This window comes from Ranitomeya imitator, chromosome 3 (assembly GCF_032444005.1).
Source record: "Ranitomeya imitator isolate aRanImi1 chromosome 3, aRanImi1.pri, whole genome shotgun sequence".
In the NCBI taxonomy this organism is placed as follows: Eukaryota; Metazoa; Chordata; class Amphibia; order Anura; family Dendrobatidae; genus Ranitomeya; species Ranitomeya imitator.
In genome coordinates, this window is record NC_091284.1 from 278,634,214 (window position 1) to 278,778,392 (window position 144,179).

The following is a 144,179-nucleotide window of genomic DNA, read 5'->3' on the forward strand; positions in this document are numbered from 1 at the left end:
CAAATAGGGCATGGCCAAGGGATAACAGAACAGCGCAGGCTCCGTGACAGCTTAAAACAACGCTGAGGAGGCAGCGCATGGCACCAAGGGGGTAGGAATGACGGCTGTGCTGCGTCACATTACGAAGGAAAGTCCCAGCTCCGGGACGGTATAACGGTATCAGTGAACACATTTTACAAGTGTTAAGTTCTGCGTGTGCAAGGAGCTAAACTAAAAGAGCTACCTTTTCCTTGTGCAGCATTACTGCTGCACAAGATGGCTCTTTCAGTAACAAACGACGGGGGGGGGGACAGGTTCCCTTACATTTAGGTTGTTGTGCCAGCGTGGCGGTCGCAGGACACGTTGCCGGCTACACAGCTGGGGATCAGCTGACATTACTGAAACCCAATAACACTGGGTCGTATGTTTTTACTGTGCAGCCTGCACTTCTGAGCCGCAACTGGCGGTGTTGGAGCCCAGGAATAGCAGTTCAGGTGGTAGAAAGATGAACACAGCAGGAGACCTGGATGACACCCAATTACTTAATCAGGCAGAGGAGTGGCAAATTCCTGCGAGATCCAGGCCTGGTTCATTTTCAGGAAAGTAAGCCGGACAACATTATCGGAGGATAGTCGCATGCGACGGTCTGTTAGTACACCACCTGCGGCACTAAAGACACGTTCCAATAAGACACTAGCCGCAGGGCAAGCCAGCACCTCCAATGCATACTGGCTTAGCTCTGGCCATGTATCCAGCTTAGAGACCCAAAACTTGAACGGGGAAGAGCCGTCTGGGAGTACAGTAAGAGGGCAAGCCATGTAGTCTGTCACCATCTGACGGAACTGTTGCCTCCTGCTGACTGGAGCCGCCGGTGATGGTGTAGACATTTGGGGCGGGCACACAAAAGTGTGCCAGAGTTGTGCCATACTGGGCTTGCCTTGGGCAGAGGCACTGCTTCTGCTCCCTCTTTGGGCAGAGCCTCCCCCACTGCCTCGACGCACTGAGCTGCTTTGTAAAGCACTAGCAGCACTCCTCTCAGTTGGACTGGAGAAGATGATGGAATTCACCAGTGTGTCGTGGTACTCCCGCAATTTACGCTCCCGGGTCAACGCTGGGATGAGGTTTTGGACGTTTTCCCGGTAGCGAGGATCGAGGAGGGTGAACACCCAATAATCAGGCATGTTGAGAATGTGGTCAATGCGGCGGTCGTTTCTCAGGCACTGCAGCATGAAATCCACCATGTGCTGCAGACTGCCAACTGGCCCAGAAACGCTGTCCCCTGCTTGAGACATGATCTCTGCCCGCTCGTCATCACCCCACCCTCGCTGTACACACTGACCACTGGACAATTGTGTCGCTCCCTCCTCTGGACGGAGCTCTTCCTCCTCCATTGACTCCTCCTCATCCTCCTCACAAAGTGGCCCCTGCGTACCCCTTTGTGAGGAACCACGTGGCGCTGACTCTCCAGAAGCTGATGGAAAAGGTGACTCCTCATCCTCCACCTCTTCCACAACATCATCCCTTAACCCTTGCAAAGTTTGCTGAAGCAGGCAGATAAGGGGGACAGTCATGCTGACTAGTGCATCATCTGCACTTGCCATCCGCGTGGAATAATCAAAAGGACGCAAAACCTGGCAGACGTCCTTCATAGTGGCCCACTCTGTGGTTGTGAAGTCTGATCGGCGCTGACTGCGACTTCTTTGCGCCTGATGCAGCTGGTACTCCATAACTGCTTGCTGCTGCTCACACAACCGCTCCAACATATGTAACGTGGAATTCCACCTGGTAGGTAGGTCACATATGATGCGGTGTTCCGGAAGGCGGAATCGGCGCTGCAGAGCAGCAATGCGGGATCTGGCCAAGCTGGAACGCCGCAAGTGAGCACACTCTAGGCGGACCTTGTGCAGCAGGGCATCAAGATCCGGATAGTCCCTCAGAAAACTCTGCACAACCAAATTGAGCACATGTGCCAGACATGGGATGTGAGTGAGGTTGCCAAGGGCCAAAGCTGCCACCAGATTTCGGCCATTGTCACACACTACCATGCCTGGCTGGAGATTCGCTGGCAGTAACCACACATCGCTCTCCTGCTTGATGGCATTCCAGAGCTCCTGCACTGTGTGGCTTCGATTCCCCAATGAAACTAGTTTCAAGACGGCCTGCTGACGTTTGGCCACGGCTGTGCTCATGTCGGTCATAGGTAAACGTTCACGGGTCCATGTGGAGGTGGACTGTGACGGATCCTGCAGAGAGGAATCAGAGGAACTAGTGTAAGAGGAGGAGTCGATGCGTACAGACTGGATTCCTGCAATCCTTGGAGTGGGCAGGACACGTCCTGCGCCACTCGCACGATCTGTACCTGGCTCAACAACATTAACCCAATGGGCAGTGAGGGAAACATATCGCCCCTGTCCATGCTGACTGGTCCACGCATCGGTGGTGAGGTGGACCTTGCTACTGATGGCGTTCAGTAGCGCATGTTTTATGTTTGCCTCAACATGCCTGTGCAGGGCAGGGACAGCCTGCCTGCTGAAGTAAAAGCGGCTGGGCACCTTGTACTGTGGGACTGCCAATGCCATCAAGTCACGGAAGCTGTCAGTCTCCACCAGCCTGAACGAAAGCATTTCCAGGGACAACAGTTTGGCAATGCCTGCATTCAGAGCCTGTGCTCGGGGGTGGTTGGCCGAGAATGCCCGCCTTTTCTCCCATGCCTGGACTACCGATGGCTGTAGAGTAGACTGGGAGTGTGAGGATGACTGGGAAGGTGGTGCTGTGGGTGGAATTACACTAGGTCTCTGGACAACAGTGGAGGAAGAGGCAACACGAGATGAAGAGGTGGTAGCTGCCGCTGTTGGTTGGCCTACGTCTTCACTGTGTTTCTGTAACTCCACCGCGTGCCTGTTCCGCACATGTTTCCACATATTTGTGGTATTGAGGTTGCTGACACTTTTACCTCTTTTTAGTTTCTGATGACACAGCTTGCATTTGACAAAACAAATGTCATCTGCAACTGTGTCAAAAAAGGACCAGGCACTGCAAGTCTTGGGAGCGCCCTTTTTGGCTTTGGAAAGAGACAGGCTCCTAACGGGTGCCAAAGTGGAGGCTACAGGCTCCGCAGTCTTCCCCCTCCCTCTCCCTCTTTGGCCCGTAAGGGGAAGCTCTTCCTCAGAGCTGCTCCCACCACCTTCCTGTTCCTCACGCCACGATGGGTCAAGGACCTCATCATCTCCACTACCCTCTGCCACCAACTGCTCCTCCTGGGTAGTCTCGGCAGCACAGTACGCATCAGAAAGCGGCACCTGAGTTTCATCATCAGATGCGTACTGCGCTGTGGTCACCGGAGGCACTGGCCCACCTGCCTCTTCAGAGTCAGAGAGATAAAGCTTTTGGGCATCACTGCACACTGCCTCTTCTTCCATTTCTCCAATGCTGCTTGGCTGGCCCCCTGTTTCCAAGCCAAGAGATTCAGAGAACAGAAGTAGAGACGGCTCCTGTCCTGGGCTCTCTGACTGCCTGGCCAATTTGGCAGGTGGTGAAGAGACAGATGGCTGCTCTCCAGTGCTCTGTGCCTGAGAGGATGTGGCACTAACTGAAGTCGATGCCGAGGCGTTAGCTGCCATCCACCCGACAACGGCTTCAATTTGGTCTTCACGCAGCAGCGGTGCACGGCGCTCTCCGACAAAGCTGCGCATGAAGCACTGTTCCCTGCTGAAACTGAGTGACGACGAGTCACCGGTGCCCACAGCAGGCACAGAATCACCATGTCCTCTCCCTGCTCCTCTCCCTGCTCCGCGCCCACGCCCACGTGCCTTACTCCCTGCCCTCTTCATCTTGGTTGACAGATAAAGATAAGCAGAAAAGTACTAAGGCCTTAGTGTGCTTATTCCTGAAATGCTCCTCCTAACAGGTGTAAGAAACACTAATGTTGTAAAGTGTGGACTAAACTTTATTATTTTTCAAATGTGGCCTACACAAGTGTTAAGTTGTGTTTGGTGAACTTTCCTTTTTTTTTTTCTGCCGATCGGACTACAGAGCAAGTTTAACTCACACGGGGACCGTGCAGACAGCCGTAAACGGCGCTGCAAGGCCCAAAAGCCCTCCTCTAGGTTATCCTATGTAGTGTTTTTCCACTATTTAGCTGGAGACGGGTGGAAAGACACTAATAGGACATTTTTTTTTTAAATTTTAAACAGGCTGCACTATTTGAAAAAAAGGAAATTTTTTTTCAAGGTATGAGGCAGTAACGCACCCTGAGCTGAATCCAACCGGCTATGGCTGCACACAGACTACAGGGCGAGCTGCGCTCACACAGAGACCGTGCAGACAGCCGTAAACGGCGCTGCAAGGCCCAAAAAAACCCCTCTAGGTTATCCTATGTAGTGTTTTTCCACAATTTAGCTGGAGACGGGTGGAAAAACACTAATAGGAAATTTTTTTTTTAAATTTTAAACAGGCTGCACTATTTGAAAAAAAAGGAACATTTTTTTCAAGCAATGAGGCAGTAACGAACCCTGAGCTGAATCCAACCGGCTATGGCTGCACACAGACTACAGGGCGAGCTGGGCTCACACGGAGACCGTGCAGACAGCCGTAAACGGCGCTGCAAGGCCCAAAAACCCCCCTCTAGGTTATCCTATGTAGTGTTTTTCCACAATTTAGCTGGAGACGGGTGGAAAAACACTAATAGGAAATTTGAGAAAAAATGTGCAGCAGGCTGCACTATGAGCAAAAAAGGACAACTGTGTGAGGCAGTGTGAACCCCCCCTGAGCTGAATACAACCGGGTATATGGCTGCACATAGACTACAGAGTGAGCTGCACACACACACACACACAGAGACCTTGCAGAACGCTGTTAAAACAGCGCTGCAAGGCAAGAGCAAGGTGACCAGTGAAGAACACACAGCGTTTTGCTAAATTAGCCTTGGGAAAGGAAAATAAAACAATTAGCTATCTCAACTGGCCCTCAGTTAGAACACAGTGTCCTGTCCCTAACTGAAATCACAGCAGAGTGAGCGCAAAATGGCGGCAGCGTTTTTTAAAGTGCAGAGTGACATCATTTCAGCAGCCAATCACAGCCTTGCCAGTAGTTACATGCCCACCATGCTAAACAGGATGTGCCCATACTTCCAATCATTCCTCATTGGCTGCTGCGTTCAGTTTGAATTCTGGGAACTTCCGATTCCGGTATCCGATACGCGGGAAGTATCGGAATTCGGTATCGGAATTCCGATACCGCAAATATCGGCCGATACCCGATACTTGCGGTATCGGAATGCTCAACACTAGTCATGTGTGAAAATGGCCGTAACCTGGTGGCGGCTCTGAGGCAAGGTGAGCTCACACATGTACCTTGCTTGGCCCACATGCTTAACTTCATGGTTGAAAGTTTTCTGAAAAGCTACCCGGAGCTGCCGGATCTGCTAGTGAAAGTACGCCATCTGTATGCCCATTTCAGAAAGTCAGCTACAGCTTCAGCTGCCCTTGCCGTGCTTCAGCAGCGGTTTCAGCTTCCAGCTCACCGACTGTTGTGTGATGTCCCCACGCGCTGGAACTCTATGCTGCATATGTTGGAAAGGATTTGTGAGCAGAAGAGGGCCGTTGTTGACTACCAACATCAACAAGGCCGACAAATTTCAGGTCAGACTTCACACGTAAGACTTCAGGAGTGGACATGGATGTCAGACATATATAACATCCTCCAAAACTTTGAGGACTTCACCAAGATGGTGAGCGGCGATGATGCCATAATTAGCATCACTATTCCGCTTCTCAGCATTCTGAAAACCTCTTTGCTCACAATCAAAGAGGAGGCATTGCAGGGGGGGCACGAGGACATGGAGAAAGGAAACATACAGGGGGATTACACTCAGCCCAGCCTCATGTCTTCTCAGCATGGATTGGTAGGCAATTAGGAGGAGGAGAAGGAAGAACAGGAGCTACTTTCATGCGCTATAGACGGTACTACAAACACATCTGCATTAGCTTCTGTTCAGTGGGGATGGCCTGAGGACAGGGAGGAGGAGGATGAGGAGTAGGACAGCATGGTCAGTCGTCTGTTGGTGAGGACACGGAAGTCTTGCCTTTTAGCAGTCTGGCACGCATGGCTGACTTTATGTTGAGCTGCATTTCACGTGACCCTCAGATTTTCAACATTTTGCTTGACACTCATTACTGGTTGGTGACACTTCTAGACCAACTTTACCAGGAGAACTTTCAATCTCTTCTGCCTGAGGCAGAGAGGTGTACTAAAATGTTGCAGTACCACAGGGCTCTTGTAGCGGAATTACTTAGAAAATTCCCATGTGAGAACTCTGGCAGCAGACGTCAGAGTTTGTTGTACAACCAAGGACTCCAAGCGAGAGAGACAGAAGTACAATCCAGCTCAGGCAGGGGAACAATGGCCAAGTTCTGGGACAGTTTTCTCAGACCCTCCCATCGTGGAGGCACAGAGGCAGAGGGTGCTGTCACAAGAAGTGCAATGTTTGGGAAGATGGTGAGGGAGTACCTTGCAGATCGTACAAACGTCCTCTGTGATTCCTCTGTGCCTTTGGGTATCCAAGCTGGACATGTGGCATGAACTGGATCTCTATGCCTTGGAGGTCCTGGCCTGCCCTGCTGCACCTCTTCACAACCACACATGGGTATACGCTTCCAGATTTGGTCTGTTTGTTTTTATCCTCCTCCTTATCCTCATCCTCCTCACCCAGAACCACTATATCACCAGGGTGAACGTGGTCTGTACCGTGCATTTTGGCCAAGGGTGCTGTGATAGCACTCTTATTTTTTATTTTAAAAAGGACAACACATTTGGGGAATTGGGCATGGCATTACATTGGGCCGTCTTCTTAACTCGGTCCCCTGCAATCTAAAATGTACCTGCCACTAGATCACCAGGGTGAACATGCTCAGTACTGTTATAGGCCGTTAAAGTCTGGGCTAGGGGCATGTGATGGCACTAGTGTATATTTAAAAAAGGTACCCCCATTGGGGAATTGTTTGGCAGATCATGCACTGCATTAAAAGTATCAAACACCCACACCACTACATTGGCCCTAATTCTTAACTCTGTCTCTGCAATGTCTCTTCTTTATCTCCAATGACATTACCAGAGTGCACATGCTCAGTACTGTTATAGGCCAGTGAATTTTTGGCACGGGGGCTGTGAAGGCACTATTTCATTTTGTAAAAACAGGACACCACATTGGGGAATTGGGCATTACATTACATTGGGCCTACTTCTTAAGTCTGTCTCCTGCAATGTGTCCTTTAACTGCCACTAGATGACCAGGGTGCACGTGCTCAGTACTGTTATAGGCCGGTGAATTTTGGGCAAGTGGGCTGTGATGGCACTATATTTTTAAGTCCAAAAGGGACAACACATTGGGGAATTGGGCATGACATTTCTTTGGGCCTACTTCTTAACTCGGTCTCCTACAATCTGTCCTGTACTTACCAGTAGATCACTAGGGTGAATGTGGTCTGTACTGGGCATTTAGTTCTAGGGGACTGTGATGGCACTATTTTAATCAGTCCAAAAAGGACCCCACATTGTGGAATTGGGCATGGCATTCCATTGGGCCTACTTCTTAACTCTGTCTCCTGCAATGTCTCTTGAATAACTGCCACTAGATCACCAGGGTGAACGTGCATTGTACTGTTATAGGCCGGTGAAGTTTGGTCAAGGGGGGCTGTGATGGCACTAGTCTATTTTAACAAAAGATACCCCCCATTGGTGAAACCACATCCTTGCTGGATAACACTTCATAACATTTGTGTACCTTAAAGAGCTCATTTGAAAAGATCCGTTTTGTATTGCCTGGTTGCTAACATTGGACACAATATACTTCATATAAATTTGATAAAGCAATGCTGTTCCTTTGCCTCAGTAGTTCATTAAAAATATAGCTTTGTCCACTATATTTGTTTCTCTCCTTGCGAGCCTTAACTTTGTCTGCCTGAAATGTACAAATGGAAAATATACAAATGGCGATTTGTAAGCAAGATTGAATTACTGTATACCGAATGCATTCAGACAATCACATAGCTGCATTTCTTGTAAAACATTTAGAGATGTGACAGACAATGCTCATTGCCATGAGGTCCTTCTCCAGTACTAAAAAAACACCATAAGAGGAAAAACCTCCACTATTCTAGACAAAAAAAAACAAACAAAAAACACCAGTACACAGGCAGAGATGCTTACCTGTCCAAGGCCTCCAACAATTGCACTAGCCAAGGTGCAGCGGACCCAAGGTGCAGCGGACCCAAGTTAAGATGGCAGATACACAGGTGCAATAATACCGATAAGGCAGCCACCCTACAATCAGGAACTGGCCAAATAACCACGTTTCTGATATCCCCACCATGTCATAATTATGCTCCAACACCATTCATTCTAATTCGTCCATTTTGTTGGCAAGGTTTCTGGCATTAGTATACATACATTTTATGTATCTCTCTGCACCTCTATTCTTTCTTAAATTATTAATTGATTTAACCCCACCCCCCATGCCACCGCCACCCCCAACTTCCTTATTTGTGCCCAGGTCTCTATCTGCACTATCTTCCCCTCCTATAAATTGAATACCCTCCCCCCATTCCCTAGTTTAAACACTCCTCCAACCTTCTAGCCATTTTCTCCCCCAGCACAGCTGCACCTTCCCCGTTGAGATGCAGCCCGTCCCTAGCGTAGAACCTGTAGACAACTGAGAAGTCGGCCCAGTTCTGCAGGAACCCAAACCACTCCTTCCTACACCAATTCTTGAGCCACTTATTAACCTCGCTAATCTCCCATTGCCTCTCTGGCGTGGCACGTGGTACAGGCAGTATTTCGGAAAATACCACGTTGGAGGTCCTTGCTTTCAGCTTGCAGCCTAATTCACTGAAATCGTTTTTAAGGACCTTCCACCTACCTCTAACTTTGTCATTTGTGCCAATGTGCACCATGACGCTTGGTCCTCACCAGCCCCTCCCAGTAATCTGTCCACCCGATCAGCGATGTGTCGGACTCGAGCGCCAGGTAGGAGGCACACCGTTCGACGATCCCAGTCTTTGTGACAGATTGCCCTATCTGTTCCCCTAATAATTGAGTCCCCCCACTACCAGCACCTGTCTGGCCTGCCCTACTCTCCTATTTATTTTCTTACTGGAGCAGTCACTCCTCCAGCTTTCAGAGGACATGCCTGGCTGCAGCAGTGCTACCCCTGTACTGGCACCCCCCTCATCTGCCAACTTAGCAAATTTATTGGGGTGTGCCAAATCAGGACTAGCCTCCCTGGCCCTCTTCCCTCTACCCCGCTTCCTGTCACCCAGCTTGCTGCTTCACTGTCCTGCAGCTCCATCCTACCATCCCCCCACATCTATCCCATTGATCGTCAGCTCAGTGAGCAGAAAACTCCTTTCCATGTTGTCAATGGATCTCAGTGTTGCCAGCTGCACATTTAGATTCAGAATCTGGCTGCCGTTACACTAGCAGTATTTGGTCAGTATTTTACCTCAGTATTTGTAGCCAAAACCAGGAGTGGAACAATCAGAGGAAAAGTATAATAGAAACATATGCACCACTTCTGCATTTATCACCCACTCCTGGTTTTGGCTTACAAATACTGATGTAAAATACTGACCAAATACTGCTAGTGTAACGGCAGCCTCTGGGTTTCCAAATGCACAACGTGCTCACATCTCGCACAATACCACACGACGCCGGGGCTCATTGTCCAGTATCCATCATTATACAGTATGCTATTTGCAGAATGTTTTGAATGTCCTGCTGCTTCCTTTTGGTTGGATTACAGTTTCTATAGGAGTGCTAGTTGTTCTAGAATCGCATTGCAGTATGTCTTTCCTTAACTTCTGGACTATGTGTGCCGTTCGGTTCCCCTACCAGGCAATCATGGGTGTGTAGCCGATTTTAACCCTATACTGTCAGTCTTTTGACCTGTTTATATTTATATTCTAATAAAGTTTGTATTTTCATGATTTTCTGGACTTGTACACCAATTTTTTCGTGTGGTATTGTAGTAGTTTTGGTGTGTCGTGCATATCCTATACACCTGGCTTCTGTTTAATATGGTACTATGGTGTTGCTCTATTATTTCTTTAGAAGCCATGTATGTTTTCCATGTCTTTATCACATCTCGCACAGCAGTATGCACCCTCGACCGGCTGATCAAGGATTGCATACATGTGGCAAGATGTGCACTGGATGGCATTAACAATAGTGGAGCACATTTCCTAATGGGGATTGCACCAGACAGAAAAGTTAAATAAAAAATAAATGCAGAGTATAAATAAAGCACAGACAGCAATTCAGTAATTCCTCCCTTGGAAACTCCCTGAATCCAAAGTCACTGAATCAGCAGTCACACTTAGGCTACTTTCACACTAGCGTCGGGACGGGGCCGTCGCGCTGTGTCGGCCCGACATGCCGACACGTACTGTGCAAGCGCCGCACAACGGGGGCAGCGGATGCAGCTTTCCAGCGCATTCGCTGCCCCATTCTGAGTTGCGGGGAGGTGGGGACGGAGTTCCGGCCGCGCATGCGTGGTCGGAAATGGGGGACACAATGCAGCAAAAAACGTTACATGTAACGTTTTTTGCTGCCGACGGTCTGCCACAACACGGCGCAACCGTCGCATGACGGTTGCGACGTCTGGCAAAGCGTCGCAATGCGTCGCTAATGTTAGTCAATGGAGAAAAAACGCATCCTGCAAGCAATTTTGCAGGATGCGTTTTTTCTCCTAAATGACGCATTGCGGCGTGCAGTGCACGACGCTAGTGTGAAAGTAGCCTTAGGGTATGTGCACACATCAGGATTTCTTGCAGAAATTTTACTGACAAAAACCGGATATTCCTGCCAGAAATCCGCATGCGTTTTTTTCACGTTTTTTCATGCGTTTTTGACACATTTTTGGTGCGTTTTTTCCCAAATGCATAAAATAGCGGGAGAAATGCAGAAAATCCGCAGAATTAATGAACATGCTGCTTTTTTACCGCAATGCGTTTTTTTCACGGACAAAAACGCATCATGTGCACAAAACATGCAGAATGCATTCTAAATAATAGGATGCATAAAGTATGCATTTTTAATGATTTTTTATAGCGTTTTTATCGCGAACAAACGCGAAAAAAACGCAAAAAAAACCTGATCGTGTGCACATAGCCTTACCGCCGTTCACACTTACGCTCAGGTCACACTCAGCTTGTTCACACTCGCTAAGCTGAAGATTTAAAGAATTTTTTTTTCTCTTTCCCCACAGCAGCAATCTACCTTGCTGTTCAATGCACTTCCAAAAAAAAAGCTGCCTTATTAACCCCTCTGTGACCTTAGACGTACTATCCCGTCGAGGTGCCCTGGGCTTATCTGACCCTGGACGGGATAGTACGTCATAGCCGATCGGCCGCGCTCACGGGGGGAGCGCGGCCGATCGCGGCCGGGTGTCAGCTGCTTATCGCAGCTGACATCCGGCACTATGTGCCAGGAGCGGTCACGGACCGCCCCCGGCACATTAACCCCTGGCACACCGCGATCAAAGATGATCGCGATGTGCCGGCGGTGCAGGGAAGCACCGCGCAGGGAGGGGGCTCCCTGCGGGCTTCCCTGAGCCCCCCGCAGCAACGCGATGTGATCGCGTTGCTGCGAGGGTCTCCTCACCTCCCTCCCTGCCCGAGCCCCGGATCCAAGATGGCCGCGGATCCGGGTCCTGCAGGGAGGGAGGTGGCTTCACAGAGCCTGCTTAGAGCAGGCACTGTGAAGGCTGCAGCGTTGCATGTCAGATCAGTGATCTGACAGAGTGCTGTGCAAACTGTCAGATCACTGATCTGTGATGTCCCCCCCTGGGACAAAGTAAAAAAGTAAAAAAAAAATTTTCCAAATGTGTAAAAAAAATAAAAAAAAATATTCCAAAATAATGAAAAAAAAAAAAAAATATTATTCCCATAAATACATTTCTTCATCTAAATAAAAAAAAAAACCAATAAAAGTACACATATTTAGTATCGCCGCGTCCGTAACAACCCGACCTATAAAACTGTCCCACTAGTTAACCCCTTCAGTAAACACCGTAAGAAAAAAAAAAAAAAACGAGGCAAAAAACAACGCTTTATTATCATACCGCCGAACAAAAAGTGGAATAACACGCGATCAAAAGGACAGATATAAATAACCATGGTACCGCTGAAAGCGTCATATTGTCCCGCAAAAAAAGAGCTGCCATACAGCATCATCAGCAAAAAAATAAAAAAGTTATAGTCCTGAGAATAAAGCGATGCAAAAATAATTATTTTTTCTGTAAAATAGTTTTTATCGTATAAAAGCACCAAACCATAAAAAAATGATATAAATGAGGTATCGCTGTAATCGTACTGACCCGAAGAATAAAACTGCTTTATCAATTTTACCAAACGCGGAACGGTATAAACGCCTCCCCCAATAGAAATTCATGAATAGCTGGCTTTTGGTCATTCTTCCTCACAAAAATCGGAATAAAAAGCGATAAAAAAAGTCACGTGCCCAAAAATGTTTTCAATAAAAACGTCAACTCGTCCCGCAAAAAACAAGACCTCACATGACTCTGTGGACCAAAATATGGAAAAATTATAGCTCTCAAAATGTGGTATTGCAAAAAATATTTTTTGCAATAAAAAGCGTCTTTCAGTGTGTGACGGCTGCCAATCATAAAAATCCGCTAAAAAACTCGCTATAAAAGTAAATCAAACCCCCCTTCATCACCCCCTTAGTTAGGGAAAAATAAAAAAAAATGTATTTATTTCCATTTTCCCATTAGGGCTAGGGTTAGGGTTAGGGCTAGGGTTAGGGCTAGGGTTAGGGCTAGGGTTAGGGCTAGGGCTAGGGTTAGGGCTAGGGTTAGGGCTAGGGCTAGGGTTAGGGTTAGGGCTAGGGTTAGGGCTAGGGTTAGGGCTAGGGTTAGGGCTAGGGCTAGGGTTAGGGTTAGGGCTAGGGTTAGGGCTAGGGTTAGGGCTAGGGTTAGGGTTAGGGTTAGGGCTAGGGTTAGGGCTAGGGTTAGGGCTAGGGTTAGGGTTAGGGCTAGGGTTAGGGCTAGGGTTAGGGCTAGGGTTAGGGTTAGGGTTGGGGCTACAGTTAGGGTTGGGGCTAAAGTTAGGGTTAGGGTTTAGATTACATTTACAGTTGGGAATAGGGTTGGGATTAGGGTTAGGGGTGTGTCAGGGTTAGAGGTGTGGTTAGGGTTACCGTTGGAATTAGGGTTAGGGGTGTGTTTAGATTAGGGTTTCAGTTATAATTGGGGGGTTTCCACTGTTTCGGCACATCAGGGGCTCTCCAAACACGACATGGCGTCCGATCTCAATTCCAGCCAATTCTGCGTTGAAAAAGTAAAACAGTGCTCCTTCCCTTCCGAGCTCTCCTGTGTGCCCAAACAGGGGTTTACCCCAACATATGGGGTATCAGCGTACTCAGGACAAATTGGACAACAACTTTTGTGGACCAATTTCTCCTGTTACCCTTGGGAAAATACAAAACTGGGGGCTAAAAAATAATTTTTGTGGGAAAACAAAAAGATTTTTTATTTTCATGGCTCTGCGTTATAAACTGTAGTGAAATACTTGGGGGTTCAAAGCTCTCACAACACATCTAGATAAGTTCATTGAGGGGTCTAGTTTCCAATATGGGGTCACTTGTGGGGGGTTTCTACTGTTTAGGTACATTAGGGGCTCTGCAAACGCAATGTGACGCCTGCAGACCAATCCATCTAAGTCTGCATTCCAAATGATGCTCCTTCCCTTCCGAGCCCTCCCATGCGCCCAAACAGTGGTTCCCCCCCACATATCGGGTATCAGCGTACTCAGGACAAATTGGACAACAACATTTAGGGTCCAATTTCTCCTGCTAACCTTGGAAAAATACAAAACTGGGGGCTAAAATATAATTTTTGTGGAAAAAAAAATATTTTTTATTTGCATGGCTCTGCGTTATAAACTGTAGTGAAATACTTGGGGGTTCAAAGCTCTCACAACACATCAAGATGAGTTCCTTAGGGGGTCTACTTTCCAAAATGGTGTCACTTGTGGGGGGTTTCTACTGTTTAGGTACATTAGGGGCTCTGCAAACGCAATGTGACGCCTGCAGACCATTCCATCTAAGTCTGCATTCCAAATGGCGCTCCTTCCCTTCCGAACCCTCCCATGCGCCCAAACGGTGGTTCCCCCCCACATATGGGGTATCAGCGTACTCAGGACAAATTGGACAACAACTTTTGGGGTCCAATTTCTCCTGTTACCCTAGGGAAAATACAAAACTGGGGGCTAAAAAATAATTTTTGTGGGAAAAAAATTTTGTTTTATTTTTATGGCTCTGCATTATAAACTTCTGTGAAGCCCTTGGTGGGTCAAAGTGCTCACCACACATCCAGATAAGTTCCTTAGGGGGTCTACTTTCCAAAATGGTGTCACTTGTGGGGGGTTTCAATGTTTAGGCACATCAGTGGCTCTCCAAACGCAACATGGCGTCCCATCTCAATTCCTGTCAATTTTGCATTGAAAAGTCAAACGGCGCTCCTTCCCTTCCGAGCTCTCCCATGCGCCCAAACAGTGGTTTACTGCCACATATGGGGTATCAGCGTACTCGGGACAAATTGGACAACAACTTTTGAGGTCCAATTTCTTCTCTTACCCTTGGAAAAATAAAAAATTGGGGGCAAAAATATAATTTTTGTGAAAAAATATGATTTTTTATTTTTACGGTTCTGCATTATAAACTTCTGTGAAGCACTTGGTGGGTCAAAGTGCTCACCACACCTCTAGATAAGTTCCTTAGGGGGTCTACTTTCCAAAATGGTGTCACTTGTGGGGGGTTTCAATGTTTAGGCACATCAGTGGCTCTCCAAACGCAACATGGCGTCCCATCTCAATTTCTGTCAATTTTGCATTGAAAAGTCAAACTGCGCTCCTTCCCTTCCGAGCTCTCCCATGCGCCCAAACAGTGGTTTACTGCCACATATGAGGTATCAGCGTACTCAGGACAAATTGGACAACAACTTTTGAGGTCCAATTTCTTCTCTTACCCTTGGAAAAATAAAAAATTGGGGGCAAAAATATAATTTTTGTGAAAAAATATGATTTTTTATTTTTACGGTTCTGCATTATAAACTTCTGTGAAGCACTTGGTGGGTCAAAGTGCTCACCACACATCCAGATAAGTTCCTTAGGGGGTCTACTTTCCAAAATGGTGTCACTTGTGGGGGGTTTCAATGTTTAGGCACATCAGTGGCTCTCCAAACGCAACATGGCGTCCCATCTCAATTTCTGTCAATTTTGCATTGAAAAGTCAAACTGCGCTCCTTCCCTTCCGAGCTCTCCCATGCGCCCAAACAGTGGTTTACTGCCACATATGAGGTATCAGCGTACTCAGGACAAATTGGACAACAACTTTTGAGGTCCAATTTCTTCTCTTACCCTTGGAAAAATAAAAAATTGGGGGCAAAAATATAATTTTTGTGAAAAAATATGATTTTTTATTTTTACGGTTCTGCATTATAAACTTCTGTGAAGCACTTGGTGGGTCAAAGTGCTCACCACACATCCAGATAAGTTCCTTAGGGGGTCTACTTTCCAAAATGGTGTCACTTGTGGGGGGTTTCAATGTTTAGGCACATCAATGGCTCTCCAAACGCAACATGGCGTCCCATCTCAATTCCTGTCAATTTTGCATTGAAAAGTCAAATAGCGCTCCTTCCCTTCCGAGCTCTCCCATGCGCCCAAACAGTGGTTTACTGCCACATATGGGGTATCAGCGTACTCAGGACAAATTGGACAACAACTTTTTGGGTCCAATTTCTCCTGTTACCCTTGGTAAAATAAAACAAATTGGAGCTGAAGTAAATTTTTTGTGTAAAAAAGTTAAATGTTCATTTTTATTTAAACATTCCAAAAATTCCTATTAAACACCTGAAGGGTTAATAAACTTCTTGAATGTGGTTTTGAGCACCTTGAGGGGTGCAGTTTTTAGAATGGTGTCACACTTGGGCATTTTCTATCATATAGACCCCTCAAAATGACTTCAAATGAGACGTGGTCCCTAAAAAAAAATGGTGTTGTAAAAATGAGAAATTGCTGGTCAACTTTTAACCCTTATAACTCCCTAACAAAAAAAAAAATTGGTTCCAAAATTATGCTGATGTAAAGGAGACATGTGGGAAATGTTACTTATTAAGTATTTTGTGTGACATATCTCTGTGATTTAATTGCATAAAAATTCAAAGTTTGAAAATTGCGAAATTTTCAAAATTTTCGCCAAATTTCCGTTTTTTTCACAAATAAACGCAGGTACTATCAAAGAAATTTTACCACTATCATGAAGTACAATATGTCACGAGAAAACAATGTCAGAATCACCAGGATCCGTTGAAGCGTTTCGGAGTTATAACCTCATAAAGGGACAGTGGTCAGAATTGTAAAAATTGGCCTGGTCATTAACGTGCAAACCACCCTTGGGGGTAAAGGGGTTAATTTTACTACACATCGAACGTCATTAAAAAAAAGACAATTCCTGAATTCCTGATGTTTGATCATTCTGTCTCCCAAAAATCAGAATAGAAAGCGATCAAAAAATGTCATTTGCCTGAAAATTTTATCAAAATAATTGTCAGCTCGACCTGAAAAAACAAGCCATCACATGGCTCTGTCGGCCGAAATATTGAAAAATTATACCTCTCAAATATGGTGATGCAAAAACTAGTTTTTGCAATAAAAAGCATCTTTTAGTGTGTGACAGCTGTTATACATAAAAACCTGATATAAATCTGGTATCGCTGTAATCACACCGACCCAAAGAATAAAGTCACCTAATCACTTATATTGCGCGAGGAACGTCTTAAAAAATAAATAAAACCAATTCTTCGCATACTGCTGATTTTTTTCATTCTGCTTCCCAAAGATCGCTGTTAGGCCCAGCGCACATTTATCCCGTGCACTGCGCTAAGTGCTTACATCAGGGTTTCCATGTACATCTCTGAAATAGGTGATTCAGACAGAACCTCTGGTGGAAGATTCCCTATAATGAGGCAGATAGAGACACTGTGGATGCCATAAGATCCAGCAGTGTCTGTCTTTTTAGTCATACATACAGAAAAAAAAAAAAGTCAGACAGTTTTGTGCACCTCTGAAAAGAAGGACATCGATGAACAGCGGCCAGACGTAGTCCAGAGTAACTCTGCTGCCTCATTATAGTGAATGGATCTGGGGTTTCATCTGTCACTTCACTCAGAGATTTAGATAGAAACTTCAAAGTAAGTGCTCCTTGTAGAGCGCCGGATAAATGTGATCCCAAACGTTATGTAAAATGTTCCCAATAAAAGCTTCAACTCATTCCACAAAAAAGCAAAAGCGTTACTGGTAGCACAAAGACTCTGGAAAAGTGAAATGGCTTCTCATTCGCCAAAAGAAATTCTGTGCTCCCAAATTCAAATGCCCCCTCCCTTCTGAGCCCCACAGTGTACCTAAACTACATATATCATCCACATGTTTGGCATTTCAGTAGTGATGAGAGCCCACCTATTTTATGGGTGCATCATGCCTCCAGAAGCACGGGCTGGGCATAACGTACTGGTGATTGCAATGTACTGGTCACTACAGCGTATTGGTCACTACAATGGCAGTTTGCATTTTTCACTCAGCAACATCCACTGCTGTCGGATTCTGGAAAACACTTATGGAGTAAAAATCAAAACTACACATGTAGATAAATTCCTAAAGGGGTGTAATTTCCAAACTGGGGTCACTTGAGGGGGGATTCTGCTTTTCTGGCATTTAGGGGCTCTTTATGTAAAGTCTGGAAACTATTCTATAATAATTTGTTCCCCAAGAGTCAAATAGCGCTCCGTCCCTCCAGAGTCTTGCTTTGTGGCTAAGCAGTACTGTGCAGCCACATATGGGGTACTGCCAAGTTCAGAAGAAATTGTGTAACACATTTTGGCACTACTTATACCCATTTCCCAGTGTGAAAATGTAAAATCTGGGGCTAAAACAATTTTTTTTATAGTAAAAGTGTAATTATTTTTTCTTCACTGCCCAATGGTATCAAATTCTGTGACACACTTGTGGTGTCAATATGATCAATGCACACCTCATTGAGAACTCATTGAGAGGTGTAGTTTGTAAAAAGGGGTCACTTACTGGGGTATCTCCTGTTCTAGGCTCTGGCACCGCCAATTTGACATGGCCCCCTCAAACCATTGCAGCAAAACCTGCACTGTAATATGTCCTCCTTCCCTTTCATGCCCTGCCGTGCTCCCAGACAGTAGTTTTTCACCACATACTGGGTATTGGCATACTCAGGAGAAAATGCACAACAAAATTTGGGGTTCATTTTTTTCCTGCTACCCTTGTGAAAATAAAAAAGTGGGGGCTAAAATTGCATTTTTGTGGTAAAAATGTTTTTTTTATATATTTTGACGCCTCAATATTATAAAATTCTGTGAAGCCCCTGGAGGTTCAAGGTGCTCACCAGACATAGATAAATTCCTTGACGGGTCTAGTTTCCAAAATGGGGTCACTTGTTGGGGGTTTCCACTGTTTAGGTGCATCAGGGGCTCTCCAAATGCAACATGGCGTCCGATATCGATTCCAGACAATTTTGCATTCCAAAAATCAAGTGGCGCTCCTTCCCTTCCAAGCCCTTCCGTACGCCCAAACAGTAGTATTCCCCTAATATGGGGTATCCGCATGCTCAGGAGAAATTGTACAACAAATTGTGTGGAGCAATTTCATCTTTTACCCTTATGAAAATGCAAAATATGGAGCTAAAAAGATTTATTTGGGAAAAATGTTATTTTTTTTATTTCCACGGCTCTCTGTTATAAACTTCTGTGAAGCATCTGTGGGTTCAAAGTGCTCAATACACATCTAGATAAGTTCCCTATGGGGTCTAGTTTCCAAAATGGTGTCACTTGTTGGGGTGCTTCCACAGTTTCGGCACATCAGGGGCTCTCCAAACGCGACATGGCAACACTCATTATTCCAGCATATTTTACATTCGAGAAGTCAAATGGTGCTCCTTCCCTTCCGAGCCCTGCCGTGTGCCCAAACCGTAGATTTCCCTCACATATGGGATATCGGTATGCTCAGTAGTAATTGCAAAACAAAATTTATAGTCCATTTTCTCCTGTTACCCTTGTAAAAGTAAAAAAAAATAGGTCTAAAGGAAATTTTTTGTGAAAGAAAAGTAAATGTTTATTTTTTCCTTCCACATTCCATTCATTCCTGGAAGCACCTGAAGGGTTAATAAACTTCTTGAATGTGGTTTTGAGCACCTTGAGGTGTACAGCATTTAGAATGGTGTCACGTTTGGGTATTTCCTGTCAAATTGCCCCCCCAAACTCACTTAAAATGTGATATGGTCCCTAAAAAATGGTTTTGTAAATTTTGTTGGAAAAATGAGAAATCATTTTTAACCCTTATAAGTTCCTAACAAAAAAAATTATGTTACAAAAATTGTGCTTATGTAAAGTAGACATGTGGAAATGTTATGTATTAACTATGTTGTGCGATATGACTTTTTTTAACCAAATTTCCATTATTTTTAAAAATAAACGCAAGTCACATCTAAGAAATGTTACCACGATCATAAAGTACAATATGTCACAAGAAAACAGTCTCAGAATCACCAGGATCTGTTGAAACGTTCCAGAGTTATGACCTCATAAAGTGAACCTTGTCAGAATTGAAAAAATTGGCCCGGTCAAGAAGGCAAAAACAGTCTCGGGCGCAAAAGGGTTAAGTCAGAGTCATCAAGGAGTTGCAGGAGAAATAGTGGCCTCCTGTGGCTGCTAATTATTAAACTCTACATTAGTAACAAAATAAAACAGCAGCTGCAAATCACATGCAAAGGGCTAATGGTAGGTGACGGTGAGCGGCATATTCCACATCAACTCACACAAACATAAAACCATCTGTAAAAAAGCTGAGGTTGAAAAGAGGATGGTGTTACGGAACCACTCAGCACCCAGAATATGTTGTGCAGTTATATGTATGTATAATAGGTTCCATGTGAGATGCATCAGCCCACAGGCTGCGCCCCTGGGCAGAGGGGACAAGATATTCCCCTTCTGTCCTCCCCCCACCTTTGTAATTCCCACAGTAAATATCGGCAGGCTCAGGCCCCCTGCGGCTATTGTAATTTAAGTCTGGCCTGCCGCTTTTCAATTGGCCCGCTCTCTGTAACTGTGTGATATATTCTGTGTCCTGTGAATAAAGTGTTGTGAGACTGGAAATACGTGGAGAAACAGTGAGATTTTATATGCGCCCATGTAATCAAGGAATTCCAGCCAGCGTCCTTCATTCAGACTCCAGCCAAAGAAGAGTGGACCTCCTGAAACACGGGATGGTACTGAAAAAGGTACCCCAGCTTGGTAGACCCCATTACACTGGTGGCAGACAGCGGGATATGATACACCTTCTACAGGAGGAAAAGAATGAATGGAAAACAACTACCAGAAGTTAAAGAGGACTACATTAAAAGATCTGGTGGAAGCCTGAGGGTTAATCGCCAGCAACAAAACAAAAGCGGATTTGATAGCAGACATCATGGAACACGACAGTGCAGCACCCTCCAATTTGAACGTGGAGGAGACTGAATTACAGAGGGAGGTAAAGAACAGACTGCCGTTCTATGGCCCAAACCCTGCAGTAGAGATCATATGAGAGGTGATGGCTGATGTGCGTACTGATCTGAAGGAAAAGATGGCCGAGCGGACCAGGATAGAGCTAGCCAAGATGGAGATGGCAGAGCGGAAAGAGGAGAGTCAGCGAGCAAGGGGAGCTATGGCCTCCGCCCACGTACCTTCAACAGTAAGCCACAAAAAGATCCAGTATAATGCCTTCCGACAGTTGGGGGAGGCAGAGGAAGACATTGATGGCTTTCTGCAGGACTTTGAGCAGCAGTGTGCCCTTTATCAAGTGAAGCCGGAGGAACGGGTTCAGATTCTGGCCAGCAAGCTGACAGGCCGGGAAACGGATGCCTATCGCATGGTACCTGGTGAGTAGGGTTGAGCGAAACAGATCGGTCATTTTCATAAGTCGCTGACTTTTGGCAAAGTCGGGTTTCATGAAACCTGACCCGATCCCTGTGTGGGGTCGGCCACGCGGTACGCGACCTTCGCGCCAAAGTCGCGTTTCATATGACACGTTCAGCGCCATTTCTCAGCCAATGAAGGAGGATGCAGAGTGTGGGCAGCGTGATGACATAGTTCTCTGTCCCCACCATCTTAGAGAAGGGCATTACAGTGATTGGCTTGCTTTCTGCAGTGTCACAGGGGCTATAAAGGGGTGTGCATGCCGACCGCCATCTTACTGCTGCTGATCTGAGCATAGGGAGAGGTTGCTGCCACTTTGTCAGAAGCAGGGATAGCGTTAGGCAGGGAATATAAACCCCCAAACCACTTGTGCTGTAGCGATTTCCACTGTCCAACACCACCTTTTCCTTGCAGGGACAGTGGAGGCTAGATTTCTGTGCATCAGCTCTGTAGCTTATTAGGCTGCCTTATAAGGCTCCCTGATAGCTGCATTGCTTATCTTCAAGCCACTTTCTGCCCCTGAAACTGTGTAGTGTGAAACAGTGGGCCTGTATTTTTCTGCACTGTCCCACACCTAAAAAGGGAGATTTATATTGCCAATCAGTGCATCTGTGCCAGTCCAGTCTGTTGTATCTGTCAGTCATTTTGTGCCACAGAAACAATACTGTAAAACAGTGGGCGAGATTTATTCACTAGTCTTCCATATAAAAACAAAAAGGGGAGATTAATATTGGCAAATCTGTGCATCTGTGCCAGTCCAGTCTGTGGTATCGGTCTGTCATTTTGTGCCACTGAAACAATACTGTAAAACAGTGGGCCAGATTTATTCACTAGTCTCCCATCAAAAAAAAAAGAAGGGGAGATTAATATTGGCAAATCTGTGCATCTGTGCCAGTCCAGTCTGTGGTATCGGTCTGTCATTTTGTGCCACAGAAACAATACTGTAAAACAGTGGGCGAGATTTATTCACCAGTCTTCCATATAAAAACAAAAAGGGGAGATTAATATTGGCAAATCTGTGCATCTGTGCCAGTCCAGTCTGTTGTATCGGTCTGTCATTTTGTGCCACTGAAACAATACTGTAAAACAGTGGGACAGATTTATTCCCTAGTCTCCCATCAAAAAAAAAAGAAGGGGAGATTAATATTGGCATACAGTTTGTGGTATTGGTCTGTCATTTTGTGCCACTGAAACAATACTGTAAAACAGTGGGCCAGATTACTTCACTAGTCTCCCATAAAAGAAGGGGAGATTAATATTGGCAAATCTGTGCATCTCTGCCAGTCCAGTCTGTGGTATCTGTCTGTAATTTTCTCCCACGGAAACAATACTGTAAATCAGTGGGCCAGATTTATTCACTAGTCTTCCATATAAAAAAAAGAAGGGGAGATTTTTATTTCCAGTGTGTGCATCTGCGTCAGTCCTGTTAGTGGCATATCTGTCAGCCACTGTCTGCCACTGAAACTGTGTACTGTAATACAGTGGGCCTGATTTTCCCTGCAGTCTCACACACCTATCAAGGGAGATTTAAATTCACAACAATTTTGCGTCCACCTTGTAACTAGTTTTACAGTACCAAATACCGTTTGTTAGTTTGGTTACATATTTCCAAGAATGAGGAAGTCTGGTGGAAGAGGTCGTGGCCGTGGGCGGTCATTGCCAGTTGGTAATGATGGTAGTGGTCGTGGAGCATCAGGTGGTCGTGGGAAAAGCAATATAGCACCTAAGTCTCGAGTTGTTCAGCCACCGTTATCGTCTGGCTACACAAGGCCTCGAACGCTCCCTTTTCTGGGAGTAGGAAAACCGCTTTTAAAGCCAGAGCAGCAGGAACAAGTTTTGGCTTTCCTTGCTGACTCTGCCTCTAGCTCTTTTGCCCTTCTCTTCTGAAAGTTTAAAATGTAAAAGCAGCGCGTCGTCAGTGGATGTTCCCGGTCAGGGACAAGTCACTTTCTTGCGTTCTTCACCCAGAACAACAGAGAAGGATGCGTCAGGCGACACAACGGGTTACTCCATGGAGCTCTTTACACATACCGTTCCTGGGTTAGGGAAATTGTTAACAGGCCATGCCCATTACAAGATGAATCGGACATGGAGTGCACAGATGCACAGCCACAGCCAGATTATTATGCTGTTCCTTTGACTCAGATCACAACATTGCCCTCGCAGTGTACTGATCCAGAATCTGACCCAGATGAGACTATGGAGCCCCGTCACAAACGCTATAGCACCGGCTTACACGGTGACACAGAGGAAGGTGCACAGGACATAGAAGAGGAGGTCATAGATGACCCAGTTGTTGACCCCGATTGGGAGCCATTGGGGGAACAGGGTGCAGCCAGCAGTAGCTCTGAAGCGGAGGAGGAGGAGCTGCAGCAGGCATCAACATCGCAACAGGTTCCATCTGGAAGGCCCGTATCTGGCCAAAAACGTGTGGCAAAACCAAAACCAGTTGTAGGACAGCGTGGCCATCCGGTTAAAGTAGCTCAGTGTGCAATGTCTGAAAAGGTATCCGATAGTAGGAAGAGTGCAGTCTGGCATTTTTTTAACCAACATCCAAATGATCAGTGCAAAGTCATCTGTAAGAAATGCTCAAGGACCTTCAGCAGAGGTCAGAATGTTAAAAATCTAAATACAAGTTGCATGCGTAGACATTTAAACACCATGCACTTGCAAGCCTGGACTAACTACCAAATGTCCCTTAACGTTGTTGCACCATCTCATAATGAAGCTAGTCAGCAACGCTACATCCCTTCCCTCACTGTAAGCCCAACGTTTACCACACCACCTGCAGCAAATGTGGAGGTTTCGTCGCAAGGCCAAAGCAGTCAGGGAATCACCAGGTTCTTGGTAGGAAACACTGTATGTAGGCCAACAGCAAGAATACCATCACCAACCTTCTCTCAGTCTGCCATGTCCACCGGCACCCCCGCTAGTTCCACCATGTGCAGCTCTCCAGTCCAGCTCACCCTACAAGAGACTCTCGTTAAGAAAAGGAAGTACTCATCCTCTCATCCGCGTACACAGGGTTTTAACGCCCATATTGCTAGACTAATCTCGTTAGAGATTATGCCCTACCGGTTAGTTGAAAATTAAGCTTTCAAAGCCCTGATGGACTACGCTGTACCACGCTACGAGCTACCCAGTCGACATTACTTTTCGAGAAAAGCCATCCCAGCCCTCCACCAGCATGTAAAAGTTCGCATTGTCCATGCACTCAGGCAATCTGTGAGTAGAAAGGTGCACCTGACAACAGATGCATGGACCAGTAGGCATGGCCAGGGGCGTTACGTGTCCATCACGGCACACTGGGTTAATGTGGTGGATGCAGGGTCCACAGGGGACAGCAATATTGGGACAGTTCTGCCTAGCCCACGGTCTAGGAAACAGTTGGCTGTAGGCGTTCGCCACCCCTCCTCCTCGTCCTCCAGCAGAAGCGAGAGCTCGTCCACAGACCGCAGTTGCACGACCACTCCATCCGCAGCTGCCACTGTTGTACACGGGTGTCCCATTATGGAACAGCTAGTGGCAAGCGTCAGCAGGCTGTATTGGCAATGAAGTGTTTGGGCGACAACAGACACACCGCGGAAGTTCTGTCCGAGTTCTTGCAGCAAGAAACTCAGTCATGGCTGGGCAGTGTACATCTTGAGGCAGGCAAGGTAGTGAGTGATAACGGAAGGAATTTTATGGCTTCCATAGCCCTTTCACAACTGAAACACATTCCTTGCCTGGCTCACACCTTAAACCTGGTGGTGCAGTGCTTCCTGAAAAGTTATCCGGGGTTACCCGACCTGCTCCTGAAGGTGCGCAGACTTTGCTCGCACATCCGCCGTTCGCCCGTACACTCCAGCCGTATGCAGAACCATTAGCGATCTTTGAACCTTCCCCAGCATCGCCTAATCATCGACGTTGCAACAAGGTGGAACTCCACACTGCACATGCTTCAGAGACTGTGCGAACAGAGGCATGCTGTTATGTATTTGTGGGAGGATACACATACACGGGCAGGCAGTTGGATGGCAGACATGGAGTTGTCAGGTGTGCAGTGGTCGAAGCTACAAGACCTCTGTCAAGTCCTTCAGTGTTTTGAGGAATGCACACGGCTGGTTAGTGCAGTCAACGCCATAATAAGCATGAGCATTCCCCTAATGCATCTTCTGATGCAAAGTTTGACGCACATAAAGGAGCAGGCGTCTGCAGCCGAGTACGAGGGAAGCCATGATGACAGTCAGCCATTGTCTGGTCAGGAAAGTCTACTGGACGAGGTGGCGGACGAAGAGGAGGAGGACGAGGAGGATGATGGGGATGAGTATTTTTTGGATGAGGAAGCTTCTCAGGGGGCAATAGAAACTGGTGGTGCTGCAAGGCCAGGTACAGGGTTTTTGAGGGAGGTAAGTGATGTTGATTTGCCCAAAAGTGCTCCTCAACCCAGCATAAGCAGTGAATTGACAACTGGAACATTGGCCCACATGGCGGATCATGCCTTGCGTATCCTAAAAAGGGACCCCCGCATTATAAAAATGATGACCGATGACGATTACTGGTTGGCCTGCCTCCTGGATCCACGCTTATAAGGGGAAACTGCAAAACATCATGCCACATGAGAACCTTGAACAAATATTGGCAACCAAACAAGCAACTCTTGTTGACCGTTTGATTCAGGCATTCCCAGCACACAGCGCCGGTGATGGTTCTCACACGAGCTGCAGGGGGCAACAGGGCAGAGGTGTTAGAGGTGCACAAATCAGAAGTGGCGTTGGACAGAGGGGTTTTCTGACCAGGTTGTGGAGTGATTTCGCAATGACCGCCGACAGGACAGGTACTGCAGCATCAATTCAAAGTGACAGGAGACAACATTTGTCCAGTATGGTTACTAACTATTTTTCCTCCTTTATCGATGCTCTCCCTCACCCGTCATTCCCATTTGATTACTGGGCATCCAAAATAGACACCTGGCCTGAATTGTCCGAATATGCATTGCAGGAGCTCGCTTGCCCAGCAGCTAGTGTGCTATCAGAAAGAGTATTCAGTGCTGCTGGTTCAATACTGACCAAAAAAAAGGACTTGTCTGGCTACCCAAAATGTTGATCATCTAACCTTCATTAAAATGAACCACTCATGGATTTCTAATTATTTTGCCCCACCTTTCCCGGCTGACACCTAGCTTTCCTTTAAAAAGGTCTTGCTTTTGGACTGGTCTTACTGAGTGTTCCAATTTCTCCAATTGCAACTGCTGTATGTCCAGCATACGACATGTTTACACCTCCCTAAATGGGCTGACTCCCCCCACGTGGCCGTGGTCTCGCCACTTGGCGGAAGCACCCGTCAGAGTGCCGTTTGTCTGAAGAGGTGGGTGTGCCCACTTTTGGTCGACGGCACTGGCACCGGGTCCCTCATAGTACAATGAAGTGTGTCTGGTGGTGGTGGCGCGCACCCAACGTCAGACACACCGTTGTAACATGAGGGGCCTTGGGCCAGTACCGCCGGGCACAAGAGAGTGCCCCCCAACCCCCAGTTCAAACTGTGCTCTACCACTTGCAAAATTATCTGTCACTGCTCCACCGCTGTTTAGTCTATGCGGTGAAATCCTTCAATGCCTGGCACTGAAAATACCAATTTGTTGACATGTATGATGCTACTTAAAATATTCAATGGTCCTGTCCTACATTTACACCAGTAAATACTTTGCGCCAAATAACAATGTCTGAAAGTCATCAGAGGAGCCCACCTCTGTACCTAAGTATGCCACCCTTTTTTTGTTTGTTTTGTTTTTTTTGCGAGACATTAACATCTATGTATTATTTTGAAGTACTAACTGTGTCAGACACTCCTTCCAATTGTCCTCCGCTGACCACACCAATACTGCCTGTGTACCCCTGCAAGATAATTGAAACTGCATTGAGCCTACTTTTTTAAGTTAGGCCTACTAAGTCTGTCTGCTGCCCTCCTTCCAATAGTTCTCCACTGACCACACCAATGCTGTCTGTGTACCCCTGCAAGATAATTGAAACTGCATTGAGCCTACTTTTTTTATGTTAGGCCTACTAAGTCTGTCTGCGGTCCCTCCTTCCAATAGTTCTCCGCTGACCACACCAATGCTGCCTGTGTACTCCTGCAAGATAATTGAAACTGCATTGAGCCTACTTTTTTATGTTAGGCCTACTAAGTCTGTCTGCGGTCCCTCCTTCCAATAGTCCTTCACTGACCACACCAATGCTGCTTGTGTACCCCTGCAAGATAATTGAAACTGCATTGAGCCTACTTTTTTTATGTTAGGCCTACTAAGTCTGTCTGCGGTCCCTCCTTCCAATAGTCCTCCACTGACCACACCAATGCTGCCTGTGTACCCCTGCAAGATAATTGAAACTGCATTGAGCCTTCTTTTTTATGTTAGGCCTACTAAGTCTGTCTGCGGTCCCTCCTTCCAATAGTCCTCCGCTGACCACACCAATGCTGCCTGTGTACCCATGCAAGATAATTGAAACTGCATTGAGCCTACTTTTTTATGTTAGGCCTACTAAGTCTTTCTGTGGTCCCCCTTTCCAATAGTCCTCCGCTGACCACACCAATGCTGCCTGTGTACCCCTGCAAGATAATTGAAACTGCATTGAGCCTACTTTTTTTTATGTTAGGCCTACTAAGTCTGTCTGCGGTCCCTCATTCCAATAATTCTCCACTGACCACACCAATTCTGCCTGTGTACCTCTGCAAGATAATTGAAATTGCACTGAGCCTACTTTTTTTATGTTAGGCCTACTAAGTCTGTTTGCGGTCCCTCCTTCCAATAGTCCTCCACTGACCACACCAATGCTGCCTGTGTACCCCTGGAACCTATTTAAAAGTGCATAGAGGTACCTTTTTTATGTTAGGCCTACTAAGTCTGTCTGCGGTCCCTCCTTCCAATTGTCCTCCACTGACCACACCAATGCTGACCATGTACCCATGTAACCTTTTTTTAAACCAGCATCGAGCCAACTTTGTGGTGTAAGGCCTACTAGCAGTGTCTGGCTGCACCACTCAATTGTTGTGAATTCTTCTTTTGGGTTCCCTCCAGTGGTCGTAGGTGGGACTGCAGTTGTCCCTGAGTTGCAGTCCTGGCCAGTTGTATCTGCTGATTGCAGTTCTGACTGGGATATTTAGGTGTGCAGGATTCATTAGTCCTTGCCAGTTGTCCATGGTTCTGGGAAGTTTTGGATCGTTGTCTGGTTCCTCCTGCCTTGCTGCCAATTCAGCAAAGATACGTGTCTGGTTTTTGTTTCTGTGGCACACATGCTGTGTGCTTAATAATTCTGTGCTATTCATTTGTTTTCTCTTGTCCAGCTTAAACTGTGTCAGTGTTTTCTCAGTCTTGTTGGATTCTCTGGAGTTGCAGATATACGCTCCACATCTTTAGTTAGATGGTGGAGTTTTTTGTACTTTCTGCTGTGGTTATTTTTGGAAGGATTTTAATACTGACCGCTTAGTATTCTGTCCTATCCTTTCCTATTTTAGCTAGAGTGGCCTCTTTTGCTAAATCCTGTTTCCTGCCTGCGTGTGTCTTTTCCTCTACTACTCACAGTCAATATTTGTGGGGGGCTGCCTATCCTTTGGGGTTCTGCTCTGAGGCAAGGTAGATTTCCTACTTCCATCTATAGGGGTATTTAGTCCTCCGGCTGTGTCGAGGTGTCTAGGATTTGTTAGGCACACCCCACGGCTACTTCTAGTTGCGATGTTAAGTTCAGGATTTGCGGTCAGTACAGGTTCCACCAACTCAGAGAAAGTTCCATGCGGCTCCAAGGTCACCGGATCATAATAGTACAACTGGCCTACAATGAGTTAAATGCATCTCAGAAGAAGGGAAGAAAGGTGTTGAGACATTTTTTTTCTCTGCTTTCTCTTCTCTTCCCTCTATATCTCTGGGTGGCTGGGGAGTCTTGTGCTAGCATGGATATTCAGGAATTAGCTTCTCGTGTGGACCAGCTTGCTGCTAGGGTACAGGGTATTTCTGATTATATTGTTCAGACTCCTGTTTTAGAGCCGAAGATTCCTACTCCTGATTTGTTTTTTGGGGACAGGTCCAAATTTTTGAGTTTTAAAAACAACTGTAAACTGTTTTTTGCACTGAGACCTCGATCCTCTGGTGATTCCATTCAGCAGGTTAAAATCATCATCTCCCTGCTGCGTGGCGATCCACAGGATTGGGCATTTTCCCTGGAATCTGGGAATCCGGCTTTGCTTAATGTAGACTCCTTTTTCCAGGCTTTTGGATTATTATATGATGAACCTAATTCTCTGGATCAAGCGGAGAAGACCTTGTTGGCCCTGTCTCAGGGTCAAGAGGTGGCAGAATTGTATTGTCAGAAATTTAGAAAATGGTCTGTGTTGACTAAAAGGAATGATGATGCTTTGGTGGCAATTTTCAGAAAGGGTCTTTCTGAATCCGTTAAAGATGTTATGGTGGGGTTTCCCACGCCTTTCGGTCTGAGTGATTCTATGTCTCTGGCCATTCAGATTGACCGGCGCTTTCGGGAGCGCAGTACTTTTCACGCTGTGGCGTTGTCCTCAGAGCAAATTCCTGAGCCAATGCAGTGTGATAGGATTCTGTCTAGAACGAAACGACAAGGTTTCAGACGTCAGAATAGGTTGTGTTATTATTGTGGCGATGCTTCTCATGTCATTTCTGTCTGCCCTAAGCGGACAAAGAGGATCGCCAGTTCATTTACCATCAGTACTGTACAACCTAAATTTCTGTTATCTGTGTCCTTGATCTGCTCGTTGTCTTCATTATCTGTCATGGCGTTTGTGGATTCAGGCGCCGCCTTGAACTTAATGGACTTTGAATTTGCTAGGCTTTGTGGTTTTTCCTTGCAGCCTTTGCAGAACCCTATTCCTTTAAGGGGCATTGATGCTACACCTTTGGCTAAAAATAAGCCCCAGTTTTGGACACAGGTGACCATGCGCATGGCGCCAGCCCATCAGGAAGATTGTCGATTTCTGGTGTTGCATAATTTGCATGATGCTATCGTGCTGGGTTTTCTGTGGTTGCAGGTACATAATCCTGTGTTGGATTGGAAGTCTATGTCTGTGACTAGTAGATATAGAAAAACTGACTGAACAGCAATCTAATCTGAACTGGTGCATAACCAAAAAAGTCATATAGCAAATAGATTAATGGCTGCACTCAAAATTAATCTGTGCTAGAGCAAGGAAATGTGCGATACATGAAATGGGAATAGCATAATGGCTTGTGAAATATATGAAAAAACACATGAGATTCTTAGCACAAGATTTGGCCAAAAGTTGTGAGCCCATCCACCAATCGTCAAGGTAATCTCAGAAAGGATGGGTACCTGAGCTGACTGCCTAGTGTGAACACTTACCTATGGCTAATAACGTAGTAAAGCCTGCTAATATAGGAAGCTCAGAACCAACTGTGTTAGGATGTAATTAAAATCACAGCATGGTGAAGGGCGGGGTGTTCAAGTCAGAAAAAATAGTACATAGTAGATATTGAAAAACTGACTGAAAAGCAATCTAAGCTGAACTGGTGCATAACCAAAAAAGTCATATAGCAAATAGATTAATGGCTGCACTCAAAATTAATCTGTGCTAGAGCAAGGAAATGTGCGATACATGAAATGGGAATAGCATAATGGCTTGTGAAATATATGAAAAAACACATGAGATTCTTAGCACAAGATTTGGCCAAAAGTTGTGAGCCCATCCACCAATCGTCAAGGTAATCTCAGAATGGATGGGTACCTGAGCTGACTGCCTATGTCTGTGACTAGATGGGGTTGTCAGGGGATTCATAATGATGCTCCTTTGATGTCAATCTCCTCTTCTTCCTCTTCTGAAATTCCTAAGTTTTTGTCTGATTTTCAGGATGTATTCGATGAGCCCAAGTCCAGTTCCCTTCCACCGCACAGGGACTGTGATTGTGCTATTGACTTGATTCCAGGCTGTAAGTTTCCTAAAAGGTCGACTTTTCAACCTGTCTGTGCCTGAACATACCGCCAATTATATTAAGGAGTCTTTGGCGAAAGGGCATATTCGGCCATCTTCTTCACCGTTGGCAGCGGGATTTTTTTTTGTTGCTAAGAAGGATGGCTCCTTGAGACCCTGTATTGATTATCGCCTCTTGAATAAGATCACGGTCAAGTTTCAATACCCTTTACCTTTGATTTCTGATTTGTTTGCTAGGATTAAGGGGGCTAGTTGGTTTACTAAGTTTGACCTTCGGGGGGCATATAATCTTGTTCGTATTAAGCAGGGTGATGAATGGAAAACTGCGTTTAACACGCCCGAAGGCCATTTTGAATACCTTGTGATGCCATTCGGACTCTCTAATGCTCCATCTGTTTTTCAGTCCTTCATGCATGATATCTTCCGGACTTATCTTGATAAATTCTTGATTGTATATTTGGACGATATTTTGATTTTTTCCGATGATTGGGAGTCTCATGTGCAACAGGTCAGGATGGTTTTTCAGATCCTTCGTGACAATGTTTTGTTTGTGAAGGAGTCTAAGTGTCTCTTTGGGGTGCAGAAGGTTTCTTTTTTGGGCTTCATTTTTTCCCCCTCATCTATGGAGATAGATCCGGCTAAGGTTCAGGCCATTCATGATTGGATTCAACCCACATCCGTGAAGAGCCTTCAGAAATTTTTGGGTTTTCCTAATTTTTATCGCCGTTTCATTGCTAACTTCTCTAGCGTGGTTAAACCCTTGACCGATTTGACGAAGAACGGCGCTGATGTGGCGAATTGGTCCTCTGCGGCTGTCTCTGCCTCTCAGGAGCTTAAACGCCGATTTACTTCTGCTCCGGTGTTGCGCCAACCGGATGTTTCTCTTCCGTTTCAGGTTGAGATTGACGCTTCTGAGATTGGGGCAGGGGCCGTTTTGTCTCAGAGGGATCCTGTTGGTTCCTTGATGAAACCATGTGCCTTCTTTTCTCATAAGTTTTCGCCTGCTGAACGCAATTATGATGTCGGCAATCGGGAGTTGTTGGCTATGAAGTGGGCATTTGAGGAGTGGCGACATTGGCTTGAGGGAGCTAAGCACCGCATTGTGGTCTTGACCGATCATAAGAATCTGATTTACCTCGAGTCTGCCAAACGGCTGAATCCCAGACAGGCTCGATGGTCCTTGTTTTTTTCCCGTCTTGATTTCGTAGTTTCGTATCTTCCGGGTTCTAAGAATATTAAGGCTGATGCCCTCTCTAGGAGTTTTTTGCCTGATTCTCCTGAGGTCCTCGAACTGGTCGGCATTCTGAAAGAAGGGGTGGTCCTTTCTGCCATTTCCCCTAATTTACGACGGGTTCTTCAGGAATTTCAGGCTGACAGACCTGACCGCTGTTCAGTGGGGAAACTGTTTGTTCCTGACAAATGGACTAGTAGAGTGATTTCTGAGGTTCACTGTTCTGTGTTGGCTGGTCATCCTGGTATTTTTGGTACTAGAGATTTGGTTGGTAGGTCCTTTTGGTGGCCTTCTTTGTCATGTGATGTGCGTTCTTTTGTGCAGTCCCGTGGGACTTGTGGGTGGGCCAAGCCTTGTTGTTCCCGTGCTAGTGGGTGGCTTTTGCCATTGCCAGTCCATGAGAGGCCCTGGACGCATATTTCCATGGATTTTATTTCTGATCTTCCGGTTTCCCAGAAGATGTCTGTTATCTGGGTTGTTTGTGACCGGTTCTCTAATATGGTTCATTTGGTGCCTTTGCCTAAATTGCCTTCCTCTTCAGATTTGGTTCCGTTGTTTTTTCAGCATGTGGTTCGTTTGCATGGTATTCGGGAGAATATTGTGTCCGACAGAGGTTCCCAGTTTGTTTCTAGGTTTTGGCGGGCCTTTTGTGCTAGGCTGGGCATTGATTTGTCTTTTTCTTCTGCATTTCATCCTCAGACAAATGGCCACACCGAGCGAACTAATCAGACTTTGGAGACTTATTTGAGATGCTTTGTGTCTGCTGATCAGGATGATTGGGTGGCCTTCTTGCCATTGGCCGAGTTTGTCCTAATAATCGGGCTAGTTCAGCTACTTTGGTTTCGCCTTTCTTTTGTAATTTTGGTTTTCATCCTTGTTTTTCTTCTGGGCAGGTTGAGCCTTCTGACTGTCCTGGTGTGGATTCTGTGGTTGACAGGTTGCAGCAGATTTGGGCTCATGTGGTGGACAATTTGGTGTTGTCTCAGGAGGAGGCTCAACGTTTTGCTAACCGTCGTCGGTGTGTTGCTTCCCGGCTTCGGGTTGGGGATCTGGTCTGGTTGTCTTCCCGTCATGTTCCTAAGAAGGTTTCTTCCCCTACGTTTAAGCCTCGGTTTATTGGTCCTTATAAAATTTCTGAGATTATTAATCCGGTGTCTTTTCAATTGGCGCTTCCGGCCTCTTTTGCTATCCATAATGTCTTCCATAGATCTTTATTGCGGAGATCAGGGGGATGAGGAATATAGAAGGGTGGTGTCGAATTTTGTGGATTGGTGCAATGGTAACTATCTGCAACTAAATGTTAAGAAAACTAAGGATTTGGTGGCCAACTATAGCAGGATAAAGTTGGAATGCTTACCGATCACTATTGCTGGTCAGGAGGTCGAGCAGGTGGAGAGGTACAAATATTTGGGGGTCCATTTGGATAGCAAACTAGACTGGAGATGCCACTCAGAGTTTGTCTACAAGAAGGGGATGAGCAGACTGTATTTCCTAAGGAAACTGAGGTCTTTTAATGTGTGTAGCAAAATGTTAGAAATGTTCTACCAATCTGTGGTGGCAAGTGCCATCTTTTTTGCAATCACGTGCTGGGGTAGTAGTGTGCGGGCCTCTGATGCTAATAAGCTGAATAAGATTATTAAGAATGCAAGTTCTGCTGTGGGCTGCAATCTGGACTCTTTTGGGGAGGTAGTGGAGAAAAGAACTCTGAAAAAGTGTATGACAATTATGAACAATAATGCACATCCACTATATGAGCTATTCCTGAGACAGAAGAGCACCTTCAGTAACCGGCTTATACTCCTGAGGTGTAAGAAGGAAAAATATAGGAAATCGTTTGTGCCAACTGCCATGGGAATGTACAACAATAACATTAGGGTTAAACCACCAAGGTGAATGTCTACTTATTTCTCTACATTTCAGTTCACTCGTTGTGTATGTCCTATTCTAATGTATAATGTTCTTCTGTCAACAAACTGTCATGTCAACTATGTAATTCCTTTATGATTTTTATGTTTTAAGTCGTGCTGCTGTGATACCATAATTTCCCACGGGATCAATAAAGTGTATCGTATCGTATCGTATCGTAAATATGTGGTGCCCGTTGTTCCCTCTGTTGATCCTCCAGCCCGTGTGTTGGTTAATGGAGAGTTGGAGTATGTGGTTGAGAAGATTTTGGATTCTCGTTTTTCGAGGCAGAGGCTTCAGTACCTTGTCAAATGGAAGGGTTATGGCCAGGAGGATAATTCTTGGGTTTTTGCCTCTGATGTCCATGCTGCTGATTTGGTCCGTGCCTTTCATCTGGCTCGTCCGGATCGTCCTGGGGGCCCTGGTGAGGGTTCGGTGACCCCTCCTCAAGGGGGGTACTGTTGTGAATTTTGCTTTTGGGTTCCCTCCAGTGGTTGTAGGTGGGAATGCAGTTGTCCCTGAGTTGCAATCCTGGCCAGGTGTATCTGCTGATTGCAGTTCTGACTGGGATATTTAGGTGTGCAGGATTCATTAGTCCTTGCCAGTTGTCCATGGTTCTGGGAGGTTTTGGATCTTTGTCTGGTTTCTCCTGCCTTGCTGACAATTCAGCAAAGATAAGTGTCTGGTTTTTGTTTCTGTGGCACACATGCTGTGTGCTTAATAATTCTGTGCTATTCATTTGTTTTCTCTTGTCCAGCTTAAACTGTGTCAGTGTTTTCTCAGTCTTGTTGGATTCTCTGGAGTTGCAGATATATTCTCCACATCTTTAGTTAGATGGTGGAGTTTTTTGTATTTTCTGCTGTGGATATTTTTGGAAGGATTTTAATACTGACCGCTTAGTATTCTGTCCTATCCTTTCCTATTTTAGCTAGAGTGGCACCTTTTGCTGAATCCTGTTTCCTGCATGTGTCTTTTCCTCTACTACTCACAGTCAATATTTGTGGGGGGCTGCCTATCCTTTGGGGTTCTGCACTGAGGAAAGGTAGATTTCCTATTTCCATCTATAGGGGTATTTAGTCCTCCGGCAGTGTCGTGGTGTCTAGGAATTGTTAGGCACACCCCACGGCTACTTCTAGTTGCGATGTTAAGTTCAGGATTTGCGGTCAGTACAGGTTCCACCAACTCAGAGAAAGTTCCATGCGGCTCCAAGGTCACCGGATCATAACACTCAATACAGCTGTCCTCTTAAAAAAAATGACCTGCAATTATCAGATTTTCAGCCTATCGGAATTTTAAAACTGCAGTGGGGCTACTAGTTTGGTTGGGGCCTACTAACAGTGTCTGCAGCTCCAAGGTGTTCTCCTGGTTGCCTTTCCTGAGATTCTATCTTCAGGCTCTTGTTAAATAGTTGTTAAATGGAACAACTGCAGGGGGGCTACTACTTTGTTTGGGGCCTACTAACGGTGTCTGCCGCTCCTTGCTGTTCTCCTGGTTTCCTGTCCTGAACTTCCATTTTCAGGCTCTCGTTAAGTAGCTGTTAATATTACACTGCATTTGGCCTGCTAGTTTGGTTGGGGCCTACTAACGGTGTCTGCCGCTACTTGCTGTTCTCCTCCACTGAACAAAGCAGTGCCGCCTGTTTACTACTGTTACCAATTTTGAACTGCACTTAGACTACTTACTGATTTGGGTCTACTCACTGTGTCAGCCTCTCATTACAGTTGTTCTCCACTGAACAAAGCAATGCCGCCTGTTTAGTCCTGTTACCAATAGCCAAATGGCCCACCCCACGCACTAAAACCCAGGTCATGGCATTTCTAGGGACAGCGGGGTATTACAGGAAATTCGTTCCCAATTACAGCAGCGTAGCCAAGTCCCTCACTGATCTGACCCGTAAGAACCAACCCCGCCAGGTAACCTGGACCCCGGAGTGTGGGGAAGCCTTCTGCCAGCTAAAGGATGCCCTCACCAATACCCCTGTATTGGCCGCACCCGATCCAACTAAACGTTTCCTTGTTCACACAGACGCTTCTATGTTTGGATTGGGGGCAGTACTGAGCCAAGTTGGGCCGGACAGCCAAGAACACCCGGTAGCTTACCTGAGTTGGAAACTACTGCCCCGTGAAGTAATCTATGCGGCCATCAAGAAGGAGTGCCTGGTGGTAGTATGGGCACTCAAAAAGTTGCAACTATATTTGTATGGACGACAGTTTTCCCTCCTAACGGACCATAATCCCCTAGTCTGGCTTAATCGGGTCTCCGGAGACAACGCCAGATTACTGCGGTGGAGTTTAGCCCTACAACCTCTGGACTTCACCATCCACTACAGATCTGGCAAACAAAACGGTAACGCCAATGGACTAAGTCGACAAACGGAACTTGTACCAACCCCATAAACTTCGGTCATCCCCAAACCGATCCGTTAAGGATCAGACTGTGTATGCCAATCGCGTCGCTGAAAAGGGGAGCCGTGTTACGTGTTATGGAACCACTCAGCACTCAGAATATGTTGTGCAGTTATATGTATGTATAATAGGTTCCATGTGAGATGCATCAGCCCACAGGCTGCGCCCCTAGGCAGAGGGGACAAGATATCCCCCTTCTGTCCTCCCCCCACCTTTGTAATTCCCACAGTAAATATCGGCAGGCTCCGGCCCCCTGCGGCTATTGTAATGTATGTCTGGCCTGCCCTCTGTATCTGTGTGATATATTCTGTGTCCTGTGAATAAAGTGTTGTGAGACTGGAAATACGTGGAGAAGCAGTGAGATTTTATATGCGCCCATGTAATCAAGGAATTCCAGCCAGCGTCCTTCATTCAGACTCCAGCCAAAGAAGAGTAGACCTCCTGAACCAGGGGGTGGTACTGAAAAAGGTACCCCAGCTTGGTAGACCCCGTTACAGATGGCTTCTGCAAATGGACAGTGATCCTAAACACATGTCAAAATGCACAATAGACTTCCCCAAAAGGTGCAAGCTGAAGGTTTACAATGACTGTAGAAAAATAGAAAAAATCTACAGCACTGTTATGCCTGTGTGTCACCACCTCTTTATATGAAAAGTGCAACTGAATGCCGCTGCTGTGCCATGTTTGTCAAACTTAGACTCTGGGTGCACTTGAAAAGACAAATATGCAAATCCAAGCGAAGGAAAAAACAAAAATGCACTCACCGGTCTCTTGTGCGATAGTCCTTCATTTAGAACATGTGCAGGCATACTAGGGGAGAACGTGGACAAAAGACGATGGCCGTTTCGCGCTGCTGCGCTTCTACGGGTCTCAATGCCGACAGGAAATGGAAAAGCACCCTTTATTTCCCACATCTACAAGGGAACTCCCATTAGGGTATGTGTCCACTTTCAGGTAAGCCCCGCCCCGTGTGTTATTCAATACTTCTCTAATGGCTTCCACTCCCATTACGTGTGGTATTCTAGTGTATAAGCTTTCCACATCGATGGAAGTGAGCTGAAAATTTTCCTGCCAAAGTTTTTTTTACAATTTGTAAGAATGCTTTAGTATCCTTGATATGAGATGGTATATCTTGTAGTAGTGGATGCAACAGCCAATCCAAATATCATGACAAATGCTCCGTGACAGAGCCTATGGCCGACACTATTGGGCGGCCGGGGGGACAAACTAATGATTTATGCAACTTGGGTACGTGGTACCAATGCGTTTTGAGCAGATATTCGGGAAAAAGTTTTTCGGCTTCTTGTGCTGACAAGGTGCCCAATTCAATATATTTCCTCAAAAAAGATCGTAAAACGTTTTTATATTTAGTTGTTGGATCCGTTTTTAACTCAAGATATGTATTTGTATCCGACAGCTGTCTTAACGCCCCAGCTGCATAATAATCTTTACTCAGGATAACGGTGTTGCCACCTTTTGTTCGGAAAGAAGCAGGGCGTGTCCGAGGGTGAGTGTATACCTAATAGGAATATACTCACCCTCGGACGCGCCCTGCTTCTTTCCGGCAGCCTTCCTTCCTAAGAATCAGCGCTTGAAGGACCTGCGGTGATGTCGCGGCTTGTGATTGGTCGCGTGAGCGGTCACATGGGCGGTCGCGCGACCAATCACAAGCCGCGACGTCATCTAAGGTCATTCACGAGCTGATTCTAAGGAAGCAAGGCTGCCGGTTAGTACCAGGGCGCGTCAGAGGGTGAGTATAGCAATATTTTTTATTTTAATTCTTTATTTTACACTTAAATATGGATCCCAGGGCCTGAAGGAGAGTTTCCGCTCCTTCAGACCCTGGGAACCATTGGAAATCCAATGCACTGCATTGGGTTTCGAGTTTCGGCCGACCCCGACTTTTTTAAAGGATCGGCCGATTTCACTCGACCCGACTTTTGAAAAAGTCGGGTTTCGTGAAACCCGACACGATCCTATAAAAGTAAAAGTCGCTCAACCCTACCACTGCATCAAAGTCCTCTGGTAGGCAAAAGTTAAGACCTTTTGATAGAACCGCATGGTGCGTTTAATTCAAAATATGGTCAGACAAGTTTATTACTGTGCTAGATAAGGGTTCTATTGTTTCATTGATCTCCAAGAGACCTGTTTCCTTTTCCGACGGTTTCCATCTTCTATGCTTTCTGCCTCCACGGCGCGTCTTTCTTCTAAAGGGATCGCAGTTGGTGCAATTGTACCAGTATTAGTAAACATGCTTGCTGTTGAAAAGCTTTCATCATTAACACTGGAATCAGAGTCAGTAGTAATATAATATAATTTACAATGACCCTCACAATCCCCTGATCTGAACATTATTGAAAATCTGTCGCTAGACCTCAAAATAGCAGTGCATGCAAGACAACCCAGGAATCTCACAGAACTGGAAGAAACTTTCAAGGAAATGTGTTAACTTTAGCCCTTTTAGAGATAATTTCATCATCAATTTGCTTAACTGTTCACAACAACAGTAATTTTGACCAGGGGTGCCACTGTATTTGGTTTGATTTAAATCAAAATACAAAGTAAAGTAATCCATTCGGTAAATGGCATAACAAAAAAAAATCAAAATGCCATAATTACGTTGTTTTGGCCGCCTCAATATTGCAATATTGCAATAACATGCAGTAAAAGATTATCAAAATATCGTATCTACCAAAATATCATATTAGTAAATTGTCAGCTCATGGCCCAAACAACCAGCCCTGATATAGTCCTATATCCATGTTTGTTATCTACGTAATCATACTGACCTGGAGAATAATATTGTTTAGTCAGTTTTAGTATATAGTGAACATTGTAAGTAAAAAATCCCAATCTAACCTCTTTTTCTCATCTTTCAGGATACATCGGGGGCTTATCTACAGCACAGTGGCGTAGGAAGGGGGGTGCGGGGGGGGCGGTCCGCCCCGGGCGGCACAATGCGGGGGGCGGCCGGCGCTGCAGAAGAAAAAAAAAAAAAAAGACGCCCCTTTAAATCTTCGGGCGGCGCCGTCCGCCGCCACGACCAGGGCCAGCTCCCCCCATCCCCGGACCCCGCCCCCCGCTCTATACTCACCTCTCCTGGTTCCTGCGGCGCCGGCAGCTGCAGCCTCCTCTGACTCTGCGACGTCTCAGAGCAGAGGGCGCGATGACGTCACTACTGTGCGCGCCGCTCTGCCTCTCTGTCCTGAGCGTCGCAGAGCCGGAGAGACGCTGACTGCACCGGACCTGCGCTAGGAACGGGAGAGGTGAGGATTTTACTTTTTTTTTTTTTCTTTATGTCTGACTGTCTGGGGCTGGGGCAATGCTGGAGACCATGGGGCAGATTGCTGGACACACTGGGGCAATACATGAGACCATGGGGCAGATTGCTGGACACACTGGGGCAATACAGGAGACCATGGGGCAGATTGCTGGACACACTGGGGCAATACATGAGACCATGGGGCAGATTGCTGGACACACTGGGGCAATACATGAGACCATGGGGCAGATTGCTGGACACACTGGGGCAATACAGGAGACTATGGGGCAGATTGCTGGACACACTGGGGCAATACAGGAGACCATGGGGCAGATTGCTGGACACACTGGGGCAATACATGAGACCATGGGGCAGATTGCTGGACACACTGGGGCAATACAGGAGACTATGGGGCAGATTGCTGGACACACTGGGGCAATACAGGAGACCATATGGCAGAATGCTGGACACACTGGAGCAATACAGGAGACCATGGGGCAGATTGCTGGACACACTGGGGCAATACTGGAGACCCTGGGGCAGATTTCTGGACACATTGAGGCAATGCTGGAGACCCTGGGGCAGACTTCTGGACACACTGGGGCAATGCTGGACACTGGGGCAGATTGCTGGACACACTGGGGGTAATATGCTGGACACACTGGGGCAATGCTGGACACTGAGGGTAATATGCTGGACACACTGGGGCAGACTGCTGGACACACTGGGGAAAGGCTGGACACTGGGGCAGATTGCTGGACACACTGGGGCAATACAGGAGACTATGGGGCAGATTGCTGGACACACTGGGGCAATACAGGAGACCATATGGCAGAATGCTGGACACACTGGAGCAATACAGGAGACCATGGGGCAGATTGCTGGACACACTGGGGCAATACTGGAGACCCTGGGGCAGATTTCTGGACACATTGAGGCAATGCTGGAGACCCTGGGGCAGACTTCTGGACACACTGGGGCAATGCTGGACACTGGGGCAGATTGCTGGACACACTGGGGGTAATATGCTGGACACACTGGGGCAATGCTGGACACTGGGGGTAATATGCTGGACACACTGGGGCAGACTGCTGGACACACTGGGGAAAGGCTGGACACTGGGGCAGATTGCTGGACACACTGGGGGCAGTGCTGGACATACTGGGGCAGATTGCTGGAAACACTGGGGGTAATATGCTGGACACACTGGGGCAGATTGCTGGACAACATGGGGGTAATATGCTGGACACACTGGGGCAGATTGCTGGACAACATGGGGGTAATATGCTGGACACACTGGGGGCAGGACTTGAGGCATGGGCAGAATGTAGATACGGGGCATGATTGGAGACACGGGGCAGGATTGGATCATGGGGCAGGACGGATACGATGGAGGCTGGTGGGGCAGGATGGGGAGATCATATGGGGTAGAATGGATACTCTTGAGGGCAGGATGCGAGAACATATGGCTGGAGCCAGGAATGAGAAACGGGGCCAGGGTGGGGAATATTATTACCATAGGGGCTAATTAAGGGATATTATTACTGCAGTGATGTATTTATTTTATTTTTTGAGTGTACTGTTTTAAATGGGGGGGCGGTCCTGTTACTGTGCAGAGTGACACTATATCACCTTTTTTTTCTTCATGTGATGTAATGTAGAAGTTGTGAAAAATTAAGTAATGTGTTCTGCAAGCGGAGCTCGAGATAACTGTGTTATTTCCTGCAGAAACGAGTCCTGGCTGGAAGGAATGATGGCGGTCTGTGCTGGATGAAAGATGAAGGACTTCACCTAGAGACGTCACTGGTGAGTCAGTGTTACCTATACACTGACACTATACACTGTATACTATATAGAGGTCCTGTGTATAATGTCACCAGTGATCTCTGTATTACCTCTACACAGACACTGCATACTAAGTACAGATCTCCTGTGAATACTGGCACTTATGGTGATAGTATTGTGGGTTTTTTTTTATTACTGATCAGTATTGTAGTATTCAGTCACTATGTGGTGGTAATATGTGGTCTGGAAATGGTGTTGTGGTATTTGTCCCTTGTATGTAGTATTATTCGGTCACTATGTGGCCTGGTCATGGTGTGGTGGTATTAAGTCACAGGTGTGGCATGTGGGGGTGACACCATTAGGCCCAGTTTAAGTTCTACAAAACAGGAAAACCGTTTTTGGTAACCTTTGTGTGTATTGAGCCGGGGGGGGGGGGGGGGGCGCCAAACTCGGGAACAGCCCCGGGCGGCAAAAGCTCTAGCTACGCCTCTGCTACAGCATTACAGAATGCTGATGCTGGTGGGCTTAGCTCACCTTCTATTTTTGGGGGTGACAGGTTCCCTTTAATACTGTAACATCAAAGCATCCAGGAAATCAATGAGTTTTCTGGGCGAATTTAGTTGCAAACATTATTTCTTGTGCTCTATGGTACTGAGGAGGATTTCTATCTCATGATAATTCTGTTTCATTAAATGCGCTTTGCAATCTGATCAAAACTTGTACTAAAATGGTGAGCAGGATGTAGTGACACAATACATCACAGATGCCTTCACAGGAGATTAATGAGCCGTCTCTAAAGATATGAGCAGTCAGTAAACAAGACATACATCTCCTGTGACGTTTACTGATGTCTTAATTAGCTCAGCTCTGGTTATAATGTGGCGTATTCCTCATCCAAATCTTCAGCAATCTGCATTCATTGTTGCATCTCACTTCGTGGAACCTTCTTGGGCCCCGTGTTCTTGGGGATAATTATTTAGTGTATGCATATCGTGACAAGCATATGTTTTATTTTGATTTATTATGTGGAGCTGACTAATTGCTGATCATAATTGTATTAGGCTGTGTTCGCATGCTTCAGCTGTGCAGCCAAACAACACAAATGTGCTGGGCCATTGAGGTTTTTTTATCAGCTCCTTATTAGTGATGAGTGAGCACTAAAATGCTCGGGTGCTCGTTGCTCGGGTCGAGCAAATTGGAATACTCAGGTACTCGGACAGAACAGCGAGCCCAATGTAAGTCTATGGGAGACCTGAGCAATTTTACCCCGATTCTCCCCGGGGCTCCTTTTAAGGTCTAAAAACATCTGAAAATGATGGAAACACTGCTCAAATGAAACGAGAACATCATGGCAAATGTCCCTGGAGCATTTCTGACTCCAAGGTCACAGCTGTAAACAATGTTGCCAGAGTTTTACGCCATTTTTAAAGGTGCACAAAAAACATACAAAAACAACACCAAAATGGATTTTGCTGGGAAATATGTTCAGGTACATCCTTTCCAGGTTAATGACTAGTATAAAAGGCAAAATAATTAACCCCAGACCAAAATATTCCTCCACCACTTGACTTATCTTCACATGCTGCGTTTTTGATGCATTTTTCAACTTTAACATTGCTTTCAATCAATACAAATGCATTCACTGGGAAATGTCATTCTGACATTTAACTAACCTAGATGGCCATGTGGTGTGTGACACAAAAGCAGACCCATCTTGTTTCATTTATGAAGGAGGGACTCTTAACCCCTTTCTGACATATGACGTTGAGGTGGGGTGGGCCCGTATGACCACCGTTGGGATAGTACGTCATACGCGATCGGCCGCGCTCAAGGGGGGAACGCGGCCGATCGTGGCCGGGTGTCAGCTGCCTATCACAGCTGACATCCGACGTTATGTGCCAGGAGCGGTCACGGACCGCCCCCAGCACATTAACCCCCGGCACACCGCGATCAAACATGATCGCGGTGTTCCAGCAGTAGAGGGAAGCATCGCGTAGGGAGGGGGCTCCCTGCGGGCTTCCCTGAGACCCCTGCAGCAACGCGATGTGATCGCGTTGCTGCGAGGGTCTCCTTACCTCCCTCCCTGTAGCAGGCCCGGATCCAAGATGGCCGCGGCATCCGGGTCCTGCAGGGAGGGAGGTGGCTTACCAAGTGCCTGCTCAGAGCAGGCACTTGGTAAGCCTGCACTGCTCTCTGACAGATCGGTGATCTGACAGAGTGCTGTGCAAACTGTCAGATGAACGATCTGTGATGTCCCCCCCGGGACAAAGTAAAAAAGTTAAAAAAAAGTTTCCAAATGTATAAAAAAAAAAATCCTAAATAATGAAAAAAAAATATTATTCCCAAAAATACATTTCTTTATCTAAATTAAAAAAAACAATAAAAGTACATATATTTAGTATCGCCGCGTCCGTAACGACCCGACATATAAAACTGGCCCACTAGTTAACCCCTTTAGTAAACACCGTAAGAAAAAAAAAAAAAGAGGCAAAAAACAACGCTTTATTATCATACCGCCGAACAAAAAGTGGAATAACGCGATCAAAAAGACAGATATAAATAACCATGGTACCGCTGAAAACGTCATCTTGTCCCGCAAAAAACGAGCTGCGATACAGCATCATCAGCAAAAAAATAAAAAAGTTATAGACCTGAGAATAAAGCGATGCAAAAATAATATTTTTTTCTATAAAATAGTTTTTATCGTATAAAAGCGCCAAAACATTAAAAAATGATATAAATGAGGTATCGCTGTAATCGTACTGACCCGATGAATAAAACTGCTTTATCAATTTTACCAAACGCGGAACGGTATAAACGCCTCCCCCCAAAAGAAATTCATGAATAGCTGGCTTTTGGTCATTCTGCCTCACAAAAATCGGAATAAAAAGCAATCAAAAAAGGTCACGTGCCCGAAAATGTTACCAATAAAAATGTCAACTCGTCCCACAAAAAACAAGACCTCGCATGACTCTGGACCAAAATATGGAAAAATTATAGCTCTCAAAATGTGGTAACGCAAAAAATGTTTTTGCAATAAAAAGCGTCTTTCAGTGTGTGATGGCTGCTAATCATAAAAATCCGCTAAAAAAACAGCTATAAAAGTAAATCAAACCCCCCTTCATCACCCCCTTAGTTAGGGAAAAATTAAAAAGATGTATTTATTTACATTTTCCCATTAGGGCTAGGGTTAGGGTTAGGGCTATGGTTAGAGTTAGGGCTAGGGTTAGGGCTAGGGTTAGGGTTAGGGCTAGGGTTAGGGTTAGGGCTAGGGTTAGGGCTAGGGTTAGGGCTAGGGTTAGGGTTAGGGCTAGGGTTAGGGCTAGGGTTAGGGTTAGGGCTAGGGTTAGGGCTAGGGTTAGGGTTAGGGCTAGGGTTAGGGCTAGGGTTAGGGTTAGGGCTAGGGTTAGGGTTGGGGCTAGGGTTAAGGCTACAGTTAGGGTTGGGGCTAAAGTTAGGGTTAGGGTTGGGGCTAAAGTTACAGTTAGGGTTTAGATTACATTTACGGTTGGGAATAGGGTTGGGATTAGGGTTAGGGATGTGTCAGGGTTAGAGGTGTGGTTAGGGTTACTGTTGGGATTAGCGTTAGGGGTGTGTTTGGATTAGGGTTTCAGTTATAATTTGGGGAGTTTCCACTGTTTAGGCACATCAGGAGCTCTCCAAACGTGACATGGCGTCCGATCTCAATTCCAGCCAATTCTGCGTTGAAAAAGTAAAACAGTGCTCCTTCCCTTCTGAGCTCTCCCGTGTGCCCAAACAGGGGTTTACCCCAACATATGGGGTATCAACGTACTCAGGACAAATAGGACAACAACTTTTGGGGTCCAATTTCTCCTGTTACCCTTGGAAAAATACAAAACTGGGGGCTAAAAAATAATTTTTGTGGGGAAAAAAAGATTTTTTATTTTCACGGCTCTGCGTTATAAACTGTAGTGAAACACTTGGGGGCTCAAAATTCTAACAACACATCTAGATAAGTTCCTTGGGGGGTCTAGTTTCCAATATGGGGTCACTTGTGGGCGGTTTCTACTGTTTAGGTACATTAGGGGCTCTGCAAACGCAATGTGACACCTGCAGACCATTCCATCTAAGTCTGCATTCCAAATTGCGCTCCTTCCCTTCCGAGCCCTCCCATGCGCCCAAACAGTGGTTCCCCCCCACAAATGGGGTATCAGCGCACTCAGGACAAATTGGACAACAAATTTTGGGGTCAAATTTCTCCTGTTACCCTCGGGAAAATACAAAACTGGGGGCTAAAAAATAATTTTTGTGGGAAAAAAATGTTGTTTTATTTTTACGGCTCTGCATTAGATACTTCTGTGAAACCCTTGGTGGGTCAAAGCACTCACCACACATCTAGATAAGTTCTTTAGGGGGTCTACTTTCCAAAATGGTGTCAGTTGTGGGGGTTTCAATGTTTAGGCACATCAGTGGCTCTCCAAACGCAACATGGCATCCCATCTCAATTCATGTCAATTTTGCATTGAAAAGTCAAACGGCGCTCCATCCCTTCTGAGCTCTCCCATGAGCCCAATCAGTAGTTTACCCCCACATTTGGGGTATCAGTGTACTCAGGACAAATTGTACAACAACTTTTGGGGTCCAATTTCTTCTCTTACCCTTGGGAAAATCAAAAATTGGGGGCGAAAAGATAATTTTTGTGAAAAAAAATGATTTTTTATTTTTACGGTTCTGCATTATAAACTTCTGTGAAGCACTTGGTGGGTCAAAGTGCTCACCACACCTCTAGATAAGTTCCTTAGGGGGTCTACTTTCCAAAATGGTGTCACTTGTGGGGAGTTTCAATGTTTAGGCACATCAGTGGCTCTCCAAACGCAACATGGCGTCCCATCTCAATTCCTGTCAATTTTGCATTGAAAAGTCAAACGGCGCTCCTTCCCTTCCGAGCTCTCCCATGCGCCCAATCAGTAGTTTACCCCCACATTTGGGGTATCAGTGTACTCAGGACAAATTGTACAACAAATTTTGGGGTCCATTTTCTCCTGTTACACTTGGTAAAATAAAACAAATTGGAGCTGAATTAAATTTTTTGTGAAAAAAAGTTAAATGTTCATTTTTATTTAAACATTCCAAAAATTCCTGTGAAGCACCAGAAGGGTTAATAAACTTCGTGAATATGGTTTTGAGCACCTTGAGGGGTGCAGTTTTTAGAATGGTTTCACACTTGGGTATTTTCTATCATATAGACCCTTCAAAATGACTTCAAATGAGATGTTGACCCTAAAAAAAAATGGTGTTGTAAAAATGAGAAATTTTAACCCTTATAACTCCCTAACAAAAAAAATTTGGGTTCCAAAATTGTGCTGATGTAAAGTAGACATGTGGGAAATGTTACTTATTAAGTATTTTGTGTGACATATCTCTGTGATTTAATTGCATAAAAATTCAAAAATTGGAAAATTGCGAAATATTCAAAATTTTTGCCAAATTTCCATTTTTTTCACAAATAAACACAGGTAATATCAAAGAAATGTTACCACTATCATTAAGTACAATATGTCACGAGAAAACAGTGTCAGAATCACTGGGATCCGTTGAAGAGTTCCAGAGTTATAACCTCATAAAGGGACAGTGGTCAGAATTGTAAAAATTGTCCTTTTCATTAACATGTAAACCACCCTTGGGGGTAAAGGGGTTAAAGTCACAAAGCCTTTTTTTAGAGGGGTATCAGGTGGCATTAATATTCTTAAAGGTCCATTATTAAACAGTGGGCCTCCTATGCTGTTATTGCCTATGCAGTGAGTGGCTGGGCTGCCAAGAATTACGACGCACCCCAATACCCTTTTCACGAGAGGTACAGGAAGGCTTCCTGAAAAAAAATGTTGCATTGAATCCAAGGCCTGCCCTACTATCAACTCATATGCACCCCAATAAGTCTTTGATCCCAGGTACTGGTTGGCCACAGGAAAACCCACTTCACATTCTTCAGTTGGTCCTGCCATACACTTTCCTTATGCAATGAATGCAAGGGCCACTTTGACCCAAATTTGCACGCACCCCAATCCCCCCTTGGAAGAAACATGGAGGAGGGACTCATAAAAAAACTGTCCCATTACAAAGGAGCGGGTCTCCTAGACTTGTAATGCCCATACACTAAGTGTATGGGCTGACAAATATTTTCTCCTGGGGGGAAAACATCAACATACCATGTAAATATTTTTATTACGGGCATCATAAACACCCTTTCAAAAAACTATAGTGGCTGTAGCAGCACAGAACATGTTAACCCTTATTAAAAAAATAGACCCAATTTAAAGGAGCAGGTCTCCTAGACTTGTAATGCCCATACACTAAGTGTAAGACAAAAATTTCCCCATGGGGCGTAAATTTTTTTAAAAAATTGTTTACGGCATCATAAACACCCTTTGAAAAAAGTAGAGGGGCTGTAGCAGCACGGAACACGTTAACCATGGTGATCTAGTGGTGGTGGATGATGAGATGCGGAGGAAGGCCTCATTAAAAAAAATAGGCCCAATTTAAAGGAGCGAGTCTTCTAGACTCGTAATGCCCATGCACTAAGTGTATGGGCTGACAAACATTTCCCCATGGGGGTAAATTTTTTTAAACTAGAGTGGCTGTAGCAGCACGGAACACGTTAACCTGGTGATCTAGTGGCGGTGAATGATGAAGACAAGGAGGAGGAGTACACCAAATAGCCAAAATCAGGAAGCGTATACCCATGTGTGGGTGTGAAGAGGTGCATGGGAATACACCTCCCAAAAAGACACTGTATTGGAGGTTATGTTTCGCTGTCATTTGGTGGTGTAGAGAAGTCTGGCCCAATCCAGCCTCCAGCCCTTGTTCATTGTTATAAGAGACAGCCTGCCTGCATTTTCCGTTGACAGGCAAATGCGCTTATCTGTGATAATTCCACCAGCAGCATTAAAAACCTTCTCTGACAAAACGCTAGTGGCAGGGCAGGCCAGGACCTCCATGGCATAGAGGGACAGTTTATGCAGCTTGGATACCCAATAATTAAAAGGCACAGAGGAATTATTATTTATTATTATAGCGCCATATATTCCATGGCGCTTTACATGCAAGGAGGGGTATACGTAATAAAAACAGGTACAATAATCTTGAACAATACAAGTCACAACTGGTACAGGAGGAGAGAGGACCCTGCCCGCGAGGGCTCACAATCTACAAGGGATGGGTGAGGATACAGTAGGTAAGGATAGAGCTGGTAGTGCAATGGTTAGGTCGATCGGTGATTACTGCAGGTTGTAGGCTTGCAGGAAGAGGTGGGTCTTCAGGTTCTTTTTGAAGGTTTCGATGGTAGGTGAGAGTCTGATATGTTGTGGTAGAGAGTTCCAGAGTAGGAGTGATGTGCAAGAGAAATCTTGTATGCGATTGTGGGAAGAGGAGATAAGAGGGGAGTAGAGAAGGAGCTCTTATGAGGATCGGAGGTTGCATGCAGGAAAGTACCGGGAGACGAGGTCACAGATGTATGGAGGAGACAGGTTGTGAATAGCTTTGTATGTCATGGTTAGGCTTTTGTACTGGAGTCTCTGGGTAATGGGGAGCCAGTGAAGGGATTGACAGAGGGGAGAGGCCGGGGAATACCGGGGGGACAGGTGGATTAGTCGGGCAGCTGAGTTTAGAATAGATTGGAGAGGTGCGAGAGTGTTCGAGGGGAGGCCACAGAGCAGGAGGTTACAGTAGTCAAAGCGGGAGATGATGAGGGCATGGACTAGGGTTTTTGCAGATACTTGGTTTAGGAATGTACGGATCCGTGAAATATTTTTGAGTTGAAGGCGGCAGGAAGTGGAAAGGGCTTGGATATATGGTTTGAAGGAGAGATCAGTGTCAAGGAATCTCCCGAGACAGCGAGCTTGTGGGACTGGGGAGAGTGGGGAGCCGTTTACTGCAATGGATAGGTTCGTTGGGGAGGTCGCATGAGATGGGGGAAAGACAATGAATTCTGTTTTGTCCATGTTAAGTTTTAGAAATCTATCGGAGAAGAAGGATGAAATAGTGGATAGAAATTGAGGGATTCTGGTTACTAGGGTGGTGATATCTGGTCCAGAGATGTAGATCTGTGTGTCATCAACATAGAGATGATACTGAAAACCGTGTGATTCTATGAGCTGTCCCAGGCCAAGAGTGTAAATGGAGAAGAGCAGGGGCCCTAGAACTGAACCTTGCGGGACTCCGACAGATAGGGGGCGAAGTGAGGAGGTGGTGTGTGAATGGGGAACGCTGAATGTTCGGTCAGTTAGGTATGATGAGATCCAGGATAGGGCCAAGTCTGTGATGCCAAGGGATGAGAGGATCTGTAGTAATAGGGATTGGTCCACTGGGCCAAAGACAGAGGACAGGTCCAGGAGGAGGAGGAGGATAGAGTAGTGTCGCTTGCTCTTGGCGGTTAATAGGCCATTGATGACCTTAGTTAGGGCAGTTTCAGTGGAGTGGTGTGACCAGAATCCTAATTGTGAGCGGTCAAAAAGGGAGAAGGAAGATAGATGGGAGGACAGTTCAAGATGGACGTGTTGTTCCAGTAGTTTTGAGGCATAGGGGAGAAGTGATATAGGCGATAGTTAGATACAAAGGATGGGTCAAGAGAGAGCTTTTTGAGGATAGGTGTGATTGAGGCATGTTTAAAGCTTGAGGGGAAAACACCAGTTGTTAGTGATAGGTTGAAGAGATGGGTTAGAGTTGGGATGAAGACTGTGGCGAGGTTTGGGATGAAGTGGGAAGGGATTGGGTCAAGTGCACAGGTGGTGAGATGCGATCTTGAGAGTAGAGTGGAGAGTCGATCTTCTGTAATAGTGGAGAAGTTGGTTTTGGAGGTGGAGGGCTGGGTAGTTGGGAGGAAGCGCTCTGGGGGTTGTCAACTAAAACTGTCTCTGATGTTCTCAATCTTCTGCTTGAAAAATGAGGCAAAGTCTTCAGCTGAGATGAGTGGGGAGGGAGGAGGTGCTGGGGGACGGAGGAGAGAGTTGAAGGTGTTGAATAACTGTTTAGGGTTGTGAGACAGGGAGGATATGAGAGATGAGGTTTGTTTAGCTGTGGTGAGTATGGTCTTGAAAGTAGTGAGGGACTGTTTGAATGCGATAGAGTGCTCGTTGTAGTGGGATCTTTTCCATCTCCGCTCTGAAGCCCTGGAAGCTCGCCTCAGTTCTTTGGTCAGGCTGGCGTGCCAGGGCTGTCTGTTGATTTTGCGAGCTTTGGTATGTGTGAGAGGGGCAAGAGATTCCAAAGCTGCAGCTATTGTGGTGTTATAATGAGCGGTAGCGTCATCTGCATTGTGTAGGGAACTTATGTCTGTGAGAGGGAGGAGGGATTCAGAGAGTGAATGTAGATTAAGGTGTTTAAGATTACTGTGAGGGTGTGCAAGTTTGTGGGGTGGGGATTGTAGGCAAGGAGTGGAGAGGCAGAAACACATGGGCTACTTGCACAATGAACAAGTCTGTAGGAACCTGTTCACACACCACCAAGAAACTTGAAGACACAAAAGAGCACAGTGAGGTCAAAAATACTCTGTTGTAAAAAAAATCACAGTAATAAGCAAGTGCTAGTCAAAAGATGGAAAAAACAGGGTATTTAGTTGATACGTTTTTTGCAAAAAAATGTATACTAAGCTGCTCCACCAATCGTCAAGGTATACCCATGTAGAGCAGTACTACCTAATGTATATAATCCCTATCTGATGTATTTAAAAACCTTATCATCTGTATAGTACCTATAAGCAGGGTTCAGAGAGGGAATTTTCATGTGGACATGCTGGATGGAACAGCTTTGATGCAAATGCTCTTTTGTGTCTTCAAGGAGTGGAGAGGGAAGAGAGTGTGAGTAGATTGTGGTCAGAAAGAGGGAGAGGTGAGTTAGAGAGGTTAGATAGGGAGCAGAGGCGGGTGAAGATGAGGTCCAATGTGTGACCATCTTTGTGCGTGGCTGCAGAAGACCACTGAGTGAGGCCAAAGGAGGAAGTGAGAGATAAAAGTTTAGTGGCAGCTGAAAGGGAAGTGTCAAAAGGGATGTTGAAGTCGCCCATGATGATAGTGGGGATGTCTGCAGAAAGGAAATGAAGTAGCCAGTTGGTGAAGTGGCCAAAGAAGGTGGTGGCTGGCCCTGGGGGCGGTAGATGACAGCCAGTTGGAGGTTGGTGGGGGCATAGATGCGCACAGAGTGCACCTCAAAGGAAGGGAGGGTAACAGAGGGTGGCAGTGGGATTGGGGTGAAGGATCATTTATCTGACAGGAGAAAACAACACCTCCGCCATGCTTGCTGCTGGGGCAGGGTGTGTGAGAAAGGTGGAAGCCACCATACAAAAGTGTTATCTCGCTGTGTTATAATCTTCTTATGCACTTTTGTCACTTTGTTTGATATACATGTTGCTGCTATATATATATTTTTGTGGTTTTTTATTTTATTATTTTTTTAGCACTATTATGGTCTGGAAGATTATATATGTTAGTTTTTTTGCACTACTTTTTTAGTGGATATATAGCCTTATATATTTTTTCTGGTTTCACTTGAAATATAATATTTATCTTTTTAGTATCTCACTAAAAAATCTTTTTGGACAATTATTGACCTCTACTTTATTTTATATAAAAAAAATTTTATATATATTTTTTTTTTTTTTGTTTTGTTATTTTTCCAATTATTTTGGTTTTTGCTAGTACAGCGAGTAAAGGTAATTTTTTCCTTGGTGGGTTGTTACCTTCATTATTTAGGGACTTCTGGGTACCATACAATATTACCTGCGTTTTTTATATTCTTTCATTCATATACTATATATATATATATATATGTACAATTTTTAAAAAAAAACTCTTTTAAATGTATGAATTGCCAATAGATTTAATAAAGGCATATTATTGATCATAACACTGTGGTACTCTCTGGCTATTTCTTATCCGGTAGTGGTTAGGTGGTTCGGTTCCCTTTTCTCAGTGTTTATTTACTGTAACCTTCACAGTGCACCCTAACCTCCTGAGACACATTACGATTCTTATTCCTAATTTGGGTTTGATTTATGGTGTTTAGTGGTGTTCATTGTGTTTTTTAATTATACAAAAGTGCAGCAGGAGAGGCTGTGTCAGAAGGGGTGAGCCAGGTTTCGGTGATGGCGAGGAAGGAAAGTTTGGTAGTAACAAAAAGATCATGGATGTAGGAAAGCTTGTTGCAGACAGAGCGAGCGTTCCACAGAGCTCCTGTTAGTGGGACTTGGGAAGTGGGGGCCGGGGGAATGGGTATAAGCGGTTATGGAAATTTGTGATAGAGCGTGGATGGGAGGTAGAACTGACTGTGGGGATGTGGTTAGGAGGACCAGGATTTGGAGAGATATCACCAGCAGAGAAAGTGTTAGCAGGTGGGAGCAGGAGAGGGCATGAGGTGGCTGTCTGTGTTTGGAGACAGAGGATTGTATGTTAAGGAACAGTTCTGAGGAAGAGGTGAGATGGATGGGGAGGACTGAAGAGGAGTTGAACAGTTCTTTACTAGGAGTAGGGATTAGGGGAGTTTGCAGAAAGTGAAGAATTATAGGAGTGAAAGTGAAAACAAACAGAAACATTGTTTACAGTGACTGGCCAGTTACCTTCAGTTCCCTTCTGGTTCAATTCTGGTTTTAATTCTAAATTAATCTTCACACTTCTAGGACACACTTATAGGAATCACACTGCAGACTGAAGTCATTGCAGACTTGTGCTATGCAATATATGTACAACTAAGTGCATTCAGGTGTGAAGCAGAGAGGAGTGGTCTCTGCTCATCTTGGTCAGAGAATTAAGGGTGGACTAGATGCATATAATCAAGCCAGAGTAAACAATGTCATAAATAACATGGGTGGGGGGTAAAGCAGGGGTTAGCTGAAAGACATACCATGTGAATGCTAGGAGCAGAGGAACGTCTGTGTGGAAAGCTGGGTGATGTACTATGTGCACTTCATAGACAGACAAGGCAGGAAAGCAGGCTGGAGAGCTGGGTGCATGAACATACCATGTGAATGCTAGGAGCAGAGGAAAGTCTGTGTGGAAAGCTGGGTGATGTACTATGTGCACTTCATAGACAGACAAGGCAGGAGATAAGCGAACTCTGTTACTTCACAGATTCACTAAGAAAAGAGAACGCCATGCCTTGTTAACCTCACAGGAGATCACAGCTACCTAATAGAGCCAACAGTGGTCATGCAGTCAGAATAGCACACAAGCAACTCCTCTCTGGAGGAGCCGTAATTATAGTGGCTATACGCCAGCCCAGAATCCACATACACAAAAACTCCTCTCCGGAGGTGCTGGTATTCTAGGGGCTTATTTCAGCCAAACCCTGACCATGTACAACCATGACCACACTGGCACTGAGCTCATAACATAGGTTTGGCACTAGCACATGGTCGTGCGGCCATGCGATCCTTTTATTGTTTTAGCACTCAAGAACCTTCCTAATGGTCCAACAGGAACCACTTCAGGACCTGCGCATGTGACCTCCGACCTCCAATGGGAGGTCGTCCCATGGGCATACCTAGTATAGGAAAAGCAGGGCTTAGTCCCAGAAAGATCTGTTCGCTGCTGATCAGCGCTGGCTACAAAGGCAGAGCCTGGAAGAACAGTAGTAACCCGTCACCCAGTATCAGCCTGAGTCAGACGCTGGGACCGACGTCTCCACTGGAGAAGTATGGGAGACCGACAGCTGAGATGGTTCAAGATTCCCCCTGTGCAGAGGCGGGAATTTGACACCTAACAACGGGTCCTCATTACTTGCGAGTCCTACCACTAATATAAAAAAAGCTAACATAGAAACAGCTCAAAAAAGCACATACTATAAGATACAGCCTTCCCAAAACCTTGTCTGATGACAAATGCACATTTAGCAGGATGCAGCCTATTAATGACGCCCTGGTATTAATAGGCGGGCTGCATGCGGCTAAATGTGTATTTGTCATCAGAAGGGGTTTTGGGAAGGCCGTGTCTTATTGTACATCCTTGATTGTCCTCATACATCTTTGTTGGTCCCAATTGTTGTTGTCCTAAGTGTGTTAGCAGTTGTCTTAACCATAGTAATTCTGGGCTGACATGTGCTGCGGCAACATATTCTGCTTCTGTGGACGACAGTGTTACTATAGCTTGTTTCTGTCACGATAAGCTGCAGCCACTGATGCGGCCCAGCCCATAGACGCCCCCACGCCGACCAACCACGGCGGCGTGGGACTCGCGTCCCCCGGGGACGCAATATGGACCCGAACTAGGGGATGGCATAGACCAGGGTTCTGTGGCAGCTGAGCATGTGGACAAGGAAAGAAACACGCAGGACTTGATTACACCGCACAGCTTCAGGTATAGAGAAAGTAAAGTTTACTAAAGTAAAGTCACACAGTACATAAACCAAACATGACTATGCCAGGCTCCCGATTCCACACCTCCCAGAAGGGTATAACCCAGTGGACCTGAAGGCACCAATGGATCACCGAGGCCCCCCCTAGGCGGGACATCAGGACACAGGCAGGACATAAGGGTACATGAGGCCATCAGGATGCAGGCAAGACATCAGGACACAGGACATCAGGCTACATGAGGTCATCAGGACATCAGGGTGCATCAGGGTACACGAGGTCATCAGGATGCAGGCAGGATATCAGGGTACAGACAGGACATCAGGACATCTGGACACAGGGTCAAAAGCCGACATCAGGCAAGAGTCGTTCAGTTCTGTACCTCTGACATGACCTACCGGCACCACCACAGTCATAAGGCTCCAAGAACCAGGCAGTGGTCATCAGGTTCCAGACTGCGGTTAGTCTGGCTGCGGGCATCGAACCTAGGAAGGAACTCAAGTGGGATGGTGCTAGTACCGCAGGATTGCTGGGCCTGCCAGGAGCTAGTACCGCATGGTAGCCAGAGCACAGAGAAGTAGATGCTCAGCAGAAACACCGGTTACAAGAGACTCAAAGTCACTGGGTGCGAGGCTCCATACGCAGAGGGATTCCAGGAACATAACACAGCAGACATAGTTCAGACAGGGTCAGGTACAGGACAGGTACAGGATCAAGGATTCAGGTCTGAATATACCACCTCCAGGACAGGCGCCAGAACAGGACATAACAGGAATCGAGGCAAGGACTTTAATACCAAAACATAGACAAGAGATGTGCAGGAACACAAAACACACATAGCAAAGTTCAGGAGCTTTGTGAGTAGCTCAGGCACCGCCCAAAGGGCATGGGAGCTTTATATAGGAGCTGCCCCTCAGCAATTGGCTGGGGACAGCATTTCAAGTACACACACTAAGGCCGGGGACACACACAACGTATAAAAAAACGGTCCGTTTTTGACAGACGAGAATCGCACAAATGTTACCAAAACAGTGATCCGTGTGCAGTGCGAGGATGAGATTTTCTCGCATCAAATGATCCGTTTCACATCCGTGTGACATCCGTATGGCATCCGTATGGCGAGATTTTCTCGCAGGCTTGCAAAATGGACATATAACGGATTTTCCACCTGAAAAAAATTAAATCATCACCAAGAACATTATTTAATGGCCCTAAAACAGGTGCCACCCACCAATCTATGCAGTAGAGTCCCTGCTTGTGTTGGTGCACTTCTGATTGATGAGCAACTTGTCTGATCTACTGACTTTTAACACCACAGAGCGTGTGCTTTACAACTGGGTACTTTCGCAACGTTTTGGCCAGCCATACCCAGTTATTGTAGATCGGAGGAGGAGGAGACGGATGTGGGTGCATCCACTTCTAAAGCAACGGATCAATAAAGGCCATTTCAGCCATCTGTATGCTGCTCTGAGGTCAAATCCGGACAAGTTCTTCAACTATTGTCGGATGAGAATTCAAACCTTTGATATTTTGTTAGAGATTTTGCGACCAGGGATCACGAAGAAGGACACCAGGATGCGCAAATCTATTTCAGCAGAGGAGCGCCTTATCCTTACCTTGCGGTACGTCTTAATAATCTTTGGACAAAATAATTTACCACTTTAATGTTGTTCCCTCTTATTAAAATTAGCTAATTAAATGGTTATGTAACTTCAACATCATTTGGCCTTCTTAAATATTATAATATTTAATTTTGGCAAAGATCAAAGCCATCGCATGTCCTTAATGTTTGAATAATCATGCCATCTTTTTTTTTAAATGTGTGTTTGTGCAAATATAACACTGTATTGTGTTTATTTTATATTTTAAAAGAATACTCTGTTTTCTTTTAGCTTCCTTGCAACTGGCCTATCATATGCGGCACTGCATTTAGAGTTTCTACTGGGCAAATCTTCAATTTCTGGTATTGTGCGGGATACATTCATGGAAATCTGGAGAAGACTCCATCAAGAGGTGATGCCTGAACCCAAAATGGCAGACTGGTTATGTATTGCTCAAGGATTTCAGGACACCTGCCAGTTTCCGCACTGTATTGGGGCACTTGACGGAAAGCACATCCGTGTGCGTAAGCCGCCAGGTTCAGGGGCCCAATTCTATAATTATAAACAGTTTTTCTCTGTAGTGCTGTTGGCCCTAGTCGACGGCAACTACAGGTTTATAATTGTAGATATTGGGGCCTATGGGAGAACTGGAGACTCTAGAGTCTTCAGTTCTTCCATTATGGGTCGGCGGCTGCGCAACAATGAATTGGATCTCCCATCCCCAAGTCAAATACCAGGTGCTAATTTGGATGCGGTGCCTTACATGATGGTAGCAGGTGAGGCATTTCAATTATCAAGGAACGTCATGAGGCCCTATCCATGAAGAGGCCTGGACTACCGACGCAGAATATTTAATTTGCGTCTTTCCCGTGCCCGCCGTCTGGTCGAGTGTTCATTCGGCATTCTCAGTGCAAAATGGCGGGTCCTTCAGTCTGCAATCCAACTGAGTGAAGGCAATGTAAATGGCGTGATAAAAGCATGTGTTGTTCTTCACAACTTTACAAGATAGCATGATTGCCCATCATCTGCTTCCGATGAAATTGATTATACAAATACTGTCTTGACAACTACACGTGTTCTTCCTTCACGTCGTCAGCCCTCAGGCCTTAAAGTTCGTGATGTTTTAACAAATTTTTTTGTGTCACCAGAGGGATCGACTGTTTGGCAAGACAATGCTGTTTTGCAGTAAAGTTTAGTTACTGTATATTGTAAGTAACTAAATCTCATAATTTTCCACCTTCAATTGTGTATTATGTATCTGATTCAGAAATTAGCTAAGTGTGTAAAGTTGACAAAACATGTATGTAGTTGGACCAATACTTAACACTCAGATTTGAGAACAAAATTTTACTGCTCAAAGCATATATATATATTTTCAAAAATATATTATCAGCATATGTAATTTGAGCCATATAAACAAGACAGATTAACATGCCAAGGTAACAAAAAACTTAGGCCATACAACAGCCAAAATGACAGGCCAAAAAATAAACAAAAAAATTACAGGTTCTGGTAGGTTGGGGGTGGTGATGGTGATGGCGGGTGGTGCTGCGACAGTTTGTGATTGGTCCTGTGGAAGGTCTTGCACCGCCAGAAGGTTGTTAGCTGACATTTGCCACCGTTCGAGATAATTAAAAACATCAGTGGGGTTGTTTGGGGGTGTGGCCGCATCTAGCAAAATTTGGATACAACCTCTGGTCCGCAGCCTGAGCGAGCGTGGAATGGGCCGTAAATAGTGGGCAAGACTGCGGAAGTACGCTTCCTCACCATCGTCATGGGCAGCTCTGGACAAATAGTCCAACACCCCTTTATCCATTTCCCTCCTGGTGCCAATGTTAGAAGCCACCCTTCTGCGCCGACCACGGTTTGGTCTTGGATTAGGCTGTGGTGAGGTATCCAGATCCAAGGTTGGACTGCTGCTCTGGGCTCCTTCCTCAACCTCTGGATTTGCCTCCTGTGTGGCAGAAGACGCTGCTGCTGGTTGTGGTGGTGGTGGTGGTTGGTTGCTGCCTGTTGCTTGCCCAGATGGTCCAGCCATTTCTGCATCTTCACCAACAGGGTCAATCACCAACTCTGAGTCAGATGCAGTCTCCCTTTCTGTCAGATTGGACTCTGTTCTGTATTTCACAAAAGATTATTTATATTAAAAAATACATACATATTCACGTAATAAGATGTCTAAAATATTTCGAGACATGCATGCACTTACGGTCGGAGCTCCATCACCGGTGCCAGAAAATTAAGCCTATCAAAATAAAGGTATTTCCTTTTTTTGGGGGCTGTGTTATGAAAGGCAATTCAGTACTACAATGGACATAGCGGTCAGAGCACATACAGTGATCTGACAATAACCCAAAATCATAGAACGAGCTCTGAGACGTGGGAACTCTGCAGACCGCAATCCCTAATCCTCTCCAAACAACACTAGAGGCAGCCGTGGATTGCGCCTAACTCTGCCTATGCAACTCGGCACAGCCTGAGAAACTAACTAGCCTGAAGATAGAAAATAAGCCTACCTTGCCACAGAGAAATACCCCAAAGGAAAAGGCAGCCCCCCACATATAATGACTGTGAGTTAAGATGAAAAGACAAACGTAGAGATGAAATAGATTCAGCAAAGACTTTCTTAACAGATCGAGGATAGAAAAGGTAACTTTGCGGTCTACACAAAACCCTAAAGAAAACCACGCAAAGGGGGCAAAAAAGACCCTCCGTACCGAACTAACGGCACGGAGGTACACCCTTTGCGTCCCAGAGCTTCCAGCAACAAATTAGACAAGCTGGACAGAAAAAATAGCAAACAAATAGCAAAGAAGAACTTAGCTATGCAGAGCAGCAGGCCACAGGAATGATCCAGGGAAAAGCAAGTCCAACACTGGAACATTGACAGGAAGCCAGGATCAAAGCATTAGGTGGAGTTAAGTAGAGAAGCACCTAACGACCTCACCAGATCACCTGAGGGAGGAAACTCAGAAGCCGCAGTACCACTTCCCTCCACCAACAGAAGCTCATAGAGAGAATCAGCTGAAGTACCACTTGTGACCACAGGAGGGAGCTCTGCCACAGAATTCACAACAGGGCTGCATCACCACTCCGCCCAGGAACTTGACGTTCACGCCGGTATTGGTCCCGGCAACTCCGCCAGCGTCTAGTGACATCATTGACTGCAAAGATACAAAATTTTGTATATAAATATCACGCACATAACTCAAACCGTTACAGGGTTTGCAATCACACACGGGCCCAGGAGGCTAGGGGGACATAAAATTCCTTTGGACCTATATTAAAGGACTATAGCTACTACATTTCATCCATATTTGTGTGTCTTGGTAATGTTTTTGCATCTTCAACCAAGAGCATGGATCATTTACTTCACTCATAAACACACCACATATGATGTGTTCATGCTTATTTTTATGATGAACCCAATATAAAACCCCATTTTTTGGTAAAGGCTGGTACTTACAAATTTCTTGCTGAACCTCTTGAGGTCGCTCATCAAAATCGGGGAACATGTGGCGACAGATTGACCTCCATGCTGCGTCTTTACGTGCACGGTCCGCATAATGTGCGTCGCGTTGGTCCCATAATTTGGGTCTATCATGGACCAGAGCAATCAGCATCTCAACATTTATATGTCTGGCCATGCTGCTACACAGTACACTCCGTGGAGGCGTGCTTCCTGGTTTGCAATCCAGCGTGGGCCAGAAATTAGCATGCCAAAGCTTCCTGATAATGGATGATTCAATTTCCTGTCACCTGGAGAAGTCTTCCGTATTTCTCGCAATGCACACGCATGGTCCGTATGTAATCCGATTTTTTCTCGCACCCATAGACTTGCATTGGCGATTCTCGGCCTAGATACGATGACAATCGCAGCATGTTGCGATTTCACTCGGATCCGGAATACGGCCGAGAAAATATCGGATGATGGGAGCTGCCCCATAGATTAACATTGGGACGAGTGCTATGCGATTTTTTATCGCATTGCACTCGTCCGTATTACGGTCTAGTGTGACCCCGGCCTAACCCTGATAAAAGCAGGGTAGGTGTGGCCGCGCACGCCCTTAGCACAAACAGAAACCATTACAGCACAATCAGTGCAGGAACTGAGGCTCAGGGCACCTGGTAGCGGCTGCAAGCCCAGACATACCTGGAAAGTCATACACCAGCTGCAAATGAACTCACAACCCATGGACAGCTTCCACAGCGGCAACGAGGGACCGCACATGCGGATGGTCATGCAGCAGAGCAAAGACCTAACCACCCATATACGGCTGTTCAGCAGAGCAGGGAACTAAGCAGGCTCCATACAGGTAACAGACAACAGTATTCCAGCTCAATTAGGGGGAAAGGAGCAAAGGGTTAAAGCAAAGACATGCATTGTCACGCCGAAAACCAGATACAGACAGAACGGTGTGACAGTTTCTTACTAGTCCAACTAATTGGTCCACTTGTGAGCAAGAAAAGATAGTCACTGGTAGATTTCTGTCAATTGGATCTCCAGCCCAGTCTGCATCAATGTATCTGGTTAAAATGCATTTCTCACTTGTAGGTAGTTTCAGTTTAACACTGATAGTCCCTTTCAAATAACCGATTATTTTCTTCACTGCATTCCAATCCATTTTGGCTGTGATACATTCCTGCTCAAAATTCCCACTGCTGCTGCAATGTCTGGCCTTGTAACAATCACAAGATATAATAATTTTCCCATTGCCTTTCTGTATTGTTCATTATTCATTAACAGATTCTGTTCACTATTTATTTCCTTCAGATAGTTGGTTTCCATTGGATACTTTACTGGTTTTGCATCTTTCAATCCAAATGTTTAGATTATGTCTTGAATCATGTGATTTGATTAAGAAAGAAACTCCCGTCTTCTTCTCTTTCTATCTGTATTTCTAGGTACTGTTTCACATTTCCCAGATCTTTGATCTCGAAGTGTTGACCCAAAACTTTCACTATCTCCACTTCATCCCTTTCTTTTTCAAAACAAACTAAAATATCATCCACATATATCAGCACATAGATCCATCTGTCTATCAAGTTTCTTTTTATATAGACAAGGATCTGCTTTGCTTCTTTGGAAAATGTTCATTTATGAGAACTTAAGTGATTTTATCATTCAACGCTTTAGCGGCTTGTTTTAAACCATATATACTTTTCCGCAGCTTACAAACCATGTTTGGTTTCCTTTTATCCTTGAATCCTGGGTGTTGTCTCATGTTAATGTCTTCTGTTATGTTTCCATTCAGAAATGCTGACTTTACATCCAGATGTTTCAACTGCATTTGTTTGTTTCGTTGCTGCAACTGCAAACAAAGTTCTGATTGTGGTGTGTGTGGTGTGACTGGTGGTCGCGTGGTTAATGAGAGGTATGTGTCACAGGGATGGATGCTCCCTGCGATGCAACCCGGAGTATTTTGTCTTTAGTGCACATGAGCACTAAAGATGTAATTTAGTGCACCTGGGTCGGGGTTGTGGGTAGCTATGAGAGATGGGAGGGTCTGGCTACTACCCATATACCTCACCTCTGAGTGGGGGTGCTCACTGTACCCTTTTCCCTGCAGGAGTTTGAGGACCTGCAGTGATGTCATGATCATGTGACTAGTGCATGTGATGTAACCTCACTTGTGGGTGTGGTTACAGGCTACCTAATGGAGGTGTGTTTGGCCCATTTGAGTGAGTGTTTGGGAGTCTGCGAGTGTGGACAGACTTCCATGTGTCCAGGCTGGACACTACATAGTGGTCTGTGTGCAGAGTCAGTGACGGCGTTGTGTTGAGGAGCTACTGACCTTCAGTGGGCCTGGACTGTCGTGAGTGCCCTGGTCAAAAGGACAGTGATCTATGTAAGGCAGTTCCCCAGGAGAGAGGACTGACAGGAGGTCAGCCTGGATGGTAACCTCAGACAAGGGGGTTGTAAGAAAGGCAGAAAGGTGTATCTCCTATATGAACTGTCTGATGTCCTATAATGTTTCGTGGATGTAATGAAACGGACTGTACTCTCTGGTTTATGCTGAATTTAAATAAACCGGATTGCCTGCTTAAGTGAAACCATGCCTGAGTGCTTGAATCCTGTGCCAAGCGAGTGTACCCCAACACACGCAGTAAGCGTTATCTTACATGTGTTTGACAACTGGAGCAAATGTCTCATCATAGTTTTCTCTATATTTGTGAGATTAGCCTTTAGCTATGAGTAGAGTTGAACGACTTTTACTTTTTTAGGATCGAGTTGGATTTTGCGAAACCCGACTTTATCAAAAGTCGGGTCGGGTGAAATCGGCCAATTATTTCGAAAAGTCGGGGGCCGACTGAAACACGAAACCCAATGCAAGTCAATGGGGAATCAAAGTCGGCAGTGAGTGGAGGACAGGAAAACACCTACAGTGCCCATTTTAATGCCAAAAACATCAATTCTTATTTCTTAAGCTTGTCAATCTTAATTTACTTTATAATAATAGTTAGGCATTGAAAACAGGGGGTCATTTGGCTAAAGTTGTGGGGGGTTAGGGCTGGCTCAAGATTTTCTTGGGTCCAGGAAACGCGAAATACATCACGGCGGTGAAGCAGGGAGAGGTAAGTATTTCAACTTTGCAAGTGCTGAAATCCTGAGCAAGCAGGGGGGGCCCACTCGTTGGCACTGGCACAGGGCCCCTCATAGTATGGCGGTGTATTTGAAGGTGGGTTGCGCCTCCCACTGCCAAAGACACTTTTGCGTACTATGAGGGGCCCTGTGCTAGTGACGTCGCCAACGAGTATGCCCCCCTACCTGATGAAGGAACCGGCATTTTCATCTGCACCTTCCTCTTTGTTCCCGTGTAAGGTGGTATAGTATGTGGGAAGGGGAACCTGACTTTCAGCAGGGTCAGATTCAGGCTGTGTAGAGTGCAAGGGGAATGTAGTGATCTGGGTCAATGTACCAGCAGACTCATCTAGCAGTGGCTGGGCAATGGGCAGGATGAGGAGGAAACACAGATATAGGCCCAAATAATAAAGTAGGCTAAATGCAGTTCAAAATTGGTAACAGGACTAAACAGGCGGCATAGCTTTGTTCAGTGGAGGACAACTGTAATGAGTGGTGCAGACACAGTTAGTAGGCCCAAATACAAAAGTAGGCTAAAAGCAGTTCAAAATTCTTAACAGGACTAAACAGGCGGCATAGCTAGGTACTGGGGTGGGCTCCTCTGCTGAGTAGAAGACAGTGGTAGTAGGCGCAATGTATTAACTGGTCTAAATGGGGCCAGGGCCCCTGTATATTTTAACTATCATCTATCATTTCAACAAATTTGTATTGGCAGTGCCATTGAAGGATTTAACAGCACAGACTACACAGTGGTGGAGCAGGGAGAGGTAAGTATTGCAAGTGGTAGAGCACTGTTCGAGCTGGGGGAGAACACTTTCTCGTGGACGGCGGTGCTGGCACAGGGCCCCTCATATTATGACGGTGTGTCTAACGTTGGTTGTGCACCACCATTGTCAGAGACACTTCATTGTACTATGAGGGACCTTGTGCCAGTGCCGTCGCCCAAGAGTGGGCGCACCCACCTGTCCAGGCAAACAGCACTCGTACGGGTGCTTGCACCAGGTGGTGACCACGGCCCTGTGGGGGGAGTCAGCCCATTTAGGGAGGTATAAAAATGGCCTATGGTGGACATTCAGCAGCTGCAAATGGAGGAATTGGAGAAGTCAGTAAGAGGAGGCCAAAAGCAAGACATTTTTCAGGCAAGCTACGTGTCAGCAGGAGAAGGTGGGGAAAAATAATTTGAAATCCATGATTGGTTCATTTTAATGAAGGTTAGGTCATCAACATTCTGAGTAGCCAGACGTGTCATTTTTTCGGTCAGTATTGAACCAGCAGCACTGAAGACTCTTTCTGATAGCACACTAGAAGCAGGGCAAGCGAGCTCCTGTAATGCATATTCAAGCCAATTCAGGCCAGGTGTCTATTTTAGATGCCCAGTAATCAAAGGGGAATGACCTGTGAGGGAGAACATCGATAAGGGAGGAAAAGTAGTTCGTAACCATACTGGACAAATGCTGTCTACTGTCGCTTTGAATCGATGCACCACTACCTGTTGTGTCAACGGTCATTGCGAAATCACTCCACAACCTGGTCATAAAACCCCTTTGTCCAACGCCACTTCGGATTTGTGCACCTCTAATACCTCTGCCATGCTGCCCCATACGGCTCGTGTGAGAACCATCACCACCGCTGTGTGCTGGGAATGCCTGAACCAAACGGTCTACAAGAGTTGCTTGTTTGGTAGCCAATATTTGCTCAAGGTTCTCATGTGGCATGATATTTTGTAATTTTCCTTTATATCGTGGATCCAGGAGGCAGGCGAACCAGTAATCGTCATTGGTCATCATTTTGATAATGCGGGGGTCCTTTTTAGGATACGCAAGGCATACTCAGCCATGTGGGCCAATGTTCCAGTAGTCAATTCACTGCTTGTGCTGGGTTGAGGAGCACTTTCTTGCAAATCGACATCACTTGTGTCCCGCAAAAACCCTGTACCTGACCTTGCAACGCCACCAGTTTCCATTTCCCCCTGTGAAGCATCCTCCTTCCATAAATATTCATCCCTATCATCCTCCTCATCCCCCTCTTCGTCCACCACCTCGTCCAGGAGAGTTCCCTGAGCAGACAATGGCTGACTGTCATCAAGGCTTCCCTCCTCCTCGGCTGCAGACGCCAGCTCCTTAATGTGCGTCAAAATTTGCATCAGCAGACGCATTAGTGGGATGCTCATGCTTATGATGGCGTCGTCTGCACTTACTAGCCATGTGCATTCTTCAAAACACTGAAGGACTTGACAGAGGTCTTGGAGCTTCGACCACTGCACACCAGACAACTCCATGTCTGCCATCCAACTATCTGCCCATGTATGTGTATCCTCCCACAAAGTAATTACAGCACGCCTCTGTTCACACAGCTTCTGAACCATGTGCAGTGTGGAGTTCCACCTTGTTGCAACGTCGATTATTAGGCGGTGCTTGGGAAGATTCAGCGATCGCTGATGGTTCAGCATATGGCTGGAGTGTACGGGCGCCCGGCGGATGTGCGAGCAAAGTCTTCGCACCTTCAGGAGCAGAGCTGGTAACTCCGGATAATTTTTGAGGAAGCACTGCACCACCAGGTTCAAGGTGTGAGCCAGGCAAGGTATGTGTTTCAGTTCTGAAAGGGCTATGGCAGCCATAAAATTCCTTCCGTTATCACTGACTACCTTGCCTGCCTCAAGATGTACACTGCCCAGCCATGACTGAGTTTGTTGCTGCAAATATTCGGCCAGTACTTCCACGGTGTGTCTGTTGTTGCCCAAACACTTCATTTCTAACACAGCCTGCTGACGCTTACCACTAGCTGTTCAATAATGGGACACTTCGTGTGCAACACTGGCAGCTGCGGATGGAGTGGTCATGCGACTGCGATCTGTGGACGAGCTTTCGCTTCTGGAGGAAGAGGAGGAGGAGTGGTGGAGAACGCCTAAAGCCAACTGTTTCCTAGACCGTGGGCTAGGCAGAACTGTCCCAACTATGGCTGTCCCCTGTGGACCCTGCATCCACCACATTAACCCAGTGTGCCGTGATGGACACATAACGTCCCTGGCCATGGCTACTGGTCCATGCATCTGTTGTGAGGTGCACCTTTCTACTGACTGATTGCCTCATGCTGGTGGAGGGCTGGGATGGCTTTTGTCACAAAGATGTGTCGACTCGGTAGGACATAGCGTGGTATTGCGTAGGCCATCAGGGCTTTGAAAGCTTTGCTTTCAACCAACCTGTAGGGCATCATCTCTAACGAGATTAGTCTAGCAATGTGGGCGTTCAAACCCTGTGTACACGGATGAGAGGATGAGTACTTTCTTTTCCTAACGAGAGTCTCTTGTAGGGTGAGCTGGACTGGAGAGGTGCATAAGGTGGAACTAGCGGTGGTGGTGGTGGACATGGCGGATTGAGAGGGTTGGTGATGGTATTCTCGATGTTGGCCTACATACAGTGTTTCCTACCAATAACCTTGTGATTCCCTGACTGCTTTGGCCTTGCGACGATACCTCCACATTTGCTTCTGGTGGTGTTCTAACCTGTAGGCTTACAGTGAGGGAAGCAATGTAGCAATACTGACTACAAAGTACGGACTGGAACTGAAATTCAGTCCTGGCATTTGAAATCACACAGGCCCATGCTGTCCCCATCCCCCAAGCACCAGATGGAATATATTACTAATATTACCCAGGATGGACAAAAGGAAGATTTACTACAAGACCAATATTTCTAATGATTCCCGTGGTCTGCTGGGGTGTTACAGAGTCAGCGACTTTGTGCTCCATCACAACTCTTAACAGTATGAGTGTCTTGAGAACACAGATTCTGCTAATAACGTAGCAGAAAAGGCAGCCTATGATCAGACAGGACCTTCTGGCATTTGCCAGAATTACCACATGGCCAGTCCGGCCCTGCTGACTACCTTCATTCTGAGCAGGTGCACCAACGGTATGGGACGTTTGGTAGTTAGTCCAGGCTTGCAAGTGCATGCTGGTTAAATGTCTAAGCATGCACGTTGTATTTAAATTTCGAAGATTCTTCCCTCTGCTAAAGGTCTTGGAGCATTTCTTACAGATAACTTTTGACTGATCATTCGGATCTTGGTTAAAAAATTGCCACACTGCACTCTTCCTACTATGGAATACCTTTTCAGGCATTGCACGCTGTGCTAATTTCACTGGATGGCCACGCTGTCCTAAAACTGTTTTTGTTTTTGACAAACGTTTGTTGGCCAGATACGGTCCTGCCAGATGACAGCTCTTGTGACAGCGGCACCCTCTTTCCCCAATGGCTGCCAATCAGGGTCAACAACTGGGTCATCTATCACCTCCTCTTCAATGTCATGTGCATCTTCCTCTGTGTCACCGTGTAAGGTGCTATAGCATTCGGGACGGGGCACCATAGACTCATCAGGGTCAGATTCTGGCTCAGTACACTGCGAGGGCAATGTAGTGATCTGAGTCAATGGAACAGCATTATAATCTAGCTGTGGCTGTGCATCAGTGCACTCCATGTCCGATTCATCTTGTAATGGGCAGTTAACAATTTCCCGTTCTAACCCAGGCACGGTATGTGTAAAGAGCTCCATGGAGTAATCTGTAGTGTCGCCTGACGCATCCTTCACTTTTGGTTTGGGTGAAGGACACAAGGAAACATCTTGTTCTTGACCGGGAGCATCCACTGACGACTGAAAGTGGCTGGCTGATATACGACAAACTAACAGTACAGAAGTATATCCACTTTGTGAGAATTTGAATCTCCCCTTTTTTTTGGGAGACTGAACCACAACTTAGGCCCAGTGTATATAACAATGCTATCTAAGTGGCAGAAAGTGGCTGGCTGATATACGACAAACTAACAGGACAGAAGTATATCCACTTTGTGAGAATTTGGATCTCCCTTTTTGGGGGGGGAGACTGAACCACAACTTAGGCCCAGTGTATATAACAACGCTATCTAAGTGGCAGAAAGTGGCTGGCTGATATACGACAAACTAACAGGACAGAAGTATATCCACTTTGTGAGAATTTCAATCTCCCTTTTTTGGGGGGGGAGACTGAACCACAACTTAGGCCCAGTGTAAATAACAACACTATCTAAGTGGCAGAAAGTGGCTGGCTGATATACGACAAACTAACAGGACAGAAGTATATCCACTTTGTGAGAATTTGAATCTCCCATTTTTTGGGGGAGACTGAACCACAACTTAGGCCCAGTGTATATAACAATGCAATCTAAGTGGCAGAAAGTGGCTGGCTGATATACGACAAACTAACAGGACAGAAGTATATCCACTTTGTGAGAATTTGAATCTCCCCTTTTTTGGGGGGAGACTTAACCACAACTTAGGCCCAGTGCATATAACAACGCAATCTAAGTGGCAGAAAGTGACTGGCTGATATACGACAAACTAACAGGACAGAAGTATATCCACTTTGTGAGAATTTGAATCTCCCATTTTTTTTTAGGAGACTGAACCACAACTTATGCACAGTGTATATAACAATGCAATCTAAGTGGCAGAAAGTGGCTGGCTGATATACGACAAACTAACAGGACAGAAGCATATATACTTTGTGAGAATTTGAATCTCCCTTTTTTGAGGGGGAGACTGAACAAAAAAATCAGGCCCTGTGCAAAAAACAACACAATGTAAGTGGCTGAAAGTGCCTGGCTGATATACGACAAACTAACAGGACAGAAGTATATCCACTTTGTGAGAATTTGAATCTCCCCATTTTTTTTGGGAGACTGAACCACAACTTAGGCCCAGTGTATATAAGAAAGCATTCTAAGTGGCAGAAAGTGGCTGGCTGATATATGACAAACTAACAGGACAGAAGTAATATCCACTTTGTGAGAATTTGAATCTCCCTCTTTTTTTGGGGAGACTGAACCACAACTTTGGGGAGACTGAACCCGGCACTTTCAGATCCCTCTCAGACGAGCGGTGGACTCCGCGTCTGAGAGGACTATCCAAGCACCCCAGTGGCTTCACAACAGATATATCTCATTTTGTACCGGCAAATGGTTTCTGCCATATGTGCTGCCATTTACTTCAGTTGCTCACATCAGCCTGCCTCCTATTCCCTTCAGCCCGGATCTCTTATTTGGCCACACTAGGTGATAACCTCCAGCCATCTACACATAATTCTAAGGTATATATGTGCGCATAATTGGGGGCGATGTTACTTTTGTGGTATATCAGCACACTACATTGCTTTTTTATCTTTCCTCTCCCTCCCATGTCTTATAGTAACATTCCACTAGCAACTGCATCCTCCTCTTATCTACTACTATAATTTTCCCTTAAGGGGTCATCTCCTGTGAGTATCATCTAGTTGATATTAGTCCGTTTAAATCTGTCCATCCGAACGCTATACATCACGTTCTCTCTTCTTTTGCCACACTAGGCACCGTATTCAGGTCTGCATCCTAAATATAAGGACTCTTTGCCACAAACTAGTTGGCACAAGCACGGTATGTGTCCCATTCTTACGTATATCAGCTACTCCCACAATATACCTAGCGAGGCTATTAACCACGATTTCACTGCGATACCACCACTATAATATGAATCTATAAATATTTTGGCTCTGATTGATTGTTTATGACAATTTTGTATATACTTTTGTTTCTTTCATGTTTTGTTTATGTACCGCATTGTATTGCATTTTTTTCTTTAACATTGTAGTGACTGATGAAAGCCCACTGTGGGGCTGAAACGTTTCCAGTGCTACCTCTAGAAATAAATCTACGAAATATACTAAAGTTGAGTGCGAGACTTTTTCATATTGCACTTTATGGTTTGGGTACCTAGTCTCTGCACCGGTCTATAGCAGTGCACACGGAGTTTCTTCTTATATGAACCACAACTTAGGCCCAGTATATTTAACAACGCAATCTAAGTTGCAGAAAGTGGCTGGCTGATATACGACAAACTAACAGGACAGAAGTATATCCACTTTGTGAGAATTTGAATCTCCCCTTTTTTTGGTTGAGATTGAACCACAACTTAGGCCCAGTGTATATAACAACGCAATCTAAGTGGCAGAAAGTGCCTGGCTGATATACGACAAACTAACAGGACAGAAGTATATCCACTTTGTAAAAATTTGAATCTCCCTTTTATTTTGGGAGACAGAACTGCAACTTAGGCCCAGTGTATATAACAACGCAATCTAAGTGGCAGAAAGTGCCTGGCTGATATACGACAAACTAACAGGACAGAAGTATATCCACTTTGTGAAAATTTGAATCTCCCTTTTATTTTGGGAGACAGAACCACAACTTAGGCCCAGTGTATATAACAACGCAATCTAAGTGGCAGAAAGTGGCTGGCTGATATACGACAAACTAACAGGACAGAAGTATATCCACTTTGTGAGAATTTGAATCTCCCTTTTTTTTGGGGAGACTGAACCACAACTTAGGTCCAGTGTATAAAACGACGCTATCTAAGTGGCAGAAAGTGGCTGGCTGATATACGACAAACTAACAGGAAAGAAGCGTATCCACTTTGTGAGAATTTGAATTTCCTTTTTTTTGGGAGACTGATCCACAATTTAGGCCCAGTGTATATAACAACGCTATCAAAGTGGCAGAAAGTGGCTGGCTGATATACGACAAACTAACAGGACAGAAGTATATCCACTTTGTGAGAATTTGAATCTCCCTCTTTTTTTGGGAGACTGAACTACAACTTAGGCCCAGTGTATATAAGAACGCATTCTAAGTGGCAGAAAGTGGCTGGCTGATATACGACAAACTAACAGGACTGCAGTATATCCACTTTGTGAGAATTTGAATCTCCCTTTTTTTTGGGAGACTAAACCACAACTTAGGCCCAGTGTATATAACAAAGCTATCTAAGTGGCAGAAAGGGGCTGGCTGATATACGACAAACTAACAGGACAGAAGTATATCCACTTTGTGAGAATTTGAATCTCCCTTTTTTTTGGGAGACTGAACCACAACTTAGGTCCAGTGTATATAACAACACAATCTAAGTGGCAGAAAGTGACTAGCTGATATACGACAAACTACCAGGACAGAAGTATATCCACTTTGTGAGAACAGTTAATAATTTAAGAAAGAATAGAGGTACAGAGAGAAACATCAAGTGCATGTATACTAATGCCAGAAGCCTCACCAACAAAATGGATGAATTAGAATTAATGTTGTTGGAGCATAATTATGACATGGTGGGGATAACTGAAACGTGGCTGGATGAGAGCCATGACTGGGCTGTTAACGTGCAGAGTTATAGTCTGTTCAGAAATGACCGAACGGATAAGCGAGGGGGAGGGGTGCGTCTATATGTAAAATCATCCTTAAAACCCATCCGGCGTGATATTATAGGTGAGTCTAATGAAAATGTTGAGTCCCTGTGAATGGAGATAAGGGGAGGGGGAAAAATAATAAATTACTGATAGGGTTTTTTTTTTATAAATCTACAAAAATAATGGAAGCAATGGAGAATATCCTTGTAAAGCAAATAGATGAAGCTTCGACTCAAGGGGAAGTCATTATTATGGGGGATTTCAACTACCCTGAAATAGATTGGGGAACGGAAATCTGCAGTTCCAGCAAAGGTAATCGGTTTTGGACAACTATGAGAGACAATTATCTTTCACAACTTGTTCAGGACCCAACAAGAAGGGGGGCACTGCTAGACCTAATATTAACCAACAGGCCAGACTGCATATCAAATATAAGGGTTGGGGTCACTTGGGGAATAGTGATCACAAAATAATTAGTTTTCATGTATCTTTTAATAAGATGTATAGTAGAGGGGTTACAAGGACACTAAACTTCAGGAGGGCAAATTTCCAACGGATGAGAGAGGATTTTGGTGCAATTAACTGGGACGATATCCTGAGACATAATAATACACAAAGAAAATGGTAGACATTTATTAGCATCCTGGATAGGACCTGTGCACAGTATATACCATATGGGAATAAACATACTAGAAATAGGAGGAAACCAATATGGCTAAATAGAGCTGTAAGGGGCGCAATAAGTGACAAAAAGAAAGCATTTAGAGAATTAAAGGAAGTAGGTAGTGAGGAGGCATTAAATAAATACAGAAAATTTAATAAATTCAAATTTGTCACGATTCACACCGTGACCGTCACCCCCACGTCACAGATCGGGGTGACTTTAGGCCAACAGACAGCTATCACATGTGCAGGGGGGCTTATCTCAGTTATCCCTCCAATCCACAATATGATGAAAAAACACACACAAGGCTATTGACCTCTTAGTTTACAGCAGGGGCTTTTTTTAGGTATCTCACTGCTCTTCAATATACCACTAACTGCAGGGATTTATGTATATCTCACTTACAGTTCCACTTAAAACTTGCAGCTCTCGCAGGGTCCTCACTCCTCCTGTACCAGTTATGACTTGTATTGTTTAAGATTATTGTACTTGTTTTTATTATGTATACCCCTCCTCACATGTAAAGCGCCTTGGAAAAAATGGCGCTATAACAATAAATAATAATAATAATAATAAATAATAATAATAAAAAGCAAATCAAGGCAGCAAAGATTGAGACAGAGAGACTCATTGCCAGAAAGAGTAAAAATAATCCCAAAATATTCTTTAACTACGTAAATAGTATGAAACTAAAAAATGATAGTGTTGGCTCCCTTAAAAATAGTCTGGGTGAAATGGTGGATGAGGATGAGGAAAAAGCCAAATATGCTAAATTACTTTTTTTCATCAGTATTTACAAAAGAAAATCCCATGGCAGACAAAATGACTAGTGATAAAAATTCCCAATTAAATGTCAACTGCTTAACCCTGCAGGAAGTACGTTGGCATCTAAAAATCACTAAAATTGACAAATCTCCTGGCCCGGATGGGATACACCCCCGAGTACTGCAGGAATTAAGTACAATCATTGATAGACCATTATTTTTAATCTTTAAAGACTCCATAATAACAGGGTCTGTACCACAGGACTGGCATATAGCAAATGTGGTGCCAAAATTCAAAAAGGGGACAAAAACTGAACTCGGTAATTATAGGCCAGTAAGCTTAACCTCTATTGTGGGTAAAATCCTGGAGGGCATTCTAAGGGATGCTATGCTGGAGTATCTGAAGAGGAATAACCTCATGACCCAGTGTCAGCACGGGTTTACTAGGGACCGTTATGTCAGACTAATCTGATCAGCTTCTATGATGAGGTAAGTTCCGGACTGGACCAAGGGAACCCAGTGGACGTAGTGTATATGGACTTTTCAAAAGCTTTTGATACGGTTCCACACAAAAGGTTGATACATAAAATGAGAATAATGGGGATAGGGGAAAATATGTGTAAGTGGGTTAAGAGCTGGCTCAGGGACAGGAAACAAAGGGTGGTTATTAATGGAGCACACTCGGACTGGGTCGCGGTTAGCAGTGGGGTACCACAGGGGTCAGTATTGGGCCCTCTTCTTTTTAACATATTTATTAATGACCTTGTAGGGGGCATTCAGAGCAGAATTTCAATATTTGCAGATGACACTAAACTCTGCAGGGTAATCAATACAGAAGAGGACAATTTTATATTACAGGATGATTTATGTAAACTAGAAGCTTGGGCTGACAAATGGCAAATGAGCTTTAATGGGGATAAATGTAAGGTCATGCACTTGGGTAGAAGTAATAAGATGTATAACTATGCGCTTAATTCTAAAACTCTGGGCAAAACCGTCAATGAAAAAGACCTAGGAGTATGGGTGGATGACAAACTCGTGTTCAGTGGCCAGTGTCAGACAGCTGCTACAAAGGCAAATAAAATAATGGGATGCATTAAAAGAGGCATAGATGCACATGAGGAGAACATAATTTTACCTCTACACAAGTCACTAGTTCGACCACACTTAGAATACTGTGCACAGTTCTGGTCTGTGGGGGAAAAGAAAGACATAGCTGAACTAGAGCGGGTGCAGAGAAGAGCGACTAAGGTTATTAGAGGACTGGGGGTCTGCAATACCAAGATAGGTTATTACACTTGGGGCTATTTAGTTTGGAAAAACGAAGACTAAGGGGTGATCTTATTTTAATGTATAAATATATGAGGGGACAGTACAAAGACCTTTTTAGACAACAATGTTAGGCAGGCACCACCGCCAGGGATCACCTATAGCATGCTACAAGAGAGCGCAACATCAAAACAAAAGAAAAAGGGTAGCATGCATTTCAAAAGGGATCACCACTCACTAAATGCCCAGTGCCCAGTACCACCCTTCTATACCATTACCTTCTATTGCACTGATGCGTCTCACAGGGATTCTACTTGGGAAGCCTTGCTAACAGCTTCAGGTTGTATAGGGTGCTACATTGCTTGGCATTCTAAGCCATAGGGGATCTCTATATGGGTAAATATTGCACCTTTGACCCCTGTCATTTGGCTCCTCCATATAGATCTCTGTTGGTTTAGACCAATATGCTGTGGTTGTTTATAACCACTTGCGGATTAATGACAGCATTTGTTATATCTGCTTATATTTAGGGTGGGACTGTGGTGTGACCTTATTATAGGTCTTTGTTTCTATATTTGCTGTGGTTTGCAATTTTAAATGTTTTTAACTTTTTTTGCAGTGTTAAAAGTGTGAGTTAATAAAATCTGTATTATATTTTGACAATTCTGAGTGGTGATCCCTTTTGAAATGCGTGCTACCCTTTTTCTTTTGTTTTGATAGTACAAAGACCTTTCTGATGATCTTTTTAATCATAGACCTAAGACAGGGACAAGGGGGCATCCTCTGCGTTTGGAGGAAAGAAGGTTTAGGCATAATAACAGACGCGGGTTTTTTACTGTAAGAGCAGTGAGACTATGGAACTCTCTGCCGTATGATGTTGTAATGTAATGTAATTCATTACTTAAATTTAAGAGGGGATTGGATACCTTTCTTGAAAAGTATAATGTTGCAGGGTATATATACTAGATTCCTTGATAGGGCGTTGATCCAGGGAACTAGTCTGATTGCTGTATGTGGAGTCGGGAAGGAATTTTTTTCCCCAAGGTGGAACTTACTATTTGCCACATGGGTTTTTTTTTTTGCCTTCCTCTGGATCAACATGTTAGGGCATGCTAGGTTAGGCTATGGGTTGAACTAGATGGACTTAAAGTCTTCCTTCAACCTTAATAACTATGTTACTATGTTAATTGATGAGGTCCTGTTGGGGATACCATGGCTACGCTACCATTCTCCTCATATAGAGTGGTCCTCAGGGAGAATTTTGGGATGGAGTAAATCCTGTGAGGGTAGATGTCAGAGGGAGTGCGTTCAGGTTGCTACAACAGAGGTACCCAGATATAGAACCACCATGGAACATGAAATCACCAGATAGTCAAAGAACATGGGAATATTACAAAATATGCCTTTATTTATCAGAATGGCAACAATACAAAATATTAAAAATGTATAATATAAAACTTCCGCAAGGACAGGATTCCACAATAATCATACTCAACCGAATAGCCCCCAATAATAAAGAAAATATATACTTTTTCAATTGTACATATCATAAAGTGCAAAAAGTATCAAATAAAGTGAAAATAATTCCATAAAAAAATATGTTTTTTGCTTGCAACAATGTAAGTGCAAAATTTGTATAAAAGAGGCTCAAAAACTTTATATAAAAAGTGCCAAGGAGTGCATAGTAAAAAATAACAATAACGCTCACAAATAACAACAAAGTTGTTTTAAAAGTGCCCAAGTGCATAGACCTCTATGAAGGTCTAACAACATGTGACCAATACCAGGGATTATGATAGCACAATATATTTCTTATATATACCTGGGGGGTAGGCTGAGACCTGGACCTGCGGGCGCCCGACACGCGTTTCGGAGGTATATCCTTCGTCAGGGGGTGGTCATGACTGTTCTGAGAGGGTTTTTATAGTGTAAATTTACCTAGCGCTGCGGCCCGGGTGTATCCAGCGCATGCGCGGTCAGGAGGTCTGAGAGTTCCGGTCTCCACGTCACATGACTGGCCGCACAGGAATGGAGTACCCGGCGTAACCACGGAAACATGGACGCAAAGCGCCGGGACTCCCAGACACATACTGCGCACGCGCACAGCCAGGGACACAGTGTGGGAAGGCGCAAGTGATCAGTGCACATAACGTGCAATAGATCACGCTCAAATGGTAAGATTATATTTACATGACGCTACTGGGGCTAGGAGAGCAGAAGAAAAAAGGGGGCATATAAGAGCAAAATTTAACCCAATGTATCAGGCATGTGTATACTGGACTATGCCATATATGCAAATACATAGTATTAACATACAGCTGCCAGCCTATACAATACAGAAGGGAGGCAGTATATATCATTATAAAAGAAGGTATGTTCATATGAATATAGCAAATATATGCTTGCAATAGGGCTTAATGCTCATATAATATTATAAATAAATAAACAACAATGAAAAAGAAAATAAAAATAAATCACAAATAAATAAAAGATAATAAAAAATAAATGGATAAAAAATAATAAAATATAAATAAAGAGAAAAATAAATAATAATAAATAAAAAATAAAAGATAAAAAAATGTATATAAAAAATAATAAATAAATAATAAAAATAAAATAAAAATAAAAAAAATAAAAAAATAAAAGAATCATAAAAAATTATATAGGTACAAAATATAAATAATAGAATAATGCAATTCTTCTTTCTTTGATTTCCTTTCTCAGTATGCTTCTTGTTTATTGCTTGTAGATTCTCCAAGCATACATCATCCTCTGCAGTCCAGCCTTCCAGCGCGACCAGCAAGAATGTGACGTACAACTCCCACTGTCCGCCCAAGGTTAGTAAAATATAGAACTAAAATCAATATTAAAAATATTAGAAACCTTAAAACCACAAAAGGAATAAAACAATAAAATTACCGTATATACTCGAGTATAAGCCGAGATTTTCAACCCAAATTTTTGGGCTGAAAGTGCCCCTCTCGGCTTATACTCGAGTCACGGTCTGTGGCAGGGTCTGCGGGTGATGGGGGGAGAGGTCTGAGGCATACTTACCTAGTCCCGGCGATCCTGACGCTCCCCCTGCCCGTCACACTGTGTTCGGGCGCCGCAGCTCTTCCCCTGTACAGCGGTCACGTGGGACAGCTCATTAAACTTATGAATATGGACTCCACTCCCATAGGGGTGGAGCCGCATATTCATTTCTCTAATCAGTGGTAACGGTGACCGCTGATAGAGGAAGAAGCTGCGGCTCCTGGAGACCAGCTGTCCGGGAGAAGGAGCCAGGGACCGCGCCGGAAGCAGGTAAGTATCGCATATTTACCTGTCCACGATCCACATGCCGGGCGTCGCTCCATCTTCCCGGCGTCTCTCCACTCTGACTGTGCAGGTCAGAGGGCGCAATGACGCATATAGTGTGCGCGCCGCCCTCTGCCTGATCAGTCAGTGCGGAGAGACGCCAGGACCGGATGCTGGGGAGCTGCAAGCAAGAGAGGTGAGTGTGTTTTTTTTTTTTATTGCAGCAGCAGCAGCGTTATATATGGCACAGATTTATGTAGAGCATCTATGGGGCCAAACTGAACGGTGCAGAGCATATAGGGCACAGCTTTATGTGGAACATCTATGGGGCCAAACTGAACGGTGCAGAGCATATAGGGCACAGCTTTATAATGAGCATCTATGGGGCCAAACTGAACGGTGCAGAGCATATAGGGCACAGCTTTATAATGAGCATCTATGGGGCCATAATGAACGGTGCAGAGCATATAGGGCACAGCTTTATAAGGAGCATCTATGGGGCCAAACTGAACGGTGCAGAGCATATAGGGCACAGCTTTATAATGAGCATCTATGGGGCCAAACTGAACGGTGCAAAGCATATAGGGCACAGCTTTATAAGGAGCATCTATTGGCACAAATGAACGGTGCAGAGCATATATGGCACAGCTTTATAATGAGCATCTATGGGGCCAAACTGAATGGTGCAGAGCATATAGGGCACAGATTTATGTGGAGCATCTATGGGGCCAAACTGAATGGTGCAGAGCATTATATGTGGGGCACAGATTTATGTGGAGCATCTATGGGGCCAAACTGAACGGTGCCGAGCATATATGGCACAGCTTTATAAGGAGCATCTATAGGGCCATAATGAACGGTGCAGAGCATTGTATATGGGGCACAGCTTTATATGGAACATCTATGGGGCCATAATGAACGGTGCAGAGCATTCTATATGGCACAGCTATATATGGATAATCTATGGGGCAATAATCAATGGTATGGAGCATTATATATGGCACAGCTTTATATGGAGCATCTATAGGGCAATAATGAATGGTATGGAGCATCTATTTTTATTTTTGAAATTCACCGGTAGCTGCTGCATTTTCCACCCTAGGCTTATACTCGAGTCAATAAGTTTTCCCAGTTTTTTGTGGCAAAATTAGGGGGGTCGGCTTATACTTGGGTCGGCTTATACTCGAGTATATACGGTAGTATTATTAAGAAGGCCACTAAAACGGTTTACAGAAAAGGTTCTTTTAATATTAGGACATGCGACACATTGGCCGCATGGTTTGCACCCAAGCACTGTTTTTGTATTGGTAAGAAAAGACGGAATTTCTGAATTATATGAGTAATGGCTTTTGACTAGTTGATCCTTCAAGTTCCTAGATCTGCGATAGGTAATATTACATGTCTCACCAATATATTGTGTTAAAACTGGATCAGCCTTTAAAATTACCCATGATTTATTTATATATGTTCTCATTAACTCAGTTTGACCATGGTATTGTGTAATATACCTTACTACCCTATCGGATTTAGATGGCTTATTTTCATAAAGGGCTTGATGTCTCGTTATGTGCTTGGCACGATTATAACCCTTCTTAACTGAACGCTTGCTGTATCCTCTTTCCAAGAATCTTTCTTTAAGATCCAGGGCTTGCCTCTCAAAATCTGCCTCATTTGTACATATCCTTCGTAGGCGCAGAAATTGGCCTATAGAGATCAATTTGATCATTGTTGGAGGGTGTGACGAAGAGGCGTGTAAGAGGGAATTTTCTGCCGTCGATTTCCAAAAAAATGTTGGTGTAGAGGCAGCCGCTCTCATCCCTATGTACACCCATATCCAAAAATTCCATGAATTTTGTATCACGCTTATATGTTAAATGGATATTCAGATGATTTTGATTCAATTGTTCCATAAAAATATGAAGTGAATCCATAGAGCCCTGCCAAATAAAGAATATATCATCAATGAACCGCACCCATATAAGGATGCGGTCTATTGATGATACCGGCTCAGTGTGAAATAGGTCCCTCTCCCACAGCCCCAGGAACAAATTAGCATATGAAGGCGCGAATGACGCGCCCTTAGCTGTGCCCTGGAGCAGTAGGTAGAGGGACCCCTTAAAGAGAAAAAAATTTTTAGTCAATGAAAATTCAAGCATTCTTACAGTAAATTGTCTCATGGATGTGGGTATAGAGGAGGAGTTCAAAAAATACTCAGCCGCACGAACACCATCACTATGACGTATGTTGGTGTATAGGCTCTCGACGTCACAAGACAGGAACCCCCTTCACTTAAAGCGGTGCAGCGCTTTATGGGGTTCATTAATTACTATCCCACACTTCTCAATTTTGGTAGCTCCCTTGGTTGCCCTCACCAAGAAGGGAGCAAATCCCAAGTTGTGGTCAGAGGATGTCTCCAAGGCCTTCCTCTCGGTTAAGTCAAACTTCGCTAGCGCTCCCATTCTACATCGCCCCGATGTAGATAAGCCATTTATCATGGAGGTGGATGCCTCATCCATTGGTGCTGGAGCGGTCCGTTTCCAAAAGGATGCTCAAGGTCGGAAGCATCCTTGCTTCTTCTTCTCCAAAGCCTTCACACCGGCGGAGAGGAAATTATTCCATCGGGGACAGGGAGTTACTAGCCTTGAAGTTGGCTTTCTCAGAGTGTAGACACCTCTTGGAGGGAGCTCGCTTTCCCTTCCAGGTTTTCACTGACCACAAGAACTTGGTATATCTACAGACGGCCCAGCGGTTGAATTCTCGCCAGGTTAGATGGTCCCTGTTCTTCTTCCGGTTTCATTTTACTCTTCATTTTCTCTCCGGGGAGAAGAACATTCGAGCCGATGCTCTCTCCCGATCCGTAGTGTCATCTGAGGAGGAGGAGGAGGAGCCTCGGCTTATTGTCCCTTCTGAGAGCCTGAGAACTGTTGCTCCGGTTTTGCTAGAGTCTGTGCCCCTGGGCAAGACTTTCGTGCCAGCAAATTTGCGACCGGAGGATCTTGCTTGGGCTCACTCGTCCAGAGTGGGTGGGCATTTTGGGACCAAAAGGACATTTGAGCTTTTGGCGAGAACGTACTGGTGGCCGCCTATGGCCCGTGATGTCGGGGACTATATTCGGGTGTGCGTTTCCTGCGCCCAGAATCAGTCTCCTTGGCAACGGCCTGCTGGGTTGCTTTACCCCCTACCGGTGGCAGACAGGCCCTGGGAAATGGTCGAGATGGACTTCGTGGTGGACTTACCCAAGTCTCGTAGCTGCACCGTTATCTGGGTTGTCACCGATCATTTCTCTAAAATGGTGCACTTGGTGCCGCTTCCACGGTTACCTTCTGCACGGGCCTTGGCGGCGTTGTTCATAAAGCATATTTTCCGTTTACATGGAATGCCTGATAAAATTGTCAGCAACCTGGGTCCCCAGTTCGCGTCTCGGTTTTGGAGAGAGCTCTGCCGTTTACTCAGCATAGAGTTGAATCTCTCCTCTGCATACCATCCCGAGACGAATGGGTTGGTAGAGAGGACCAACCAGACTCTGGTGACATACTTGCGGCATTTTGTCTCTGCTAGGCAGGATGACTTGGCATCTTTGCTACCTTCGGCGGAATTTGCCTTGAACAACGCTGTAGCCGATTCCACTGGGCAGACTCCTTTTCTCCTTAATTACGGCCTGCATCCGCGTGTCGCTGTGCCCATGCCCGTGTCATCCACAGATTCTAGGGTGGCAGACTGGGCGGTGGAGGCACGTGACATTTGGAACCGCACACAGGATGCCATCCGGGCCTCCAAGGAGAGAATGAGGGTTTCTGCTCATACACACCGGCGCCCCGCTCCAACCTTTGCTCCTGGCGACTTACTGTGGCTCTCCGCCCATAACATCAGGCTGTGAGTTGAGTCCACTAAGATTGCGCCTCGCTACATTGGCCCCTTCAAGGTTCTGAAACAGGTCAACCCTGTGGTCTACCGTTTGGCTATTCCTCCACGCCTTGGTATCACCGACACTTTTCACGTTTCCCTCTTAAAGCCCGTTCATTTGTCCCGGTTTTCTGAGTCATCTGCCAGGACATCGGGTTCATCCATGGATGAGTTTGAGGTGAATGCTATTGTGGGGTGCAAGGTGGTACGTGGCAAGAAATTTTATCTGGTGGACTGGAGGGGTCACGGTCCAGAAGATAGAATCTGGGAACCTGTGGAGCACATTCGGGCTCCGCTGCTCATTGCAGCTTTTGAGCGTAGCGAGGCTCAAGGAGGGGGGCCCTAGGAGGTGGGGTAATGTTAGGAGTCAAGTTCCCGCCACTGCACAGGGGGAATGTCGAACCATGTCTGCTGCGGTCTCCCATTCTGCATCGGCCGCAGTGGAGCCTGCTCAGCGGAGACGTCAGTCCCAGCGTCTCACTGAATCTGATACTGTGCAAAGGGTTACTGCTGCCTCTCCAGGCTCTACTATTGTACCCTGCACTGGTCTGCGGCGAGCAGGCTTTTCTGGGACTAAGTCCTGTTTGTCACATACTGAGCATGCCCAGGGTAAGATCTCTCAGTGGAGATCAAGGGTCACATGCTCAGGTACTGCAGCAACTTCCATTGGTCCTCCTGGAAGGTCCTGTACCTGATCAAGTTCTGTGGCAGCCTTCCATTGGTCCTTCTTGGAAGGTCCTGTAGGTGCTACAGCTATAAAAGGTTCTCATGACCGCACGGCCATGCGCTAGTATCAAATATGTACGAGCTCAGCGCCAGTGTGGTCGTGTGTGTGGTCAGGGACCCAGCTGAAATAAGCCCCTTGAATGCCGGCTGAAATAAGCCATTAGATATCCGGCTCCACTGGACAGGAGCTGCGTGTTAGTTGGACTGCATGACCACTGTCGGCTCTACACAGTAGCTGTGTCCCCTGTGGGCTAAACAGGGCACAGCGTTCTCTTTACTACGGGCTCTGTGACGTAACAGAGTTCGTTTGTACTAATTTGCTTCGCCGCCTTGCTTAGCAGCGGGTTCTTTCCTGCACGGTGGATCCCGGGTTGAGAACGCACCTATCTCAGCTAATAAATATATTCGGTGCGTTCCGCCAACCCTAACAGCCTGTGTACTCCTCTTACCAATTTTGAACTGCATTTAGCCTACTTTTTTATTTTAGGCCTACTAAGTCTGTGTGAGCCTCTCATTACAGTTGTCCTCCGCTGAACAAAGCAATGCCGCCTGTTTAGTCCTGTTACCAATTTTGAACTGCTTTTAGCCTACTTTTTCATTTTGGGCTTATATCTGTGTTTCCTCCTCATCCTGCCCATTGTCCAGCCACTGCTAGATGAGTCTGCTGGTACATTGACCCAGACCACTACATTCCCCTTGCACTCTACACAGCCAGAATCTGACCCTGATGAAAGTCAGGTTCCCCTTCCCGCATACTATACCACCTTACACGGGGACAAAGAGGAAGGTGCAGATGAAAGTGCAGGTTCCTTCATCAGGTGGGGGGCATACTCGTCGGCACTGGCACAACGCCCCTCATAGTACGCAAAAGTGTCTCTGGCAGTGGGAGGCGCCGCCCGCCATCAAACACACCGCTGTATTATGAGGGGCCCTGTGCCAGTGCCAACTAGTGGGCCCCCCCCTGCTTGCTCAGGATCACAGCATTTGCAAAGTTGAAATACTTACCTCTCCCTGCTCCACTGCTGTGACATATTCCGCGTTTCCTGGGCCCACAAAAATCTTGAGCCAGCCCTACCCCCCACAACTTTAGCCAAATGAGCCCCTGTTTTCAATAGCTAACTATTATTATAAAGTAAATTAAGATTGACAAGCTTAAAGGGAACCTGTCACCTGAATTTGGCGGGACCGGTTTTTGGTCATATGGGCGGAGTTTTCGGGTGTTTGATTCACCCTTTCCTTACCTGCTAGCTGCATGCTGGCCGCAATATTGGATTGAAGTTCATTCTCTGTCCTCCATAGTACACGCCTGCGCAAGGCAGGAATCAAACACCCAAAAACTCCACCCATATGACCGAAAACCGGTCCCGCCAAATTCAGGTGACAGGTTCCCTTTAAGAAATAAGAATTGATGTTTTTGGCATTAAAATGGGCACTGTAGGTGTTTTCCTGTCCTCCACTCACTGCCGACTTTGATTCCCCATTGACTTGCATTGAGTTTCGTGTTTCGGTCGGCCTCTGACTTTTCGCAATAATCGGCCGATTTCACCCGACTTTTGAGAAAGTCGGGTTTTGCGAAACCCGACTCGATCCTAAAAAAGTAAAAAAGTCGCTCAACTCTAGTAAACAATATTAACCCCTTTACCCCCAAGGGTGGTTTGCACGTTAATGACCAGGCCAATTTTTACAATTCTGACCACTGTCCCTTTATGAGGTTATAACTCCGAAACGCTTCAACGGATCCTGGTGATTCTGACATTGTTTTCTCGTGACATATTGTACTTCATGATAGTGGTAAAATTTCTTTGATAGTACCTGCGTTTATTTGTGAAAAAAACGGAAATTTGGCGAAAATTTTGAAAATTTCGCAATTTTCAAACTTTGAATTTTTATGCAATTAAATCACAGAGATATGTCACACAAAATACTTAATAAGTAACATTTCCCACATGTCTCCTTTACATCAGCATAATTTTGGAACCAATTTTTTTTTTTGTTAGGGAGTTATAAGGGTTAAAAGTTGACCAGCAATTTCTCATTTTTACAACACCATTTTTTTTTAGGGACCACGTCTCATTTGAAGTCATTTTGAGGGGTCTATATGATAGAAAATGCCCAAGTGTGACACCATTCTAAAAACTGCACCCCTCAAGGTGCTCAAAACCACATTCAAGAAGTTTATTAACCCTTCAGGTGTTTAATAGGAATTTTTGGAATGTTTAAATAAAAATGAACATTTAACTTTTTTACACAAAAAATATACTTCAGCTCCAATTTGTTTTATTTTACCAAGGGTAACAGGAGAAATTGGACCCAAAAAGTTGTTGTCCAATTTGTCCTGAGTACGCTGATACCCCATATGTGGCAGTAAACCACTGTTTGGGCGCATGGGAGAGCTCGGAAGGGAAGGAGCGCTATTTGACTTTTCAATGCAAACTTGACAGGAATTGAGATGGGACGCCATGTTGCGTTTGGAGAGCCACTGATGTGCCTAAACATTGAAACCCCCCACAAGTGACACCATTTTGGAAAGTAGACCCCCTAAGGAACTTATCTGGATGTGTGGTGAGCACTTTGACCCACCAAGTGCTTCACAGAAGTTTATAATGCAGAACCGTAAAAATAAAAAATCATATTTTTTCACAAAAATTATATTTTTGCCCCCAATTTTTTATTTTTCCAAGGGTAAGAGAAGAAATTGGACCTCAAAAGTTGTTGTCCAATTTGTCCCGAGTACGCTGATACCCCATATGTGGCAGTAAACCACTGTTTGGGCGCATGGGAGAGCTCGGAAGGGAAGGAGCGCCGTTTGACTTTTCAATGCAAAATTGACAGGAATTGAGATGGGACGCCATGTTGCGTTTGGAGAGCCACTGATGTGCCTAAACATTGAAACCCCCCACAAGTGACACCATTTTGGAAAGTAGACCCCCTAAGGAACTTATCTAGAGGTGTGGTGAGCACTTTGACCCACCAAGTGCTTCACAGAAGTTTATAATGCAGAACCGTAAAAATAAAAAATCATATTTTTTCACAAAAATTATATTTTTGCCCCCAATTTTTTATTTTTCCAAGGGTAAGAGAAGAAATTGGACCTCAAAAGTTGTTGTCCAATTTGTCCCGAGTACGCTGATACCCCATATGTGGCAGTAAACCACTGTTTGGGCGCATGGGAGAGCTCGGAAGGGAAGGAGCGCCGTTTGACTTTTCAATGCAAAATTGACAGGAATTGAGATGGGACGCCATGTTGCGTTTGGAGAGCCACTGATGTGCCTAAACATTGAAACCCCCCACAAGTGACACCATTTTGGAAAGTAGACCCCCTAAGGAACTTATCTGGATGTGTGGTGAGCACTTTGACCCACCAAGGGCTTCACAGAAGTTTATAATGCAGAGCCATAAAAATAAAACAAAATTTTTTTCCCACAAAAATTATTTTTTAGCCCCCAGTTTTGTATTTTCCCTAGGGTAAGAGGAGAAATTGGACCACAAAAGTTGTTGTCCAATTTGTCCTGAGTACGCTGATACCCCATATGTGGGGGGGAACCACCGTTTGGGCGCATGGGAGGGTTCGGAAGGGAAGGAGCGCCATTTGGAATGCAGACTTAGATGGAATGGTCTGCAGGCGTCACATTGCGTTTGCAGAGCCCCTAATGTACCTAAACAGTAGAAACCCCCCACAAGTGACACCATTTTGGAAAGTAGACCCCCTAAGGAACTCATCTTGATGTGTTGTGAGAGCTTTGAACCCCCAAGTATTTCACTACAGTTTATAACGCAGAGCCATGCAAATAAAAAATATTTTTTTTTCCACAAAAATTATATTTTAGCCCCCAGTTTTGTATTTTTCCAAGGTTAGCAGGAGAAATTGGACCCTAAATGTTGTTGTCCAATTTGTCCTGAGTACGCTGATACCCGATATGTGGGGGGGAACCACCGTTTGGGCGCATGGGAGGGCTCGGAAGGGAAGGAGCATCATTTGGAATGCAGACTTAGATGGATTGGTCTGCAGGCGTCACATTGCGTTTGCAGAGCCCCTAATGTACCTAAACAGTAGAAACCCCCCACAAGTGACCCCATATTGGAAACTAGACCCCTCAATGAACTTATCTAGATGTGTTGTGAGAACTTTGAACCCCCAAGTGTTTCACTACAGTTTATAACGCAGAGCCGTGAAAATAAAAAATCTTTTTGTTTTCCCACAAAAATTATTTTTTAGCCCCCAGTTTTGTATTTTCCCAAGGGTAACAGGAGAAATTGGTCCACAAAAGTTGTTGTCCAATTTGTCCTGAGTACGCTGATACCCGATATGTGGGGGGGAACCACCGTTTGGGCGCATGGGAGGGCTCGGAAGGGAAGGAGCATCATTTGGAATGCAGACTTAGATGGATTGGTCTGCAGGCGTCACATTGCGTTTGCAGAGCCCCTAATGTACCTAAACAGTAGAAACCCCCCACAAGTGACCCCATATTGGAAACTAGACCCCTCAATGAACTTATCTAGATGTGTTGTGAGAACTTTGAACCCCCAAGTGTTTCACTACAGTTTATAACGCAGAGCCGTGAAAATAAAAAATCTTTTTGTTTTCCCACAAAAATTATTTTTTAGCCCCCAGTTTTGTATTTTCCCAAGGGTAACAGGAGAAATTGGTCCACAAAAGTTGTTGTCCAATTTGTCCTGAGTACGCTGATACCCCATATGTTGGGGTAAACCCCTGTTTGGGCACACAGGAAAGCTCGGAAGGGAAGGAGCACTGTTTTACTTTTTCAACGCAGAATTGGCTGGAATTGAGATCGGACGCCATGTCGTGTTTGGAGAGCCCCTGATGTGCCGAAACAGTGGAAACCCCCCAATTATAACTGAAACCCTAATCTAAACACACCCCTAACCCTAATTCCAACGGTAACCCTAACCACACCTCTAACCCTGACACACCCCTAACCCTAATCCCAACCCTATTCCCAACTGTAAATGTAATCTAAACCCTAACCCTAACTTTAGCCCCAACCCTAACTGTAGCCCCAACCCTAACCCTAACCCTAATCCTAGCCCTAACCCTAGCCCTAACCCTAACCCTAGCCCTAACCCTAGCCCTAACCCTAGCCCTAACCCTAGCCCTAACCCTAGCCCTAGCCCTAACCCTAGCCCTAACCCTAGCCCTAACCCTAGCCCTAACCCTAGCCCTAACCCTAACCCTAACCCTAGCCCTAACCCTAGCCCTAACCCTAGCCCTAGCCCTAACCCTAGCCCTAACCCTAGCCCTAATGGGAAAATGGAAATAAATACATTTTTTTTTATTTTTCCCTAACTAAGGGGGTGATGAAGGGGGGTTTGATTTACTTTTATAGCGAGTTTTTTAGCGGATTTTTATGATTTGCAGCCTTCACACACTGAAAGACCCTTTTTATTGCAAAAAATATTTTTTGCAATACCACATTTTGAGAGCTATAATTTTTCCATATTTTGGTCCACAGAGTCATGTGAGGTCTTGTTTTTTGCGGGACGAGTTGACGTTTTTATTGAAAACATTTTTGGGCACGTGACATTTTTTTATCGCTTTTTATTCCGATTTTTGTGAGGAAGAATGACCAAAAGCCAGCTATTCATGAATTTCTATTGGGGGAGGCGTTTATACCGTTCCGCGTTTGGTAAAATTGATAAATCAGTTTTATTCTTCGGGTCAGTACGATTACAGCGATACCTCATTTATATCATTTTTTTATGGTTTGGTGCTTTTATACGATAAAAACTATTTTACAGAAAAAATAATTATTTTTGCATCGCTTTATTCTCAGGACTATAACTTTTTTATTTTTTTGCTGATGATGCTGTATGGCGGCTCTTTTTTTGCGGGACAATATGACGCTTTCAGCGGTACCATGGTTATTTATATCTGTCCTTTTGATCGCGTGTTATTCCACTTTTTGTTCGGCGGTATGATAATAAAGCGTTGTTTTTTGCCTCGTTTTTTTTTTTTTTTTCTTACGGTGTTTACTGAAGGGGTTAACTAGTGGGCCAGTTTTATAGGTCGGGCCGTTACGGACGCGGCGATACTAAATATGTGTACTTTTATTGGTTTTTTTTTATTATTTAGATGAAGAAATGTATTTATGGGAATAATATTTTTTTTTTTTTTTCATTATTTTGGAATATTTTTTTTTATTTTTTTTACACATTTGGAAATTTTTTTTTTTACTTTTTTACTTTGTCCCAGGGGGGGACATCACAGATCAGTGATCTGACAGTTTGCACAGCACTCTGTCAGATCACTGATCTGATAGGAGTGCAGGCTGCTTCACAGTGCCTGCTCTGAGCAGGCTCTGTGAAGCCACCTCCCTCCCTGCAGGACCCGGATCCGCGGCCATCTTGGATCCGGGGCTCGAGCAGGGAGGGAGGTGAGGAGACCCTCGCAGCAACGCGATCACATCGCGTTGCTCCGGGGGTCTCAGGGAAGCCCGCAGGGAGCCCCCTCCCTGCGCGGTGCTTCCCTGTACCGCCGGCACATCGCGATCATCTTTGATCGCGGTGTGCCAGGGGTTAATGTGCCGGGGGCGGTCCGTGACCGCTCCTGGCACATAGTGCCGGATGTCAGCTGCGATAAGCAGCTGACACCCGGCCGCGATCGGCCGCGCTCCCCCCGTGAGCGCGGCCGATCGGCTATGACGTACTATCCCGTCCAGGGTCAGATAAGCCCAGGGCACCTCGACGGGATAGTACGTCTAAGGTCACAGAGGGGTTAAAGGGAACCTGTCACCCCGTTTTTTCAGATTGAGATATAAATACTGTTAAATAGGGCCTGCGCTGTGCGTTACTATAGTGTATGTAGTGTACCCTGATTCCCCACCTATGCTGAGAAATACATTACCAAAGTCGCCGTTTTCGCCTGTCAATCAGGCTGGTCAGGTCAGGTGGGCGTGGTGACATCGCTCTTTCCTTCCCCAGCTTTCCGTTGGTGGCGTAGTGGTGTGCGCATGTCGCAGTGACGAATCCACTGCGCGCACGTGAAGAAGCAGCGCGCGATCTGCGCTATTACCCCCTATCATCGGTGGGGGCGGCCATCTTCCTGGGGCCGCGCGTGCGCAGATGGAGTGCTCTGCTGCACGGGGCTTCAGGAAAATGGCCGCGGGATGCCGCGCGTGCGCAGAAGAGATCGCGGCGGCCATTTTCCCAAAGCCGAGTTTCCACAGTGCAGGCCCTATTTAACAGTATTTATATCTCAATCTGAAAAAACGGGGTGACAGGTTCCCTTTAAAGATTTTCTTTTAACCCCTTAGCGACCGCCGACACGCCTTTTAACGGCGGCCGCTAAGGGTACTTAAACCACAGCGCCGTTAATTAACGGCGCTGTGGAAAAAGTGTATAGCGCCCCCCAGAGTCCGATTTTCTCCGGGGTCTCGGCTGCCGGGGTAGCCGAGACCCCAGAGAACATGATTCGGGGTTTTTTTTACCCACCCCGCATTTGCGATCGCCGGTAATTAACCGTTTACCGGCGATCGCAAAAAAAAAAAAAAAAACGCGATTTGCGTTGTGTTTCTCTCCCCTCTAATGTGATCGCACATCAGAAGGGAGAGAAATAGAGCCCCCGAGCCCCCCACCATACCGCCTGCACATCAGTGCTCCTGTCCCTGGTCCCCGATCCTCAGCCCATGGTCCCCGGTCCTCAGCCCACGGCTCCTGGCCCCCCTTCTTCTTCTCTGCTGGAAGAAAATGGCGGGCGCATGCGCAGTGCGCCTGCCATGATCTGCCAGCAGAGACCCAGCAACCTATGAGAATTTTCTCATTGGCTGCTGGGTTTTGATTACTGTAATATGTCCAATTACAGTGATCAAAACCCCTAATATTTGATAAACATGGCAGCACTTGGGCTGTACCTTTCTCTTCTCTCCTTGTAGTTGTTCTAGGAGAGAAGAGAGAGAGACTACAGTTCAAGTGCTGCCCTGTCAGTTACAAAAAACATAATATCTGCCTCCGCCAGCATCCCATTTACCAACCCCCGTTCTCCGTAATCCCTGCATCATCAGCAGAGGATTATAAAAAAAAAAGAAAAAAAAAATTATAATTTTTTTTTTTTTAATTTTTTGTTAGGGTTAGGGTTAGGGTTAGGGGAGGAATTAGATAAAATGGCCCGCAGAAGTTTTAGCGCGGAGCAAGCTTACAGCCTGCTTTGCTCCGGCAGCTCCGGCAGCGAAACAGATTCTGCCCCTGAATTTGAGCAGCTTTCAGACAGTGATGATGACTCTTCCTCCACGGGATCCCCCAGCCCGGTGGTAGTGGAGTCGGTCGTCACTGCTGAAGCTTCAGAGGCAGGACCAAGTACCGCAGTCCCCCCACCGCTGTGGTATAATGACACCTCATTTTCCCCTCAAATTCCCCCTTTTTCTGCAGTCCCTGGAATAAAAGTAGATGTCGACAATTTTACCCCCATTGATTTTTTTGAAATTTTCATTAGCCCCGAAGTCCTGCAATTAATCGTCCACCAAACAAACCTATATGCCCGGCAATATATTTCCAAAAAACCCACTGCCTTTCATTCCCGTTCCTGGATCCCCACAAATGTCCCTGAAATAAAAAAATTCTTAGGCCTCACCCTGAATATGGGTATAGTAAAAAAATCCACTCTCCGCTCGTACTGGGCAACAAAAGCTGTCCACTGCACCCCTGTATTTGCAGCCATCATGTCCCGAGCCCGTTACGAAGCCCTGATGAGATTCCTCCACTTCAGTGACAATTCCCAAGCTCTCCCAAGAACTGACCCCAACTACGATCGGCTAAATAAATTAAGACCCCTAATTTCCCTCCTAAAAACTTCCTTTCTAAATTCCTATACCCCAGAGCAAAATATGGCAGTCGACGAGTCCTTGATGAGCTACAAGGGCCGTCTGTTATTCCGCCAATTTATTCCCTCCAAGAGAGCCAAATACGGCGTAAAATTATATAAAGCTTGCGAGAGCTCATCAGGGTACACGTCCACCTTCCTAATTTATGAAGGTAGGGACCGCCAAATAAACCCCCCAAACTGCCCCCAGACAATTGGTATCCCTGGCAAAATTGTCTGGGAGCTAATGACGCCCTTTCTCAATCAAGGGTACCACGTGTATACCGACAACTATTACACGAGCATCCCCCTATACAAATCCCTCCATGCTGCAAATACAGGGGCCTGTGGGACAGTGAGGAAAAACAGAGTGGGGTTTCCGTCACAGTTGGTGTCCAGACGTTTGGAGAGGGGGGCGTCATTTTCACTTGCAAGCGACCAACTTCTTGCAGTGAAGTGGAAAGACAGGAAGGACGTCTATATGCTTTCCACACTGCATACGGACACCACTGTGACGGTCAGAGAGAGGGGTGCCACCAGGGACAAAGAAAAACTTGTCTGCGTCACAGACTATAACAGACATATGGGTGGCGTAGATCTGTCAGGCCAGGTTCTGCAACCATACCTGGTCAAGAGGAAGACCAGGGCGTGGTATAAAAAGGTGGGAATCTATCTAATTCAAACTGCCACATATAACAGTTTTGTCCTATATAAAAAATCTCAAGGACCACTTACGTTCCTGCACTTTCAGGAAAAAGTAGTAGAGAGCCTCATATTTGAGTCCATGGCACCGGGGGAAGCCTTCGACTCTGAGGATTCCCGGAGACTGTCAGAACGCCATTTTCCTCACCCTGTCCCTGTCACTCCCACCCAAAGGTATCCTCAAAAAAGGTGCCGAGTTTGCAGAAAGCATGGCAGGTGGAGTGATTCCCGATTCTATTGCCCCACATGCCCATCCCAACCAGGCCTTTGTATCTCCCCCTGTTTTGAGACCTACCACACCACCTACAATTATTAGTTTGCTTTTTTTTCAATAATTTTTATTTTCTGCTTAGTGGCCCCAGTAGTACAATTTGGAACAATTGATAAATAATATTTTAATTAGTAGATCCCATTTTACCCCATTTCACAATTAATTCCAGAACTTGATCAATCCCATGCCAAACTACTATCCCAACAAATTCTCATCCACGTACCCACGTCTGTACGCTCTAGAGTGTGGACCCCATAAATGTTCTTGCAAAGTCAGGTCATCTGAAAATTCTACGACTCGATCAATCCCATACCAAACTACTATTCCAACAAATTCTCGTCCACGTACCTATGTCAATAAGCGTTAGAATGTGGACCCCAGAAATGATCTTGAAAAGTGAAATCATCTGAAAATGAATTCTAGGACTTGATTACTCACAAACATTTTTGACCATTCATCTAACTTTGACTGTTTTATGACTCTTGCTACACAAAACTTTGGCTTCCATTTATATTACTTATATTTATGTTGATGATACGGGCATGATCATTTTATTGTAGGATTTCTAAAAAAATTAGGAAGTTCCGTACTTATACACTATGGGCTTTACTTTATGGTTCTTGCCGAACCTCTGGTACCAGACAATACTTTCTATAGAGAACTGGTTGTTTTGTGCATATAGCGGTTCTGACCTTGGCGGGTGGGAGCTTGCTATGGTGTACCACGTCTATTGGCACATTCGTCTCTCATATAGGGATTGATGGAGCTAAAAGGACGTTGTACGACCAGTCTCTGAAAGAGTCTGCCATTCTAGCCCTGATGGCGTTCTTTCATCTTTGGAACAAACTCCGCTTTGCCACATAGTTGGCTGCATTTTCCTACACATTTTGCCCTTCATTCCAGTACAGTTTATTCTTCCTGCTACAATATACGCAAATGCAGGACAACTGTTTTGTTAGCAAGACCAATTTTATAGTCAGCCATTGTGTTTTAGGAGCATGCCTCCCTCTGTGAGTAATAATTCCTGGAAGGATTTTCTTTTTTGCTCAATGTCTCTAGAAGCTTTGAATGGGTCCTGGATCTTCAATTTCAAATAAAGCCAAATATGTCACATTGTGCCCCTTTCTGTCCAAGCCCTGCCATTTGTCCAAACAGAACTTTTTGACTACATATGGGATATCGCTGCGCTCATAATAAAGTGGCTAACGAATTGTGGGGTCCACTTTTTGATGTTATTTCTGAAAAAGTGAGACATTCAGGTCTAAAACAAGATTCTCGTGGAAAAAAATGAATTTTTTCAATATGACGACCTAATGTTATCAAACTCTGTGTCATACATGTGGGTTCAAATTGCTCAATATACCCCTGATTAAAATCTTTGAGGGGTGTAGTTTCCAAAACAGGGTCAGTTGTGGGGGGTTTCTGCTGTTAGGCACATCTACAAACCCAAAATGGCGTCCGCTCTCACAATTAAGAGATTAAAAATTCAAACGGCGCTCCTTCCCTTCCAAGCTCCGCAGTGCGCCCAAACAGAGGTTTACCCCCACATACGGGGTATCGACACACTCAGGACAAATTGCACAACAACGTTTGGGTACCAATTTCTCTTACTACCCTTAGGAAAATAAAAAAAATTGGGGGTGAAAAGATCATTTTTGTGAAAAAAAAAATGATTTTTAATTTTTTCGGCTCTACGTTATAAACTTGTGTGAAGCACTTGGGTGTTCAAAGTGTTGACCACACACCTAGATAAGTTCCTTAGGGGGTCTAGTTTCCAAAATGGTGTCACTTGTGGGGGGTTTCCACTGTTTAGGCACATCAGCGGCTCTCCAAGCGCGACATGGTGTCCGATCTCAATTCCAGAGAATTCTATGTTGAAAAAGTCAAATGGTGCTCCTTCCCTTCTGAGCTCTACTGTGCACCCAAACAGAGGTTTACCCCCACATACGGGGTATGGACATACTCAGGACAAATTGCACAACAACTTTTGGGGTCCAATTTGTCTTGCCACCCTTGGGAAAATAAAAAATTGTGGGTGAAAAAATCATTTTTGTTAAAAAAAAATGATTTTTAATTTTTTCGGCTCTACGTTATAAACTTGTGTGAAGCACTTGGGTGTTCAAAGTGTTGACCACACACCTAGATAAGTTCCTTAGGGGGTCTAGTTTCCAAAATGGTGTCACTTGTGGGGGGTTTCCACTGTTTAGGCACATCAGCGGCTCTCCAAACGCGACATGGTGTCCGATCTCAATTCCAGAGAATTCTATGTTGAAAAAGTCAAATGGCGCTCCTTCCCTTCTGAGCTTTACTGTGCACCCAAACAGAGGTTTACCCCCACATACGGGGTATCGACATACTCAGGACAAATTGCACAACAACTTTTGGGGTCCAATTTGTCTTGCCACCCTTGGGAAAATAAAAAATTGGGGGTGAAAAGATCATTTTTGTGAAAAAAAAATGATTTTTAATTTTTTCGGCTCTACGTTATAAACTTGTGTGAAGCACTTGGGTGTTCAAAGTGTTGACCACACACCTAGATAAGTTCCTTAGGGGGTCTAGTTTCCAAAATGGTGTCACTTGTGGGGGGTTTCCACTGTTTAGGCACATCAGCGGCTCTCCAAACGCGACATGGTGTCCGATCTCAATTCCAGAGAATTCTATGTTGAAAAAGTCAAATGGCGCTCCTTCCCTTCTGAGCTCTACTGTGCATCCAAACAGAGGTTTACCCCCACATACGAGGTATCGACATACTCAGGACAAACTCCACAACAACTTTTGGGGTCCAATTTGTCTTGCTACCCTTGGGAAAATAAAAAATTGTGGGTGAAAAAATCATTTTTGTTAAAAAAAAATGATTTTTAATTTTTTCGGCTCTACGTTATAAACTTGTGTGAAGCACTTGGGTGTTCAAAGTGTTGACCACACACCTAGATAAGTTCCTTAGGGGGTCTAGTTTCCAAAATGGTGTCACTTGTGGGGGGTTTCCACTGTTTAGGCACATCAGCGGCTCTCCAAACGTGACATGGTGTCCGATCTCAATTCCAGAGAATTCTATGTTGAAAAAGTCAAATGGCGCTCCTTCCCTTCTGAGCTCTACTGTGCACCCAAACAGAGGTTTACCCCCACATACGGGGTATCGACATACTCAGGACAAATTGCACAACAAATTTTGGCGTCCAATTTGTCTTGCCACCCTTGGGAAAATAAAAAATTGTGGGTGAAAAAATCATTTTTGTTAAAAAAAAATGATTTTTAATTTTTTCGGCTCTACGTTATAAACTTGTGTGAAGCACTTGGGTGTTCAAAGTGTTGACCACACACCTAGATAAGTTCCTTAGGGGGTCTAGTTTCCAAAATGGTGTCACTTGTGGGGGGTTTCCACTGTTTAGGCACATCAGCGGCTCTCCAAACGCGACATGGTGTCCGATCTCAATTCCAGAGAATTCTATGTTGAAAAAGTCAAATGGCGCTCCTTCCCTTCTGAGCTCTACTGTGCATCCAAACAGAGGTTTACCCCCACATACGAGGTATCGACATACTCAGGACAAATTCCACAACAACTTTTGGGGTCCAATTTGTCTTGCTACCCTTGGGAAAATAAAAAATTGTGGGTGAAAAAATCATTTTTGTTAAAAAAAAATGATTTTTAATTTTTTCGGCTCTACGTTATAAACTTGTGTGAAGCACTTGGGTGTTCAAAGTGTTGACCACACACCTAGATAAGTTCCTTAGGGGGTCTAGTTTCCAAAATGGTGTCACTTGTGGGGGGTTTCCACTGTTTAGGCACATCAGCGGCTCTCCAAACGTGACATGGTGTCCGATCTCAATTCCAGAGAATTCTATGTTGAAAAAGTCAAATGGCGCTCCTTCCCTTCTGAGCTCTACTGTGCACCCAAACAGAGGTTTACCCCCACATACGGGGTATCGACATACTCAGGACAAATTGCACAACAAATTTTGGCGTCCAATTTGTCTTGCTACCCTTGGGAAACTAAAAAATTGTGGGTGAAAAGATCATTTTTGTGAAAAAAAAAGATTTTTAATTTTTTCGGCTCTACGTTATAAACTTGTGTGAAGCACTTGGGTGTTCAAAGTGTTGACCACACACCTAGATAAGTTCCTTAGGGGGTCTAGTTTCCAAAATGGTGTCACTTGTGGGGGGTTTCCACTGTTTAGGCACATTAGCGGCTCTCCAAACGCGACATGGTGTCCGATCTCAATTCCAGAGAATTCTATGTTGAAAAAGTCAAATGGCGCTCCTTCCCTTCTGAGCTCTACTGTGCATCCAAACAGAGGTTTACCCCCACATACGGGGTATCGACATACTCAGGACAAATTGCACAACAACTTTTGGGGTCCAATTTGTCTTGCCACCCTTGGGAAAATAAAAAATTGGGGGTGAAAAGATCATTTTTGTGAAAAAAAAATGATTTTTAATTTTTTCGGCTCTATGTTATAAACTTGTGTAAAGTACTTGGGTGCTCAAAGTGTTGACCACACACCTAGATAAGTTCCTTAGGGGGTCTAGTTTCCAAAATGGTGTCACTTGTTGGGGGTTTCCACTGTTTAGGCACATCAGCGGCTCTCCAAACGCGACATGGTGTCCGATCTCAATTCCAGAGAATTCTATGTTGAAAAAGTCAAATGGCGCTCCTTCCCTTCTGAGCTTTACTGTGCACCCAAACAGAGGTTTACATCCACATACGGGGTATCGACATACTCAGGACAAATTGCACAACAACTTTTGGGGTCCAATTTGTCTTGCTACCCTTGGGAAAATAAAAAATTGTGGGTGAAAAGATCATTTTTGTTAAAAAAAATGATTTTTAATTTTTTCGGCTCTACGTTATAAACTTGTGTGAAGCACTTGGGTGTTCAAAGTGTTGACCACACACCTAGATAAGTTCCTTAGGGGGTCTAGTTTCCAAAATGGTGTCACTTGTGGGGGGTTTCCACTGTTTAGGCACATCAGCGGCTCTCCAAGCGCGACATGGTGTCCGATCTCAATTCCAGAGAATTCTATGTTGAAAAAGTCAAATGGTGCTCCTTCCCTTCTGAGCTCTACTGTGCACCCAAACAGAGGTTTACCCCCACATACGGGGTATGGACATACTCAGGACAAATTCCACAACAACTTTTGGGGTCCAATTTGTCTTGCTACCCTTTGGAAAATAAAAAATTGTGGGTGAAAAAATCATTTTTGTTAAAAAAAAAATGATTTTTAATTTTTTCGGCTCTACGTTATAAACTTGTGTGAAGCACTTGAGTGTTCAAAGTGTTGACCACACACCTAGATAAGTTCCTTAGGGGGTCTAGTTTCCAAAATGGTGTCACTTGTGGGGGGTTTCCACTGTTTAGGCACATCAGCGGCTCTCCAAACGCGACATGGTGTCCGATCTCAATTCCAGAGAATTCTATGTTGAAAAAGTCAAATGGCGCTACTTCCCTTCTGAGCTCTACTGTGCATCCAAACAGAGGTTTACCCCCACATACGGGGTATCAACATACTCAGGACAAATTTCACAACAACTTTTGGGGTCCAATTTGTCTTGCCACCCTTGGGAAAATAAAAAATTGGGGGTGAAAAGATCATTTTTGTGAAAAAAAATGATTTTTAATTTTTTCGGCTCTACATTATAAACTTGTGTGAAGCACTTGGGTGTTCAAAGTGTTGACCACACACCTAGATAAGTTCCTTAGGGGGTCTAGTTTCCAAAATGGTGTCACTTGTGGGGGGTTTCCACTGTTTAGGCACATCAGCGGCTCTCCAAGCGCGACATGGTGTCCGATCTCAATTCCAGAGAATTCTATGTTGAAAAAGTCAAATGGTGCTCCTTCCCTTCTGAGCTCTACTGTGCACCCAAACAGAGGTTTACCCCCACATACGGGGTATCGACATACTCAGGACAAATTGCACAACAACTTTTGGGGTCCAATTTGTCTTGCTACCCTTGGGAAAATAAAAAATTGTGGGTGAAAAGATCATTTTTGTGAAAAAAAAAAGATTTTTAAATTTTTCGGCTCTACGTTATAAACTTGTGTGAAGCACTTGGGTGTTCAAAGTGTGGACCACACACCTAGATAAGTTCCTTAGGGGGTCTAGTTTCTAAAATGGTGTCACTTGTTGGGGGTTTCCACTGTTTAGGCACATCAGCGGCTCTCCCAACGCGACATGGTGTCCGATCTCAATTCCAGAGAATTCTTTGTTGAAAAAGTCAAATGGCGCTCCTTCCCTTCTGAGCTCTACTGTGCATCCAAACAGAGGTTTACCCCCACATGCGGGGTATCGACATACTCAGGACAAATTGCACAACAATTTTTGGGGTCCAATTTGTCTTGCCACCCTTGGGAAAATAAAAAATTGGGGGTGAAAATATCATTTTTGTGAAAAAAAAATGATTTTTAATTTTTTCGGCTCTACGTTATAAACTTGTGTGAAGCACTTGGGTGTTCAAAGTGTTGACCACACACCTAGATATGTTCCTTAGGGGGTCTAGTTTCCAAAATGGTGTCACTTGTGGGGGGTTTCCACTGTTTAGGCACATCAGCGGCTCTCCAAACGCGACATGGTGTCCGATCTCAATTCCAGAGAATTCTATGTTGAAAAAGTCAAATGGCGCTCCTTCCCTTCTGAGCTTTACTGTGCACCCAAACAGAGGTTTACCCCCACATACAGGGTATCGACATACTCAGGACAAATTGCACAACAACTTTTGGGGTCCAATTTGTCTTGCTACCCTTGGGAAAATAAAAAATTGTGGGTGAAAAGATCATTTTTGTTAAAAAAAAATGATTTTTAATTTTTTCGGCTCTACGTTATAAACTTGTGTGAAGCACTTGGGTGTTCAAAGTGTTGACCACACACCTAGATAAGTTCCTTAGGGGGTCTAGTTTCCAAAATGGTGTCACTTGTGGGGGGTTTCCACTGTTTAGGCACATCAGCGGCTCTCCAAACGCGACATGGTGTCCGATCTCAATTCCAGAGAATTCTATGTTGAAAAAGTCAAATGGCGCTCCTTCCCTTCTGAGCTCTACTGTGCATCCAAACAGAGGTTTTCCCCCACATACGGGGTATTGACATACTCAGAACAAATTGCACAACAACTTTTGGGGTCCAATTTGTCTTGCCACCCTTGGGAAAATAAAAAATTGGGGGTGAAAAGATCATTTTTGTGAAAAAAAAAAGATTTTTAATTTTTTCGGCTCTACGTTATAAACTTGTGTGAAGCACTTGGGTGTTCAAAGTGTTGACCACACACCTAGATAAGTTCCTTAGGGGGTCTAGTTTCCAAAATGCTGTCACTTGTTGGGGGTTTCCACTGTTTAGGCACATCAACGGCTCTCCAAACGTGACATGGTGTCCGATCTCAATTCCAGAGAATTCTATGTTGAAAAAGTCAAATGGCGCTCCTTCCCTTCTGAGCTTTACTGTGCACCCAAACAGAGGTTTACCCCCACATACGGGGTATCGACATACTCAGGACAAATTCCACAACAACTTTTGGGGTCCAATTTGTCTTGCTACCCTTGGGAAAATAAAAAATTGTGGGTGAAAAATTCATTTTTGTTAAAAATAAATGATTTTTAATTTTTTCGGCTCTACGTTATAAACTTGTGTGAAGCACTTGGGTGTTCAAAGTGTTGACCACACACCTAGATAAGTTCCTTAGGGGGTCTAGTTTCCAAAATGGTGTCACTTGTGGGGGGTTTCCACTGTTTAGGCACATCAGCGGCTCTCCAAGCGCGACATGGTGTCCGATCTCAATTCCAGAGAATTCTATGTTGAAAAAGTCAAATGGCGCTCCTTCCCTTCTGAGCTCTACTGTGCATCCAAACAGAGGTTTTCCCCCACATACGGGGTATTGACATACTCAGAACAAATTGCACAACAACTTTTGGGGTCCAATTTGTCTTGCCACCCTTGGGAAAATAAAAAATTGGGGGTGAAAAGATCATTTTTGTGAAAAAAAAATGATTTTTAATTTTTTCGGCTCTACGTTATAAACTTGTGTGAAGCACTTGGGTGTTCAAAGTGTTGACCACACACCTAGATAAGTTCCTTAGGGGGTCTAGTTTCCAAAATGCTGTCACTTGTTGGGGGTTTCCACTGTTTAGGCACATCAACGGCTCTCCAAACGTGACATGGTGTCCGATCTCAATTCCAGAGAATTCTATGTTGAAAAAGTCAAATGGCGCTCCTTCCCTTCTGAGCTTTACTGTGCATCCAAACAGAGGTTTTCCCCCACATACGGGGTATTGACATACTCAGAACAAATTGCACAACAACTGTTGGGGTCCAATTTGTCTTGCCACCCTTGGGAAAATAAAAAATTGTGGGTGAAAAAATCATTTTTGTTAAAAAAAAAAGATTTTTAATTTTTTCGGCTCTACGTTATAAACTTGTGTGAAGCACTTGGGTGTTCAAAGTGTTGACCACACACCTAGATAAGTTCCTTAGGGGGTCTAGTTTCCAAAATGGTGTCGCTTGTGGGGGTTTCCACTGTTTAGGCACATCAGCGGCTCTCCAAGCGCGACATGGTGTCCGATCTCAATTCCAGAGAATTCTATGGTGAAAAAGTCAAATGGTGCTCCTTCCCTTCTGAGCTTTACTGTGCACCCAAACAGAGGTTTACCCCCACATACGGGGTATCGACATACTCAGGACAAATTGCACAACAACTGTTGGGGTCCAATTTGTCTTGCCACCCTTGGGAAAATAAAAAATTGGGGGTGAAAAATCATTTTTGTGGAAAAAAAAATGATTTTTAATTTTTTCGGCTCTACGTTATAAACTTGTGTGAAGCACTTGGGTGTTCAAAGTGTTGACCACACACCTAGATAAGTTCCTTAGGGGGTCTAGTTTCCAAAATGGTGTCACTTGTTGGGGGTTTCCACTGTTTAGGCACATCAGTGGCTCTCCAAACGCGACATGGTGTCCGATCTCAATTCCAGAGAATTCTATGTTGAAAAAGTCAAATGGCGCTCCTTCCCTTCTGAGCTTTACTGTGCACCCAAACAGAGGTTTACCCCCACATACGGGGTATCGACATACTCAGGACAAATTCCACAACAACGTTTGGGGTCCAATTTGTCTTGCTACCCTTGGGAAAATAAAAAATTGTGGGTGAAAAATCATTTTTGTTAAAAAAAAATGATTTTTAATTTTTTCGGCTCTACGTTATAAACTTGTGTGAAGCACTTGGGTGTTCAAAGTGTTGACCACACACCTAGATAAGTTCCTTAAGGGGTCTAGTTTCCAAAATGGTGTCACTTGTGGGGGGTTTCCACTGTTTAGGCACATCAGCGGCTCTCCAAGCGCGACATGGTGTCCGATCTCAATTCCAGAGAATTCTATGTTGAAAAAGTCAAATGGTGCTCCTTCCCTTCTGAGCTCTACTGTGCACCCAAACAGAGGTTTACCCCCACATACGGGGTATGGACATATTCAGGACAAATTGCACAACAACTTTTGGGGTCCAATTTGTCTTGCCACCCTTGGGAAAATAAAAAATTGGGGGTGAAAAGATCATTTTTGTGAAAAAAAAAAGATTTTTAATTTTTTCGGCTCTACGTTATAAACTTGTGTGAAGCACTTGGGTGTTCAAAGTGTTGACCACACACCTAGATAAGTTCCTTAGGGGGTCTAGTTTCCAAAATGGTGTCGCTTGTGGGGGTTTCCACTGTTTAGGCACATCAGCGGCTCTCCAAGCGCGACATGGTGTCCGATCTCAATTCCAGAGAATTCTATGGTGAAAAAGTCAAATGGTGCTCCTTCCCTTCTGAGCTTTACTGTGCACCCAAACAGAGGTTTACCCCCACATACGGGGTATCGACATACTCAGGACAAATTGCACAACAACTTTTGGGGTCCAATTTGTCTTGCCACCCTTGGGAAAATATAATATTGTGGGTGAAAAGATCATTTTTGTGAAAAAAAAATGATTTTTAATTTTTTCGGCTCTACGTTATAAACTTGTGTGAAGCACTTGGGTGTTCAAAGTGTTGACCACACACCTAGATAAGTTCCTTAGGGGGTCTAGTTTCCAAAATGGTGTCACTTGTGGGGGGTTTCCACTGATTAGGCACATCAGCGGCTCTCCAAACGCGACATGGTGTCCAATCTCAATTCCAGAGAATTCTATGTTGAAAAAGTCAAATGGCGCTCCTTTCCTTCTGCGCTCTACTGTGCATCCAAACAGAGGTTTACCCCCACATACGGGGTATTGACATACTCAGGACAAATTGCACAACAACTTTTGGGGTCCAATTTGTCTTGCCACCCTTGGGAAAATAAAAAATTGTGGGTGAAAAGATCATTTTTGTGAAAAAAAAATGATTTTTAATTTTTTCGGCTCTTCGTTATAAACTTGTGTGAAGCACTTGGGTGTTCAAAGTGTTGACCACACACCTAGATAAGTTCCTTAGGGGGTCTAGTTTCCAAAATGGTGTCACTTGTGGGGGGTTTCCACTGTTTAGGCACATCAGCGGCTCTCCAAACGTGACATGGTGTCCGATCTCAATTCCAGAGAATTCTATGTTGAAAAAGTCAAATGGCGCTCCTTCCCTTCTGAGCTTTACTGTGCACCCAAACAGAGGTTTACCCCCACATACGGGGTATTGACATACTCAGGACAAATTGCACAACAACTTTTGGGGTCCAATTTGTCTTGCCACCCTTGGGAAAATAAAAAATTGGGGGTGAAAAGATCATTTTTGTGAAAAAAAAATGATTTTTAATTTTTTCGGCTCTACGTTATAAACTTGTGTGAAGCACTTGGGTGTTCAAAGTGTTGACCACACACCTAGATATGTTCCTTAGGGGGTCTAGTTTCCAAAATGGTGTCACTTGTGGGGGGTTTCCACTGTTTAGGCACATCAGCGGCTCTCCAAACGCGACATGGTGTCCGATCTCAATTCCAGAGAATTCTATGTTGAAAAAGTCAAATGGCGCTCCTTCCCTTCTGAGCTTTACTGTGCACCCAAACAGAGGTTTACCCCCACATACAGGGTATCGACATACTCAGGACAAATTGCACAACAACTTTTGGGGTCCAATTTGTCTTGCTACCCTTGGGAAAATAAAAAATTGTGGGTGAAAAGATCATTTTTGTTAAAAAAAAATGATTTTTAATTTTTTCGGCTCTACGTTATAAACTTGTGTGAAGCACTTGGGTGTTCAAAGTGTTGACCACACACCTAGATAAGTTCCTTAGGGGGTCTAGTTTCCAAAATGGTGTCACTTGTGGGGGGTTTCCACTGTTTAGGCACATCAGCGGCTCTCCAAACGCGACATGGTGTCCGATCTCAATTCCAGAGAATTCTATGTTGAAAAAGTCAAATGGCGCTCCTTCCCTTCTGAGCTCTACTGTGCATCCAAACAGAGGTTTTCCCCCACATACGGGGTATTGACATACTCAGAACAAATTGCACAACAACTTTTGGGGTCCAATTTGTCTTGCCACCCTTGGGAAAATAAAAAATTGGGGGTGAAAAGATCATTTTTGTGAAAAAAAAAAGATTTTTAATTTTTTCGGCTCTACGTTATAAACTTGTGTGAAGCACTTGGGTGTTCAAAGTGTTGACCACACACCTAGATAAGTTCCTTAGGGGGTCTAGTTTCCAAAATGCTGTCACTTGTTGGGGGTTTCCACTGTTTAGGCACATCAACGGCTCTCCAAACGTGACATGGTGTCCGATCTCAATTCCAGAGAATTCTATGTTGAAAAAGTCAAATGGCGCTCCTTCCCTTCTGAGCTTTACTGTGCACCCAAACAGAGGTTTACCCCCACATACGGGGTATCGACATACTCAGGACAAATTCCACAACGACTTTTGGGGTCCAATTTGTCTTGCTACCCTTGGGAAAATAAAAAATTGTGGGTGAAAAATTCATTTTTGTTAAAAAAAAATGATTTTTAATTTTTTCGGCTCTACGTTATAAACTTGTGTGAAGCACTTGGGTGTTCAAAGTGTTGACCACACACCTAGATAAGTTCCTTAGGGGGTCTAGTTTCCAAAATGGTGTCACTTGTGGGGGGTTTCCACTGTTTAGGCACATCAGCGGCTCTCCAAGCGCGACATGGTGTCCGATCTCAATTCCAGAGAATTCTATGTTGAAAAAGTCAAATGGCGCTCCTTCCCTTCTGAGCTCTACTGTGCATCCAAACAGAGGTTTTCCCCCACATACGGGGTATTGACATACTCAGAACAAATTGCACAACAACTTTTGGGGTCCAATTTGTCTTGCCACCCTTGGGAAAATAAAAAATTGGGGGTGAAAAGATCATTTTTGTGAAAAAAAAAAGATTTTTAATTTTTTCGGCTCTACGTTATAAACTTGTGTGAAGCACTTGGGTGTTCAAAGTGTTGACCACACACCTAGATAAGTTCCTTAGGGGGTCTAGTTTCCAAAATGCTGTCACTTGTTGGGGGTTTCCACTGTTTAGGCACATCAACGGCTCTCCAAACGTGACATGGTGTCCGATCTCAATTCCAGAGAATTCTATGTTGAAAAAGTCAAATGGCGCTCCTTCCCTTCTGAGCTTTACTGTGCATCCAAACAGAGGTTTTCCCCCACATACGGGGTATTGACATACTCAGAACAAATTGCACAACAACTGTTGGGGTCCAATTTGTCTTGCCACCCTTGGGAAAATAAAAAATTGTGGGTGAAAAAATCATTTTTGTTAAAAAAAAAAGATTTTTAATTTTTTCGGCTCTACGTTATAAACTTGTGTGAAGCACTTGGGTGTTCAAAGTGTTGACCACACACCTAGATAAGTTCCTTAGGGGGTCTAGTTTCCAAAATGGTGTCGCTTGTGGGGGTTTCCACTGTTTAGGCACATCAGCGGCTCTCCAAGCGCGACATGGTGTCCGATCTCAATTCCAGAGAATTCTATGGTGAAAAAGTCAAATGGTGCTCCTTCCCTTCTGAGCTTTACTGTGCACCCAAACAGAGGTTTACCCCCACATACGGGGTATCGACATACTCAGGACAAATTGCACAACAACTTTTGGGGTCCAATTTGTCTTGCCACCCTTGGGAAAATAAAAAATTGGGGGTGAAAAATCATTTTTGTGGAAAAAAAAATGATTTTTAATTTTTTCGGCTCTACGTTATAAACTTGTGTGAAGCACTTGGGTGTTCAAAGTGTTGACCACACACCTAGATAAGTTCCTTAGGGGGTCTAGTTTCCAAAATGGTGTCACTTGTTGGGGGTTTCCACTGTTTAGGCACATCAGTGGCTCTCCAAACGCGACATGGTGTCCGATCTCAATTCCAGAGAATTCTATGTTGAAAAAGTCAAATGGCGCTCCTTCCCTTCTGAGCTTTACTGTGCACCCAAACAGAGGTTTACCCCCACATACGGGGTATCGACATACTCAGGACAAATTCCACAACAACGTTTGGGGTCCAATTTGTCTTGCTACCCTTGGGAAAATAAAAAATTGTGGGTGAAAAATCATTTTTGTTAAAAAAAAATGATTTTTAATTTTTTCGGCTCTACGTTATAAACTTGTGTGAAGCACTTGGGTGTTCAAAGTGTTGACCACACACCTAGATAAGTTCCTTAAGGGGTCTAGTTTCCAAAATGGTGTCACTTGTGGGGGGTTTCCACTGTTTAGGCACATCAGCGGCTCTCCAAGCGCGACATGGTGTCCGATCTCAATTCCAGAGAATTCTATGTTGAAAAAGTCAAATGGTGCTCCTTCCCTTCTGAGCTCTACTGTGCACCCAAACAGAGGTTTACCCCCACATACGGGGTATGGACATATTCAGGACAAATTGCACAACAACTTTTGGGGTCCAATTTGTCTTGCCACCCTTGGGAAAATAAAAAATTGGGGGTGAAAAGATCATTTTTGTGAAAAAAAAAAGATTTTTAATTTTTTCGGCTCTACGTTATAAACTTGTGTGAAGCACTTGGGTGTTCAAAGTGTTGACCACACACCTAGATAAGTTCCTTAGGGGGTCTAGTTTCCAAAATGGTGTCGCTTGTGGGGGTTTCCACTGTTTAGGCACATCAGCGGCTCTCCAAGCGCGACATGGTGTCCGATCTCAATTCCAGAGAATTCTATGGTGAAAAAGTCAAATGGTGCTCCTTCCCTTCTGAGCTTTACTGTGCACCCAAACAGAGGTTTACCCCCACATACGGGGTATCGACATACTCAGGACAAATTGCACAACAACTTTTGGGGTCCAATTTGTCTTGCCACCCTTGGGAAAATATAATATTGTGGGTGAAAAGATAATTTTTGTGAAAAAAAAATGATTTTTAATTTTTTCGGCTCTACGTTATAAACTTGTGTGAAGCACTTGGGTGTTCAAAGTGTTGACCACACACCTAGATAAGTTCCTTAGGGGGTCTAGTTTCCAAAATGGTGTCACTTGTGGGGGGTTTCCACTGATTAGGCACATCAGCGGCTCTCCAAACGCGACATGGTGTCCAATCTCAATTCCAGAGAATTCTATGTTGAAAAAGTCAAATGGCGCTCCTTTCCTTCTGCGCTCTACTGTGCATCCAAACAGAGGTTTACCCCCACATACGGGGTATTGACATACTCAGGACAAATTGCACAACAACTTTTGGGGTCCAATTTGTCTTGCCACCCTTGGGAAAATAAAAAATTGTGGGTGAAAAGATCATTTTTGTGAAAAAAAAATGATTTTTAATTTTTTCGGCTCTACGTTATAAACTTGTGTGAAGCACTTGGGTGTTCAAAGTGTTGACCACACACCTAGATAAGTTCCTTAGGGGGTCTAGTTTCCAAAATGGTGTCAGTTGTGGGGGGTTTCCACTGTTTAGGCACATCAGCGGCTCTCCAAACGCGACATGGTGTCCGATCTCAATTCCAGAGAATTCTATGTTGAAAAAGTCAAATGGCGCTCCTTCCCTTCTGAGCTCTACTGTGCATCCAAACAGAGGTTTACCCCCACATACGGGGTATTGACATACTCAGGACAAATTGCACAACAACTTTTGGGGTCCAATTTGTCTTGCCACCCTTGGGAAAATAAAAAATTGGGGGTGAAAAGATCATTTTTGTGAAAAAAAAATGATTTTTAATTTTTTCGGCTCTACGTTATAAACTTGTGTGAAGCACTTGGGTGTTCAAAGTGTTGACCACACACCTAGATAAGTTCCTTAGGGGGTCTAGTTTCCAAAATGGTGTCACTTGTTGGGGGTTTCCACTGTTTAGGCACATCAGCGGCTCTCCAAACGTGACATGGTGTCCGATCTCAATTCCAGAGAATTCTATGTTGAAAAAGTCAAATGGCGCTCCTTCCCTTCTGAGCTTTACTGTGCACCCAAACAGAGGTTTACCCCCACATACGGGGTATCGACATACTCAGGACAAATTGCACAACAACTTTTGGGGTCCAATTTGTCTTGCTACCCTTGGGAACATAAAAAATTGTGGGTGAAAAAATCATTTTTGTTAAAAAAAAATGATTTTTAATTTTTTCGGCTCTACGTTATAAACTTGTGTGAAGCACTTGGGTGTTCAAAGTGTTGACCACACACCTAGATAAGTTCCTTAGGGGGTCTAGTTTCCAAAATGGTGTCACTTGTGGGGGGTTTCCACTGTTTAGGCACATCAGCGGCTCTCCAAACGTGACATGGTGTCCGATCTCAATTCCAGAGAATTCTATGTTGAAAAAGTCAAATGGCGCTCCTTCCCTTCTGAGCTCTACTGTGCACCCAAACAGAGGTTTACCCCCACATACGGGGTATCGACATACTCAGGACAAATTGCACAACAACTTTTGGGGTCCAATTTGTCTTGCTACCCTTGGGAAAATAAAAAATTGTGGGTGAAAAAATCATTTTTGTGAAAAAAAAAAGATTTTTAATTTTTTCGGCTCTACGTTATAAACTTGTGTGAAGCACTTGGGTGTTCAAAGTGTTGACCACACACCTAGATAAGTTCCTTAGGGGGTCTAGTTTCCAAAATGGTGTCACTTGTGGGGGGTTTCCACTGTTTAGGCACATCAGCGGCTCTCCAAACGCGACATGGTGTCCGATCTCAATTCCAGAGAATTCTATGTTGAAAAAGTCAAATGGCGCTCCTTCCCTTCTGAGCTCTACTGTGCATCCAAACAGAGGTTTACCCCCACATACGGGGTATCGACATACTCAGGACAAATTGCACAACAACTTTTGGGTACCAATTTGTCTTGCCACCCTTGGGAAAATAAAAAATTGGGGGTGAAAAGATCATTTTTGTGAAAAAAAAAAGATTTTTAATTTTTTCGGCTCTACGTTATAAACTTGTGTGAAGCACTTGGGTGTTCAAAGTGTTGACCACACACCTAGATAAGTTCCTTAGGGGGTCTAGTTTCCAAAATGGTGTCACTTGTGGGGGGTTTCCACTGTTTAGGCACATCAGCGGCTCTCCAAACGCGACATGGTGTCCGATCTCAATTCCAGAGAATTCTATGTTGAAAAAGTCAAATGGCGCTCCTTCCCTTCTGAGCTTTACTGTGCACCCAAACAGAGGTTTACCCCCACATACGGGGTATCGACATACTCAGGACAAATTGCACAACAACTTTTGGGGTCCAATTTGTCTTGCCACCCTTGGGAAAATAAAATATTGTGGGTGAAAAGATCATTTTTGTGAAAAAAAAATGATTTTTAATTTTTTCGGCTCTACGTTATAAACTTGTGTGAAGCACTTGGGTGTTCAAAGTGTTGACCACACACCTAGATAAGTTCCTTGGGGGTCTAGTTTCCAAAATGGTGTCACTTGTGGGGGGTTTCCACTGTTTAGGCACATCAGCGGCTCTCCAAACGCGACATGGTGTCCGATCTCAATTCCAGAGAATTCTATGTTGAAAAAGTCAAATGGCGCTCCTTCCCTTCTGAGCTCTACTGTGCACGCAAACAGAGGTTTACCCCCACATACGGGGTATCGACATACTCAGGACAAATTGCACAACAACTTTTGGGGTCCAATTTGTCTTGCCACCCTTGGGAAAATAAAATATTGTGGGTGAAAAGATCATTTTTGTGAAAAAAAAATGATTTTTAATTTTTTTGGCTCTACGTTATAAACTTGTGTGAAGCACTTGGGTGTTCAAAGTGTTGACCACACACCTAGATAAGTTCCTTAGGGGGTCTAGTTTCCAAAATGGTGTCACTTGTGGGGGGTTTCCACTGTTTAGGCACATCAGCGGCTCTCCAAACGCGACATGATGTCCGATCTCAATTCCAGAGAATTCTATGTTGAAAAAGTCAAATGGCGCTCCTTCCCTTCTGAGCTCTACTGTGCATCCAAACAGAGGTTTACCCCCACATACGGGGTATTGACATACTCAGGACAAATTGCACAACAACTTTTGGGGTCCAATTTGTCTTGCCACCCTTGGGAAAATAAAAAATTGGGGGTGAAAAGATCATTTTTGTGAAAAAAAAATGATTTTTAATTTTTTCGGCTCTACGTTATAAACTTGTGTGAAGCACTTGGGTGTTCAAAGTGTTGGCCACACACCTAGATAAGTTCCTTAGGGGGTCTAGTTTCCAAAATCGTGTCACTTGTTGGGGGTTTCCACTGTTTAGGCACATCAGCGGTTCTCCAAACGTGACATGGTGTCCGATCTCAATTCCAGAGAATTCTATGTTGAAAAAGTCAAATGGCGCTCCTTCCCTTCTGAGCTCTACTGTGCACCCAAACAGAGGTTTACCCCCACATACGGGGTATCGACATACTCAGGACAAATTGCACAACAACTTTTGGGGTCCAATTTGTCTTGCCACCCTTGGGAAAATAAAAAATTGGGGGTGAAAAGATCATTTTTGTGAAAAAAAAATGATTTTTAATTTTTTCGGCTCTACGTTATAAACTTGTGTGAAGCACTTGGGTGTTCAAAGTGTTGACCACACACCTAGATAAGTTCCTTAGGGGGTCTAGTTTCCAAAATGGTGTCACTTGTGGGGGGTTTCTACTGTTTAGGCACATCAGCGGCTCTCAAAACGCGACATGGTGTCCGATCTCAATTCCAGAGAATTCTATGTTGAAAAAGTCAAATGGCGCTTCTTCCCTTCTGAGCTCTACTGTGCATCCAAACAGAGGTTTACCCCCACATACGGGGTATCGACATACTCAGGACAAATTGCACAACAACTTTTGGGGTCCAATTTGTCTTGCCACCCTTGGGAAAATAAAAAATTGGGGGTGAAAAATCATTTTTGTGAAAAAAAAATGATTTTTAATTTTTTCGGCTCTACGTTATAAACTTGTGTGAAGCACTTGGGTGTTCAAAGTGTTGACCACACACCTAGATAAGTTCCTTAGGGGGTCTAGTTTCCAAAATGGTGTCACTTGTTGGGGGTTTCCACTGTTTAGGCACATCAGCGGCTCTCCAAACGCGACATGGTGTCCGATCTCAATTCCAGAGAATTCTATGTTGAAAAAGTCAAATGGCGCTCCTTCCCTTCTGAACTTTACTGTGCACCCAAACAGAGGTTTACCCCCACATACGGGGTATCGACATACTCAGGACAAATTGTACAACAACTTTTGGGGTCCAATTTGTCTTGCTACCCTTGGGAAAATAAAACATTGTGGGTGAAAAGATCATTTTTGTGAAAAAAAAAAAGATTTTTAATTTTTTCGGCTCTACGTTATAAACTTGTGTGAAGCACTTGGGTGTCCAAAGTGTTGACCACACACCTATATAAGTTCCTTAGGGGGTCTAGTTTCCAAAATGGTGTCACTTGTGGGGGGTTTCCACTGTTTAGGCACATCAGCGGCTCTCCAAACGCGACATGGTGTCCGATCTCAATTCCAGAGAATTCTATGTTGAAAAAGTCAAATGGCACTCCTTCCCTTCTGAGCTCTACTGTGCACCCAAACAGAGGTTTACCCCCACATACGGGGTATCGACGTACTCAGGACAAATTGCACAACAATTTTTGGGGTCCAATTTGTCTTGCTACCCTTGGGAAAATAAAAAATTGGGGGTGAAAAGATCATTTTTGTGAAAAAAAAGTGATTTTTAATTTTTTCGGCTCTACGTTATAAACTTGTGTGAAGCACTTGGGTGTTCAAAGTGTTGACCACACACCTAGATAAGTTCCTTAGGGGGTCTAGTTTCCAAAATGGTGTCACTTGTGGGGGGTTTCCACTGTTAAGGCACATCAGCGGCTCTCCAAACGCGACATGGTGTCCGATCTCAATTCCAGGGAATTCTATGTTGAAAAAGCCAAATGGCGCTCCTTCCCTTCTGAGCTCTACTGTGCACCCAAACAGTGGTCCTTCCCCACATATGGGGTATCGGCATTCTCCGGACAAATTGCACAACAAATTATGTGGTTCATTTTCTTTTTTTACACTTGTGAAAATAAAAAAAATTGGATGTTTGTGAAAAAAAGTAAAATGTTCATTTTTTCCTTCCACATTGCTTCAGTTCCTGTGCAGCAACTGAAGGGTTAATAAACTTCTTGAATGTGGTTTTGCGCACCTTGAGGGGGTGCAGTTTTTAGAATGGTGTCAATTTTGGGCATTTTCTGCCACATAGACCCCTCAAACTGACCTCAAATGTGAGGTGGTCCCTAAAAAAAATGGTTTTGTAAATTTTGCTGTAAAAATAAAAAATTGCTGGTCAAATTGTAACCCTTATAACTCCCTAATAAAAAAAAATGTTATTCCAAAATTGTGCTGATGTAAAGTAGACATATGGGAAATGTTATTTATTGACCATTTTGTGTGACATATCTGTTTGATGTAAGGGAATAAAAATTCAAATTTTGAAAATTGCTAAATTTTCAAAATTTTCGCCATATTTCCGTTTTTTTAATAAATAATCGCAAGTAATATCGAAGAAATGTTACCACTAACATGAAGTACAATATGTCATGAAAAACAATCTCAGAATCAGCGGGATCCGTTGAAGCGTTCCAGAGTTATAACCTCATAAAGTGACAGTGGTCAGAATTGCAAAAATCGGCTTGGTCATTAAGTACCAAATTGGCTCTGTCACTAAGGGGTTAAACTTTTTTGGGTGTTTATACGCAGAGTCCTGTCACTGGAGGGCAGCAAACAATGGGGAACTGCCAAATAACGAGTCAGGGCCAAAGTTTTAAGATGCATTTATTAATTGTTCATAACTAAAAATGCCCTATGACATGTCTTCTATGAATTTGCTATTGATACTTGTGATCTTTCTGGAGTTTCCTGATGCCATCTGTCAGAGGCGTATCTAGGGTCCCTGGCACCCGGGGCAAGAATTCATTTCGGCGCCCCCCCCCCCCAGGTCATATGTGATTTTCACACTCAGTCATGTACCCACGAGCTCCTCTCCCTAATGCTCTCAATATTCAGTGAAAAACTGAGAGAAGCAGAAGAGAAGCTCGTTGTCGCAGGCAGTGGCGTATCCAGGGGGGGGCAGCCGGGTCATGTGCCCCGGGCGCAGCCGACAGGGGGGCGCCAGCGGGCCGCCTGATGATGCGGCGGTCCAAGGAGGCTCGGGTGGGACTGCACTCATCCCGCAGCAGAGCCCCTCCACTGCAGAGAGCCGCACACCATAGCTATTACTGCTGCAGCTCTGTGCGCACAGGACCTGTGATGAGGTCACGGGGGGGAGGAGTCAGGAGTCACATGATGAAGGGCCTCCGTGTAGTGCAGGACTCTGCTGGTTCTCATGGTGCTCGGTGCTGGACGAGGGTAAGGGTCAGGAGTGGTTTGTGTGGATGTTGCAGAGCCATGTGTGTACGAGGTGTACAGAGGGGAAGCCGTGTCTGCAAGGTGTATGGAGCGGAGCCATGTGTGTGTACGGAGCGGAGCCGTGTGTGTACGGAGTGGAGCCGTGTGTGTGTACGGAGTGGAGCCGTTTGTGTGTACGGAGCGGAGCCGTGTGTGTGTACGGAGCGGAGCCGTGTGTGTGTATGGAGCGGAGCCGTGTGTGTGTACGGAGCGGAGCCGTGTGTGTGTACGGAGCGGAGCCGTGTGTGTGTACGGAGCGGAGCCGTGTGTGTGTATGGAGCGGAGCCATGTGTGTATGGAGCAGAGCCATGTGTGTACGAGGTGTACGGAGCGGAACTGGGTGTGTGCAAGGTGTATGGAGCAGAGCCGTGTGTGTACGAGGCGTACAGAGCGGAGCCGTGTGTGTACGGAGCGGAACTTGGTGTGTGCAAGGTGTATGGAGCGGAGCCATGTGTGTACGAGGTGTACAGAGCAGAGCCATGTGTGTACGAGGTGTACGGAGCGGAACTGGGTATGTGCAAGGTGTATGGAGCGGAGCCGTGTGTGTACGAGGTGTACAGAGCGGAACTGGGTGTGTGCAAGGTGTATGGAGCGGAGCCGTGTGTGTACGAGGTGTACAGAGCGGAGCCGTGTGTGTACGGAGCAGAACTGGGTGTGTGCAAGGTGTATGGAGCAGAGCCGTGTGTGTACGAGGTGTACAGAGCGGAACTGGGTGTGTGCAAGGTGTATGGAGCGCAGCCGTGAGTTGCGAGGTGTACAGAGCGGAACCGTGTGTGTACGAGGTGTACAGAGCTGAACTGCGTGTGTGCAAGGTGTGTGGAGCGGAGCCGTGTGTGTACGAGGTGTACAGAGCGGAGCCGTGTGTGTACGAGGTGTACAGAGCGGAGCCGTGTGTGTACGAGGTGTACAGAGCGGAGCCGTGTGTGTACGAGGTGTACAGAGCGGAGCCGTGTGTGTACGAGGTGTACAGAGCGGAGCCGTGTGTGTACGAGGTGTACAGAGCGGAGCCGTGTGTGTACGAGGTGTACAGAGCGGAGCCGTGTGTGTACGAGGTGTACAGAGCGGAGCCGTGTGTGTACGAGGTGTACAGAGCGGAGCCGTGTGTGTACGAGGTGTACAGAGCGGAGCCGTGTGTGTACGAGGTGTACAGAGCGGAACTGGGTGTGTGCAAGGTGTATGGAGCGGAGCCGTGTGTGTACGAGGTGTACAGAGCGGAGCCGTGTGTGTACGGAGCAGAACTGGGTGTGTGCAAGGTGTATGGAGCAGAGCCGTGTGTGTACGAGGTGTACAGAGCGGAACTGGGTGTGTGCAAGGTGTATGGAGCGCAGCCGTGAGTTGCGAGGTGTACAGAGCGGAACCGTGTGTGTACGAGGTGTACAGAGCTGAACTGCGTGTGTGCAAGGTGTGTGGAGCGGAGCCGTGTGTGTACGAGGTGTACAGAGCGGAGCCGTGTGTGTACGAGGTGTACAGAGCGGAGCCGTGTGTGTACGAGGTGTACAGAGCGGAGCCGTGTGTGTACGAGGTGTACAGAGCGGAGCCGTGTGTGTACGAGGTGTACAGAGCGGAGCCGTGTGTGTACGAGGTGTACAGAGCGGAGCCGTGTGTGTACGAGGTGTACAGAGCGGAGCCGTGTGTGTACGAGGTGTACAGAGCGGAGCCGTGTGTGTACGAGGTGTACAGAGCGGAGCCGTGTGTGTACGAGGTGTACAGAGCGGAGCCGTGTGTGTACGAGGTGTACAGAATGGAGCCGTGTGTGTACGAGGTGTACAGAGCGGAGCCGTGTGTGTACGAGGTATACAGAGCGGAGCCGTGTGTGTACGAGGTGTACAGAGCGGAGCCGTGTGTGTACGAGGTGTACAGAGCGGAGCCGTGTGTGTACGGAGCGGAGCCGTGTGTGTACGAGGTGTACGGAGCGGAGCCGTGTATGTACGAGGTGTATGGAGCGGAGCCGTGTGTGCAAGGTGTACGGAGCTGAGCCATGTGTGTACGAGGTGTATGGAGTGGAGCCACGTGTGTACGAGGTGTATGGAGCGGAGCCGTGTGTGCAAGGTGTACGGAGTTCAGCCGCGTGTGTAGGAGTAACTAGGTGTGGCCATTACATTACTGTACGCAATGTGTGTGTGTGTGTTTGTGCGTGCATGCGTAGTGCTGCGGGTGAATGTGCAGAGACGTAAATGGTTTTGTGTGTGTACGGAGAGGAGAGGCGAGGGCAATGATGGGGCTGACGGGGAGAGGGCAATAATTGGGATGGAGGGGGAGGAGGAAATGATGGATGTGGTGGAATGGGCAATGATGGTGGTGGGAGGAGGAAATCATGGAGGTGGTGGAAAGGGCAATAATGAGGGGGGGAAGAAATGATGGAGGTGTTAGAATGGACAAGGATGGTGGTGGTGGAAAGCACACTGATGATATTGGAGGGGGAGAAAATGATGGAGGTGGTGGAATGGGCAAGTATGGTGATGGCGGAAAGGACAATGATGATGGTGGGGGGAAAGAAAATGATGGATATGGTGGAAAAGGCAAAGGAGGAAATGATGGAGGTGGTGGAATGGGGAAATTATGGGGTGGTGGGGAGAAAGCAATGATAGTGGTGGTGGAGAAGGTAAAGATGGAGGTGGTGAAGAGAGCAATGATGGGGTGGGGTAGAGGAAAATAATGGGCATATATGAGGAAACAGTTCAGGAGAATGGGGAGCATATCTGAGGAAACAGTATGGGGCATGGGTGCAGACAGTATGAAGAGTGAACGGGGGAATGTATGTGGACACAGCATGAGTAGCGATGTGAAAAATGTATGTGGACAGAGTATGGGGAGTGAGGGTGATGGGATGTGTGCAGACACAATATAGGGAGTCAGGTGAGCAGGCAGTATAGAAAGCGAGGGGGTAAATATATGAGGAGACAGTATGGTGAACAGGAGGGATGTGAGAGGAGACAGTATGAGGAGGGAGGGGAATAGTGTGAGGAGACAGTATGGGGGAGAAAAGTGAGTGGGTACAGAATAGAAACTGAGTAGTGGGGGCGTAGCATGGAGGGACAGTGTAAGGGCACAGCCAGGAGCGGACAGTATACCAAGGAGGGGGGGTCTGATGAGAGAGTACAGTTTAAATACTGGGCCCTATAGGGGGACACAGTGTGAGAGGACAGTGTGAAGAGGGGGCCGGTATGGAAAGGAGAGGTCAGTGTGAAGAGCATGTACCATAAGAGGGACAGTGTGGGGGTCATATTTTGTGCAGACAATATAGTGAGGGGCAATTTTTTATTCAGGAGCATTATAATGACACTTGTATCTTTAAGGGCGTCATGTGGCGATTTTCTGCAAAAGAGCGGAGAAGATGGAAGTCTGCAGAGACGGCTGTAGATGAGAAAACTCATCATGGGATCTGAACAAGATGAAGAAAAGAAGGAGAACGGCTCGAGAGACGACGTCATCTATAAGGTACCTGGATGTAAATGTTATTTGTGATACTGACTAACTCATGTTTTTATTTATGTTAGGAGCATTAAAGGGGTCGTCCAGGCTTGTAATGAGTCTGCAATCATTCTTTGTGACTGCAGACTTCTGACTTCTCACAGTGCGCACTGCACGCTGTCAGGATTCTCTCGTGCTGGTAATTTACATACATGCGGTCACATGCTGACTAGACATGTGTGGCCTCACTCAATGAAAATGAACTAAGCGAGGCCGGGCACGTCTAGTCGGAATGTGGCCAGAAGTATACAAATCACATGCTTTTGCTGACATGACTGTCCACCAGCCAGGGAGAATCCTAAAAGTGTGCAGTGCATGCGTTGTGAGAATTCAGAAGCTGCGATGTCAGGATTCAGCTCTGCAGGTTCCAGTAGTCGTCACATGGACACTTCACTCATATGCGACTTTCAGACTTGTGGTCCTGTGACCAGAGGCGTATCTAGGTGTTCTGGCACCCGGGGCAAGAATTCAGTTTGGCGCTGTGACGGGGTGTACGGCAGAGCAAGAAGGGACAACAGGCCGAGGGATGATTCAACAGATTTATTATCAAGAACGCTGGAACAACACATGCAGGTAGATCTACAGAGTCCACAATTAGTCCAATGGAACAGGTTCGGGGGCACCTCCCGATAATCCTTGTGCCAGGTAACAAAGCAATAGTCCACAATTAGTCCAACGGAACATATTCGGGGGCACCTCCCGATAATCCTTGTGGCAGGTAACAAAGCAATAGTCCACAATTAGTCCAAGGGATCCCAAAACAATCTCACGAACGACGAGATATGTCCTCAGCTCAAGTCTCGCCCCGTTCGCTTCCACAGTCCTAGATGGGCGTGGGGTCTTGCCTCAGCTAAGAATCCCCACTCCTTCTCCTTCAAGGATCAACTCACATCTGATCTCAAAATAAGAATGGATTGTCTGAGCTCCTGGGATCCGCCCATGAAGGGGGTAGGGGTTACACCTTCTATTCAATGGTTGGGTCCACCAGAAGATTCTAGACTGGTGGGCTCCAGGCAGTCTATGTAATATGTACATTTGACTAGCCACCTGCTGTGAGGAAGAATGGCTATTCCTCCACTAGTGATGTTGACAAAGCTTAATTACATTAGAGCTTAGGGCTGCAAGTATTGGGGGAAGGAGACATTGTTACAGGTGAACTCCCAGCCAAGAAAATACATAAATTACAGCTAATAGAAACCAGAGAACAGTTACATACATCAAATGGCATATTATTCAAATACAGGACAGGGCAAAAGTACATATCATGACAATCCCTTCCCCTCCCAATTTGTGTACGTACCAGGGACCTCTACAGGTCGCTGGTTAAGTACACACAGGCAGAGCGTAACTTACATGTGGCTTCATGCAGCCACGAATTGGCATCGTAGCTCTCCCACATCATTGCCCAGGAGAACATCTGCAGGCAGACCACCCATCACCCCAACCACACATCGCCTGACCCCAAAACCAAAGTTCAGATCCACAGTGGCTGTGGGAATAGTCCTCCATTGTCCACCAGCCAGTTCAATGACAATCCCAGGTCCTCGATGGATTGCCTCAGGCCGAACCACTCGGGGATCAGCCAGTGTGAGGAAAGCCCCTGAGTCACAAAATCCAATAAGTCTCTGTCCATCCAGCACGACCTCCTGCAAGTGCTTACCTCGATGAGCAGAAGTCGTCATAGCTGCGGGTCGCACACCATAAACTCCTAGTGGTGCAACATGGGTGGGTGAGGCACTAGGCCAGTCCTCACGTAGTGGTGACACGTAGTCCTCCATGGCACTTGGGTGTACATAATTAATAATACGACGGTACAGGATTAATCCTCATTTGAACAGCTGGGCAGGAGGCTTGCAGATGCCCCGGCTGTCCACATCGATAGGATCTCTGCTGGGTCTCACTCCATCCAAGGCGTCCTCTTGGGCGAGGGGTAAGGGAACCTGGAGGCCGGCTCCCACCTGAAGGTGCTGTAGGGGTTTGAGGACGACTTTTCCATGAGCTGGCTGGGCATGAGGCCTGCAGATGCCCACAACCATAACACCTGCGCTCTGCTACTTCCTCTCCTCGTCGTATTCCAGAAAACGCAGTAGAAGCAACTGGAGGCACATTTACACGTGTATCAGCATGAGGTGGTGGCTTAGAGGAACGGGGAACAATGGGGACAGAAGAACAGGGGGCCACCGGTGTTGTGGAGCTGGTAGGCCTCTCTCCATCCTCCAACAGAACCCTCCACTGAGGCTTGATGGTGAGAGCCTCATCAGCTAGAGCTGCAGCTTCCTCCACAGTGGCTGGTCTCCTTTCACGCACCCATTCCCGGATCTCAGCAGGGCATTTGAAGTAAAACTGCTCTTTTAGGATAACCTGGAGGAAGGTCTCCCAGGTTAAGGCCTCCTCTGCCTCCAGCCAGCGATGACATATTTGTTTGAGTCTGTGGGCATACATCTTGAAAGACACTTCGTCATCACAGGCTAAAGTACGGAACTGAGTCCTGTAAGTGTCTGGGGTAACAGCATAATGTTCTAGAATAGTCCGTTTAATCTCCGCATACTCACAGTTTCCCAGAGGGTCCATAGCTCTATAGGCTGCGGCAGCTCCACCCTCTAAGAGCCCCACCAGATGTCGGACTCGCTCCCTTTCTGGGACTTCCATTAATCGACACTGATGCTCAAAGTCCTGGAAGAAGCCCTCAATGTCGCCTGCAGCCTCATTAAAGGGCTTGAAGTCTTTGTGGGACACTCTGGGGAGTTCCCTCATGGTGGGTGCTGGGGTTAGAGTCTGTCTGGAGTTTCTAGCTGCTTCCAAAGCGATCTGCCTCTCCAGCAATGCCATCTCCTGAGCTCTGTCCTCGGCTCTGTGAATGGCCTCCCTCTCCCTCTCCTCGGCTCAGTGAATGGCCTCCCTCTCCTCGGCTCTGTGAATGGCCTCCCTCTCCTGAGCTCTGTGAATGGCCTCCCTCTTATCGTCCATGGTGGCCTCTTCTCCCAGCAATGCCAACTCCTCCTCGTACCACACAACCCACTGACTCCTTTGGGCATTTACCTCCGGCTGCAGTCTTTCCTCCATTTGCTGTGAGGATCCTTCCTCAGCGTCATCCTGCAGGCGAACTCCTTCCAAAGCCTCAATGAGCTGCTCCTTGGAGAGTCCCTTGTAGCTGACTCCCAGTTCACGGGCCTTTGTTTGTAGGTTCACCGCAGTCCAGTTCTTGTACTCTGCGGTGCTGGTTCCCGATGTTGATGGGCCTTTGTCCTCCATTCCTTCTGCTCTGGTCCCACTGCTTGCCACCAGTTTGTGACAGGGTGTACGGCAGAGCAAGAAGGGACAACAGGCCGAGGGATGATTCAACAGATTTATTATCAAGAATGCTGGAACAACACATGCAGGTAGATCTACAGAGTCCACAATTAGTCCAATGGAACAGGTTCGGGGGCACCTCCCGATAATCCTTGTGCCAGGTAACAAAGCAATAGTCCACAATTAGTCCAACGGAACATATTCGGGGGCACCTCCCGATAATCCTTGTGGCAGGTAACAAAGCAATAGTCCACAATTAGTCCAAGGGATCCCAAAACAATCTCACGAACGACGAGATATGTCCTCAGCTCAAGTCTCGCCCCGTTCGCTTCCACAGTCCTAGATGGGCGTGGGGTCTTGCCTCAGCTAAGAATCCCCACTCCTTCTCCTTCAAGTATCAACTCACATCTGATCTCAAAATAAGAATGGATTGTCTGAGCTCCTGGGATCCGCCCATGAAGGGGGTAGGGGTTACACCTTCTATTCAATGGTTGGGTCCACCAGAAGATTCTATAAAGGCACAGATGATTGGCCTCGGGGAGACCAAAACATCCAACACAGCGGAGACACCATCACGTGTTTCTCAACGCAGTGATTTCAGAACACTGCCCCCATCCCTTATGGGAAATATGCAGATGCAAGTAAAGAAGCTGCGGAGACACCATCACGTGTTTCTCGACGCAAGCAGTGAATAGCCAGGCCTTTCCCCGGGAAGGAACAACCACGGGAAGGGCAGCATCCTATGAAGGAAAGCCACCTATGCCAAGCATGGTATCCATCCACAGACAGCTGTTTCGGGGTTTTTGCCCCTCATCAGTGTGGAGTAGGAATCTGGCTATTAGGAGCAGTGCCTAGTAAAAAGGCTATAAAGGCACAGATGATTGGCCTCGGGGAGACCAAAACATCCAACACCGCGGAGACACCATCACGTGTTTCTCAACGCAGTGATTCCAGAACACTGCCCCCATCCCTTATGGGAAATATGCAGATGCAAGTAAAGAAGCTGCGGAGACACCATCACGTGTTTCTCGACGCAAGCAGTGAATAGCCAGGCCTTTCCCCGGGAAGGAACAACCACGGGAAGGGCAGCATCCTATGAAGGAAAGCCACCTATGCCAAGCATGGTATCCATCCACAGACAGCTGTTTCGGGGTTTTTGCCCCTCATCAGTGTGGAGTAGGAATCTGGCTATTAGGAGCAGTGCCTAGTAAAAAGGCTATAAAGGCACAGATGATTGGCCTCGGGGAGACCAAAACATCCAACACCGCGGAGACACCATCACGTGTTTCTCAACGCAGTGATTCCAGAACACTGCCCCCATCATCCATATTTCCCATAAGGGATGGGGGCAGTGTTCTGGAATCACTGCGTTGAGAAACACGTGATGGTGTCTCCGCGGTGTTGGATGTTTTGGTCTCCCCGAGGCCAATCATCTGTGCCTTTATAGCCTTTTTACTAGGCACTGCTCCTAATAGCCAGATTCCTACTCCACACTGATGAGGGGCAAAAACCCCGAAACAGCTGTCTGTGGATGGATACCATGCTTGGCATAGGTGGCTTTCCTTCATAGGATGCTGCCCTTCCCGTGGTTGTTCCTTCCCGGGGAAAGGCCTGGCTATTCACTGCTTGCGTCGAGAAACACGTGATGGTGTCTCCGCAGCTTCTTTACTTGCACCAGAAGATTCTAGACTGGTGGGCTCCAGGCAGTCTATGTAATATGTACATTTGACTAGCCACCTGCTGTGAGGAAGAATGGCTATTCCTCCACTAGTGATGTTGACAAAGCTTAATTACATTAGAGCTTAGGGCTGCAAGTATTGGGGGAAGGAGACATTGTTACAGGTGAACTCCCAGCCAAGAAAATACATAAATTACAGCTAATAGAAACCAGAGAACAGTTACATACATCAAATGGCATATTATTCAAATACAGGACAGGGCAAAAGTACATATCATGACAGGCGTCCCCCCTACCCAGACATACTGTATGTGATTTGCACACTTAGTCATGTACCCACGAGCTCCTCTCCCTAATGCTCTCAATGTTCAGTGAAAAACAGAGAGAAGCAGGACGAGAAGCTCGCTGTCACAGGTCCATGAGTATGAAAATCGCATATTAGTGAAGTGTCCATGTGACGACTACTGGAACCGGCAGATCTGAATCGTGACATCGCAGCTTCTGAATTCAATGCACACTTTTAGGATTCTCCCTTGCCGGTGGACAGTCATGTCAGTACAAGCATGTGATTTGTATACTTCTGACCACATTCCGAATAGACGTGTCTGGCCTCACTCAGTTCATTTTCATTGAGTGAGGCCACACATGTCTAGTCAGCACATGACTGCATGAATGTAAATCGCCAGCACGAGAGAATCCTGACAGCGTGCAGTGCACACTGTGAGAATTCAGAAGTCTGCTGTCACAAAGAATGACTGCAAACTCATTACAAACCTGGACATCCCCTTTAATGCTCCTAACCTAAATAAAAACATGAGAGTTAGTTAGTATCACAAATAACCAAATAACATATACATCCAGGTACCTTATAGATGACGTCGTCTCTGGAGTCGTTCTACTTCTTTTCTTTACCTTGTCCAGACCCCATGATGAGTTTTCTCATCCACAGCCATCTCTGCAGACTTCCACCTTCTCCGCTCATCTGCAGCAAATCTCCACATGATGCCCTTAAAGATACAAGTGTCATTATAATGCTCCTGAATAAAAAATTGGCCCTCACTATATTGTCTGCACAAAATATGACCCCCACACTGTCCCTCTTATGCTACATGCTCTACACAGTGACCTCTCCTTTCCATACCGGGCCCTCTTCACACTGTCCTCTCATACTGTGTCCCCCCCTATAGGGCCCAGTATTTATGCTGTACTCTCATCACACTTCACCGACAGACAGTGTGCATTCTCCAAATGTTGCCTCTAACCAATGGCGTGTGTTTGTCTATTATTTCTAGCCCTTCCACCATAGGGATAGGGACCCCCGGCGCCGGCTTCTACACTCGGTATCCTCCAGTCAACTCTGCAATAACCGCTAACCTTGCTGATCCGTCTGTTCCACTGGGACAGCCGCCACGAGTACGGGCTCTAACTGAAGGTAGCACCCGTGTGCTCCAGGCATTCCATTCTGTCCCTGTTCGAGGGGACTTACTATGGGTGTCTCGGGCTCACGCAGTAACGCCCCCTTCGGAGCCCCCCAGACTGTTGTCTAGTGTTTCCACATCAAACCTTAATAAATACGAATGTGAACTTCTACATCTGTGCCTCCGTTTCCATTCGTTACAGTGCGTGATCATATGACCTGATGATTATGCTGCTGGCGTTTCACTGAGCAGGAAGTGGCGGGGGCGGTCAGGACTTTGTTCAACTGTACTCGTGTCTGAAGATGCGGCCCGGTACAAATAACCAGGAACTGAAGCGCAGCAACAGTTTGACAGCTGGCTCAGAGAACAGCAGAATCTCAGTGTGGGGGCGGCAGAATGCTGCCGACGGGGAGCCTCCACCTTGGATCGCGCATCAGGTGGCCCAATGGTGCCCCCCTGTCGGCTGCGCCCAGGGCACATGCCCCGGCTGCCCCCCCTAGATACGCCACTGCCCCTCCGCCTACTCCTGCACTCGAGTTCGGCTCCTGCTGTCACTGTCTTCTCCCTCCTCATCCTCCTACTCCTCCATATCTCCTTGCCTCACAGGCTTATCTTTCACCTTGTCAGTCACCGCTGGGCTTCGGGTCTCCTCCATCTGTTGGGCGAAGTGTTGCTGCCTGGCTGCTGCGTCTGCTCCCTGGGAATCCTCCCCCACCAACACAGGCTTCTCCAGCAGCATTGCTTCCTGGCCGGTGCCATCTTGGGGCTTTCTCTCCAGCTCCCCCACAACCTTCCTGGAGCTCCTCTTGCCAGTCATTGCCCTGCAGGCACGCAGCTCTTCAAGCACCACACTGGCCTCGGGTTCCCCGATAAATCCAGGTACCTGGCACCGATTTTACAGGCTGCAATCCTGCATATTTGCTGATATTGAGCAGGAGCTCCTGCAGCAGACAATCGCTCACAACACTTTCAGGCCACCCTCCAGCCCTAACCCTAACTTTCACCTAACTCCAACCTGCTTTATCTGTTATTAATATTTAGAATTGAGAGTCCTCAGTGGTTGACACCTTTTAATGGCTAACTGAAAAGATGGTAACAAATTGCAAGCTTTCGAGACTACACAGGTCTCTTCATCAGGCAAAGACTAAAACAAATTCTGAAGAATCACATATTTATACACAACATAGCACAGAGAAAAAAAAAAAGGAGGGGGAAAACCATGGATAAGACAGGTGACATGAAGCAGAATTACCATGAGTGATAAACAGTTATGTCCAAAAATATTGGGCCAGCTCTTAGATAAGGAATGTTTTATTGTCCTCTGATTAGGGTCTCTGTTGTGATGACCCCTCATAGTCTGAGGGACAAGTTCCTTCGTTGATGTAAAAAGACATAAATCCGTGCGACACATTCATTCCTGCATTAAGACTGTCAAAGGTCGTCATCAGTTTATATTCCCAGACTCTTCTGTCTCTCTGAGATTTGAAGCTACCTTTTATCACAAGTAATTTCATGTCCATAATGTTATGATTTGGGAGACAAAAATGTATTGCCACAGGTAGATCCATTCTTTTTTCTCTTATTGTATGGCGATGAGAGTTCATTCTTGTTCTAAGCTTTTGCCCTGTCTCCCCCACATACAGACATACAATGGACATTTAGTACAAATAATTAGGTACACCACATTAGAAGTGACACAGCTGAAAGTACCTGGTATCTTGTAGTCCTGATGTGAATTGGGGATCTTTATCTTGTCCGTGGTCATTATAAATGGACAGGTTTTACATTTTTTCTGATTGCAAGGAAAGGTACCTGCAGCTGTTGGAGAGGACAGGGAGCTGTTGACAATGATGCTTCTTAGATTTGGGGGCTGCCTAAAACACAGTAGTGGGGGGTCTGGAAAAATGGATTGTAAGCGGACATCTTTTTGTAGTAAAGGTTGTAATTTCCGTGCAGCTCCTCTTAGCACCTCCAGATTTACACGTGAGAGATTTATTTAAGAAAAATGAAGCGCACTCAGCTATCTTAAGTTGGTGCTGGTTGTACTTGGGAAAACCCAACAAGTCCAATATAGAAAAATGAATAAATGCATCACATTTTTGCAAAGATACACCATAAGAGTGCGGCTGATTTTTCTATATTACACGTGAGAGAGACAAGGCCCTGCTGACCATAAGGGCTTATACTCTACAGGAGAAAGAAAGAGAGGACCCCACTAACCATAAAAGTTTATGCAGCGTCCCAGAGTCCTGGTTCGTTGCAGTTATGTTATTCTTCCACCAGGGGGATTGATGTTACGTCTGAAGGCAATGAAGGAGATCTGCTGTCCAGGTATCACAGCCACACACACACTTCACACGCCAGTCCACCAGGGGGAGCTAAGGGTTCTATCTATTAGGCCACTCCTCACATTAGGGTAAAACTGGGGGGTTGGTGAGGAAGTCAGTCAGTATCAGAATGGGAAGTCTGAGGAGGGTTCCTGGCTGGGGAATGACGAGGAAAGGTCTCCCGGTCGAGCTGGCTAGGGTGATCTCTAGTCAGATCCAGACTGAAGTCTGAGGAGGAAGAAGGACATGGAGCTGCGCCTGCAACCCATGCGGCAGCATCCTAAGAAAGGACAAGAAAGGAATTGTGCTGTAGTGAGTGAGAAAAGAAGTCATAGCAACAGGAGTGAAACATCAGCGGGGACCAGCTAGAAGCAGGCTGCCTCCTTCTGAAGCGCAGATCCGGTGGCCAGAATACCGAGGGAGTAAAGAGCTCTATGCTGTTACTTCAGAGACTGGCAGGACAGTTAATTCCAAGTTGGCTGTCCGACCTTTATACCTAAGAAGACACAGTGGCAACTTGTGGGGGTCGGGGTGTATCTAGGGTCCCTATAAACAAGCCTCAGGCCATCAGTCATACGGGTTTTGTCCTATCCGTACCATCTGGGGGACAGAGAGGAGTAACAACAGTGAGGACCTTATGGTAGCTTATGCAAGTAGGGACCTACTACGTTACTGTGCGCTAGGGAAAGGCTATTGAATTCCTCCTGGACAAGGAGACTCTGGATTTGCCTTCAGACCGGCCAGACTCTGCCTACCCTGTGGTCCCTACCCTGGACTGTGGATGCTGAAGCCTTCAGTAATAGGTAAAGAAACCACACCTCTGTGTCCTCGTTATTCACTGTGCCTTGCACCATCCACCATCTACACTCTGGGAAGCCCTGGGGACATACTTCACCTGTGGGAAGGTATACCATCTAGCTGCCATAACATCACCGCAGCGGATGCCTAAGCAGCGTCGGTCACCCTGACCGAATATCACAGGTGGCATCACGAACATATCCCTTTAAAGACCTTTCCCCATTTCATCAACGGACCTCCCGAGGTCCACAGACCGGGTCAGCCGCCGTAACATCCCCATTGACTACAGAAGGGCCCAGTACCAAGTATCTCCTAGCCCTTGGGGCGATCCATTTACACTTAAAGGAAAGAGATGGTTCACCAGTGGCTATGGACACAGAATACGACTCTGCCATAAAAACTGCTCCATTTGGAACCGGTGATCTTATATGGCACAGGTACTGACCACCACTGTTCAAGGTATGATACTCCGTAAGTTGTCATAGCTGCAGGGTATTATGGAGAGGCAGGCACAAGACAACTTTAGCCACCTCTTTGTTGCTTAAGCTGTGTGGGAAGTGGTGCAAGGAAAGTTTTTATTTTTTGTAAACTGCAAATCAAATCTTAAAATGTTCAAATTTAAGTGAAAATGTACAGGTCCTTCTCAAAAAATTAGCATATAGTGTTAAATTTCATTATTTACCATAATGTAATGATTACAATTAAACTTTCATATATTATAGATTCATTATCCACCAACTGAAATTTGTCAGGTCTTTTATTGTTTTAATACTGATGATTTTGGCATACAACTCCTGATAACCCAAAAAACCTGTCTCAATAAATTAGCATATCAAGAAAAGGTTCTCTAAACGACCTATTACCCTAATCTTCTGAATCAACTAATTAACTCTAAACACATGCAAAAGATACCTGAGGCTTTTATAAACTCCCTGCCTGGTTCATTACTCAAAACCCCCATCATGGGTAAGACTAGCGACCTGACAGATGTCAAGAAGGCCATCATTGACACCCTCAAGCAAGAGGGTAAGGCCCAGAAAGAAATTTCTCAACAAATAGGTTTTTCCCAGAGTGCTGTATCAAGGCACCTCAATGGTAAGTCTGTTGGAAGGAAACAATGTGGCAGAAAACGCTGTACAACGAGAAGAGGAGACCGGACCCTGAGGAAGATTGTGGAGAAGGACCGATTCCAGACCTTGGGGAACCTGAGGAAGCAGTGGACTGAGTCTGGTGTGGAAACATCCAGAGCCACCGTGCACAGGCGTGTGCAGGAAATGGGCTACAGGTGCCGCATTCCCCAGGTAAAGCCACTTTTGAACCATAAACAGCGGCAGAGGCGCCTGACCTGGGCTACAGAGAAGCAGCACTGGACTGTTGCTAAGTGGTCCCAAGTACTTTTTTCTGATGAAAGCAAATTTTGCATGTCATTCGGAAATCAAGGTGCCAGAGTCTGGAGGAAGACTGGGGAGAAGGAAATGCCAAAATGCCTGAAGTCCAGTGTCAAGTACCCACAGTCAGCTGCTGGTGTTGGTCCACTGTGTTTCATCAAGGGCAGGGTCAATGCAGCTAGCTATCAGGAGATTTTGGAGCACTTCATGCTTCCATCGGCTGAAATGCTTTATGAAGATGAAGATTTCATTTTTCAGCACGACCTGGCACCTGCTCACAGTGCCAAAACCACTGGTAAATGGTTTACTGACCATGGTATTACTGTGCTCAATTGGCCTGCCAACTCTCCTGACCTGAACCCCATAGAGAATCTGTGGGATATTGTGAAGAGAAAGTTGAGAGACGCAAGACCCAACACTCTGGATGAGCTTAAGGCCGCTATTGAAGCATGCTGGGCCTCCATAACATCTCAGCAGTGTCACAGGCTGATTGCCTCCATGCCACGCCGCATTGAAGCAGTCATTTCTGCCAAAGGATTCCCGACCAAGTATTGAGTGCATAACTGAACATTATTATTTGATGGTTTTTTTGTTTGTTATTAAAAAACACTTTTATTTGATTGGATGGGTGAAATATGCTAATTTATTGAGACAGGTTTTTTGGGTTATCAGGAGTTGTATGCCAAAATCATCAGTATTAAAACAATAAAAGACCTGACAAATTTCAGTTGGTGGATGATGAATCTATAATATATGAAAGTTTAATTGTAATCATTACATTATGGTAAATAATGAAATTTAACACTATATGCTAATTTTTTGAGAAGGACCTGTAAATGTCAGGAAATTCAGCTTAAGCTTGATCCTCCGCGGAGCGATCTATTCATCTCTACTGTGATTTTCTTCTGATTGTTAGTGCTGTGCATACTTATTTACATATAAATGCATTCCACATATTGTAATAAAAACTTTCTTTTTATTTGGAACAACTCCTGACACCTTGGTTTACCTTCCACAACATAACAAACTGAGCCATACATCTCTGCGGTCAACCTAATAAATCCAGCACAAGCTGCTCAAATTCTTGGTACTGGCATCTGGAGCAATATTGTCACATTCTTCTGTGAGTGAACCAAAGAGGATTATGATTGGTGATGGTGATGATGTTCCCTACTAATAACCTGACATATGATGCCAATCACAGGCACACGAATGTGGAATAATTGCTTCATGTACCAGCACAAGACCACTGGAGCAGATTGCCTTGGATTTTCAAAGCAGGTGAGCATGGCTTCATGTCTCCCAGTGTACATCAGCAAAAGTTTTTCTTAGACAACACCTTTAAATCAAATGACAAAAGACTGACTGGCACATCCAAACTAGTGTGAATAGGTGCATACTAGGAACAGCCATCTCCATACACAATAAGACTGACTGGTAGCATATCTGAGACCGCCTTGTCATTGGCTGCTGGGCATGCATGAATTGGCCAAATGATGTGCTAAGCGTCCCAGTTTTGTTTTAGTATCCAGAAGCAGTAATGCTATTCATATTTCATATTGACATGCTTTAGCACTACAGAGTGCAACTTTTTTTGTTTTTTGTACATGGAGGTAGCTGCTCCTAGTATGCACCTGTTCACATTAGCTTGGAAGTGCCAGTCAGTCTTTTTGATATTGTATATTAGGTCTCTTACCGAGCACTCCGCCCTTCAGCATGTGGTGGATTTTAATTGCAACAGGTTCCTACCTAGCTATAAAATCAGACTTTGAAGATAGGTATTCACATCTACCCAAAGATTCAGACTTCAGTCTTAGAGAGGAATTCACACTAGGCACGTTAGGACCCAGCAGATCTGAGACCGCCTTGTCGTTGGCTGTTTGGCATGCATGAAGTGGCCAAACTATGTGCTAAGTGTCTCAGCTTTTTCCTAGTATCCAGAAGCAGCTATTGCGATTCATCTTACATATATTTCATAGTGACGTGCTGTAGCACTACAAAGTGCAACTTTTTTGTTTATTTTATTAACACTTTTAAATCATACTGATTATACCGGTCTTTGATTGCAAGACAATTGGTTTCAGCAGGTACCCTAACCAGTTGCTAAGTCTGCTTTGTAAGACCAGATACAAACCAGCTCTGTCCCTCATTTTACTTGTCAAACTGTATGAAAAGGAAATATTTCTTCTGCTAATGTTTACCATTCATTTGCTTTTAAGATATTTTGCATATTCAGAGATACCAGTTTACAATCTTCTTGTGCTATACTTAGAGGTACCGTTACACTAAGCGACGCTGCAGCGATATAGACAACGATCTGACCTAAACTAGATCGCTGGAGCATCGCTGTTTAGGTCGCTGTAGAGACGTCAAACACAACAACTCCAGAACGATGCAGGAGCGATCCAGTGACGTAACGGCGACTCACTTATCGTTCTCGCTCCATGTAAAACGTTGCTGGCATCGTTGCTTTTGATGTCAAACATGATGATACACGCCGATCTAGCGACCAAATAAAGTTCTAGACTTCTAGCTCCGACCAGCGATATAACAGCGGGATCCAGATCGCTGCTGCATGTCAAACGTCACAGATTGTTGTCGTTCTCGTTGCAAAGTTGCTGAGTGTGACAGTACCTTAAGAGTATAGTTATTATATGTAGGGATACATTTAGCTAGTGTTTGCTGCGTGACTGAGCTCTGGTAAGATAAATATGAAAGGAACCCATAAAGTAATCTTTTTACTTTTCTGAAAAAAGTAATATATCAGAAATAAGAACAAAATCCTCTTCAGATGGGCAAATCTGTTCTCAAACCATTTTTCTAAGGTAATATTTGTTATGGGTAATAAAAGTGTTGAAGATTTAGGAAGAACTTGGGTTGAAGAAATGTATTGGAAAACAGAATGTTGTTGCAAAGGTTATAAAGATCTTACAATGGTGTCAGTCAATGGACAGAATATACAAACGATCTGAAGATGACATATTGCTGTAGAGGCTGGAAACAGAATGAGGACAAAATCTAATCAGCCCACATACAAGATAACAACAAGCAAGTAACAATGGAAATAGTGTGGAACAATACATCAAGAACCTTGAAATATAATGATTCAATAGATTCACTTGTCCTTGTGTATATTATATAAATAAGTTATAAACATCAAGGTAAGAGTAAGGTCAAACTGTTTATCTATTTAGCAATACTGTAAGAAGGCGCAACCATTCTGTATTAATTCATGTATTTTACTCACCATTAATTTTCAAAGCGCTAAACACACATGATAATCATTTACCCCATTTGGGCTCACAATCTAAATTCCCTATGAGTATGTGTTTAAATTGTGGTAGGAAACAAAAGTACCCAAAGAAAACCTACGCAAACATTAGGAGAATATTCAAACTCTCAAGGTGCTTGCCTTGGAGGGATTTGAACCCTGGACTGTAATACTGCAAGACTACAGTCCTAACCACTGTGTGCATATAGTATGTCGTTCCTCAGTTAAAAACAATAATATCTAGAGTTCTATGTAGATATATTATGGCTTTGCTGTATAACTTACATCACCTTTGGTCATAACTAGTGTTGAGCATTCCAATACTGCAAATATTGGGTATCAGCCGATATTCGCGGTATCGGAATTCCAATACTGAGTTCCGATACTTTCACAATATCGGATACCGGAATCAGAAGTTCCCATAATTCAATGAGCCAGTTTGATTTAATTCAGCCAGTGAGGAATCCAAAGAAGTGTGGGCACATCTTGTTATGCATGTTAGTCATGTAACTACTGGCATGGCTGTGATTGGCTGCTGAAATTATGTCATGATGCACTATAAAAGTCGCCGCCGCCATTTTCGGTTCACTCTGCTGTGAATTCAGTTAGGGACAGGACGCTGTTGTGCTGATTGAGGGCCAGTTTGAGATAGCGATTTGCTTCATTGTGCTTTACCCAGGCTAATTTAGCAACCGCTGTGTGAGAACCTTGTTTCTGCCTTGCAACGCTGTTCACGGCTGTCTGCAAGGTCTCTGTCTGAGTGCAGCTCACTCTGTAGTCTGCTCTGCAGCCACAGCTGGTTGTAGTCAGCTCAGCGTGCGTCACTGCCTCATACTATTCCATTGTCCTTTTTTCAATTAGTGCTGCCTGCGGCACATTTTTCCAGATTTATCCTATTAGTGGGTTTCCATCCGTATCCTGCTAGATTGTGGAAAAACACTATATATGAGTACATAGAGGAGCTTTTTTTGGCCTTGCAGCACCGTTCACGGCTGTCTGCAAGGTCTCTGTGTGAGTTCAGCTCACGCTGTAGTCTGTTCTGCAGCCACAGCTGGTTGTAGTCAGCTCAGCGTGCGTCGCTGCCTCATACTGTTCCATTGTCCTTTTTTCAATTAGTGCTGACTGCTGCACATTTTTCCAGATTTATAATATTAGTGGGTTCCATCCGTATCCTGCTAGATTGCGGAAAAACACTATATAGGAGTATATAGAGGAGCCTTTATGCAGCCTTGTGCCCTGCAGCCCCAGCCAGATTAGTATTAGCCTATTTTTTGAAGCCTCATCTATTGCATTGTAGGTTACCTTTCTGCATTGTAATCGCTACAAAAAGTTTGTGATGCTATCGGTTTTGCATCTTTGGGCACATCCAGTGTCTTTTTGTGAAGTAAACCAAAAGTTAATAAAGTTCACCAAACACTCCACTTTACAGTTGTGTAGGCCACAATAGCTCATATTAAAGTCTAGTCCACACTTTATAAAATTAGTGTTTCTTATACCTGCTAGCAGCTGTTCAGGAATAAGCACACTAAGCCGTTAGTACTTTTCTGCCTATCTTTATCAGTCTACCAAGATGAAGAAGGCAGGGAGTAAGGCACATGGTCGTGGGCATGGAGTTTCTGCAGGGAGAGGATGTGGGGATTCTGTGCCTGCTGCGGGCATCGGTGACTCATCATCCCCCAGTTTTAGCAGGGAACAGTCCTTCATGCGCAGCTTTGTAGGAGCTCGCCATACCCCACTGCTGCGGGACGGACAAATTGAAGCCGTTGTCAGATTGATGGCAGCTAACGCATCAACTTCTATTAGTGCCACATCCTCTCAGGCACAGAGCACTGAAGAGCACCCATCTGTCTCTTCACCACTTGCCAAATTGCCCAGGCAGTTAGAGAGCCCAGGACAGGAGCGATCTCTACTTCTGTTCTCTGAATCTCTTGGCTTGGAAAGAGGGGGCCAGCCAAGTAGCATTCGATAAATTGAAGAAGAGGCAGTATGCAGTGATGCGCAACTGCTTTGTCTCTCTGAATCTGAAGAGGCGGGTGGGCCAGTGCCTACGGTCAGCACTCCTCAGTACGCATCTGATGATGAGACTCAGGTGCCACTTTCTGGTGCGTACTGTGCTGCCGAGACTACCTAGGAGAAGCAGTTGTTGGAAGAGGGTAGTGTAGATGATGAGGTCCTTAACCCATCATGGCGTGAGGTACAGGAAGGTGGTGGGAGCAGCTCTGAGGAAGAGATTCCCTGAAAGGCCCAAAAAGGAGGGAGAGGGAGGGGGAAGACTGCGTTGCCTGTAGCCTCCACTTTGGCACCCATTAGGAGCATGCCTCTTCCAAAACCCAAAACGGGCGCTCCCAAGACTTGCAGTGCCTGGTCCTTTTTTGACACAGTTGCAGATGACATTTGCTTTGTCAAATGCAAGCTGTGTAATCAGAAAGTCAAAAGAGGGAAAAGTGTCAGCAACCTCAATACCACACATTTGTGGAAACATGTGCTGACCAAGCACATGGTGGAGTTACAAAAACACACTGACCTAGGCCAACCTACAGCGGCACCTACCACCTCTTTAGCTTGTGTTGTAGCATCTTCCTCCAGCTCACACACAGCTGGTTCGGCTTCCTCACAGGAACACCATGGAAGAAACTCTGGCACTGTTGAACAGAGACCCAGTGTAATTCCACCCACAGCACCACGCTCCCTGTCATCCTCACACTCCCAGCCCAGTCTACAGCCATCGGTAGCAAAGGCATGGGAGAAAAGGCGGCCATTCTCGGCAAACCACCCCCAAGCACAGGCTCTGAATGCTGGCATTGCAAAACTACTGTCCCTTAAAATGCTCTCATTCAGGCTGGTGGAGACTGACACCTTCCATAACTTCATGGCATTGGCAGTCCCACAATACAACGTGCCCAGCCGCTTTTATTTCAGCAGGCAAGCCGTCCCTGCCCTGCAAAAGCATGTGGAGGGAAACATTAAACATGCGCTGCTAAATGCCGTCAGTAGCAAGGTCCACCTCGCCACTGATGCGTGGACCAGTCACCATGGACAGGGATGATACCTTTCCCTCACTGCCCATTTGGTAAATGTTGTGGAGCCGGGTACAGATCTTGAGAGTGGCGCTGTACGTGTTCTGCCAGCTCCAAGGATTGCAGGAATCCAGCCTGTACACATTGACTCCTCCTCATACTCCAGTTCCTCTGAATCAGCGCTGCAGAAGCCGTCACAGTCTACCTCCACATGGACCTGGGAACGCTAACCTGTTATGACCGATATGAGCACAGCCGTGGCCAAACATCAGAAGGCCATGTTACATAGTTACATAGTTACATAGTTAAGGTTGAAGGAAGACTATATGTCCATCTAGTTCAACCCATAGCCTAACCTAACATGCCCTAACATGTTGATCCAGAGGAAGGCAAAAAAACCCCATGTGCAAAGAGTAAGCTCCACATTGGGGAAAAAAATTCCTTCCTGACTCCACATACGGCAATCAGACTAGTTCCCTGGATCAACGCCCTATCAAGGAATCTAGTGTATATACCCTGTAACATTATACTTTTCCAGAAAGGTATCCAGTCCCCTCTTAAATTTAAGTAATGAATCACTCATTACAACATCACACGGCAGAGAGTTCCATAGTCTCACTGCTCTTACAGTAAAGAATCCGCGTCTGTTATTATGCTTAAACCTTTTTTCCTCCAACCGCAGAGGATGCCCCCTTGTCCCTGTTTCAGGTCTATGATTAAAAAGATCATCAGAAAGGTCTTCGTACTGTCCCCTCATATATTTATACATTAAAATGAGATCACCCCTTAGTCTTCGTTTTTCCAAACTAAATAGCCCCAAGTGTAATAACCTATCTTGGTATTGCAGACCCCCCAGTCCTCTAATAACCTTGGTCGCTCTTCTCTGCACCCGCTCCAGTTCAGCTATGTCTTTCTTATACACCGGAGACCAGAACTGTGCACAGTGTTCTAAGTGTGGTCGAACTAGTGACTTGTATAGAGGTAAAATTATATTCTCCTCATGAGCATCTATGCCTCTTTTAATGCATCCCATTATTTTATTTGCCTTTGTAGCAGCTGCCTGACACTGGCCACTGAATTTAAGTTTGTCATCCACTAATACACCCAGGTCTTTTTCATTGACGGTTTTGCCCAGAGTTTTAGAATTAAGCACATAATTATACATCTTATTACTTCTACCCAAGTGCATGACCTTACATTTATCCCCATTAAAGCTCATTTGCCATTTATCAGCCCAAGCTTCTAGTTTACATAAATCATCCTGTAATATAAAATTGTCCTCCTCTGTATTGATTACCCTGCAGAGTTTAGTGTCATCTGCAAATATTGAAATTCTACTCTGAATGCCCCCTACAAGGTCATTAATAAATATGTTAAAAAGAAGAGGGCCCAATACTGACCCCTGTGGTACCCCACTGCTAACCGCTACCCAGTCCGAGTGTGCTCCATTAATAACCACCCTTTGTTTCCTATCCCTGAGCCAGCTCTCAACCCACTTGCACATATTTTCCCCTATCCCCATTATTCTCATTTTATGTATCAACCTTTTGTGTGGCACCGTATTAAAAGCTTTTGAAAAGTCCATATACACTACATCCACTGGGTTCCCTTGGTCCAATCCGGAACTTACCTCTTCATAGAAACTGATCAAATTAGTCTGACATGACCGGTCCCTAGTAAACCCGTGCTGATACTGGGTCATGAGGTTATTCCTCTTCAGATACTCCAGTATAGCGTCCCTTAGAATGCCCTCCAGGATTTTACCCACAGTAGAGGTTAAGCTTACTGGCCTATAGTTTCCGAGTTCAGTTTTTGTTCCCTTTTTGAATATTGGCACCACATTTGCTATACGCCAGTCCTGTGGCACAGACCCTGTTATTATGGAGTCTTTAAAGATTAAAAATAATGGTCTATCAATGACTGTACTTAATTCCTGCAGTACTCGAGGGTGTATCCCATCCAGGCCCGGAGATTTGTCAATTTTAGTGATTTTTAGACGCCGCCGCACTTCCTGCTGGGTTAAGCAGGTGACATTTAATTGGGAATTTTTATCACTAGACATTTTGTCTGCCATGGGATTTTATTGTGTAAATACTGATGAAAAAAAGTCATTTAGCATATTGGCTTTTTCCTCATCCTCATCCACCATCTCACCCAGACTATTTTTAAGGGGGCCAACACTATCATTTTTTAGTTTCTTACTATTTATGTAGTTAAAGAATATTTTAGGATTATTTTTACTCTCTCTGGCAATGAGTCTCTCTGTCTCAATCTTTGCTGCCTTGATTTGCTTTTTACAGAATTTATTTAATTTTCTGTATTTATTTAATGCCTCCTCACTACCTACTTCCTTTAATTCTCTAAATGCTTTCTTTTTGTCCCTTATTGCGCCCTTTACAGCTCTATTTAGCCATATTGGTTTCCTCCTATTTCTAATATGTTTATTCCCATACGGTATATACTGTGCACAGGTCCTATCCAGGATGCTAATAAACGTCTCCCATTTTCTCTGTGTATTTTTGTGTCTCAGGATATCGTCCCAGTTAATTGCACCAAGATCCTCTCTCATCTGTTGGAAATTTGCCCTCCTGAAGTTTAGTGTCCTTGTAACCCCTCTACTACACATCTTTTTAAAGGATACATGAAAACTTATTATTTTGTGATTGCTATTTCCCAAGTAACCCCCAACCCTTATATTTGATATGCGGTCTGGCCTGTTGGTTAATATTAGGTCTAGCAGTGCCCCCCTTCTTGTTGGGTCCTGAACCAGTTGTGAAAGGTAATTGTCTCTCATAATTGTCAAAAACCGATTACCTTTGCTGGAACTGCAGGTTTCTGTTCCCCAATCTATTTCAGCGTAGTTGAAGTCCCCCATAATAATGACTTCTCCTTGAGTCGCAGCTTCATCTATTTGCTTTACGAGGATATTCTCCATTGCTTCCATTATTTTTGGAGATTTATAACAAACCCCTATCAGTAATTTATTATTTTTTCCCCCTCCCCTTATCTCCACCCACAGGGATTCTACATTTTCATTAAATTCACCTACATTATCGCGCGGGATGGGTTTTAAGGATGATTTTACATATAGACACACCCCTCCCCCTCGCTTATCTGTACGGTCATTTCTGAACAGGCTATAGCCCTGCAAGTTAACAGCCCAGTCATGGCTCTCATCCAGCCACGTTTCAGATATCCCCACCATGTCATAATTATGCTCCAACAACATTAGTTCTAATTCGTCCATTTTGTTGGCGAGGCTTCTGGCATTAGTATACATGCACTTTATGTTCCTCTCTGTACTTCTATTTCTTAAATTTTTAACTGTTCTGACCCCACCCCCCATGCCACCGCCACCCCCAACTTCCTTATTTGTGCCCAGGACTCTGTCTGCACTATCTTCCCCTCCTATAAAATGAATACCCTCCCCCCCAATTCCTAGTTTAAACACTCCTCCAACCTTCTAGCCATTCTCTCCCCCAGCACAGCTGCACCCTCCCCATTGAGGTGCAGCCCGTCCCTAGCGTAGAGCCTGTAGCCAACTGAGAAATTAATTTCTTTGGGGAATCGAAGCCACACAGTGCAAGAGCTCTGGAATGCCATCAAGCAGGAGAGCGACGTGTGGTTGTGCCAGCGAATCTCCAGCCAGGCATGGTAGTGTGTGACAATGGCCGAAATCTGGTGGCAGCTCTGGGCCTAGGCAACCTCACTCACATCCTATGTCTGGCACATGTGCTCAACTTGGTCGTGCAGAGTTTTTGAGGGACTATCCGGATCTTGATGCACTGCTGCACAAGGTTCGCCTAGAGTGTGCTCACTTGCAGCGTTCCAGCATGGCAAGATTGCGCATTGCAGCTCTGCAGTGCTGATTCCGCCTTCCAGAACATCGCATCATATGTGACCTACCCACCAAGTGGAATTCAACGTTACATATGTTGGAGCGGTTGTGTGAGCAGCAGGCAGCAGTAGTGGAGTACCAGCTGCATCAGGCGCAAAAAAGTTGCACTGCGCGCCGTTCAGACTTCACAACCACTGAGTGGACCACTATGAAGGACATCTGCCAGGTTTTGCATGCCTTCGATGATTCCACGCGGATGGCGAGTGCAGATGATGCACTAGTCAGCATGACTATCCCCCTTATCTGCCTGCTTGAAAAAAATCTGCAAGTGCTAAGGGAGGAGGTTGTGGAAGAGGTGGAGGATGAGGAGTCACAAATGCCATCTGCTTCTGGACAGTCTGCGCAACGTGGTTCCTCACAATGGCCTAGGCAGGGGACACTTTGTGAGGAGGATGAGGAGGAGTCAATGGAGGAGGAAGACATCTGTCCAGAAGAGGGAGTTACACAATGCTCTAGTAGTCAGTATATATACATAAATCATTAAGCATGCATTATTAATGGCCGAGAGCATAATTAATATTAGAAAAAACTCTCCCAAAGTGAATCTATTCATGTAAAGGCATCACTCCCAAAAAGGATGCATATCATACTAGCTGAAAAGGGAGTCTAGACACTAAAGATTTATATAAAAATATAGAAATTTTATTAACATATAAATACAGACAATACCACACAAGGATAACCAAAAATACAATAAATAATCATATAAAACAATCCCAACATGTAGGGAAAAGAGGAAATCAACCAGTACCCTGACCAGAAGGGCACACGCCTATAGTGTGATCTGGGTAAGTAATCTCATGCATATGACTAGTGCATCATGTTCCCACAGTGGGGGAGCATATTCAAGAGAGGCCAGCGTATCAAGACACATATCATGCTATATCCTCTTAGACTCTACACTTCACTGCAAGTCATGCATAACTTACCCATGGTAAATCAGAGCGCCTGTGTGACCTTCGCAGCACCCCTGACGCGCGTTTCGCACTATCGCTTTCTCAAAGGGAGTGGCGTGGGTGTCTAGCTGTTACCGCACTATTTATAGAACACAGGATGTTTCAGCAAGTACGGCGTATGCGCACCTCAGAGTCACACCGAACAAATAGTCCGCTCCCCATATGCGTCATTGTGCGGCGTGTGTGTAGGCAGAAATCCGCCGTTGGTACCTGTGTACATCCGCGCTGCACACATCAAAGACGCAATGAGGATAGAGCAATGCCGGGTTAGTGGAGAGACGCATGCGCACTGCGAGCACCCAGATGGCCGGCAGAGCGATCCTCCCAATCCGGAAATGTATAAACCCAGGTAAAGGAACACCGCATCTGCGCACTAGAGATAGTCTACAGACCAGCCGAATCTCAATGTGTAACCATGGTAACAATAATAAACATAATTAAAGCTTGCATATCTCTAGGTCTTAGACATATGGGGATCTATATATCCAGTGACACATTGTATCACCCAAAAGCGGTAGTGGGATCCGAACGATAAATATACATAGACACCATAAGGTGTATGAAACTATGCACAGTCATCAATATTAATTCATGGTAATAAGCATGGCGACTAGTTTCGCCAAGCACGTACATCGTTCAATCCCAGTACCGCTATAGGAAAACCGCCGCTGGTGCCTGTGTGCATCCGCGCCACACACATCAAAGACATAATGAAGATAAAACAATGCCAGATTAGTGGAGGGGCGCATGCGCACTGCGAGCACCCAGATGACCGGCAGCGCGATCCTCCCAGTTGGAATGTATAACCCAGGTAAAGAGGCACCGCATCTGTGCACTGGAAAAAGTCTGCAGACCCGCCGAATCCCAGTATGTGACCATAGTTATGATAGTAAACATAACTAAAGCTTACATATCTATAGGTCTTAGACATATAAGTATCCGTATGTCCAGCAATCCATTATTTTGCCCAATAGCGACAGTGGGATCCAGACGATAAGTGTACATGGACACCATAAAATATGTGGAACTATGCACCATCATCAATCAATTATTAGTAAGAAACATGGCAACCAATTTCGCCAAACACATATGTCATTTAATCCCAGTCTCGCCATAATAAGAGCATACAACCCGAAAAAATCCCCATGCCGCAAATTGTATAACGGCCCATATCAAGAGGCAGGACTGTGCCAGAGCATAAAAAAGGTACCAATAAAATTTATACAAAAATATATACCGGTGAGATGTGAAACAGTATCTAAAACTGAACCAAACGGTTTATAAAATACATAGTATAACCACATGGTGTGACCAGAATGTGTTGATACAATTATCCCCAACCATATACCCCCTCCCGCACAGTCCACATCCCAGCAGGAAAATCTTTCAGGTGTCTGCAAAACGGACTCTTCATTGTAGACCAATCTTGATGCACGTCTTCAAAAAATAGTGCAGAAATTCACATGTAGGAGATATGAACAGTCATGCTAAAACATGAAACAAAAAAATACAATGAGTAAAAAAGCCAAAAAACACACAAAATTAGAAGAAACTACACTATGATTCCGAGCCAATGGAAATTACTAGTTACATTAGGTCACATTGCATATCGCACAAAAAAAGCCGTGGATACAGAGCCCCCCGGGGACAGCAAAATTAATGTAACAACCCAAATACAGAAAAAGACCACAGAAAGGGTACAAATGTTATTTTTTCGTTCAGACCCTTAGGCGATATCGTATCAAGAACGGTAATCCACCTACATTCGCGTTGGGCAAGGGTTTGTTTCAGGTTTCCCCCCCTAATGCCTCCGTGAACTCGATCGATGCCCCTCACACTCAGTCCCCTGGGGTCACATCCGTGGTGCTCCCTGAAATGTTTGGGTAGGGTTTTGAGTGTTGAAACATCAGACACATCTCTTGCCGCTTTAATATCGCGGACGTGTTCTCGGGTCCTAACTCTAAGTTCCCTCGACGTGAGGCCCACATATATCAGGGAGCAGGGACATGTCGCGTAATATATTACGTATGATGTTTTACAGGAGATAAATTCCCTGATTTTGAATTCCCTGCTCCCGTCAGATGTCTTAAAGGACCCACACCTAGCTATGTTGGGGCACGCCAATGAAGAGTCCGTTTTGCAGACACCTGAAAGATTTTCCTGCTGGGATGTGGACTGTGCGGGGGGGGGGGGGGGGTATATGGTTGGGGATAATTGTATCAACACATTCTGGTCACACCATGTGGTTATACTATGTATTTTATAAACCGTTTGGTTCAGTTTTAGATACTGTTTCACATCTCACCGGTATATATTTTTGTATAAATTAGATCACTGTTTTTTGTAGTTTTTGTATTGATGCAAACCCTGAAATATGGGCCTATAATCACTTTACCAGTGGTATTTGTATTATCGTGTTTACCTGACACAGTATTTTGTCGGTATGTTGATTTCTCCTTTTTTTCTAGCACACTTTTTTTCTTTTGCTTTATCACTTTGTTGCTTACTTCCATTTTTTCTCTTTTTTTCTTTTTCCACTCCCCCCCCCCTTTTTTTTATGCTCTGGCACAGTCCTGCCTCTTGATATGGGCCGTTATACAATTTGCGGCATGGGGATTTTTTCGGGTTGTATGCCCTTATTATAGCGAGACTGGGATTAAATGACATATGTGTTTGGCGAAATTGGTTGCCATGTTTATTACTAATAATTGATTGATGATGGTGCATAGTTCCACATATTTTATGGTGTCCATGTACACTTATCGTCTGGATCCCACTGTCGCTATTGGGCAATATAAGGGATTGCTGGACATACGGATACTTATATGTCTAAGACCTATAGATATGTAAGCTTTAGTTATGTTTACTATCGTAACTATGGTCACATACTGGGATTCGGCGGGTCTGCAGACTTTTTCCAGTGCACAGATGCGGTGCCTCTTTACCTGGGTTATACATTTCCAACTTGGAGGATCGCGCTGCCGGTCATCTGGGTGCTCGCAGTGCGCATGCGCCCCTCCACTAATCTGGCATTGTTTTATCTTCATTATGTCTTTGATGTGTGTGGCGCGGATGCACACAGGCACCAGCGGCGGTTTTCCTATAGCGGTACTGGGATTGAACGATGTACGTGCTTGGCGAAACTAGTCGCCATGCTTATTACCATGAATTAATATTGATGACTGTGCATAGTTTCATACACCTTATGGTGTCTATGTATATTTATCTTTCGGATCCCAGTACCGCTTTTGGGTGATACAATGTGTCACTGGATATATAGATCCCCATATGTCTAAGACCTAGAGATATGCAAGCTTTAATTATGTTTGTTATTGTTACCATGGTTACACATTGAGATTCGGCTGGTCTGTAGACTCTCTCTAGTGCGCAGATGCGGTGTTCCTTTACCTGGGTTTATACATTTCCAGATTGGGAGGATCGCTCTGCCGGCCATCTGGGTGCTCGCAGTGCGCATGCGCCTCTCCACTAACCCGGCATTGCTCTATCCTCATTGCGTCTTTGATGTGTGCAGCGCGGATGTACACAGGTACCAACGGCGGATTTCTGCCTACACACACGCCGCACAATGACGCATATGGGGAGCGGACTATTTGTTCGGTGTGACTCTGAGGTGCGCATACGCCGTACTTGCTGAAACATCCTGTGTTCTATAAATAGTGTGGTAAAAGCTAGACACCCACGCCATTCCCTTTGAGAAAGTGATAGTGCGAAACGCGTGTCAGGGGTGCTGCGAAGGTCACACAGGCGCTCTGATTTACCATGGGTAAGTTATGCATGACTTGCAGTGAAGTGTAGAGTCTAAGAGGATATAGCATGATATGTGTCTTGATACGCTGGCCTCTCTTGAATATGCTCCCCCACTGTGGGAACATGATGCACTAGTCATATGCATGAGATTACTTACCCAGATCACACTATAGGCGTGTGCCCTTCTGGTCAGTGTACTGGTTGATTTCCTCTTTTCCCTACATGTTGGGATTGTTTTATATGATTATTTATTGTATTTTTGGTTATCCTTGTGTGGTATTGTCTGTATTTATATGTTAATAAAATTTCTATATTTTTATACAAATCTTTAGTGTCTAGACTCCCTTTTCCGCTAGTATGATATCTAGTAGTCAGTATGTAGAGTGAGGGTAGGGTGATGCAGAGCAGGCAGAGATCACGCCTCTAGCAGGGGACAGCGTTTCTTGGCCATTTGGCAGTCTGCAGCACATGGTTGATTTCATGCTGCAGTGCCTGAGAAACGACCGCCGCATCGCCCACATTCTCAACACGGCTGATTATTGGGTGCACACCCTCCTAGATCCTCGCTACCGGGACAACTTACAAAGCCTAATAATACCGTTGAACCAGGAGTGTAAAATGCGGGAGTACCAAGACATACTGGTGCATTCCATCATGTTCTCCTTTCCAACTGAGAGCAGTGCTACATTTCTTGCCCTCTCAGTGTACTCCCACATGGCTCTTCCCCCTTCAAGTTTTGGGTCTCTAAGCTGGATAAATGGCCAGAACTTAGCCAGTATGCATTGGAGGTGCTGACTTGCCCTGCTGCTAGTGTACTATCGGAACGCGTCTTTAGTGCCGCAGATGGTGTACTAACAGACCATCGCATGCGACTATCCTCCGATAACATTGACCGGCTTACTTTTCTGAAAATGAACAAGGCCTGGATCTCGCAGGAATTTGCCACTCCTCTTTCCGATTAAATAATTGGTTGGCAACAATATCCAGGTGTCCTGTTGTGTTCATGTTTCTACCACCTGAACTGTAATCCCTGGGCTCCAAAACCGTCAGTTGCTGCTCAGAAGTGCCATCTACACAGTCAACACATGACCCAGTGTTATTGGGTTTCAGTAACGTCAGCTGATTCTCTGCTGTGTATCTGGCAATTTCTCCTGCTCCCTCCACACTCACACAACAACAGATATTAAACGTGCTCCAATTAGACCTCAGCCTACACTCTGCTTCTCCTGGATTCCCTGGGCTCCAACACCGCCAGTTGCTGCTTGGAAGTGGTGTCTGCACAGTCAGCAGTTGCTCCTCTGTTACTGGGGTTCAGTAATGCCAGCTGCTCCCCTGCTGTGTGTGCGGCAATTTCTCCTGCTCCCCCCACACTAAGACTGCAACAGATATTAAACTAGCTCCAATTAGGCCTTGGCCTACACTCTGCTTCTAGCATTGACCCTGGGCTCCAACACCGCCAGTTGCTGCTCAGAAGTGCCGTCTGCACAGTCAACACATGCTCCAGTGTTTTGGGGTTCAGTAACATCAGCTGATCCCCAGCTGTGTGTGCGGTAATTTCTCCTGCTCCCTCTACATTGACACCACTACAGATTTTAAACTTGCTCCAATTAGGACTCAGCCTACACTCTATTTCTCCTGTAATCCCTGTGCTCCAACACCGCCAGTTGCTGCTCAGAAGTGTCTTTCGCACGGGTACTCCCTCCTGCTCAGCCTGATTCCAGTACCATCAGCTGGTTCTGGGCAGATCCTTTGGCTTAGGTGCCTCCTTCTGGGTATTCAATTTCCACCAACGTCAGGTGGTCCTTGGTAGTGCTTTCTGGCATGGGTACCTCCTGCTTAGTAACCGGGTTTCAGTACCCTCAGCTGTTTCCGGGTAGTATCAAGGTCACTTTGTCTCCAATACATTGTCCTGTCGGGTTGTGGTCGGGTTAGCCATCTCTATGGTGCCTGCAGTTTAGGTGCTTCCTATGTGGGCTGCAGGAACTGTCAATCAAGGCTGGTTCCGTAGTGCCAATAAGATAAGCTCCCCCTGTAGGACTGTTGGTTTTCGGTAACTCCGTCCGGCTCGCGGCCTACCAATTTTTTTTTTATGTGGACCTTCTGCTGCCTATCTGAGTTCCAGCACCATTAGCTAGTTCCTTAGAAGTCAATAGGTCTCCTTAGGTTCCAGTACCGTCAGCTGGTTCCAGGCAGAGCCTTTGGCTTAGGTGCCTCCTTCTCGGTATCTGAGTTCCACCAATATCTGATGGTCCTTGGTAGTGCTTTCTGGCATGGGTACCTCCTGCTTAGTAACCGGGTTCCAGTACCGTCAGCTGGTCCTCGGTAGTTCCATTGGCTCTTGTACCTTCTGCTACATTTCCAAGTTCAAGCTTTTGGAAATGGTTTTTGCTAATCATTCTGGATCTCCCTGACGATGACCCTAAAGACGATGACCCTGAAGACCACCCCGAAGAAGACCAAGAAGCAGAAGAACAAGTAGCTGCAGAACAAAAAGGAGAAG